Genomic DNA, 137,615 nt, shown 5'->3' with positions numbered 1-137,615 from the left:
TTGTCTGCCCACAGGGACAGGTGTCTTGAGGTACCTCGCCTTCCGTAGCGGCTCTTTAAGATCCGTGTGTTGTCCTCACCGCAGACCCCACGGGGCACGCTGCAGAGGCGCCAGCAGCCGGAGGCCCAAGGCCGGCTGTGGGGAATGGTGTGCACGGGCTGCGTTGGAGGCTCAGTCCGTCCCTGTCACAGTTGCCCGCAGCTTCGTGGGGCCGGGCCCAGCCCAGGCTTTACCTCGCTGGGGGCTTCGTCCCCGGGGGTCGGGGAGAGCTCGAGGCATACGCACCCCCCAGGCTGGAAGGCCATGTTCAGGGGTGATTTCATCTTCATCCAGCAGCTGAAGGTGGAGGACAGAGGGGCCGCTTCTCATGGCGTCTGTGAGTTATTCCTTTGGTTTCACTTGAACCAGGGAGGCTGGACGCAAAAGTAGTATCGCAGCAATTTCTTCTGAGAAAGTGTAGAAACCCGGAGAGAGCTCAGTCTTGCCTATTGTGTTTTCGGTCTACGATAAGTGAAGATGACCAGAGCTCGATCCCACGGGTCCCTTCATCCTGCTACGTGTGGGTGGAGCATCTCCTGTGAGCCAGGCACCGTTCCAAGCTGCAGAGATAGAAGGAAAGGTAAGACACAGCCTCTGCCCTCGAGCCACTTGGAGTCTGCTGGAAGGCCGGACCTGCAGACTCTTGGAGGAGGGATACCGTGGACCGGTTCTGAAAATTGACGTGGATGTTCGAGCCAGGCGAGGAAGAGCGGGAGGGTGGCTTCTATGAAGGCGCTGGGTCACGCAGCGCATGTAGTCTTGGGGAATGACTAGGAGGTCCACAGGGGCCAGGAGAGGTGTGGAGGGTGAGGCCAGGCACCGGGGTGGAACTAGGGTCTGACCCCAGTCCTAGAACATCGATTAGACGGTTCTTGCAGGTGTCGTAATGAGTAGATTCAGGGTAGAAACACCATCTCTTTTTTCCCTCCGTCATCCTTACCCGCCCCCCCTTTCCAGAAGCGGGTGCTAAGCTCTGGACCAGAACAGGCAGCAGTGGCTCTCTGCCCTGTGAACTGTCCAGACTCCTCTGCTCTCTGGGCCTTTTTGTTGATTTGAATCACTTAAAGCTCAAAGTGGGCCTGAGCCCAGAACTAGAAGTCCTGGCCATGGCTCGCCGTAGCCATTCTGCTGTTTTTCACTCCGCCCCCCTCTCATTCCATGATCAAGACAACCCATGTCATGAAAAGAAAAAATGCCTTTGCAGCCTCTCTCATCCCTGACTCGTCTTCATATTTGCCTTAAAAGTTACTGTTTCCCTCCAATTTTTCTATCTTTATTCAGGCAGAGAGGAGAACAACAGGTCCCTTTCCCAAAAAAAAAAAGAAAACACAGCATGCCCACTGGTTCTCTGAACGAAAGCAGAAGGATAGGGTGTGGAAATGGACACCGGAAGTAGGCTTCCGTGTCTTGCTTTAGTTATCGGCTTGGGCATGATGTTTGGAGGGTCCCTTTGCCCAGCATCTTTGAAATGCCACTTCTGCGTTTGAGAAACTGGTCAGCTCTGTGAGGGAGTGATACCGGGCAAAGGCTGGCCGGAGGAAGCGTTGGCTGTTTGCTTTAATTCCAGAGCACTTTGTATTCCGGTCTTGGAGCTCTGAGCAGACACTGGCCCAAAGCACAGTTGCCTGATCTTGTCCCCACTCCCTGCCCCCATCTCAGATCAACCTTCAGAAAGTTCCAGCTCATTGGCAAAGGCACACGTTCTGTTCGACTTTAAGTTTCATTAGAAATTCAAGTCCTCTGGGGCTCTTTTCCCTTGTGGGGCTGTGAAGCTTTGACTTTGCTTCTTGTCTGTCCTTCTGGAACCAAATACAAGGAAATTCATGGGTTCGGGGAGAGAGTGATGGGAACCCAACTGGGCACAGGATACTTGGATAAGGCTGTGGCGCCCCAAAAGTGGCCTGCTCTGCCAACATATATAAATTCATACAGTCTGAGCTTGACACTGTATAATTTGGCCCAGAACAATATGTATTTTGAACTCATTTAGGTGAATGACTTTGGCATTCCAAGTACCCGCTGGGGGAAACCTTTATCAGGCTGCTTTGGCCTGGGGCAGAAGTGGGCCTTTGTTCTGAGAAGTGGCCTCAAACACACTGTTGCTTAGCTGTTTCCTTAAGCGAGTGTCCCCTCTCATCCATTTCAAAAGATCCCAGGACTCCATCTAGAAATCATGCCTATAGGAAACCCTGAGACTGTGAACGGAAGGAGAGATCTATCTAGATTTGCTTTTAGCTTTCCCAAGCCTCACTGTTTACTTTTTTTTTTTTTTATTGTAACCAAGCCATAATTACATTTTACTTGTCATGGTTCAGTCTGATTGTATTGTTGAGGGACTATTTTTGAACATGTCCAAATAAAGTCTGCGAAGTATTTCCACAAGGATGTTGTCCGTGGGGCTGGGGCGGCCTTCCTCCAGAGCGGTCGGGAGACTCGAACATGCTTCCTGTTGCAAGCTTTCTAATTACAGAAACGCGAAGCTGTGGAACAGAGAACGTGGAAATTCTAAGTACCAAAAGGAATGTTAAGTTTAGAATAACAAGCTCATCTGGAAGCCATCACCACTTTTTTTTTTTTTTTCTTTTTTTTTTTAAGTTTGCAGCAAGCACCACTTTGCCTGGGATAGCAAAGGATGAGGTCGGGGGGAACACCGACCTGGGCAGGAGCGGGGCGGAGGCTCCCGTGTTCACGGAGCACCGACCTGGGCAGGAGCGGGGCGGAGGCTCCCGTGTTCACGGAGCGGCCTCCGTGCGGAGCCAGTGTGAGCATCTGCGATTGCTGTTCCGGGAAGTGCCTTGAAGGAAGAGGACAGGTGGGGAGGGAGGAAGTGGCGGGAGGACTAGGATTTGGAGCCAAGGAGCTCCCTCCCCGAGTGACTCCCTTCTCTGTAAAGGGAGCAGAAAAGTATTCCTACATTCTAGGCTCTGAGAGGTAAATATGTGTTAACACAAGAACTAAAAAGAGGTGGTAGCCCTTTGAGTCAGAACGGAGCACATGGTATTAAGGGTGGGAAGGGGACAGTTGCAGAACAGAAAGGGCATCATCTTTGGGCTCAAGGAGTCCGGTTCTTAGAGTCTAAATGAGCAAGATGTGAGAAAGAAGATCATGGCTCGAATGAGTTTCTTGTAATCAAACAAAGTAGTTAGAAAACACTACATCTTCATGAGTGAGTTGTAACGTCATCTGTCTTCACTCTGCCCCGCGACTGTGGCATCTCCCCTCCCGACACCGCCCGAGCTGAAGGTTACTCGCTGTGAGCACCCAGTACGCCGCAGGGGCAGGGGGACAGGACACGGAGGAAGGAGAAGGGGAACTTGAGACCTCAGGGGGCTTCGGGGCTGGTGGGAAACAGCATGGGGACTGAGCGTTCGCTATTCAGGATAATTGGCTTCAGTTGTGTGACCCTCACTTTGGAGCCCGGAGCCAGGAGATGTAAGTGGGGGAAGGCGGTGTCAAGAATTCTTGGAGGAATTTGGGAGTGGGCAGAAGAGGAGTCTTTAATAGGGAAGAAACTGGGACTAGAAAAAGGAGCTCATTATCAACTGTCAGCCAAGTCCTCTTTCCCTCTTCCTGGTCCAGCCAGTCTGAGCCAGACAGAACTTAATTTGATCACTTCGGGTGAATATATAATGGCATTTATGGGGCGCGGGCTTGGTGCTGCTTTCTGTTCTCAGGCATTGCATACGTCAAGATGCTTCATTTTTATAACTCTGTAAGAGAAGTACTCATCCTCATTTTATAGATGAAGAAACAGATTTGGAAAGGATAAATAAAGTGCCCAAGGACTAACAGCTAAGAAGTGACACAGGCAGGTTTTTATCTGATTCCAGAACCCAGGCTCTGAACTGCTCAGTGGAAGACTGGAAACTGGGAAGAGTCATTCAAAGGGGCTTGATCCAGTTTAAGTCCGATTTGAGACACTTGAACTGGTTGAAACCGGGTCTCATTGAGTTTAAACTGTTAAGAACAAGTTAATTCAATTTCAAATCAGCTGTATTTATTTTTAAAAAATAATTCCTATGTTTATTAATCAGAAACATAACTGTCGGGAGGCCTGGGTGGCTCAGTTGGTTGAGCAACTGCCTTCGGCTCAGGTCATGATCCCAGCATCGGGCTCCTTGCTGGGCGGGGAGCCTGCGCACCCTCTGCCTCTGCCTGCCACTCTGTCTGCCTGTGCTCTCCCTCTCTGACAAAAAATAAATAAAATCTTAAAAAAAAAAATAAAAAAAGAAACATAATTGTCAGTCAGAACTTCAGGTCGGTGTTACTGATGAGTTTTGCTAAATCCTTGCAAATGTGGTAAGTAAAGCATCATGACATTTTATTGACCTATGCATACCCTTTTCAATTAGGTATTTTTTTAAGACGTAATTTACAAATAGTAAAATGCACCCATCACCTGGTTCAAAAATGATAGAATGTATATCGTATACCTTTATTTTATAATGTATACCTTTGTATTTTACTTGTAAGAGGGCAAATATTTTTGTAACTTGATTTAATTTTACAGAAAAGTTGTGAAAAGAAGGGGCTCCTTCGTACCTTTACCCATGTTCACCAGTCATTCACACTTTTCCTCATCTACTGTACCACTCTCTGTGTGTGTATAGTATTTTTTGAGCCATATGAGAGTAAGATGGAGACATCTTATCCACGGACACACAAATAATTCAGTGTACGTTTTCTCAGAATAAGAACATTCTAGATAACCACAGCACGATATCTGAATCAGAGAATGGGTGCCTGGCTGGCTCTGTCAGTAGAGCCTGCGACTCGATGTTGGAGTCGTGAGTTGGAGCCCCATGTTGGTTGTAGAGATGATTTAAAAATAAAATCTTTAAAAACTAAAAGCCACCTGGGTGGCTCAGTTGGTTCAGCATCTGACTCTTGATTTCAGCTCACGTCATGATCTCAGAGTGTGAGATAGAGCCCTGTGTGGGGCTCCATGCTGAGCGTGGAGTCTGCTCAAGATTCTCTCCCTCTCAAAAAAAAAAAAAATTATCTCCCTTCTCTCCGTCTGCCCCTCTGCTTGAGCACGTTCTCTCTCAAAGGAATGCAATCTTAATAACAACAATAAATCGGGGAATTAACACTGATACAATAGTATCCTATAATCCACAGTATATGTTCAAATTCTATACATTGTTGCAACAGTACCCTGTCCTGCTCTTTGCGCAGGCCAGGATCACCCACCAATGGTATGTGGTTGTCAGGTTTCTTTCTTTAATCCAGACCCCTGCATCAGCCTTACTGCTTGCTGTTGACGTCTTTGAAGAGTACAAGCCAATTATTTTGCAGGGTGTTTCTCACTTTGGGTTTGTCTGCTGTGTTTACTCACAATAGATTCAGGCTTTGCAGTTTGGGCAGAGTGTGTCTGCCAGTGCACGGGATGTCCACGTGTCCTAACAGTACTGGTGTGAACTTTGGTTCTTGGTCTAAGTGCTGCCTCCCTGGTTTCTCCAGTGTACATTGACTATTTCTAATTAGTAAAAAAATTGTGGGGAGATACTTTTGAGACCGTAAATATCCTTTTCCATATCAAGCCATGGTGAGTTTTAGCATGCAGTGCAATTTTCAGAATTCATTATTCCTTACGACCTGGTGGCGCTATGAGGGAGAACTTTCCCATCCTCCCACTTGATTTGTTCATTTATTTCTATCATTATGGACTCATGCATTCTCATTTTACTAAGTTGATTATAATCTGTGACTGTCAATATTCTAAAGATTTTTTTTTGACAGAGAAAGAGAGATCACAAGTAGGCAGAGAGGCAGGCAGAGAGAGAGGGGAAAGCAGGCTCCCCGCCGAGCTGAGAGGCTGATGCGGGACTCGAGCCCAGGACCCTGGGATCATGACCTCAGCCGAAGGCAGAGGCTTTAACCCAGTGAGCCAGCCAGGCGCCCCTGATTGTCAATAATTATTACTCATTTTGTCCAGATGCCTGTTGCGAGCTCTTCCCAGCTGCCACCTGTCTCCTTTAGACGACCCACTCCATTCTGAGGACAAGGTGGACCAGACCCTTCCAGTGTTTTCTTTACCCCAGCCTTGGAATCCCGCCATTTCTCCGGGGAGCCCTAGTTCCTTTTAGAAGAGAGCGGTAGTCTGAAACCAAGATCCACAGGTGCACACTTTGCTGTCCATGTGCCATTGTTCAGCAGAGCTAGGAAATAGGTGTGTGCGCGCGTGTGCGTGTGTGTGTGCGCACGTGCACGCATATGTCTGTGACCTTGAGTTCGTACTGATAAGCGAAGTCCAAAACCAAGGGTTTTGTCTGGCCTTAGCATATCCCAGTTTGTGACTCCCTTATCTAGCAGTGAGAATCCTGGCTTTGGGGGTGTAATTTCTAGAGAGCTGTAGTATCAGTGAGATCCCCTTGGCTCCTGGGTGTGGGTGCAGAGATGAGTGGAAATACGCTGGGATTGTCTGGGACGGAGTCAGGGTGTGAGTGCCCTCTGGGCTCTTGGCGTGTCTTCCAGTTCTCTTTCCTTACCTTCTCCTACGGTCTGCCTCTTTGGAGGCCATCAAGGCCCAGGGCACATTTTTCTTGTCGTGGTGTTTATGAAGCAGTTTTACCCTTACTAGGTAGTAGAGTATAATGTTTCGTGTATTTTCAGAACCCCTAAATTAACTTGCTTTTTAAGTGGGTGGCCCTGACTAATCATTTGTATGGGTCAGTGACTTTCAATGCGAAGAAAGGCTTCCCCAAATTCTTACTATAGGGCATCCTCTGTTCTCTTCTGAGCTGCTTCCCTGGGTCACTGTGTCATCATGGGAAAGTCACTCGATCTCTCTGGGCCTCATTGTAAGGCGGTTGTGATGTCCCTTCCTTGCCACACTGTACAAATGTGAGGTCATGTGCCCTGTTATTTTGGAGAAAAGTAGAACAGCGAGCCAAATGTTATTTTATGATATAATCAACTATGTAGCCAGTTATGATCAAATGAATCGTTTTCCCAGTAAAAATGGGGGTCTATCAATTGTGAGGTCACACGACAGACTCTTAAAGCGCAGAAAGGAAGGGCCCGCCCTTGTTGCAGACTTGACTTCCTCTTCTCTCGTGGGGCACTTCATGCATAAAGCTCAAAGTTCCACTTGGCTTACCAGGAAAAGTCCTCCTGTTGAGGAGTATAAGGTAATTACAGATTTTTCCTCAAACCCTTTAGATACCCTTCTTAAAGACCAGGAGATAGAGCCATAGAAGGTGAACGTCAGAACATGGCTGTCTGTAGCCACATCCCTCCAGGTTTCTTTCTTTCTTTCTTTCTTTTTTAAAAAATTTATTTATTTATTTGAGAGAGATAATGAGAGAGAGAGAGAGCATGAGAGGGGAGAAGTCGGAGAAGCAGACTCCCTGCTGAGCCGGAAGCCCATGTGGGACTCGATCCCGGGACTCCAGGATCATGACCTGAGCCGAAGGCAGTTGCTGAACCACCTGAGCCACCCAGGCGCCCTCCCTCCAGCTTTCTGGACTCCTCTCCTTGGGCCCCAGAAATCAGCCATAAAGCTGCTTTTTTGGCCCAAACCTGTTACCTGTAAAGCCTTGTTCAGTCAAGGCAGGGGAGTCTTGGGGATTTCTTTTACCTCCCCAGAATCTCTGTAAGACTTCCCATGGCCTCTCAGCCTCCAGCCTTCTCCCTTCCCCCCAGGTCTTTAGTTTTTTGTTTTAAGATTTTAAGTAATCTCTAAACCCAACATGGGGTTCAAACTTACACCCCCGAGGAGGTGCCTGGCTGGCTCAATTGGAAGAGCATTGCCTTGACCTCAGGGCTGTGAGTTCAAGCCCCACGTTGGGTGTAGAGATAACTTGAAAATAGAGCCTTGGGGTACCAGGGTGGCTCTGTCTGTTGAGCGGCTGCTTCTCCTCCCTCTGCCTGCTTCTCTGCCTACTTGTGATCTCTCTCTGTCAAATAAATAAATAAAATCTTAAAAAGAAAGAAAGAAAGAAAGAGAGAAAGAAAATAGAGTCTTAGAACAACAAAAACTTACAACCCCAAGATCAAGAGTCACGTGCTCCACTGAGGAAGCCAGCCGGGCGCCCCCTCTCCATCCGTTTTAACACAGTTTTATATCCGTTTTTTCAGTTCATAAATTTTCAGGGGTTCCCCACTAACGCGCAGAACATCGGTCCAAACCTCTTAGCTTAGCATTCAAGGCCGTCGTCCACCAACCAGCTCCTACCTCGGCCTCCTACTCTGCCCACTGCTCTCTCCACAGAGCAGGTTAACAGGCTAAGAGCAGGAGCCCTTGGCGGGGGGACTTGAATCCCAGCTCCAACGCTTACTTGCTGGGGGGTCTGGGAAGTCACTTATTCTGCCCATGCCTCGCTTTCCTTGTCTGCAAATGGGAACAAAGAGGATTTCTTCAAAAGGCTATTATGAGAAAAATGCGTCCACATAGGTCTTCATTACTGTAAGAGAAACCTTGATCTATAGTAACATTGGCGTATACCATCACCGCCCCCCCCCCCCCATTCTGCACACAGCAGCCAGTGTTAAAGCATAAATTTGATGATGTCAGTCATCTGCCCCAGACCTTCCAGCGGCCTTTCATCCCATTTGGAGAAAAAGCCAAAGTCAATTCAGCGGACTCCAAAGACCTTGCAATTTCTGGCCCTCTCGGTGCCTGTCTGCCCTTGACTCTTCCCACCCTCTCTCTGGCTCCTCTGTTCCAGTCCTTCTGTCCTCGCTGTGCCTGAACTCACGGCTGCGCTCCCACCTCGGGGCCCTGAGACTGCCTGAACTCGGGCTGTGGTCTCTGACGTCTCGGCGCCCAGGTACCCCCAAAGCTCATGCCGTCTTCTCTTGCCAGTCTCTCCTTGATGTCTCGTGCTCAGTGAGCTCTCCCCTGACCACTTCGGTCTTTCTAACCCTACACACACCCTAACCTCCCCGCTTTTCCTCCGGCCTTTCCCCCAGTCTCCCACGGTCTGTGTCTTTACCTGCATTTATTGGTTGGTTGTCTGTCTCCTCTTATTAGAATGTGAGCTCCCTGAGGGCAGGGATTGGAACTTGTTTCTCAATAAATATTTGCTGAGTAAGTGAACAGTAGTCTATTAACTCTGTTTCGACCAAACTAGTTATTTATTCCTGAGACACAGTTTCCTGTGGGTGGTACATTCATTCAACCAAGCTTCGTCTCACAAGCCAGATGTATCCATTTGGTGGTGACTTGTAGAGGAGCCGTGTTCAGGGCTCTGGGGCAGCATCTGGGTCCATCCAGGCGTGTTTTGTTACTTTTGTCTACTGGAGCGCTGTGGAAGCCCATGGGCCACGTGTTGGTTAAATACCCCTTTCCCTGGCATTTTCTTTCTTAGTATGGACAGCTTTCCTGGACTGCTTGAATCTTGCTTCTATCTCAATCTCCTGTTCAAATCCCACCACCTCCAGTGAGCCTTTCCTGGGCCCATCAGCCCCCTGGGACTTTGCTGCTTTTCGCTGTGTGTCTGCCCTTTTTCCTTATAGGGCAGGCTTTCGGCTTTTTGCAGTCCCTAGTACCTGCCACTGTGCCAGACAGCTGGTCACAGAAGACATTGTTTCCATCACACTCTTGGGGGAGGTGAATGATAAACTGCAAATTAGCTTAACTCGGAGATTCCAAGGACAGGCGAATGTCAAGGATGTACAAGAATCAAGCCCTCGCCGGCTTTTTCAGGAGCCCAGAGTTCTCTAGAATCCCACTTGGCCCAGATTCAGCTGCCCAGCGCGGCTCCTGGGCCTTACAGTTCAGAATCTTCGGAGAGAATTCGATCGGCTCAGCCTCGCTCCGCTGTTCACTCTGGTCCCACCATTCTGGCCAGGAGGGCAGGTTCTAGGAGAACCACTCACCACGAGAGTACCCTGTTTATTCATTTTCTTTAAAGATTTTATTTATTTATTTGACAGAGAGGGAGCACAAGCAGGACGAGTGGTAGGCAGAGGGAGAAGCAGGCTCCCCACTGAGCAGGGAGACCAATGTGGGACTCGATCCCAGGACCCTGGGATCATGACCCGAGCCAAAGGCAGACACTTAACTGACTGAGCGACCCAGGCTCCCCAAGAACCCTGGTTATTTGTAGATATGGTTGGCGGCTGTTGCCCTAGTGGAGGGGCTGGACAGACAACCAGATGGTACTCTCTTGTGCCTTCTTTTTCTCCCCCAATCCCCACATTCCTAAAAAGGGGATTTTTCAAGGAATTTATCTGGAGCACAAAAACCTTAAGAAAAAAAAGCTGTTCTGTAGGATATTAAATACGCATCAACTATTGAGGAGGGAGAGAAGCTGTTCTCTGTGGGTTTGTGTGGCCACTGGGAACCGAGCAGCAGTGGAAGAAATGCTGTAAGGGAACAATGGACAAATGACACAGTCGAGGAGTGGACGCGCCCTGTGTGGGCCCCGCCATGGCAACCTTGTTTAGTGCTTGCCACGAGCAGCAGGGTGAGACGCTCATGCCCGTTTCCGGACAGCCCGGCTCTTTTGCTGCCACACGGAGGTGGCGGTTTGGAGAGAGGGTGAGGGAGGGAGAAAGCAAACAAATGAGGGGCAAGGGGTGGTTGGGGACAGCCCCTGGCACCCCATCCCTGCCAACACCAGGGTGTTCACTGTTGGAGCCGAGCGAACAGCCACGACCACCAGGCCAGGCTGCCCCTCGAGTGGAAAGCGGCAGCCACTGGGGTCAGAGGGACTTGGGATGAAATTTCTACTCAAAAATTCCCAGGATTCAGTTCTTGTCTCTGATTCTCTTCTCTTCCCTCGTCTCCCCTATGCTTAGCATTTGGTCCCTCTTTTTGGTTCTTGTCCTCCCCTCCCTTTCGAATTTGTCCACGGGCCGAGGGCTCTCCCCCTGGGGCCTCATTCACGCTCTCCCATCCAGACAAGAGCACGCCTCTGCACCAGACTCTGCAGTGAATCGCCGCCTTCTTGTCCTCCCGCCTTCTCTGACCGAAAGATGGGCCCCAGAGCCCTCCTGAGCCTCCAGAGACAGGGGAAGTAAGGGCCAGGGGACACAGCCCAGGGGGCGGGCTCAGAGCCAGAATATCTGATTCCGCGCCTGCACCTGATTCTGACTTGCAGGGCAGACATAGGCAAATCCTTTTCCTCCATGGGACGGGTGAATACACGAGCCGCTCCCCCTCCCCATGCCAGGCTCTGGGCTTCGTGTGCGTGGCTCTTGGTAAGCCTGCGGTTGGGCACTGTTAAAATTCCTATTTCACAGATGAAGCAACTGAGGCTCAGGAAGCGTATTAACTGAGTCAGAGGAGGAAGCTTTGGGCCGTAGCCCAGCTGTGGCCCAGGGACCCTGACCCCCGCCTCCCCTCTACTGTACATGAGCCTTCCGAAGAGAGCTTTCAGTTTCTGGAGCATGCGCTGTTTTCCAGAAACTGGACCAAGCGCTTTGCATCCATTCATCTCCTGGAGTCCTGGCTCCTCATCACAACCTCACCTTAAACGTCGCCTCTGAGCCCGCTCTTGTGGCTTCTTTCAGTCCATCACCCCTCCGGCTTCTTTCGTCTGTTCAGAGCACTCGATGAGAAACCCACTCGTCTGTTCCCTCGGACTCCGCTCCCCGTGCTGAACACACGCATCTCGAGGCTGGGACCGTATAGTCTAGTGTGCTGGCGTGTCCTCCACACTGTGCGGCACGTAGTAGGCACGCTACGTATCTGTTACGTAGCGAATGAGTGCTGACCAACGACCCTGTGGAGTCCCATGACCAGCTGCACTCTGCAGGGAAGGAAACCAAGGCCCAGGCAGGAAACAGCTTGCACGGAGTCCCAGAGTCAGCGGGTGATGGAGCAAGGATTCTGACCCAAGAACGAAGATTCCAGAACCTTCTGTGATGAGTCCTGGCGGCCCCTCCCAACTGCGAACGTGGATGTGTGGAAATGCTTGGTCTTTATCTCATAGAAGAGGGAGGGACTGTGCTGCTCTCCGGGCCGGGGGGTGGGGGGGACCCATCACCCACCCTCTGACTGAGTGGGCCGCACTGGGAAGGAAGGCCTTCTGCTTGTTTTCACTCTCCAGGAGAGTGCAGAGGTTTGCACCCCTGTCCAGGCCAGGCTGACGGGATTAGAGGAAACAGCTGGCCCGAGCCCGTGCCCTGCGGGAGGGAGCTCACATTCCCCGGACTCAGGGAGGGAGCAGCTCCCCACAGCCCAGCCACATTCCAGGTCGGTCATTTTCTTGAGCCCAGATGTTTGCTAATGAGCTGGGAAGAGAGGCTTTCAGCTCTCTACCCCGGCTCTGGGCCCCACATTACTCGGCCCCCAGAGGCTGGCCGGGGGCCAGCAGGCTCTGGCTTCAGGCCCGTGCCCTGTGCCAGCCAGGCCTGTCGGGGCAACTGGCGGGCTGCTGACGACCAGGTGCAGCTCCGTGAGCTCGGGGACTCTGGCGTGATAGGTTCTGCCTTTCCTGCAGGGGCCCCGTCACCCCGGCTCCCGGGGGTATAGTCTCCTCACCGCAGCCTGATGGGGAGAGTCTCTGAGGCAGCCAAGAGGGTGTGGCGGGCAAAGGAGCACAGACTTTGGACTTGTCTGGTCTGGGTTCAAGTACGACTCTCACTAGTGGTGTGATCTTGGGCGGGTCACTCCACTTTCTGAGGACTCGACTTTTCTCACCCTTAAACCAGGGATCATGTGGAGACTGTGGTAAGGATTTGATACAATAAAGCGGCAGAGTGCTTGGCATGATACCGGGCATGTAATGGTAGCCGTTGGTATTATCGACAAGTCACCTTCCAGACCCCCTGAGCACATTGTGTTCCTTCTGTGATGACCGGTCTTCCCCAGGCAGGGGTGACTCAACACCAAGCCCCGTGTCCTTGATTAGGTGGTTGGGATTGTTCTTGAACCTCCCTGGGTTTGGGAGAGGCATGTCTAAACTGTCAAGGACTATACTCCCTGCTCTCTGTGCCATCCGACAAGCTCAGGAGGCGACACAATTAGCTTCCTGCAGTGTTGGAGTGGCTTCCTTCAACACACAGAGACCCACAGCCCACGCTACCCAGAGTCCACAATGAGAACGGTGCCGGTCAGCACAATGGTAAATGTTTCCCTACTGAGCTCCAGGCAGCGAGGCTAGGCTCTGCAGGTCATGGTCATCCAAGAGACAGCAGCTGGCCTCATCTCCTGCTGTGTGACTTTAGGCCAGTTACTTAACCTCTCTCTAGGTTTTGCTCCTTTCACTGATAAAATGGGGATAACAATACTGTTTATCTTCTAGAGTTATTGTGCGCGTGGCAAGTGCCTAGAATGGGAGCGGGCACCCACTCGGGCTCAGTATGCGTGGGCTCTTGTGATGGTTATTACACGTACAAATACCCATCATAAGTAAGACGCACATTCTATATTGTAGGATTGTTATTCTTGTCATTCTCCTGGGAACACTTCTCAATGCCGGTTAATAATTACTTCCATTCAGCCAGATACATCGGGGACACATCCTTGGGCACTGGGGACACTGAAATAAACCAGCCATCACTGCCCTCAAGGTGCCTGCGGTCTAATGGAAGAAGGAGATGTGCCCAGCCAGCTAGAAATTACCAGTCTGGGAAATTGCCAGACTTCTATCCCATGCCCAGGATCACACCTGAGGAAGGAGACGTTTAGGCTCTCCGAGGGTCTTGGGAAGTCTTTCCAATCTGGTGCTCAAAGAATGCCTTTGCCAGGAGAGGAAAGGAGAAGGGAACTGCAGGCAGAGGGAACAGCATAAGCGGGAGCTAGGAGGCACGGGGATGCGTCTGGATTTGGAACCACCGGAGCACACCGTGGAGTTAGCCGCAGGCCGCCTGGAGCCACCCGGGATGCTCCGTCACCCGTGACAACGATTGGTCTGGGGCAAAATAGACAGACGCGCACAACTCTGATAGAAAGCAAAATCTGCAGGTCCCCCGATTGTGTCCTGGGCTACCACTTTCCAGGAGCAAAGCTGTTTCCTCGGTCCCCTGAGAGCAATCGGAACAGAGGGGGCACAGCCGCCACCCACCCAAGTGCGGGCTGATGAGCTGGACCTCCGAAGCGACGCTGGGCGCCGGGCCTGCGCCCTGCCATTCCCGGGAGCAGGAGAAGCGAGTCCGTTGGTCGGCGCTCTCGTTCTGTGGAGTCCTTCCGGGGCTCTCACCGCCTTCTCCGGATGCCCACACCGGTGCCTGAGCTGAGAGGAGGCTGGGCGGAGGGCGAGGGGCAGCGGGGTCCCCAGAGCCGGACCTGACCTGCCCGAGAGCCGATAGGTGGGGCGCCCCGCGGGACTGCAGAGCCGGGCCGGTCGCCCGGTGCCGGGAGTCGGTGGACTGGAGCGCCACGGCCTCGGAGCAAGACCGCAACGCCCGGGGCCCCGCAAAAGGGAAGACCTCCATCTTTGTCACCCCGAGGCCTGGCCAGGGAAAAGTTAGGCGGGGGGAAGTTGGGCGCCGAGAGAAAGCCGGCGGAGGGCGCTTGAGAAGGGGTCGGAGCGCCGGGCTCTCTGCCCGCTGCCCGGGGGCGCAGACCCGGGCGGCCCCGCAGCTCCGCCGCGCCGTCGGATCGCCGCGCAGGCCGGCCCGAGGCTCGCAGGCGGGGAGAAGGGCCGGGCCGGGCGGCCGGGGCGCCCCCTCCCGCGAGCCCGGAGGGAGCGGCCGAGCGCGCCCGCCCGCTCTTTCTTTTTCGCGTCCCTCCCTCCTCTGCCCCCGCCCTCGCTCCCTATTTGGAGCGGAGACACCCCTGACGTCGGAGCCGCTCCGCTCGCCGCTCCCCCGCACCGCGCGCCCGCCCGGGGCCGCAGACGGCGCGCAGCGCAGCCCAGCCGAGCCTCGCGGGGCCGCCGCCAGCCCTGCCGGCCGCCTCCCGAGCCTCCCGGGGGCGCCGCGCCTGCCGCCCCCCGCGGCCCGCAGACAGCTCCGCGGGAACCGGCGGGCGCGCCGCCCTCCCCGCCGCCGCCGCCGCTGCAGCGCGCGGTAAGTACCGCCCGGGCCGGCACGCGGGCGCCCGGCTTCCCGAGGCTTCGGCCGCAGGGGCAGCGCCGCGCCCCCGACCCGCCCGGCGGCCCCGGGACGCGGTGCGGAGGCGCCTCCGGACGCCGGGGCTGGGGACGTGGGCGCGGCACGGGGTGGCTGGGGGCACCGCTGCGCTCCGAGCCCGTCCCCGGACTCGCCGGGGGTTTCCATCGCTTGGTGAGAGTTTCGGCGGCCGGGAGAGGAAGGGAGGGAGGTGCGTGGCGAGCGCATGCCGGGCGGGTCGAGGGCGGGTCGGGCCGCGCGGGCGCCGGGACAGCGGCCGGAGCTCGGCCGCGGGGCTCGCGCGTCTCCCCGGCTCTGCCCGGGCCTCGCCGCGCCGCGAGCCGCTCCGCTCTGGTACGTTTCTGCCTCCTTTTTGTCTCGCTGCCTGTCTGTCTCCCCATCCGACTGCCCGTGTCTCTCGTCTCTCTGTTTCCGTCCCCCTCTCTGTTCGGTCCCTTTCTTTCTGTTTCTTCTCCCCTTCTGCCTTCGTGTTCAGCCTCCCTGCGTTTGTGCCTTTATGTTCTGTGTCTCCGTTCTGCCCCTCTGGGAGGGGGTACCTTTGTGTCTGTGCATCCCCCTGACCCCCCACCCTCAAATTCAGACAGTCCCCCAGTGTCAGAGGCACGAGCCCCCCCCCCTCCCCGTGGGGTTCATGAATAGTTTCCTAGACCGGTAAAAGACGCGAAACCCTCCCCCTACCTTCCGCCTGCCCCCGGGGCCTGGCCTGGGTCATCCCCCTGGAATTGAGTCTGGGGCAGAGGGAGCCAGCCTTTCCGGGGGCTCAGGGGGCTCAGTTTTCTTAAGAATTCCACCCCCGCGAGGCGGCCAGGACAGCGGGCCCCGCTGCCGGCCACCTGCCCGCCCCGCTCCCTGGGCGGGGCGATTCTGATCTTTTACAAGCCGCTGTAAAGGGGGCAGCTGCCCGCCTTGGCCTGGCCAGGGGGTTGGCAGACATCAGGGGAGAAGGGCACATTTTCAGGCTTTCTGAGGCCCTCGCCCAGCTGGAGGACACCAGCCTGTAACTGCGGGAACCCCAGGAAAACAGAGGTCAGGGCTGGAGGCCAAAGACTGGGCGCTGGCTGGGGAGGGGAGTGGGGAAGCAATTTGTCAACAAGGAGCCCCTCACCCTTTGTTACTGTGGAAACTCCCAGCCTCCAGAAACTCCCCCCAGATGCTGGGGCTGCTTGGGTGTGGTTTGCCTTTAGTTGGGGCGGAAGAAAAGGCAAGACTGGAGCATTTCCTTGGTGACCCTGGCCCCTCTCCCCCCACCCCTGCAAGCTGGACCTCTTTCTCCTGGGCCTGAGCCGGGGAGGGGTGGATGGGGGAGTAGGTGGTGTGCATTAGCCACGGGTATATCCTCATTCTTTTCAAGTGAGATTTCAGACTGAGTTTGGCTCTTTCTCCCCACCCCCAGCCCCAAGGGTCGGAGGCTGCAGAGTGGGCAGGGATGCCGGTGAGGTCTGCAGTGGGACTTCTGCTGAGCAGATGTGCAGCGGGCCCTGCAGCAGCTCATTAGCATAGATTTGTTTTGGAGACAGTTTTGGGTCTGTGGGCAGGAGGGTCTGCAGGTGGGAGAGCCCTGGCCTGGGGCGGGGGGGCGGGGGGTGGTGGTTTGCTGTGGCCCGGAAGCGGGACCTGCCTGGCAGAGGCCGGCAGGCCTTGGGAGCATGGGCCTGGCTCTGGGCGTCCACCCCCCCCCCCCCCCCCGGACAGTTAGTTCATGCTCTGCCAGCGCCTAGGGCCGAGGGGAGGAAGGAAGCCACCCCGCGGTGAGACTGGGGTCACGGAATCACAGTGGCCTTAAGCAACATGCCGGAGCCAGACTGCACTTGAGGGAATCTGCTTAAATGGACCTTCCCAGGCCATGCTCGCTCTTCTGGAGGGGAACAATGTGGGGCTCGGGGAGGCAACGCAAATGTTCAGGGGCTTGGTCTGTAACTCTTAGACTTTACCGTGCCTGGGGACACAGTGAGTCAATGGGTGGGCTTGGGCCTGAACTTGCCCTTGGACCCCAGAGCGGGCCCAGTAGAGCCTACTGAGAGGAGCCCGGCTGGGGTCTGACGCCTCTTGGCCGGCGTCCCAGAGCGACCTTTCCAGCTGCACCATTCAAGGAAGTCCCTGCGCTCCTTCCAAGACCTGCAGGGACTGCCCCACCCTGGCTGAGCCCAAGCCTGGGGCTGCGGCCACAGAGGCCACGCCCTCCGCACCCGCAGTGGGGACAGCCTGGCAGCCAGGCCCAGCCTGTTTTCTCCTGGGTGGGTCCAAGGGGGCTGATCTCTCCAAGACCCTGTCCCTTCAGTCAGTGGCCCCAGAGTGAGAGTCGGAGGGGTTCTTCCTCTTGGCTCCCACCCTGGCCAGTCCGTGTGGGAGGCAGCACTCAACAGTTTATAAAACCCTTTCTGAGCCATCATCTCGTATGGCTGAGTTTCCCCTAAATCCACTCTCATCAGGGCAGCTGCAACCCCGGATCTGGTTATTTTCAGGACCCGCCCAGGATCTGGTGGGAGGAGGTGAGGGAGAGGGGAGGGCGAAGGGCATCCTGTGGGAGGCTGGGAGAGGGTGGGGGCCAAGTTCGGGGACCCCAGGCTAGCCCTAGGGGTGACATTACTGAGGCTTTATCCTGTGGCAGCTGCCCTCGGCAGACCTTTCTGTGCACTCCGTGCGCCCATCTTACAGATGAGGAAATGGAGGCACAGAAAGTTTAAGTTGGCGGAGGTAGGATGTGAACCCGGGTCTGTGGTCGTCCGTGGTGGGGGACCCAGAGCGTGCCCTGTGCGTATGTGGACAGAGAAAGCAGGAGGGGGTGGGCTGGGGTCATCTGTTCTGATCACTTCGAGAGCAACACACCACACACACCACGGGCTTGCTGTGTCAATCACCGTGTCGCCCGGATGCTGGGTCCACAGGCAGAAGCCTCCGTCCGACTCAGGTGGGGCTGTAGGTGGGCAGGGTGTGCCCAGGAGAGGTTACGGAAGCAGGAGTTGAAGTTGGGGAGATCCTTGCCACCAAGGAGTTGCCAGCCCTGGCCTCACCTGCTTCCACACCAGGCTGGTTGCTGCGAACGGTGACACCAGGGGCCTGTGTGTGTATGTGACTGGTGGGGAGTGGACCTTTCTAGCAAGAAGATCCTGGCATATGTGGCCGGAATATCCAGATTCGCCCTAAAGAGGAAACGGGCAGCGACCGTTCACTTCTTACACAACAGAAGCTTTGCGGAGGGGTTCACGGTGGGTGTGAGTGGGCTGGAGGGCTCCCTGGAAATCCGGGTCCCTCCAGTGACTTGAACACTTCGCTCCAGGCCCTGGAATCCAGGCAGCAGGGTGGGTGGTTCCCGTCAGCAGTGGTGTTATGGGGCCCCTGCCCTGGGGAGTTTGGGGGGGCCGTAGCTCCCGACCTGGCTGGGCCTCAGAATCACGCGGGAGTGTCGTCGACGATGCCCGGACCACAGCCTGGACCTGTGGGGGCAAAATACGCAGCACTGGGTCCTGGGGAATGTGGGCTTTGGCAAGCATCTCTGGGAAGATGCTGGGTTCTGGGCGGTGCGGAAACAAGAGGGAGGACTCCGAAGGCCCAACTGGGGAACGTGTTCTTGCTGCCCCGCCCCCAGCCCCCCTCCCCGGGGCCCTTTTGAATGAAGGATCCCCAGAAAGCCCCCCACCGGCTCTGCTGTGTTTGTCCACTGCCCTCTTCTCTGGAATGAGAAATCTGGACGCTCACCTACTTGGTCTGTGCCTCAGTTTCCACGGTGCTGGCCTGGGTCAGCCAGCGACCCCTCCTCTCCCCCCCAGGGAATTTTCCGTGTCGTTGGCAGCCTCAGGATGTGTCTGGTGTTTGCATAAGGCCCCTGAGGATCTGGGGGGTTTGGATCTAGGCATGGCAGGGGGGCTGGTGAGAAGGCAGCCACCCCCCACTGAAATCTTGCCATGACTCGGAGGCAGGGCTGTATCAGACCTTTCCCGAGGCTCCAAGGACCCAGCGGTCGGCCCTGGGTGCACTGTTGTCAGTGGCGGGGTGTGTGTGTATGTGTGAGGGTGTGTGGGGGGCGGTCTCTTGGGCTGTAGAGTCAGGAGTGGAACTTGAACTCTGCTCCCAGGTAGTGCGAATAAGGATAAGAGACGCAGCCTGCTGGGGCAGGGAGCCCCAGGCCTCTTGCCAACTCCAGACCTTTCCCTGGACGCCTCGTCCTGTCTCTGGATTTATCCTCCGGGAGCCTTCCCGTCTGCAAAGGTAGCAGGTGCTCATCTTGCTACTGTCCATGTTCAAGTCTTGGTGTTGGTCAGTCCTTATCTTGTAAGCTTGAGCAAATCTCTTAACCTCCCCATGCCTCAGTTTCCTCCTCTATAGAATGGGGAAGCCAGTAGTAGCTATCTCACGGGTAGTTTTCAGGACCGCGTAAATGCGTACACGTGAAAAGCACCCGGAACAGTGTCTGGCCCAGTTTGCACCAGCTCTTCTTACTCTGAGGCAGGGCATGGGCCTGGCTCTTCGCAATAAAGCTCCTCTCCTTGCTTTTGCGAGTGCGGTCCCCTCAGCCAGGAGCTCCCTCCTCACCCCATCATTGGCAACTCACCGCAAATCCTGAATTAAATCCAGAATTAGTGGGGTGCCTGGGTGGCTCAGTTGGTTAAGCATCTGCCTTTGGCTCCGGTCACGTCTCAGGGTCCTGGGATCAAGCCCTGTCTCACGCTCCCTGCTCAGTGGGGAGCCTGCTTCTCCCTCTCCCTCTGCCTCTGCCTCTCCCCCCTGCTTGTGCTCTCTCACTTTCTCTCTCTCTCAAATGAATTCTTTAAAATAAATAAATCCAGAATTAAGAATCTCTCCTTCCCTGCACCCCAGCCCTCTCTGACTTCCCATCTGAACGACTGCTTCCATGAAACCCCATTTCCTTCAATCTCCCCCTCTAGGCTCTGAGCTCTGAGCCGGCATAGGGTCTGGGCCCCCAGCTCGTCTGCCCTCCCCTTGGCCTCCGTCTCCCCCACCACCTCAGTGGACTGAGCGTTAAACTGTGGGGAACTTCATGCTTCACGGGAAGGGCACAGCTTGGCCCGACTTGCTGGGGGACCTTGGGGATGACCCCTTTGGCAAAGCAAGGGGGCGGGGGGTTGTTGGCCTGGGGGAATCCCTCTGCCCACCCTGGCATTCTAGGAGTCCCATGACTTGCGGTGTGACCTTCAGGGAGGGAGGAAGAGATGAGAATCTGTGGGCGAGGTTCTTGTCTGAGGAAGGAAGGTCCCACTGCTGTCTAGAAAAATTAGCTGACCATAAACCAAAAATAAAGAAAACCTGTGAGCAAGCGGTGTGAGGCCTGCCCCGCCTTCCCCGTGCTCTCCCAGGGGATGGGGACCGGACTGAGCTGGGGGCCCCCTGACTGCCTCCTCCGAGTCCTTCTCCCCAGCGGTGCTGTACTCCCGTCTTAGGGTAGGGGCGAGTAGGTGCAGAGAGGTGAGCTTTATTTCTGGAAGTCACACAGCTCCTGGGTGGGAAGGCCAGACTTGAACCAGGGGACTCCGGGGGCCGTGCTTGGGGTGGGAGCTGGGCCGCCAGTCTGGGTAAGCAGACGGTGGCTCCAGCTCCCTCTGAGGTTCTGGGTGCTGGCAGGTTGGCTTACGGGACCCCCCACTCTCCCCCTCTGGGCCCTGCTGGATTAGCTCTGGGCTGTGTCCTGGAGAGCAAGATTCCCCTTTCACTATAACCTCAACCTAATAACCAGTCCCCGTGCTCCAGGCCCGTGACTCCCCTAAAACCTCACCACTACCCTGTGTCTCAGTAAGCCTTGTTATTAACCTCACCCCTGTCTCAGCTCTGCCCCCCACCCCCCCACCCCCCGCTTTAGCCTGGTCCGGGCCCATGGCTGCCATTCCAAAACCGCCCCCCCCCAATCACCTGCAAAGCAGATCCATGGGGCTCAGGGCTACTTCCATACCATCCTAGCCTCAACTCCCAGTCACCTCCTGCCCGGCCCGATCTTCCTGAGGAATCGTCACAGGGTCAGGGAGAGGACAAAGTGCCCAGAACTGCCTGAGGTCTTTGAGGGAGCTCCGGCCTCGGGGAGGGGGGCGGAGGGGGGTCCCTGCGGGGCTCCTTGTGGTGTGCTGTGGTCAGACCCCGATTCCCCAGGCACGGAAGAGGACCCAGTGGGGTCAGGGAGCCTCCTGGATGCCCTGCTGGTTGAAAAATTAGTCGGGTTGCCAGTTAGGAACAAGTCCGTTCTATTTTGTTAGGATGTGGTTGTACTGAAAACACGGGTTCGCTGTCGGTCTTGTGAGTGAGACCGGAAATATGTGGGTGAGAGCCAGGGTCATGACACAAACGAAGTTGGGACTGGGCAGGCTGTCCCGACTCACCTCCTACTGCTCTCCCTGCTTCATTCCTCCCCGCTGGCTGGGAGCAGGGGCCACCCAAGCATTGGGGTCCAGGGAGATGGGACTCGGCTCTGCTTGTAGAGACCTCCTGCAGGGAGAAAGGGCTGAGCAGGACTTTCCGGGTGGAGGGAACACCGGGCTGTGGAGGTGGTCCCAGCCCTGCAGGGGGCCTGGGCCCTCTCCTAGAGCCCAACTGAGCCAGCCCACCTAGGTCTTCCCTGGAGTAACAGGCAAGACCCCCAACACAACACCACCCCCTTTCTGGACGTTTCACCAAGGAGGCGGGCTGAGGGTAGGATCATTCAGAAAGGGAATGCTGGGCGTCTGTGGGACAGCACCTGATCCCTGATCCCGACTCGACCATGCCCAGACCCTGCTTGGGACCGTCCCAAGGCATGGAATCCTGGACTGCCTGAGCTGGACCAGGTCTCGAGCCTGGCTCCGTGTCAGAGCCACCTTGGAAGCTTGCTAGAAAAATCGCAGCCCCGCTTGGCCCTAGAACTTCACTCCACAAGTCCCTAGGGAACTCGGGATTCTCATGATCTGCCGGCTTTGGCAACCAGTGTCCAGGACACCTCACTCATTTTAGAGGTGGGGACACTGAGGCCTGGGTGTCCAGGGTCGTACAGCAGGTGCGGACTCCCGGATCCCCATTCAACCCACTTTCCCATGTCCTGTCCCCAGAGCACCCCCTTGCAGGCCTGGCCCTCATTTCCAAGTCGCTCTGAAGCCTCCCTCTTCCACACGTTTGGAGGTGGGGGAGATGGCAAAGCCCTAGGGAGGCTGAAGTCAGGGAACGCTGGAGAGCCCCCTCTGAGAGCAGTCCGTCGGACACATGCTGCCCTGCAGCGCCATCTTCCGGCCAGTTCTGGTATTACCGCCTCCTTCCATCCCGTCAGGCGCTGGTCTTGCCTTGGGTTTTGGGATGGTACCGGGCATAAATAAAGATGTATGTATAGACTCAGGGCTTGCGGATCTGGTGGGGGATCCAAAAAAGAAATAGCCTGGTCCGGGGTTAGCTTTTTCACCTGATGCCCAGCCAGCCAAGGTGGCCCAAGAAGTCACAGTGCTGGACAGAGGAGGTGAGCTTTCCTGGTAGCTGCCATGCGGGCGGTGTGCCCAGGAGATGCGCTGGGTGGCCAGCCCCTCGATGGCAGGCACTGTGTTTCCTGGGCAAGCTTGTGTTTGCCAGAGGCCCCGAAGCATCACAGTCCTCTACCATCCCGTCTCGCCATCCCCATTTCTTGGATGAAGAAACCGAGGCACAGACATAGAAAGGAACTTGCTCAAAGCTGCACAGTAGGGTAGCAGAGTAGCGCCCGCAGAGCGTGCATCATGGGCCAGTCTCACCGCTGGGGGCTCTCGTAACCTCCTTGGCGCCCATGGCACGTGTATATGTTAGTGGGTCCACTGTCGAGGTTCAGAAAGGACAAATAACGGGTCCAAGGTTGTGCTTTGCTGGTAAGTGGTAGAGGTAGGGCTCGAACCCAGGCAGTCGGTGTCAGAGCCCGTGCTTGTCATGCCGCCGTCGTCTCTGTCCACGGGGCCTCTGGGCCCTACCGGCCTCACCTGCAGTCTGTGCTCAGTCCTAGGGCCCTAGAGGCCACGGGCACGATGCTTCGGGTCCTGGTGGGGGCTGTCCTCCCCACAATGCTGCTGGCCGCTCCGCCGCCCATCAACAAGCTGGCACTGTTCCCGGACAAGAGCGCCTGGTGTGAGGCCAAGAACATCACCCAGATCGTGGGCCACAGCGGCTGTGAGGCCAAGTCCATCCAGAACAGGTGCGGGGCAGGGGCAGTGTGGGGAGGGGCAGAAGACGGGGCAGCCCATCCCCGCAGCCGCTGCGGTGTCATGGGCACAGTGACCTCTCCTCCTGCAGGGCGTGCCTAGGACAGTGCTTCAGTTACAGCGTTCCCAACACCTTCCCGCAGTCTACGGAGTCCCTGGTTCACTGTGACTCCTGCATGCCGGCCCAGTCCATGTGGGAGATCGTGAGTACTGCTGCCCACCCCTGTCTGCCTGGACCTTGGCCGCAGGGCCTACCGGTCAGGCCCCGCCATGTGCAGGGGCCAAGAACTGTGCTGGGGCTCCAGATGTGGCCCTTGCCACGGGATGGCTTATGTGTCTGACACAGTATGTACTGGACAAGAGCTCTTCCTGCAGCTCCATTCTGATGCCAGTCCCACGATGAAGTTCTTTCAGTGGTTTCCTACTCTTTTAAGATGAGACCCAATCCTCGCCGTGTCCCAGAATGCCCCGCGTGGCCTGCTCCCCAGTCTTGAGCTTTGTCTCACCTTGCTCATCTTTTTTACTTGCTTGACACTTGACATCAGTGTGCTTTCTTTCAATCTCTCGTAGCTGCTCTGAGTGGTACGACCACAGGGCCTTTGGACGTGCTCTTTCCCCTGTTTGGAATACCTCTCTTCTCCTTACTCAGTTAATGCCTATTCATTCTCCTGCTCTTGGCTCAGCAGCATTTTTAGGGCCCTTTCTTATTCCCCTGAGCACTGTGTGCATCTGCTTTGACATCTGTCCCCTCACAGTTTTCCATCTGCATTTGGGTGATTGTGACAAGTCTGATTCCCTTGTTAGATTCTGAATTCTTTGCAGGCCATGCCTGTCCTTATGTCCCAGCACTGGTAGGGAGTAGGTGCTCTGTGGAAGGAAGGAGGGAGAAAAGGGGAAGAAAGATGGAAAAAGGAAGAGCTATTGGAAAAGTGTGAATTAGGAAAAAAGCAAGACCCTGCAGGGTCCAGTAGGGCAGACCTAGGCTGGGCTGCAGCTTTGAGACGGGGCTCTTTGAGGGTGCGATGTTGGAACACCGCCCCAGAGGTTACGTGGAAGTCAAGTGGGCGATCTGGGGGCAGGTGGTCTGGGGTGGGTTAGGTGAGGACCTTCCAGGCGGAGGGAACAGCATGTGCAAAGTCTTGGGCCGATCAGGCAGCTTAGACTTGGTGGGAGTGACATGAGATCAGGGATGGAGAGGTCACCCAGAGGCCACCAGAAGGTCCGGGGGGGAGGGGGCTTGGTAAGGAGTCTGGACTTTTCTTCAAGTGCAGTGGGGTGCACTGAGGTAGACTGTGGACAGGGTCAGGCCCCGTTGGATTTCTCCCCTCAGGCTGCCGTGAGGGAATGGGTAGGGAGGTGGCAGGACTGGTTGTGAGGAGACAAGTCGGGTGGCTCCTGTGGCGGCTTGCCCTCCTCCCTGTGGAGGGGCCCGCAGAGCTAACTGGGGTACCCCCCCCCCCCCAGGCAGGCTCAGGCATTCTGGGGTCGCAGGGACTGTCGGTCCCATGAGGAGTGTTGTTGCCCGCGGGGCCTCTGGAAACTTGTCTTCCCTTCTCTGCTGTCCTCTGCAGGTGACCTTGGAGTGCCCCGGCCACGAGGAGGTGCCCCGCGTGGACAAGCTGGTGGAGAAGATTGTGCACTGTAGCTGCCAAGCATGTGGCAAGGAGCCCAGCCACGGGCTGAGTGTCTACATGCAGGGCGAGGACGCGCCAGGCTCCCAGCCGGGCACCCGTCCCCACCCCCACCCAGGCGGGCAGACCCCCGAGCCCGAGGATCCCCCCGGGCCTCCCCATGTGGAGGAAGAGGGGGCTGAGGACTGAGGCCCCAACGCCTCCTCCCCTCTCGTCCCCTGTGGAATGTTGGGTCTCACCCTTGGGGGAGCGGTGGGGAGAAAGGCCGGAGCCCCCCTTTGGCACTGGATGGACTTGGATTCAGACTTGGACTTGGAACGCTTTCCGGTTGCCGTGGAGATCTGAAGGGAGGGGTTGGGACCAAGCTGCACAATTTAATATATTCAAGAGTGAGGGGAGGTAGCAGAGGTCTTCAGGGTTCTTTTTCGGAGCGGGGGTGGTTCTCTTCCTTTCTGCCTCCTAGAGATATGCCTTTGGGAGCGGGAAGAGGTTGGCTAAGCTGCTGAGGTGGATTTGAGGTCCTCACCGCCCTGGTGGGGCAGGGCCCCTGGGGTGCAGATGGTGGAGCCGGGACCCTGGACTGAGGGTCGGTGCCTTGCCAGCAGTAGCCTTGAGGAAGGGGCTGGGTCCCGGCTAGGAAGACCACTGGCAGAAGCCTGAGCTCCGGAGGTTTCCCCAAAGGCCTCTCGTCCCCAGGAGAGCTTCTCTGCATGGGCACCAAAATGGCCCTCCCTCGATGGTGTGCTTGGGAGTCAGGTCTGGGCAGGACCCTGCTGACTCATGGCCTTGGAGCTGGGAGGCCTTTCTGGCTTCCTTGGCTTTCCAGGGGGTGGAGGAAGGCAAGGGAGGAGCCTACCTGGGCTAGGGGGAGGGGAGGACTCCCGGACCATCCCTGGAGTATCCCTCACCCTCCCTCTCCGAGATGGTAATACCTCCCACTGCCCCCCACCCCCAAGTTTTGGGCGGAAAACTGATGGAGCTAACCTTCCCCTCCTGGGAGCTCTTTCTAAATCTGATGGTGGCGGGTGGTGGTGGGGGGCTCCAAGGAGGGATCTGGGTGGGATGGACTCTGGCTGAGCCTCAAGAAACCAGGAAGAGGAGGGGGGAGGGCTCATGGTGGCCAGTGTCCCCACAGCTCTCCAGCACCCAGTTCTACCCATCACCTCCCTCCCAGCTGCACTTTAACCCAGAGGGCAGTGGGGTCCTGGGGACAGGGCAAGCGGGCGGGCCGTGAAGAACACCTCTCGGTACCCACACTCGCCTGCGTCTGCCCTTCTGCCCCCAGGGCAGCGGTCAGCTCCCCCGGCCCCCTGGCCCACCCTCCCAGCTGTTCTGACAAGGGCTTCTGGAGCTTATAACCAGCAGATTGTTTCCCTGAGTTTTCTCATGAATAAATTTCCTTCAATGCTTGTGTTCTCTTCCTCACTGGGTGCCTCTGCTGACCCCGGGTCCCCGAAGGGGCCCTCAGCAAGGCCTGGGGGAGGGGGTCAGGCTGCGCAGTGAGGAGCCCCTGGTGGCCCTCCCACTTTGCTGTCGTGTGGTGTGCCTGCGGCTGCTGCCTCCTTGGCTCCCACCTTGGCTCCCACCTCTCTCCTTGGGCACCCATGTCTGGCCTCGGACGTCTAGTCTGGCCCGGTAGAAGGAGAAACAGACAAAGCTAGTGGTTATAAAGGAATATGCAAGTTGGGGTGCTGTGCTGAGTACTCTACACAAAGTCACTCGCTTAATCCTCAGCACCAGCCTGTGATGCAGATGTTGGCCCGCACTGTCCAGAGGAGGCGGCCAAAGTGGGGAGGGATTGTGTCCTCTGTCGAGGGCAGCATGGTTGAAAGACGGCAGCCACAGGACTCAAGCCCAGGCCTGATCCTGCTCTCAGTGTAACCTCAGCGGTTGTCATTTGTACGTGTCCTGTGTGCCGGGTGGGTGCCTGACCACCTCACAGGGACCCGGTGGATTTGGGATCATCACCCCCAGGCCATTCGGTCCCCCCAATTCTCTATCATTGAGACACAGCAGGGCTGGCAGGGTGGGTGAGGGCCCAGACCCTTTGTTCCTCACCCATATTGCTGTGGACACCACGTACCAGGCAATTTACATATATTACTATAATCCACGGAAAATCCACTTTTTGGAATCGAGTGCTCTTCTGCTCTGGGAGTGCTGTGCACGGGAGGGTAAGCAGCGGCGTCCAGAGTCTAATCTTGCGCCCTCTAGCGACAACGGTGCTGTACCACACGCGCGATTTCCTCGGCGGACACTACCTTTCCAGAGCATGGCTGCTCTGGGCTGTTGTGCAGGTTGTGTACTTCCCAGCTCTGGAATGGCGTTTCTTGCAGTTGTGCGGACGTAGCCATCCACCGGGGCCCTATGTCCCTGACGTGGAGTTGGATTGGAGAGAAGTAGACCTCCTGCATGCAGACTTAGTGACTCCTAGTCTGATACGCACAAGCCCTGGTCATATTAACAGCCATTCTGTACGGCTGGAGGTGAGGCCTGGCCCAAGGATGCAGAGAAGATGCTGCGGGCTTCCAAGGACTCAGAGACCAGGTCCAAATGCAGGGCTTCCTGGGGCCTTGGACGCGGGGCTGGAGCTCAGAATCAAGCACCGTGCTGGCAGGATGAATCTTGGTCAGGAGCCGCCTCCATCCTGTGTATGGAACCAGGCAGGGTAGACATATAAAGAAATTAAGAGGCTCATTGGAAAGAAAGCAGGAAGATGGGTTGGCGTGGCTGGTGGCAGGTCTGCAATGCTAGCCAGAGTTCAGACTTCATTCTCCTAGCAGTAAGAGTCCCGGAGGGCTCTGCACAGAGCTGGGTTTCCCAGAGAGTGGAGACAGATGGTGGTGACTGCAATGGTCTGGGCAGGAGATAGAGACCAGAGACCACAGAGACCAGAATTGGGTGGGGCCTTGGGGAGGCGGGGCCAGGTTGGAGAGGAGCGGCTGATTGGATGTGGGAGCAGCAAATGGGAAGAGCCAGATTTGAATGCTGACGTCACTTGTGCCAGCCTGCCATTGGGCATGGGATGGGAAGTAGTTACTTCGCTTTTCCTTGCCAACCTCAAGCTGAACCACCAAGAGAGCCCAGAAAAAAAACATTTCAGGTCTTCCTCTATCCTTCGCTCCCTCCCCTGCTCCCCGCCCCACAGTAATGGTGGAAAGATCTTAAAATCTTTACAAGGGATTAACAACGAAAGCACAGGCTCCTCTTGGCAAGGGCGGGTAAGTAATTAGCAGCAGCTTCCCCTCCTTGTGTGCCTACATGGAGCCTAAAACTCCCAGCTTGTTTTCTTCCCGGGCTCCAAGCCTCTGGGAATATCCTGTCGGCCTGGGTTTAAATTCAGGCTGGGCCACTTCCTAGCTGTGTAATCTTGAGCAGGTCAAACTCCCCAGGCTCAGTTTTCCCATCTGCAAAATGGGGACTAATGATCACACCTCCTTTAACTCCCAGGGTCATGATTTACCTAAATGAATGTGCGAGTGGAGTTTGGAACAGTGCCTGGCGTGTAGTAAGGACACATGGCTGGCTCAGTCCACAGGGCATGTGACTCTTGATTTCAGGGTCCTGAGTTCAAGCCCCATGCTGGGTGCAGAGCTTACATTACAGAATAAAACCCACACACAGAAGCAAAACGTCGGCTGTTCCTCTAATTATTGAGAACGAAAGATTGGGTCCCAACTGCTGGTGGCTGGGCTGATAATTGCACTCATTCATTCACTGAACAGATGTTTATTGAGAGCCCATTATGTGCTGAGGATAGAGCAGTGAACAAAACAGACAAATCCCCGACATCATGGAGTTTCATCAGTTAGTCTGTGAGAGCAGCTTTGAGCAGGCTTCACGGCCTCTCTGGCTCTCGCTTTCTCCATCTCCATAACGCGGAGCTCCAGTGGGCGTGGAGGCCCAGGCCAGAGGTCTTCTGAAGAGTCAGCTGTTCCACTGTGACACCAGCCTTCTCCTCCAGAGAGGGAACTCCCCGTGGCTAGAAGTAATCAAGCAAAGGCTGAGGATCCCTGGAGGCCCCTCTCTACCCTGGAAGGTTAAGGAAGTCTGGGGCTTTATTATTCCACAACAGATACAATAAAATTGCGAGTTCACACATGGAACTTTTGAAAAGTTCTTAAATTCAAGATAATAGTGTGGCCACAAGGTGGCGCCACCACCCAGGCCCAATCTTGAAAAAGAAAATTAAAAAAAAGAAAATGATAAGTTAAGGGGCGCCTGTGTGGCCCAGTGGATTAAGCATCTCATGCTTGGTTTTGGCTCAGGTAGTGATTTCAGGGTCATGAGATTGAGCCTCTGTTGGGCTCCATGCTCAGCGGGGCGTCTGCTTGAGGCTCTCTCCCTCTCTCTCTCTCTGCTCCTCCCTCCCAAACCCGTGTGCACGCTCTCTCTCAAATAAATAAATGAATCTTTTAAAAAATTATAGTTAAGCACAGATCACAATATAACAAACGTCTGTGAACCTGTCACCCAGAATGAACACATAATAACAAATTTGTCCTGTTTTCTTTAGGCCTTTAAAAAAAATAAATGAGGTCCCTGAGTCTACAGAGCTGGTAAGCAACAGCAGTGGGATCCCAAGTCTGGTCTTTATGATTCTCAGCCTAGTGCCTGGTATCCTGTCCTTCGGGGCATGGCAGAAATTGTCACAGGGGTGTCACATGGGAGGGAGGACAGGTGTCCCTTTCCTGCTGCCTAGACCCATCTGTAGACCCTACGACTGGGACTCTGGGCCCCAAACAGTGGCTTGGGGGCAGGTGGGGCGCGGCAGGGTCGTGAGGTTTTTGTCTTGGGTGTTCGGCAACCCTGAGTTTCAGTTCCACTTGGTCTCTTGCTCCTGGTGGACCTTGGGTGAGGCCCTTGGACTCTCTGAGCCCCTGTTTAACACCTACCTATCCACATTATTGTAGTGGTAGGAATAAGAGAAAAAAGCCCTTGGAACACAGCAGGAATCTTATACATGGGGCTGTGACTTTTCTCTTTCTGTGGAGGGAAAAAGGCCCCCTTCCCCTTCAGGTTCCCTTTATGTTGCTCTTCATTTCCTTTCTTTTAAAAAAGATTTTATTTATTTATTTGACAGAGAGAAACGCAGCAAGAGAGGAAACACAGGCAGGGGACAGAGGGAGAGTGAGAAGCAGGCTTCCTGCTGAACAGGGAGCCCCATGTGGGGCTTAATCCCAGGACCCTGGGATCATGACTTTCGCTGAAGGCAGATGCTTAATGACTGAGCCATCCACACGCCCCTCTTTTTTTTTTTTTTTCTATCTCTGTGATCCCTTTAGGATGACTTTACAAGTCTGTTACGCTTATTGTTTATTGTCTGTCTCCTTCCACTAGAACGAAACTCCATGAAGCTGGATCTTAGTTGTGGTTACTGTAGGGCCCTGACTGGCCGGAACACTGCCCGATATCTAGCAGTTGCTCAATAAATGTTTGTTGAATGAGTGAATGGAATCCACAGTGCTGATCTGTGAAGCATCTGGTAGAGACATTTTTTTTTAAAAGATCTTATTTATTTATGACAGAGAGAGACGGCGAGAGAAGGAACACAAGCAGGGGGAGTGGGAGAGGGAGAAGCAGGCTTCCTGCTGAGCAGGGAGTTGATGCAGGGCTCCATCTCAGGACACTGGGATCATGACCCCAGCCGAAGGCAGACGCTTAATGAGTGAGCCACCCAGGCGCCCCCGGGGCAGACTCTTCTTCGCGAGGGGAGAGAGAGAACGATCAGGAGGTGCTCCCTCTCTACCTGCAGTGCCCCTGCCCCATCTGGCCTAGGGATTCCCAGATCTGTTCACACTCTGTGTTAGACTAGGAGGACCAACCCATCAGACTTCATCCTTCGTGCCTGGTGCCGTCGGGGAGTGCTAGGTTTCTGCTCAAAAGACCCCGAGGAGGAGATAACCTGTTGTTTAAGGGTTTGAAGGAAGCTATATGGGTTGTTATATGTCATGTAGACTCTTAGATACATGTACCTGTGTGTATGTATGTGTGTGTGTACACATCTGGGTGTCAAGCGAGCTCCCCGGTAGCTCCCGATGGGCTGCGGGCGGGCAGCTGCCCCACTGGGGAGCAGTCCTAGATAAAGGCGGCCACAGCCCCTCCTCTGAGTTCCTCCTGCGCCGCTGCCACGTCAGGTGGGAGAGGGGTATGCGGGGTGTGGGGGGCGCAGGGGCGGTGGAGGCTGCGACCGGGAGGTGGGAGGACTCCGCGCGCGGCGGGCGGGGGCTCGGTTCTCCCCGCCCACCGCGGGGCGGGGCACAGGCTCCGAGGCTCGGGGACCGAGCGCTCCTGGAAGCGCTACCCGCTCCTCCGCGGCGCCGGCCCCTAGCGGTGCCTCCCGGGCTTCCTGGGCGCCTGCCCGGCCCGCGGCCGCCTCCTCCTTCCCCAGCCCTGCGGGGCCTGCCGCAGTCGCAGGCAGCGGAGCAGCGCCGAGCGCCCAGGTACCGAGTGCGGGCGGGAGCGGGGCCGGGGACCCCGCGGCCGCGCGGCCGCTGCTGCTGCTCCTGTCCCGGCGGGCCGGCCGGGCATCCTCCCGCACGCCGCAGGGGACCGTAGTCGCCCAAGCCCAGGCTGCCTCTGCGTCGGCTCGGAGACCTGCTTTCTCCACCGAAGGCTTTGCTGTGGCTGACCGGCCCCCGCCCTTCCACCCCAAGTGACCGCGACTCCCGACCTAGCGCCCGGGTACAGCCACCTGCCGCGGAGGGGGCTGCCCCCTGCGAAGCGCGCTCCGTAGTCCCAGCTCCCGGATCCTCAGGTCCCCGCCCCAGGCACGCGTCCCCGCCCCTCCCTTCCCACCCTCCCCTCTAGGGGACTCTGCCCCTTCCCGTTCAACCTCCCAGTCACCTGCAGTCCCTGACTTCCCGCCCACTCCCTCTCGGGGACTCTGCACCTCATCAGGTACCCTCTTCCAAATCCCTACCCGTTTGCTCCGTGTCCCCTCCTCACACCATATATCCCCTCTCCATCTTCCTTGGCTCGTTGCCCCTTGACCTAGTGCCCCTGTCCCTCTCTTCCCACCTGACCCCTGGTGGCGCTCCGTTCTCTCCGACGACGCCCACCCAGCCTCTGCTCAGGTCCCTCCCTCAGGCCTCCCGCCCATCCCACCTGGTCCTCCGGACCCGCCTCGGGCCTGACGTCCTCGCCCTCCGCCCCCCCCCCCCCCCCCCCCCGGCCTCCATGGTCCCCGAGCCCGGCCCCGCCAACCACAGCACCCCGGACTGGGGGTCGGGGCCGCCGTCGCACCCCGCGGGCAGCGGCTGGGTGGCGGCCGCGCTGTGCGTGGTCATCGTGCTGACGGCGGCGGCCAACTCGCTGCTCATCGCGCTCATCTGCACGCAGCCGGCGCTGCGCAACACGTCCAACTTCTTCCTGGTGTCGCTCTTCACGTCGGACCTGATGGTGGGGCTGGTGGTGATGCCGCCCGCCATGCTGAACGCGCTGTACGGGCGCTGGGTGCTGGCGCGCGGCCTCTGCCTGCTCTGGGCCGCCTTCGACGTGATGTGCTGCAGCGCCTCCATCCTCAACCTCTGCCTCATCAGCCTGGACCGCTACCTGCTCATCCTCTCGCCGCTGAGCTACAAGCTGCGCATGACGCCGCCGCGCGCCCTGGGTCTCGTCCTGGGTGCCTGGAGCCTGGCCGCGCTCGCTTCCTTCCTGCCCCTGCTGCTGGGCTGGCATCAGCTGGGCCGCGCGCGGGCCCCTGCCCCGGGCCAGTGCCGCCTGCTGCCCAGCCTGCCCTTTGTCCTCGTGGCGTCGGGCCTCACCTTCTTCCTGCCCTCGGGCGCCATCTGCTACACTTACTGCAGGATCCTGCTGGCGGCGCGCAAGCAGGCGGTACAGGTGGCCTCGCTCACGACCGGTGCCGCCGGCCAGGCCTTGGAGACGCTGCAGGTACCTGGGACGCGCAGGGAGACCCGGGCTTGGGGGATGGAGAGCAATGAGCGGCCGCTGGGTGTCCACAGGGCATCCATCATTTAATATATACACTTGCTGGTGACCTCCAAGTGGCCATTTCCAACACACACGACTCTTCTGCGCTCTAAACTCAGTGCTGACTGTCCCCAGGACAGCTCCACCAGCATGTGGGGTAGGCTTCCAGAAGGTAACATGGGCCAAGGGAATTCTGGGTATCCCCCCCCACCCGCTCCTCCCCCTGTCTTTCCCATCATGGCAAATGGCACCATCAGGGCATCACCCCACAGAAACTTAGGAATAATTTCTCTCCCTCATGCTCATGGGGTTCATTATCAAGGCCTGTTGGTGCTGTCCTCCCGAACATGCCCCACGTCCAAGGCCACCCTCCTCCAGCAGGCTACCATTGCTTCCTTCCTGGAAGCCGTCACTAGTCTCCTGCCGGCTTCCCCTACTTCCGCTCCAGACTCACTCAGGTCTACTCTCTTCCCCGGGAGCCAGTGCTTGACAAAACAGAAGTGGTCCTGTCTCTCTTAAGATAAAAGCAGAGACCCCTGTTGGGATCTGGCCTGGGAATGTGCCCCTGCCAAGCTCTCCAGCTTCACCTCCTCCCCCTGCCCTCTCTTCCTCTGCACCAGCCCTTCTGATGTTTCTGGAAGGCACCAGACTGCAATCGGTGTCCAGGACTTGGCATCGCCGTTCCCTCTCTGCCTGGCCGGCTCTTCCCCCGGGGCTGTCCTGCCTGCCTCTTTTTCAGCTCACAGGTCACCTCTTCCCAGCGTCTGTCCCTGACCACCCTGTCTGCAGACCGTCTAAGCTCCCTTACCCTGTTAATCTCTATCCCAGCCGCAGGTTTATGTGTTGACTTGGTCGTTGTCCATCTCCCCCAAGAGAGTGTAAGCTGGGCGCATCTGGGGTGGTTTTGATCCCCATGGTACATCCTGGGTGCTCACTAATGACTTGTGAGTACTAAGGCCCTGTGGTCTCTGGAGTGGGGTTGTCTGCTCTTGTCACTCGGGCCATATGGCACCCGAGTCTTACTGTCCATTGTTCTAAACCCCCAAGGAATGGGGCTTTAGCTTGACCAGGCCTGAGGTGCAGAGAATTAGGTGGCAGGCCCCGAGGAAGGTCCTGAGGGTTTCTCCGGTCTTGATGTAGACCCAGGGAGAGGAGCCTCCTGCACGATAGGGGGTACCTGGGGTTTGCGTGGACGGGGGCTGAAAGGCAGGCCCTGGGAGCAGCTTACCTGACCCCCCCCCCCCCTCAGGCCCTGCGGCCCGGAGCTGCAGCTGCCCTCTCAATCAGGGGGACAGGCCTTTAGTGGACCGGAGGTCATGGCTGCAGTCCTACTCCCTCCTTCCGTCTGTGCGTCTGGAGAACATTCCTGAATCCCAGTAGGTGACTGAGACCCTCACTTGGTTCTCCAGCAGTAGGAAGGCCACCCTGGGCCATGCACCCTCTCCCGCTGGGTTCCTGTAAAGGAGCGTTTCCCAAACTGGAGGCGTCTGGAACCACGTGGGACTTTCTGCCTTCTCTCCACCCACGCGCCTCAGGCGGCTCCCTTCTTCTGTATTTTGCATATTTCTCTCCACGGCCTCACTTATCTTTTTCCTTCCATGCCTTGGTTTAGAAAGGACCCTTCTTATCTCTTCCGGAAATGGTACTCGGTACCTTGGCCATAAACAGGAGGCGGTCCTAAAGACAGCAGCCGCCTGCCGGTCAGGAACCCCAGCCGTGTTGCTGGAGTCCGGAGGGGAGGTCCGAGGGGCCCAGCCCCAGGCCCGCTTTCTCTTTGGTGCTAGTGGGTTGTTAAAGACTGAGCGGCATCAACACCCACTTTCTCTGGACACAACCAGAAAAGGAGCTGGGAGAGTGCTGGAAAAGTCTCCTCTTCTCGCTCTGTCATTGAGTTCTGGTACGGGTCGTCTTTTGCTCCCGCACCCTGGGGAGCTCTGCGCGAGTGACCAAGGATGTGAGGTGGTGGCTGTTCTTGGTGAGATTGGGGTGGGACGGGTCTGGATTCTCCGTGCCAGTGGTACCCGCAACACTGGTGCTGGAATTGGACCTGAGAATGTGGCCGGGAACCCCAAGGTGCCAACCGCCGCAGTCCCACAGTTTCTCTGTGCCTGCTGTGTGCTGACGCTGGGCTAAGCTTGTCTCCCAAACACCCACCCGGGCAGGGACTACCATCGTCCCCATGGGGCAGATGGGGAGACTGGGGTTCCGAGAGAGGGGAGGGGTCTGACCCCACCACTTCCCAACCACTCAGCTCCTTAGCCAGCCTCCTGTACGCCTGCTTTCTTTATTGTCTGCTCTTTGGGATTTTGTTCCTGGAACATGGCCTCTCCTCCATTTTCCTGGGTCACGACCCCTTTCCTCCCACCCAAGCTGGCCTGTCCGAGTCTAGGCTTCCAGCCGGACGGTGGAGGTTCTAGTGCCTGGACTAAAGGAACTGACAAAAATGAACAAAACTTGGGGTGCATTGGACCCCTTTCCTCCAGTCCTCAGCCCTACTCAGCCCTGAGCTCCCTTCCCCAGTCCCGCTGCTAGCTTCTCTGCAGGGGAGGGGTGGGGGCACATAGGTTTCTGAAGCCCCAGCTCCTCTGGGTTTGAGGACATGGTAACTGAGCAGGCTCGAGTATTTTAATCTCTCCTCTGACCCCCCACATCAGCCTAGTTGTGTGAACCGGCTTTTCAGAAGCTGCTGGTTAGCTCAGCGGTCTCAGCCAGGCCTTCCTGGCCCTGCGGCTGTGAGGTAGGGCTCTCACTGCCAGCTGCAGCAGACGCAGGGCTGGGATGAAGAGCGGGGCATGGGGAGAGTGGTTTCAGAGTGAGCAAGATGCCGCCAGTGTAGGGGAGAGAGGGAGAGAGGCACATGCAGAGATCTGTGCCGGCGCGGGACGCTGCTCGTTCTCGGGAGGGACCAGTGTGGGAGGTCAGCGATGGAGAGAGCGGCAGGGGAGAAGGAGGTCTGCCGGGTGTTTGCTTCCCCAGCTCTTTGTCTTTGTGTCAGGACCTGTGCCTTCGGTCTGGAGCCCTTTACCCACCGCCTTCCTCTGCACATCATCTTCCTCCCCTTCTCCCACCCTTCTCCCCTCCAGGTCCACCTCGCCTTCTTCTCCGCCTTCTACACCCTCCCATCTGCCTCTCCCCCTTCTCTCCATCAGTTTCTCCCCCTCTCCTCCTCCGCCAGCCTTTTCCACCCTTCCTCACCCAACTCCACATCACTTTGTCTTAGAGATCTGTCTTCCCTTCCATCGCTGTCCTTCCTCCTCCTCAGAGGAGGCTGTGATCACAGAAATATCTCAGAGGGGGAGGAGGGGGCTGAGCTGGGGAGAGGCTGAGAGAGCAGCGAGGCTGAGCATGGCACACTGGGCTGCTAATTGGAACAAGGGGGCCCGGGGCAGCCAGAGCTGGCTGTAGGAGCTTGGGCATCAGGCTGGGCAGGGGTTCAAATCCTGCTTCCAGCACTGCCGATGACTTTGGGCAAGGCACTCAGCTCCCGCTACCCCAGGGGCGGTACCACTTATGGCTTGGGGCTGTTTGAAGAATCGGTGAGAGAACGTATGTCAGCCTGGCACACACTAGGTGCTCAGCATGTGTTTGTTCCTCCCTTTTCCTCTTGGTGGTGAGATACGTGGTTCTGGAGGAATCATCCCTCTGAGTCTCTTCAGGGAAAAAAAAAATCCTCTGTTGCTGCCAATAACAGCATCATCACCAGAATCAAAGAGCTGAGCCGGACTCTAACAACAGAAATGCTGGCTGACGCTTCCACGGGGCTTACTGTGTGCCAGGCTCCGATCAGCTGACTCTGTGCGCGCTACCTTCGCGAGTCCTTACTACAGCCCTGTGGTGCGGATGCCCCTGTGATGGCCATTTTACAGATGAGAAAGCCGAGTCACAGAGAGGGGAAACTCCTTACCTGGGGTCACACAGCCAGTTAGTAACAGAGCCAGGATTTGAAACCAGACCGTCTGGCTCCAGAGTCTGTCTTAGAACCCTCACACTACAAGTAGGTGGTTATAAAAATTTTGAATTTTACAGGGGAATACATAAACACACTTTAAAATAAAAATCCAGAGGGTGCCTGGCTGGCTCAGTTGATTGGCCATGTGGCTCTTGATCTTGGGGTCGTGGGTTCAAGCCCCACGTTGGGTGTAGAATCTACTTAAAAAAATAGATAAAAAAATTTAAAACTATCCAGCCATAGAGATAAAGTGAAAGACCTTTTATTCCTAGGGATATTTTTATTGATTTAGGATGTGTCTTTCCACTCCTTTGTGTGTGTGTGTGTGTGTGTGTGTGTGTGTTTCCATGTTTGTTTATGTATCCAAGGAGACCTAGTGCTTTGTTTTGTGTATTTTTTACTTAAAAATATTTTTTGTTTTTTTTAAACTAACTAGATCAGCAGTTTAGATTATTTTTTAAAGATTTTATTTATTTATTTGACACACAGAGAGAGATCACAAGTAGGCAGAGCAGCAGGCAGAAAGAGAGGGGGACTCAGGCTCCCTGCTGAGCAGAGAGCCTGATGCAGGGCTCGATCCCAGGACCCTGGGATCATGACCCGAGCCGAAGGCAGAGGCTTAACCCACTGAGCCACCCAGGCGCCCCACTTAAAAATATTTTTTAAAGATTTTATTTATTTATTTATTTGAGAGAGAGCGAGTGAGAGCGTGAATGCACACAAGCCGGGGAGAGGGAGAAGCAGGTTCCCTGCTGAGCATGGAGCCCGAGGCGGGGCTCCATCCCATGATTCTGGGATCATGACCTGAGCTGAAGGCAGATGCTTAACCGACTGAGCCACCCAGGCGCCCCTGTTTTGTGTAATTTTAAGCAAATGGAGTCCTGTTGTACCTACTATTTTGCAACTTGCCATTACCACTTAATATTGGTATTATGCCTTGGAGATCTTGTCATTTGACCAATTATATTCTGTGTGACATCTATAATGGGAAGGTACGATGGTTTATTTAACCGTCATCTTTCCATGCACATTTTGGCTGTTTCCAGTTTTTTCCAGGAATAGTGTTGCCATACATATGTCTGTGTATGCCGAGTGTACAGATGTGCTTGGGTACTTATCGCACGGGGAACCTGTCTGTGGGACTGCCTCCCGGGGAGGCACTGCCAGCCTGTCACCCAGGCGGCTGCCCTCAGCAGTGGTAGGGGCGTGCAAACAACAGCACACGGCCGCGAGGGCAGAGAGAAGTGGGCAGTTGCAGCTGGCATGAGCTAGACCTCAGGGTGAGGCCGGCGGCTGCCACTGGCTTCTGCTCCATGAGGGCCTCTGTGACAGTGCTGGGATTTCTGTAACCCCCGCGTGCAAGCAATTTCTGGAGCTAGGAATGCAATTTCTGGAGCTAGGAATGATTTTGAATCCCAACTCAACCCTTATCTGCTGTGTGGCTGCTGGCAAGTTCTTTTGCCTCTCTGAACCTTATCGGCAAAATGGGGATACTAATACCTACCTCATGTCAAGGCTGAATGGCAGGATGATCAGAGGCTGACACACAGTAGTGCTCCCTAAATGCGGATGAAATGCTGATTGGGGTCACTTGGGGTGCTTTGCTTTGAGGCCTTGTGCTGGGACAGTGTGACCTGGGGAAGGTCCTCTATCCTCTCCGAGCCTTGGTTTCCTTCTCTCTTCCGTTCTGCCTGTGTTCTTGGGTCAAATCTTTGGGGAGAAGAAGAGAAAGAAAAACCCAGGTTTTTTGCAGGAAGATTCCTAGAGAGGGAACCTGAGACCATCTTTAATTCCTTCTCTGGAGCTCCCTTCCCAGTGATTGCCTCCCACCCAGATATCTCTCCAGTGTCTCAGTTCCCCAGTGCCCTAGAGCTCTGACAAGATCAGGGCTGTCTCTTGCCCCATCCAGGTTGCCAGAGGTCAGGGGGGGTACCGGCGTGAGTGGCTCCTCTGGAGATGGTGGCTCCCTCCTTCCCTATTACTGTCCCCATCGATGGCAGCAATGTGAGAGCATGGCAGATCTTTGGGGGAAGCAGGAGGCTCTCCAGGTTGACCATGGTGGGGTCACAGGAGCCATACAGAGTCTACCCTGGGAGGGAGAAAAGGAGACAATGAAAGAGAAGAGCAGAGCCTTTTCCCCTCCCTAGCTAGAGCATGGTGAGTCAGAGCGTTTGTCCTGACATCTGTGCTGCTTTGGGGAGCCTGAGCCGCTAGCAAAAGGACGGGGCTCCTGAGGTGCTCAAAATTCCCCCAGCCTCCAACACACAGCACTGAGCCGACCTCAGGGCTACTGTGTATGTAGCACTTAACTCCATGTCAGGCACTGTGCATGCATTTATTATCCAAAGCCTCGCAACGACTCCACAAGCTGAGTATTGTTTTTCCCATTTTACAGATGTGGAAACAGAGACTGTCTCAAGATCACAGAGCGAGTAAGTGGTAGAGGCATGACTTGAAGCCAGATCATTTGTCTTTCAAGTCCAGCTCTTGTCTCCGCACAAGGCGGTCCCGCCAAGACGGAGGGGAGAAATCAGAGGCTTCTCTTAGCCTGTGCTTTGTGAATTTGCCCTTGGTATTCATATAACCAGATTTCACCTGGATAAACATACTGAGAGGTGGGAGTTACAGTGTGCTTCATCTCCCTGCTCCTGGCCACCGCCATTCTAGACTCCTTGATCCTGAAGATAGATAGCATCTACCTGGGCTTTCAGCACCATGGACAGGACACCAAAGTCTGGATGCCTTGGGGAGGCAGGGACAAATGGGCAGGGCTGAAAGGGGGACTCTCTGCGCCAGAGTGGGGTGGTGGTTTGGCTTTGGTGCTCCCGGGACTAACACATCTTCTTGGCTTTGCCTCCTCCACCCGCTTTCCATCTGTGAAGGTTGCCTGAAAATCTGGTTCCCTTCCTGCCTCTTTCTGACTTTTTCAATTACTCTGTACTCAGCCCACCTCTGGCTCCCTCAAGAGCTAAGCTGGGCTCTCCTGCAGTTTAGGAAATGTTGGAGGAGGGGCACCTGGCTGGCTCAGTTGGAGGAGCTTGCAGCTGTGAGTTTGGGGCTGTGAGTTTGAGGCCCACGTTGGATGTAGAGATTACTTAAAAATCTTTTTTGTTTAAGATTTTATTTATTTATTTGACAAAGACAGAGAGAGAGAGAGATCATAAGTAGGCAGAGAGGCAGGCAGAGAGAGAGGGGTAAAGCAGGGTCCCTGTTGGGCAGAGAGCCCGACGCAGGGCTCTATCCCAGGACCCTGGGATCATGACCTGAGCCGAAGGCAGAGGCTTAACCCACTGAGCCACCCAGGTGCCCCAAGATTACTTAAAAATCTTAGAAAGAAAGAAAGAGAAAAGAAAAAAAAGAAGGAAGGGAAAGAAAGAAATGAAAAGAAAGGAAAGGAAGGAGGGAGGGAGGGAAGGAAGGATGGAAGGAGAAAGAAAGAAAAAGAGTAGAGGAATCCCTCGCTTCTAAAGGCCAGGCATGGTCCCAGGCTACAGACACGACCTTTACATAGTTCAGTGAACTGTGCATACCTTGGCATACTGGTATTTACTTAAGTTATAAATGTAAGTTGGTCTCACTTTGTGTAAAATTGGTGTATGAAAATCCAAATTGATTACAACATGCACTTTAGAGGGGGGCTTCTATGTCTCAGCTTTCATGGGCATTGTGGGATTCACGGCCGGGCAAGGTGGTCTCTGAACCCACTGGAATTATGGGATGTTTTTTCCTTCTCTGTGTGTGCATGTGTAACAATTTATATGCTTTTTCTTTTCTGGGAAATGTTTTGTAGATTGCACTGGATTCTCAGTAAGCTCAGGAGGTCAAAAAATTTGAGGTAAGAGCTGGGCTAGAAGGATCGTCTAGTTCAGAGCTTTTTAGTGTTTTGGGACTGCTGGTCACCAGTCTGCAAACTCAAACTCTTTTTTCCTTTTATAAGTGCCTTATTTTAAAAAAGATTTTATTTATTTATTTGATAAACAGAGATCACAAGTAGGCAGAGAGGCAGGCAGAGAGAGAGAGGAAGAAGCAGGCTCCCTGACGAGCAGAGAGCCTGATGCAGGGCTTGATCTCAGGACCCCAGGATCATGACCTGAGCCGAAGGCAGAGGCTTTAACCCACTGAGCCATCCAGGCGCCCCAGCAAACTCAAATTCTAACCTCCTCATGCCTGCATCCCCTTTGATGGCTGCTGGGGGAAGCTCCTTTCTCCTTCTTTTCTTCCCTGTGCTCTAGCTCTTGAGGTCAACGTTTGGGAATGAAGATGTCTGTCAGTTCACAGTGTAATTTGAGTTGTACAATGCCGAGGTCACTAGCACCCCTAGGAGTCTAAAATGGATTTATTGCAAACATTTACTCTGTGCACGTGTTTTCAGAAAAGCATCGTATTCTGTGCAATGTAAGGGTAATGGTGCAGGCAAATTCGTTACTCCCAAATATGAGGGGAATCTCTCTATGAAGAGATTGCCATGCCCTGGGCAGTGGCACGGCCTCTTTTGTCAAGTACAGTTTAATTGCAACTAGTTGTTGAAGGGTCAAAGGCTTGGTGTGGTGCTGGGGTTCGTGGCCACATGTGTTGACTTGTACTGAGTGTTGTCCTTGGTGTGGCGGGCAGGGGCTCCCCTGAACTGACAGTGTTGGCTTTGTCTTACTATCCTTCCTAAAGCTCCTCCTGTCAGGGTTAGGGCTCAGTGCATGGCCAGGGTCAGGGCTCAGTCTGTTGCTGAACTCAAGCCACAGTCTGGGCTAAGGTTGGGATCAGTGCACTTCAGGGTCATGGTTCTGTTTGAGACCTTGGTTATGTAGGTCTCAATCTATGGCAACTATCTGGGCTCAGTCTGGGACCCCAAGCAGGGCTTGGTTTCTTGCTGATGTCGGTGCGTGGTCTAGAGCCAGGATCAAGGTTTGCTCTGGAGTCACGGTCAGTTCTGCTATTGGGGAACAGAGGCCTATAGCTGGGCCTCCGTCAAGGATCAGAAGGGCTGTTTATTGCTGGCACCAAGGCTCAGTGTAGAATTAGGATTGAGGCTTAGTCTGTGGCCGGGATCAGGGTCAGACTTGGGCTCTTCCTCAGGTAACTCATGGATGTGACCTTCCTTCCACAGGTACCCAGGACCCCACGCCTGGGGATGGAGTCAGCTGATAGCAGACGTCTGGCCACCAAGCACAGCAGGAAAGCCTTGAAGGCCAGTCTGACACTGGGCATCCTGCTGGGCATGTTCTTTGTGACCTGGCTGCCCTTCTTTGTGGCCAACATAGCCCAGGTAATGCCACCACAGGGGGCAGGTGGGTCCTGGCCTCGCTGGGGAGGCCCCGACCTGCACCCCAGCCCAGACATGGGGATAAGAGGAGGGTGGGCTGCCTCTCAGGGCATGTATGTTTGTGGGTGCCTCTCCCATCCATGCTGGCTGGGGTGGTCTCTGACCCTGCTCCGGGACCAAGCGTGACGTACGCCATCTCTCCAGGCTGTGTGCGACTGCATCTCCCCAGAGCTCTTCGATGTTCTCACGTGGCTGGGTTACTGTAACAGCACCATGAACCCCATCATCTACCCACTCTTCATGCGGGACTTCAAGCGGGCCCTGGGCAGGTTCCTGCCATGTTCCCGCTGCCTTGGGGAGCGCCGTGCCAGCCTCGCCTCGCCCTCTATGCGAACCTCTCACAGCGGCCCCCGGCCGGGCCTGAGCCTGCAGCACGTGCTGCCCCTGCCCCGGCCATCTGACTCCAATTCTGACTCGGGTTCAGCTTCCGGTGGCTCCTCCGGCCTGCAGCGCACGGCCCAGCCCCTGCTGCCTAGAGAGGCCCCGCCGGGAGCCCCTGGCCTTGGCCGGGGCTGCCGCGGTGGTCAGTTTCTTCAACATCGATCCCGTGGAGTCCCAGCTGCAGCTCCGTCCACTTGGGGCTCCCATGAACTGACCCGGGCTTGGAGCTGGTCAGTGGGGAGCTGTACCGGATAGAACCAAGTCCCCAAGGCCTTGGACCAGCTCTTGGCTAAGGCTGGGAGGCTGCGGGTATCCTGGGAGCCTTCGGAGGGCCAGTGGGGGCACTAAGTCAGCCCCCACTCCCCCCCCCGCCCAGGGGAAAACAGCTGGTTCAGACAGTTTTCTCCAGGATGCCCCACTGCCGAGTGAAATCTGTGCGTGTGTGGAGGTGGCTGGGGGACTCTGGCAGGAGAAAAGGACTTCTCGGTTCAACTTAGGGTGAAGACAATCATCTTTGACATTTCGTGAGAGTGCAGGGGAGGGATGCCTCTGTCTGCAGAGGTGGATGAGGGCTGGGCTGGCTCCCTCATTCCTCAAAGTGAGTCCTCGGGCCCCCAGCATTTGAGTCACCTCCTTGGAGTTTGTTACAAATGCACACCCTGACCCCCCCCCCCCCAGGACCTGCTGCGTCAGAACCTGCATGTTAGCAGGAGCCCCCGAACTGTGTGCACAGTGTAGTTTGAGACGTGCAGGCTTGGCTGATCATTAACTGTGAGGATGATCTGTGTTCAGTCGGGACAGCGCCTCGGGGTGGGGTGGGTGGGTTGTGTGTGAAGCCGCACAGAACCTGACCTGGGAGTCAGGAAGACAGCAATTTGAATCTCCGCTCCAGTACTCACCAGCTCTTGCACAGGTCCCTTAACCTTCCTGAGCCTGGTGTCCCATGTACAAAGTGGGGGTAACAATGCCTGATCACAAGGTGTCACGAGAATTAGGAGAGCACGTACAGACTACCCAGCACCCACAAGTCGTGCTGTAGGTGGTACCTGCCGTTGTCACAACTCCCCGACATCCGGCCCCCGTGGCCTCTCGCTGTGGGCCAGAAAGGGCTGTTTGTTCCCACCGTTTTTCCCATTTCCCTCTTCCTCTTTAGGCCTGGCCCAGATCCCACCACCTGACTTCCTGTGGTTCCCCAGCTTCTTGCTCTGGATGCTGGGTGGGGCTCCTGTCCCCACTCCCAGGCTGCACCATCTCTCCTGGAGGGCAAAGCGGGAGCTGGTAGTTTCTTGCTCAGCACCAGGAATAGTTCTCCCTCCATCCTGGACTTCCTTGGGTCTGGAAGGGAACCAGCTGATGGGGATACATCAGCCCAGGGCCCCACCTCCTCCTCGCATTGCCTGGGTCAGCCAGGGAAACAGGACTGGAGCCTGCTCAGGAACGCAGAATGGAGTGCAAGAAGTTGGTGTGGGTTGCTGCTCTCAGGCAGGTTGGTGAACCCTGGCATAGGGACCTGGGTTGTTTTTGAGGGGGACTCTTGGTTCCCACAGTTTACCTGCATAAGGTCCTTTTCAGTCTGAGGCCCCCCAGATCCATCACCCCAAACTCCCAGGGAGCCCTCCACGCATGGCCTGGCGCTCTCCTTGGTGCTGATCAGAGTCAACTCTGGCCCCAGTCACTGGCCACAGAGGGGCCGTGGTGCTTGTTGGGGCTTCCCCTCTGCCCCAGGCCTGCCTGTGTGGACTCAATAAACACTAGCTGAGGCAGTGACCGTGGTGTGGACTGGATTTGCCTGAGGGGCCCCGGGGTTGGAGAAGCAGCTGGTGAAGTGGGATGAGACCCTGGGCAACATGAGCTGTCTGGACTGGCAGAAACGGTTCTATAAATATTTGTTGAATGAACAAGCAAACACACACACACGTGGGGACCCATTCAGCTCTAATATTCTAGTTCCTTCTGCAGTCCTCCATCGGGCTGCCTCCCCCGCCCCGCTCGGAGCTTGTCAATACTTCCTCTGCCTGGGCCCTGGCTTCCCCGTCTGCACAATGGAAGACGACCATCTCTGGCCTCTCATTCAAGGACAGTGGAAGGAACCCAGGAAGAGGCTCCTGGGGATACAGATACAGTGGCTGAGAGCCAGGCTCTGGAGTCTGAGACTGACCAGCTGTGTGACCTTGAGCAGGTTAACTAACTTCTCTGGGTCTTAACAACCTTCAGTAACATGCAGATAATAGCAGCGCCTCATCAGGTTATTGGTAGGGTCAGCTGAGACAGTCCATGTAAGCACTCTGTCCTAAATTCTCAATTACTATTTTTATTATAAGCACTATCTCCCCTTCCTGCTATAGGAAATCCTCCCCCTGTGTAATTCATCCTTGTCACCGTGCCCACTTCCCACCCATGGTGCATGCTGACTCAGCATATACTCACCACGCTGTGACACTTGCACCCAGGGCGCCACATAGCACAACTGGGAGGACCCTTCACATCACATCCATGTGGTCCATGCTCCTGGGGTTCTGCAGTGCACAGCCTGCACGACTGTACAGGCACATCTGACTGCACATCCTCAGAGCAGTCAGCTGCTGGCTCCCCACCTGCACTGGCTCTGTAGGTGTATCAGTGGTGCCTGTGGGCTAGCGGGCAGCCCTGGCGTGTGGATGGAGGAACCGGCATCTACCCGGATTTACTGGGGCTGGGGGAGCCCCCTGGGCCCTCAAATGGCCAGCCAGCCCCCACAGCTGTGGCCTGAAATACAGGAAGCCCAAGGCTGATACAGTCCTAGGGCTCTAAACTGTGCTGGTTGTCTCTGCAGGGCTCTGGCCTTGCTTCCTTGGGGAGGGAAAGCTGTCTATTTTTGACTCCCCTCCTTCCAGTTCCTTTCTTTTTGGTCCCAAAGCCTTTAGCTTGGGAAAGGCACTGGTGGAAATTCCAAGCCCACGTGGGGCAGCTGGTGGAGGGGTAAGGGAGTGCTACATGGAGGAACCTGGGAAGGCAGCTCAAGTCCCCTTCCATGGTCAGTCTAGCCCGGGGCAAGGCCCCTGGGTCTTGCTGGCACAATCGGGGCAGCCCAGTGGGTTGGGGCCCATGCCGTGGCTGCAGATCTTGGGGCTCTCAGCCGGGCTGGCAGTGGCGGGAAGGGAGGCTCCTTCACACTGGTCCAGCCCCGTTGGCGCCTGGGCTTGGCTAGGGTCAGTAGATATGGCCAGTTTGGGGTTGTCTCCGGGTATGGTCTTGTCTGATGAGGCGGCGGCTGCTGCCTGGTGAGGCTGCCCTTGGGGCAGACTGCCTGGAGCCAGCAGGAGCCCTGTTTCATCCCAGCCTGGCTTGGTGGGGATGCCCACAGTCTTCAGGATGACTTCCATCTGCTTGGCATAGTCCAAGTGGCCGCTGACCTGCAGGAGGACAGTGAGTGAGGGCCCCGGGGGGCGGTGGTCAGAGCCCTGCCCTCCCCAGAGCCCCCAGCTGAGCTCTCGGGCCTCATGCTTTCCCTCAGAAGCCTCAGCCACCTGGTCACCAAGGCCAGGACTGCAGCTCTCAGCAACTCTCAAATCAAGTGCGGTAGGAAGCCTCTGGGTTCAGGGTCACTCCAGAGTTCATTAAATAAAGGTGAAGGATGTTTCTCTATAAAATCTGGGTCCTTTGGGGGCAGGAATCGTCACTAAGACAAGGTTGAGAACTCAGAAAGGCCTACCTTCTTCCTCGAAGAATAGAGATACCCCATTTTGTGCTGGAATGTATCAGTGGGTGAAAAGTAGGGGAGACTGAGAATGCCCGATGCCTCACAGTGATCATGGACAATGTCCCACGCGTAGTATGTCCTTAATACATTGTAGATGAATTTATGGGATACAGTCCGTTGACAGGTATTGGCTGCTGCCTGGAGCTGAAGGAATTGAGCCTTGGAGAGGTAAGGTCATATAGCTAGGTTGCCCGAGGTCATATAGCTAGGACGTCAGAGTTGGGTTTTGAATCTGGGCCTGTTCTCTTCACGGAAATGAGCTGGGGAGGGGAGCTTTGAAAACCACTGCCAGTTTACCAAAGAGGAAAGCAATGTCCAGAGAGGGACGGTGGTTTGCTTAATGACACCACACGTGAAGAGCAAAGCCGCATGGGGCTCGGGCGTGAGATGATGCCTGGACAGTCTGCTCAGCTCAGATCTGCTCCTTAAATGCAGCCAAGAGCTCCCGCCCCCAGCGCTCCCCGCTCCCCAACACTCAGTCCACAGGGTCTGCTTTAACGCCAGAGGCAAGCGCAAGACAGAACATTCCTTTTTGTTTAGAAAGAAGGGTGGGGGGGAACACTGGGGACACTTGGTGAACCACACACAGTCTCCGTTGATAACATCCGTATTTCCTTTTGAATCACAAACCACACTGCGCTATTCAAATGAGTTTTCAAGAACAGAAGAAGACAATTCCCTGTAAGGGTTTTGTTACTTTCTCATAACCAGAGCCTGCTGACTTCTCCTTCCTTCCCCCCCGCCTTTTTAAAAGATATTATTTATTTATTTGAGAGAGAGAGAAAGGGACAACACAAGCAGGAGAGGCAGAGGAGGAAGAGGGAGAGACAGAATCCCAAGCAGACTCCATGCCGAGTGCAAAGCCTGATACGGGGCTCAATCTCACGACCCTGAGATCTTGACCTGAGCCGAAACCAAGAGTCAGACACTCGACCGACAGTGATACCCAGGCGCCCCTCATTCTTCACAAACGCTTTTAAACAGTGTTCAGTGAACGCAGACACGTACACACGCATATGAGGGACTTTTTAGATCCCTGGGTTCAGGGTGGAGGTCAAGGGGGGCAGTGTCTTCCCACAGAGGGTGGACATTACTGGCTGCAAGGCACTAGAAAGAACTTAAGCTTGGCATCAGAGAAACGGGCTCCAGCCTCAGCTTTCTCTTACTAGTAACTGGGTGAGTCCTTACAATGTCCTGAATTCCAGCTTCTCCATCTGTAAAATGAGGATCAGGACACCTACCTTGAAAGTCTGCTACAAGAGTTCAAGGGCCCAGCACTTTGTAGGAATCAGCGTATGCGACTTCTAACTATTATGTTCCATATATAGCCCAAAACACTTTCATGGGGAAGTTGCCCAATTAGAATTAGTCATACCGACCTCATGGGGTGGGTGGGAAGAAATAATACATACAAACCATGAAGTATAGCACCTGGCACATTGCCAGTGCTGCACAAACATGAGATCCCTTGCCTCAGCGTCCTTGGAAAGGGCGATGGGGGACAAAGGGCAGGGCCTCAGCAGGGCTGATCCATTTGGGAACACAAAATGGCTGCGGAAGCTCTAGCCATCACATCTCAATTCCTGCCAGCAGAAACCTAGACCCATAGGGACAGACAAGAACTGTTGAGGGGCTGGTGCTGGGCTGGGTGGAGGCAGACAGAACAGAAGGGAGATATTCACGGGCACTGGCTGTGAACCTGATTCCAAGTGCAAATCCCACCAGGCAGCTCTTCTAGGATGCACGGCTCTGGACTTCCTTGGCTCCACTTTGGCCCAGGTCTCAGCCAACCCTAGGCTCTGACCTGCCACTCTGTGAAGACGCAGGGGAACCACTCGTTGGCAGAGTTCCAGTTTTACAGTTAGCCAAAGGGATGGGAGAGCCCAGGTGAGGTCAACTCATGAGTGGGAACAGAATCTCTTCTCGGTGGCGGGAAGGTCTGCTGTGGCTGATGTAGGACCATCTCCCTGGCTGTCTGGATGGAAATGGGCCACCCATCCGGATTCACACTGGGTGTCACTGGTGCTGAGAGGCCCCCCTGACCTTCCCACGCTGGCTAGGGACTGTCCCTGAGGCTCCCTGGTGACAGCATTCGCCGTACCCCATCGTCTTCATCTGCTCATGCAAACGAGGGAGCGCAGGGACCACTTCCAACTCCTTTAGTGCCCACGACTGGCCCCGAGCATTGCTGCCTGTTGGCTGCCTTGCAAGGCGCCGCGGGGCTTGCCTGCGGGCTGCTTGCCCGGGGCTTGCCTGGGGCTGCTGTCCCTGCCTCCGCCTGCCACCAAAGCCTTCCAAGCCTATCAGGCCCCTTCAGGGTCCTTTCCCTCCTGGGCCTCTGTGTCCCCATCTGTAAAACGGGGCCAGTGAAGGCACCTTCACCGCATGGGCGGGGGTGAGGAGTCAGGGAGCTGACAGACGGGGCAGACTCCGTGACCCGGAGCTGGAGGTCACTGACAGGACACGTGGGCACTGTGGCAACGAGCCCAGGCTCTGGTAGGCTCCCCGGGCTCCAGGCCTCACAGGCTGCCTCGGCTTGCACACCTGTACAGGGCCACTGTCCTTTCCTCACCGGATGCCGTGTGGGCTGACGACACGAGATCTCTAATGCCGGGAGCAGGGCCTGGCACGTGCTGGCTTTGTTATCATCAGTCCCTGCCCCGCCTTGGGCTAAGTTCTAGAAGTCAGATGGCATTTCCTTTGGGATATGAGGAGTCTGGAGACCCCCGTGCTGGCTCTCCAGCCCTCCAGAAACCTCAAGAGTTGGCCCCGAGGGTGGCGGCTTCCCCCACCTGCTGCACCCGTCTCCGCACGGGAGACGCCGGCCGAAAGGCAGGTGGGTGGCCCAGCCTTCATCTGCTCCATTTGCCCCCTCAAGAGATGCCCCTCCACCTGGCCACAACAGGGCCAGCCCCTCACTCCCTGCCGGCTCAGGCTTGTCCGAGGCCAGGAGCCACTGCAGATCACGTCTGCGACCACGTCCAACCACGTCTGGGTCGATGGCTGATGTGGGGCTGGTTCACGAAGGCTCGGCCTGTGTCGGTCCAGCAGGGAGAAGGCGACTGTGTGGGCCTCGGCTCTGAGCTCCGGGCAGCTGGCGTGCACCCCACAGCAGTAACTAAGGGCAACTCTCTTGCCAGGGGCCCCTCCTGCAGCAAGAATTCTCAAGAAAAACAGGAGGGCAGGGGCGCCTGGGTGGCTCAGTGGGTTAAGCTGCTGCCTTCGGCTCAGGTCATGATCTCAGGGTCCTGGGATCGAGTCCCGCATCGGGCTCTCTGCTCAGCGGGGAGACTGCTTCCCTCTCTCTCTCTCTCTCTCTCTGCCTGCCTCTCTGTTTACTTGTGATCTCTCTCTGTCAAATAAATAAATAAAATCTTTAAAAAAAAAAAAAAGAAAAAAGAAAAACAGGAGGGCAGCACAAAGGCAATGCTAATTACCTCCAATTACCCGGAAGAGAAAGGCACAGCTTTTTGTGCTGTGCGCTCCTGATGAGTGATAAAGGGCTATGATCAGGTAAGAGCCGGGCAGCCGCCTCAACACAGTCTGACGGGTCTCAGGGGCAAAAGGAGTTGGCAGGGGCAGGAGAGGAGGGAACCAGTGTTGAAATGAAGGCCTCTTAGGGACCATGCATCTTATATGCGCTGCTCTGGAAGGTGATTCCCTCCGTTTCATAGATGAGAGAGCTGAGGCACAGAGAGGTTAAGTCAGCGGCCTGAGGTCACACAGCCAGCACGCCAGCATCAGGGCCTGGCCTCTCCAGGGCCCAAGCCTGTGCTCTTGCCACCACATCCCACTCAGGCGCTTCCCAGGGCAGAATGTGGGTCTTGTCCAGGGCTCTGTGGTGTTTAACGGGAATTTCATCTATGAGCGTTTCTTCTGATCCTTTTCACTTTTGGTTCAACAGGACAGCGACCTTGGGACACAGGTTGAGAGGCCTTGCTCTGGTCCTGTGGGGTCGCAGTCTGGTCACTCATCTTACCTCACCCTGCAGGGAGGTGGACAGCACAGCCCTGGGCCTGGTGGCCCGCTCCGCTGGGGGCGGGGTCCAGGTGCCTGGCTCCACCCACCATCAAGGTGTGGGGCTTGGGCCAGGGGTGGGGGTCACTGGCATAGGCTGCTTAGGAGCCTGGGGGATGGGGGGGGTGAAGCCCGAGTCCTCCAGAGTGCCCCTCTCTTGAGGGGTTTCAGATGCCCATAGAGGGGTCTGGTCTGTCTGCTCTCAGGCAGGGGGTGCCTTGTGTGGAACCTGGGGGAATGGGGAATCGCTGGGAAGGGCTTGGCACTTGAGCGCTGGCTGGCAGCCGACAATGTGGTAACTAAACCCACCATTCTTGCTGTCATGGGCCGCTCGCATTGAAGCATTTGCACTGGCCCAAGTCTGCCGGGGGACGCGACTACAGCTGAGCGCCCTCAGCCTCCGGGTGGCTCACCGCTCTCCCACTGCCGGCCGTAGCTCCCCGAGCAGGAGCGATGCCCACTGGCCTCAGGCCTGGGTTTGAGTCCTGCTTGGCCGTGTGCCCACCGTGTGACCCTGGGCAAGTCCCTTCGCGTCTCTGAGCCTCAGTGTCCTCATCTGTACAATGGGGATGCTGGTGCCTGCAAAGGCTCAGGGCAGAGCTGGACATGGAGACTGTCCCACATGAAGCTCTCAGCAACCTGTGACAGGCGAGTGCAGGACGACGAGGGTCCGCTGAGCCTGAGAGATGGCCTAGGACCTCAAGTTCAGTGCGTCCCACCCCTTCCCCAGCAAGAATTCTTTTGAACCCTCTGTACCCCCCGACCTAAGCCGAGCCTTCAATGTCTAGGACTGTTGGGGGATAGTGGGGGCCAGTTCAATGGCAGGTGGCAGGCTCCCAGAGACCAATCTAAAGGCCTGTGCGTGGGTCCCTGGGGTCTGCATTTTATTCATTTATTTATTTACATTATTATTGTTTTGCCAGTGTCCCTGGGAAGAGGGGGCATCCTGCATTTCAGTTAAACCCCGAATGACTCCAAGATGGGGGTTCCTGGAACACCTGCCCTGCTCTGCATTCCACAGTGTCATAGCCTGGCCATCAGGGGCTCCTATGGTCTGGCCCCAGTCCCTCTACTTTCGTCCTCTGGGGGTTCTTGGGACTTCTGGGGGGACTGGACCGTCCTCGTGAGTAACGGGGTGGGGAGGGCACTAATGTAGGGCCCAGAGCAGCGGCTCTGGAGGTGCACATTTGGGCTGCTGATGGCCACGTGTGTGACAGGAACTTTCTTAAACCTCAGTTTCCTAGTCTGTGAAATGGGCACAATGACGGCTGCCCCAGGGGCTGGGTGCGGATTGGAGAGACAATGTGTGTGAAGGATGTGGTGGCGAAGCGCTGGCAAAGAGACGTAGACAGGAGTTACCTCCTCCCCCCTGCCCTTATCCCCACCCCCAGCAAATTCTTAAAAACTCCCTCCTCCGGGATGAAACGGGCCAGTGTCCCTGGGGCCAGGGGTGGCTGGGCTGGAGTCACGAAGCAGGCCCACTGGCAAATGCAGAGCCCGAGGCGGGACAGGCGGTACTCACGACAGATGACAGGTCCACGTTCTCCACCCTCCTGTCCCGCAGCTGCACGGGCTGCAGGCCGGCCACGCGGAGCTGCACAGAGGACGTGCGGTACACGAAGCTCAGTAGCCAGTCCCCTCTGCGGGCAGACATGGGAGCAGTGTCAGCCCTGGGAGCCCTACCTGGCCCTGGGAAGCCCCGTTGGCCCCGTGCACCTGTGGGTAGCCAGGGCCCTGGCTGCTCCATGGAGCAGGACAGTGGAAAGCGGCTGCCTCTTTGGGGGTGCTGCCTGGGCCACAGCAGCCCCAGAAGGCTGTCCGTTTTGTCCCTGTTGGGCCCCCAGAGCTGAGAACAGTGCCTGGTGCGCAACGGAGAGCGCCTGGTGGATGCAGGCATGCGGACCCTGGATGACGTCCTCACGAGTCAGCGTGTGGCTTTGGAGGGCTTTCCAGTTCCCGGGGTGGGGGGTGACTGCTCTAGGGCTCCGTGGGAAGAGCAAGGCAGCAAAGGTCCTCCGGGGGTGAGCGGACCGTCGGGGCTGGGAGCTGCCGTGCTCTGGGGAACAGAACCTGGGGCTTTGGGTTCCTGTCTGTGAGCTGGGGTGCTCAGCTCGCCCTTGGAGTCAGGTCTCACCCCGACAACTTGGAGGTAGAGAGGCTGGCCGCCCAGGGCAGGTGCTGGCCTGGGAACATCCTTCCAAGTACACAGGTGTGGTGAAGCCCGTTCCCGGCACCCTCCTCCCCAGTCAGCCACACCCCTACAGCATGGAGAGAAAATAACCCTGGATCCTATGCTCCCTGATTCTTCAGGTACCCTGAGCGCTATCCACAGAGGACACGGTCGGAGGGGCCCATGAGACAGCCTTCCCCCCTCGAACACTTGACGTTGTCCGGCTGCACCCAACCCAGCTGAGAGCCGTGCACTTGGCCTCACTGCCCAGCAGGTCTGTGCAAGGGGACACACCTCGTCTCCCCTCTGCAGCCGGGGCTATCCCACTTCGCACATCTGGTTGTCTTTAACAGACCGATTCCAACCCTGGTTTGCGTGGCCACGTGAGACCATGACTTCAGCGCACGCGTGTGGAAGAACGTGAGCCAAGAAGGGGCTCGGAGTCGGAGCCCCCGGCCTGTCTCTGTGACTGCTCTCTGGGGGCCGGGGTGTGGGGTCGCTCTCCAGGCCCCCCTGCAGGTGGTCTCTGACCAAGAGGGTGTTCCTGTGCTTACACCCCAGAAACCCCCGGAAAGACTGGGGCGCAGAGTTGAGGGGCCTCTGGAGACCCTCCTGTGTCCCCCACTGAGCTGGTCAGCCCTCCTGTCCCGCACACTAAGTTGGCCAGCCCTCCTGTCCCCCACACTGAGCTGGCCAGCCCTGACTCCCCCTCCACTGTCACCTGCCCAGTCCCCCGAGCAGACACCGGTGGGGCGATGTCAGGCCCCCTTTCCCCAATGGCCAGCCCACCCCGGTGGTGATTATCTCCGGCATACCGGTCCCTTTGGCTCCAGCCCTGAGATCAAACCATCCAGCCTCCACAGACCAGTGCAACAGCATCCTGCCCGCTCTCCCCGCTCCTGGCCTCACCTCTCACATGCCACCATTGCTTTCCCAAAACACCCATCTGACCACAGCCCTTCTCTCTTAGAAGCAGACCGTGCTTCCCCATTGCCTGGAGGCGTTCTCTTCTAGAAAATTCCTTTACTCTCTCCAGAGAGCAATGCTTGCAAGTCCCAGGGATTATCTTAACACTGAGGGCCCAAGAAGCACCGTCTCTAAGCACGGATGTCTGAGGGGAGAGGAAGGATTCACTCGTGTTGTTTTACTGCACTGACCGTGACCTCTGTGCGTCACACACTGGGTATGAGGGTGGTCCGTACACATTTCTGATACAGACAGTTAGAAACGGAGCCAAGTCAGCCTCATCCCTTCCACATGGTTTCTGTCTTCATCATGACAACACTCTACTTAAAATGTTAATTGCTTCTGGCCTGCAATGTTTCTGCTAAAAAAAAAAAAAAGTTAATTGCACTTCCTGTGTACATTTAGGGACAGAACAGGAACATATGTTAGAAGGTTCCGTATCCTCTAAACTGTGCTGAGCAAAAACCACAGGGTCTTCCCTGGCACTCGAGACCCCTCTCCATCTGGCATCTGTCTGTCTCGCCCGAGGGGGGCCATGATCCCACGCACGGGATGACACAGAGCCAGGCTCAAGTCCTGCCTTGTCAGTTACTAGCTGTGTGAGCTTGGGCGAGTTGCTTGGCCCCTCTGGGCCTCAGTCTCACTGCATCTTGCCAGCCGGGGTAGGCAGGTGGCACACCATGGACACGGTGCTCACGCACGTGAATATTCAAGAAGCATCTGGTCTGATTATGCCTCCCGCTCTCAGAACCCCTTGCTTGGCCTGGTCTTCCCGTGTCTGATGGGCTCTTATCCATCCTTTCAAAATTCAGCTTGGACACCACCTCCCCCACGGAGTGTCCCTGAGCCCCTCAACCTGATACTATTAATCCTTTGCCCCTCATGTGCCTGGAGTATATGCTCCTTTGGGGACATGAGTCCAATGTCTTCTGTGTGTCCATTCTTTTTTTTTTTTTTTTTAAGATTTTATTTATTTGTGAGAGAGAGCATGAGAGGGGAGAGGTCAGAGGGAGAAGCAGACTCCCCGCAGAGCCGGGAGCCCGATGCAGGACTCAATCCCAGGACTCCGGGATCATGACCTGAGCAGAAGGCAGTTGCTTAAACCACTGAGCCACCCAGGCGCCCTGTGTGTCCGTTCTTGAGTCTTTTTCCTTCTCTAGGCAGAGAACTTCCTGAAGGCAGGGCTCTGCCTTCGTCCGGTGTCCAGTACCCTGAGCTGAAACAGCGCTCCCTGGTGGGGACCCAGCAAGCCAGGCTCCCAGAGCCTTCAAGCTTTAGGGACGCACCCGCCACAAGGGAGCTCTTGATTTGCCACCACGGGGCTTGTGGAAGGGCTGCCTTGGTTACTCACAGGCCTGGAGGGCACGTGCAAGCAGGAGTCATCCCTTCCCCACAGGGTACTTGGAGCAGCGGATCGAAGGAGTGTCCCAGCAGGCTCCCAATGACACGCTCTCTCCATGGAGGGAGATGGGCCTGCCTCTGTTCCCATCCTGGCTGTGCTGTGTGACCCTGGCAAGGCCCCTGACCCTCTCTGAGTATGACAGAGAGCAGTACCACTTGCCCCGGCTAGCTTCCAGGGGCTTCATGGAAACCCAAGTAAGGAGATGGATTTGCACAGAGCTTTATTAATGTATGTTATACACTTATAAATGTGTCATTTGGGGGAGTTTTGGCCTGAAGCTCCCCCATCCGCCAGCCCCCATGTTTAAGGAGTTTTGAAGCAAGTAAAACACCTTTGGGGGCCCAGACAATGAAATCCTGCTTGGTGCTTAGTTTGACCAAGAAACTAGAGTTATTGTTGGTCTGTGTTCCTTCCCCCTACTCTCCCTGCTTCTCCCATCCTCCTCTCTCTCTCTCTCTCTCAATGGCTCAGGATCTCACAAAATCATTGAAAACCAAGCTTATTAGCCTCAGGTTTTCAGCAGAACAGATGGGTTTAATAAGTTTTTGCTGCTTTCATATTGCACCCATGCAATTTTAATTCTTTCCCTTTGCTGTTTATATGAAAAGCACCAGAAAATCATGCACTATGCAAACGGGCCCAGTTATTAAAACTGCTGGAGTTTAATGGGCATCTACTAAGTGTCTGCCCTTTTCCTAAATAAGATCATTTAATCATTTAATCTCCCCAGAAGCCCTGTGCAAGAGGAACTATTATTTAGTAAGTGACAGGCAGAGCCAAGATTTTAACTGAGGACTTTTTTTTTTTTTTTTTTTGGAGAGAGAGTAAGAGCATGAGGGAGAGCTGGGGGGATGGGGAGGGGCAGAGGGAGAGGGAGAAAGAGAATCTCAAGCAGACCCCCCACTGAGTGTGGAGCCTGACCAGAGGCTCGACCTCACGACCCTGAGATCATGACCTGAGCTGAAATCAAGAGTCGGAGGCTTCGCCAACGAGCCCCCCAGGCGCCCCAACTGAGGACTGTTTCACATCAAAGCTGCAGTGATTCCCTTTGAGCACGTGTGTATCTAGTCCAGCAGGGTCGTAGAAATCAGAACGCGTGGCAACAGGAAACTGGCGCACTAACAATTTCGGTGGATATGTCCACTTATTCTCCAAAAGTAGTCACTAAATTCAGCTGTCACCAACAGTGTATGCCGTGCCCAATTCTCCACATCTTCACCAACACTGAGTGTTATTCCCGTTTCAGATGTTTGATAATCTGATGGACGATAAATATTATCTTACTGATTTTAATCTGCATTTATTTCACTCATGATGAGGTTGGGCATCCTTTAAAGAATTTATTGACTGTGGGGCACCTGGGTGGCTCAGTTGGTTAAGCGTCTGACTTGATTTTGGCTCAGGTCATGATCTCGGGGCTGTAAGATTGAGCCTGCACTGGCCTTCAAGCTCAGCGGGGAGTCTCCCTCTCCCTGTCTTCCCCATCCTCTAAAAAAAACAAACAAATCTTTAAAAAAGCTAATTGACTGTATTTATTCCGAGAGTTTATGTGTAGATATCCTTTGAACGTTTCCTTATTAGATTTTTTTATTGATTTTCATGGGCTCTTTATATATTATGGCTCTATCTTTGTTTCTTTGTTCTTCCTACCATATCCTAATTAAGAACTCAGCTTAGAGTATAAGTGAGAGAGCCAAACTGATGGTCAGAACTCCTGTGTCCTGGCTAATGTCCTCTGTTTGTGGCTAAAAATCATCTTTTTCTTTAGCTCTGAACGGTACAGCTATTGCTGTGGGCTAAATCATCAAATGATAAAGACTTTCCAAAACTGTTCCATTTAATTTTGGTTCCTACTTAGGGTGGCTTGGCTTAGGTAAAAATTAAATTTAACTGGCCTCAGTTTTCTCATTTGTAAATGGGGACTAAAGTACTAAGACCACAAGGTTTAGGGGAGGTTAAGGGAGAATATAATCACAAAGACAGGGCAGGTCATAATAGCCTAATACTCCTCATGTCCCTCCCCTCACACTGGGGCCTAGTTGCGTTTTTAGTTTTGACTTTTTAATAAATGTCTATTTCCGTATGTGTTCTTTCCACTAGACTTGAGCCTCACTCATTGTGCCCATCTTCGCATTCGTGTGCCCAGCTATGGTACTGGGCACAGAATGCTGGATGACCCTGTGTCACACCCAACCTCAGCTTGGAGCCTTTTCCTCTCTGCAAACCCCAAACATATTCTCTAGACTTGGGAGACCAGCACTTTGCTCTTTCTCTCTACTTTGCCTTTCCAGGGCTCTCCCCTGCTCCTTGGTTTCAGCAGAAGCTGGGGACCCACTGGCCCTCACTCCAGCTCCGGCTTCTTGGAGCTGTCGTGCCGTGCGTCCAGCCATTTGGGGAAAGCATCATGTTGGTGACCCAGGGGATCTGCTGCTTCCCCGAGTCCTACCTCCTCGTTTTCTAAATTGTCATATTTTAAGTTGTGTTCTTGGTGCCCACAGCGAGTCAGCCAACCCTCCCGTTTTCTAAACTCCAAACCTGTTCTTTGGATCTGGGCTTAGAATGTCACCTTCTCGTCCATACCCTGTGCTTTGTGTCGCGACCATAAAATGTGGGTCCCTTATCTAAAATCCGGAAGGCTGACTGTGTTTCAGAATTCAGACCCAGGGCTGTGCGATTCTAAATCACTGCTCTCAACACGGTCACCCCACTGTGGCCTCCTGTGCAAGCTGAGGGGCCGAGTCCCTTCCCAGGCTGCCCTCTTGTGGTCTCATTGGCGGGCTCCCTCTTTCCTTCCCCAAAGTCTGAGGCATGGCCTTGGCCAAAGCTCCCGAGTCCCCCTTCTCCGAGTCCAAACAAAGGGTGCCTCCCTTCTAACCTCACAGGCTCCCCACATCTGGCCGAGGGGCATTGCCGGGTGTGGGTCCTGGCTCCTCCATCGCTGGCTGACTGTTCTGTCACCCCGCCTGAAAGGGTGCTCTGAGAGCTCTGCTGACACGCCCACCCAGCCCTCCCCGCACCGCCAGGAGGCACCCCAGGAGCTCCGCAGCCGGTGTTCACAGAACTTCCCCTGCGACCCACATCCCCTTCCCCAGCCATAGTGACCATCCCGGCCTCTCCTGTCACCTAGTAGGCTGGCCTCCGACCTGACCCAGGGAGCCCCTTTTCCTTCATCCTATGGGGACAGAAGCCTCCCCAGTCAGAACACGTTGCCCCTAATAGGCCAGAGCCCCACTGGTCCCTGGGGTCCTCCAAGACCAGGGCCAGGCCTCGGACATCTGCCTGCTAAGTGCTCAGTGAGCACCATCACCCCTGGCACAAGGCTGGGACAGACCTGCTGTAGCCGTTAACGATCCTCCCAGACACCACCTTCCGGAAAGGCTCCCAGTGCTTGGCTTCTCCTTCCACAGGTGCGCCCAGCAGGACGACATCCTCAATGATCCCTTGGCAATCTGGGAAAAGAACCCAGAATAGGCGGTCAGTGTCGCTGGCCACAGCAGGTCCTGGAAGGGACGCTCCAGCAGTGGGGGAGGAGATGGCTGTCACACGCCCATGTGCTCACACACACATGTGCTCACACGCACACGTGTTCACGCAGGAGTGGGGGCTTCCACACACTGAGTCGCAGGCCAGGGGACTGATCTCTTCCTGCAAAGTGCCATCATCCCTAATTCAGAGTTAAGGAAAATCACAGACATGGTCAAGGTCACATGGCTCGGGAGTGACACAGCCTGAGAGGGGACCCGGATCGATTCTCAGCATCCGTGAAGCTCACAACCAGCCATGGGCTCAGAGGGGGCATCTTTAGAAGGGACAAGTGCACACTGGGAGGGAGACACCCAGCCCAGTAGCTCCCTGGGGCCCGGGCGGTGTGGCGGGAAGGTGGGAGGGCAGGGAAGGTGGGGGGCGCCCAGGTTCCAGGGCAGGGGGTACACTCATCAGCTGCACAGACCAAATGGTTCAGATATATTTTAGGCAGGTTTACTCAAAGTGCGATTCGGCAGACCAGGGCTGGCCCATGGATGGTTCGTCCTGTAAAGACAGAAAGAGGGGGCACCTGGGTGGCTCAGTGGGTTAAGCCGCTGCCTTCGGCTCAGGTCATGATCTCGGGGTCCTGGGATTGAGTCCCGCATCAGGCTTTCTGCTCAGCAGGGAGCCTGCTTCTCTCTCTCTCTCTCTCTCTCTGCCTGCCTCTCTATCTACTTGTGATCTCTCTCTGTCAAACAAATAAATAAAATCTTAAAAAAAAAACATATTTAAAAAAGACAGAAAGAGGGCAGCCACATTTCTTTTCCCTCGTGGCAGACTGGAATGCAAGAATTGTTAGACGGGAGTGAGCACACCTTGAGAAGCCCTGCTCCTGACCGAGGAGGGGGACACACACGTCCCTCCTCCCTCCCCATCACTCTCTGTCCTTTCCTCTGCTGTGTTTTCTTCTTGTCCTGACCGCTTGTTTCTGTCTGTCCAGGCGCAGGGAGGGTGGTGCTCTGGCTGTCTTCATCCCAGCTCTACGGCTGTGCTCTACAGGCACAGAACAGTGCCTGGCCTGTGCCGGGAGCTCAGGAAAGATTTGAATCAATGAACAAAGAGGAAGTCAAGTGCCGTCCCTCAGGGAAGCCAGTATATGGTCTTTGCAAAGCCTTTGTAAAGCCGTGGCTCCAAATAACTTCTGATTTGGGGACTGAACTTCTCTGAGTCCACGAGCCCTCAGGGAAGCCAGTATATGGTCTTTGCAAAGCCTTTGTAAAGCCATGGCTCCAAATAACTTCTGAGTTGGGGACTGAACTTCTCTGAGTCCACAAGGGGGTGATGATGCTGGCCTCGAGGGTCTTCATGAGAATCAAGTCACAGTGTGGGAACCACCCAGCACAGGGGAAGCACAGCGGAAGTGAGTGTGGCCTCCCTCTGCCCTGCGCCCCCGCCTCCCCAAAGGTGGCCCTTTCTTATGCTTCTGAGTGTCTGCATGTCCCGCAAGCGGCATGCTCAGTGTCACTCCTGGGGGATGTGCCCAAGAGGGACCACTCTGCCCTGTCTGCCCCTCTTCTCTTGCTGAGGGATGCAGGCCTGGTGGCTTCCTCTCTCTGGGCTCCCGTTTCCCACCAGAGTTCTTCTAACTGTTCTCCGTCTGGGATTCCAGCTCAACGCTGGTCTGAGTAAAGGGCTCCAGGCTGACAGGTGTCCAGGAACCCCTACCGTATCACATGTTCTAAATGCTCCCCCGTCTCTGATCTCGAGAGATGCCCTGGCACAGAATTCTGATTTCACTCCTTCTGCTTCCAGGGAGATGATAACCTGGCAGAAGGACTTGAAACTTCAGGAAGCCGGCGGTGTGTGCTGAACAGCAAGGAAGACTCAGGGACCCTTGAGAGAAGGGCTATTTCTGGTGCTTCTGCGGCTGGCAAGGCTGTTGAGAATGGGATTTTATCCTAACCCTGTCTCTTGGCAGGTGAGGAAACTGATTCTCAGAGGGGGATGGGAGAAGTCCAAGGTCACACAGGTAGTGGGAATGAAGCTGAGCCCAGAGCCCAGACTGCTTGGACAGAAGTGGCTGGGTCCTTGGGGCCATGCTCTCTGTTGTTTGCACTAACAACATAGAGCACCCGGGTCACGTGTGGGTCATCACTGTTCCCAGAGAGCCAAACGGTTGTTGACCCTGTGAGTCAACTGAGCTCATCAGCTCTCTCTGGGGGCGGCTCAAGGCACCTGCTCAAGGCCCTACAGAGTCTCGCCTTCTCTGGAGGGCGAGGACCCCTTGTGGCCAGCGGTGGTAACGCAGCATTCTGGATGGGTTGGATCCTGGCTGTTAGGAAAAGCCAAAAAAGGTAGTTGCCGGTGACCTTGAATTGACATCAGCAGTTGAACCTCACAAAACAGTCCAGAACACAGCCAAATCAAGTCAGGGTGGGCAGTGAGTTAGAAACACATGTACCCATCAGCGACGCCTGGCTGGCCCTGGGTCCTCAGGCCAAGGTCTGCCACACTCAGACACGTGTCTTAAAGGTTTGATGTCTGCGCGGCTGCAAACCCGGACACAAGCCACGTGCCAGGCTTTCAGGAACGCACAGGTGTTAGCTGAGGGAAGCTGGCGGGAATGACTTTAGACCCACCCAAGGTAGACTCCTCTACCACGGGTCATGGCCACCTGCCCGGTCCTGGGAATAGGATGGTCCAGGAGGGAAATCTGGGTTCAGGAGAAAGAGGACGCTGGCTGCTGTAGTAGGTGTTGGAAAGGAACAAATGTCAAACTTAACTGTTTGTTCCCAAACCTTGTAATACCTGAAGATTTCATTCTTCTGGGTAAAAAGAGAGAAAACTCTCACTCAGGTCCTGCTTTAGTGTTGAACAGTGTCCTCGCTGCCTTTCTGCTTCAGGGACAATGAATGTTGGCTGAAACATGCTTGGATTTGGAGTTACTCCTGTTGCTACCATCAACTCTTCTTCTTGTGAGGTTTTTTTTTTTTTTTTTTTTTTTTTTTTTAAGAGAATGTGTGCATCTGTGGGGCAGTGGAGAGGCAAAGGGAGAGGGAGAGAATTTTAAGCAGAGTCCGACACGGGGCTTGATTTCATGACCCTGAGATTGTGACCTGAGCTAAAATTAAGAGTCAGACGCTTAAAAGACTGAGCCACTCAGGTGCCCCTCTTTTTGTGAATTTTAAGGTATGAAGATAGTTCTGTAGCTTTGTAAATAGACTTCGGATGTAGAGGGAGGCAGGGATCCAACATGGGTTCGGTCACCTTCAAGTCAGGAGACATGGCCTTTGAGGCTTGGATGTCTCATTTAAAAAAAAAAAGAATTTGTTTATTTATTTTAGAGAGAGTGAGTGAGCGAGGGGAGGGGCAGAGGGAGAGGGGACGAGAGAGTCTTAAGCAGACTCTGCGTGAAGCATGGAGCCCGACATGGGGCTCGATCTCACAACCTCGAGATGAGGACCTGAGCCGTCAAGTGCTGGACACTCAGCGGACCGAGCCACCCAGGCGCCCCAGATTCCTCACTTTTCAAAGCAATTCTCTGTATGTTATTAATACCTTACTTTGTGGGGCGCCTGGGTGGCTCAGTCAGTTAAGCGACTGACTCCTGGTTTCAGCTCAGATCATGATCTCAGGCCTGTGAGATCGAGCCCCACACGGGGCTCTGTGCTGAGTGCAGAGTCTGCTTGGGACTCTCTCTTTCTCTCCTTCTGCCCTCCTCCCCCCTGCTCTCTCTCTAATAAAAATAAATCTTTATTTTTTTTAATTAAAGGTTTTTATTTATTTGTCAGAGACAGCACAAGTGGCAGCGGGGGTGGGGGACACGGGTGGAGGGAGAAGCAGACTTCCCGCTGAGCAGGGAGCCCGATTAGGGACTTGATCCCAGGATCCCAGGGTGGACAGATGCACCCCACCACATGCCTCACCTCCCTTCCTTGATTTTTCTCCATTGCCCTTAAGACTACCTGACTTCCTACCTGTCTTGCTTTTAAAAGCCTCATTTATAGTCTGTCTCCTACTAGCATGCAGGCTCCACAGGGGCTGCTCTCCAGTGACTCCCCAGTGCCTGGAACAGCACCTGGCACAGACGCTGAGCTTCCCAGCCATGTGGAATGAACGAACGAATGAAATGGTTGTGGCATGGGACGCCTGGGTGGCTCAGAGGGTTAAGCCTCAGCCTTCGGCTCAGGTCATGGTCTCAGGGTCCTGGGATCGAGCCCCACATCAGGCTCTCTGCTCAGCGGGGAGCCTGCTTCCTCCTCTCTCTCTGCCTGCCTCTCTGCCTACTTGTGATCTCTGTCAAATAAATAAATAAAAAAATCTTAAAAAAAAAAAGAAAAAAAAAAAGAAATGGTTGTGGCATGAATGAAAGCGAGCAACGCGACTGAGCGGTAGGAACCCTTCACAGTGAGGATCCATGGAAAGAGGTTCTTTCTTCTTTTTCTTTTCTTTTTTTCCCTCCAGGCCCAACTCCTTCCCAGCAGCTACAGCTGGGGATCTCTGAAGACTGGCTAAAAGCAGAGGAAGAATGCTACCCCAGCTGAGAGCAAACAGAAGCGTCTTAAACCATGGTTCTCGGCTCTCCAGTTGCTCATTTCCAGAGCTCTGTTCTGGGGGGACGGACGCTACTGCACGTGATGGCGGTCTGCACTGGACGGGAGAGTGAGTGGTCCCTCTTAGACTACCACTGGCCTGATCTCCCACCCTGGCCTCAGAGAACATGATCCAAAGGCTCAGGCTAACTCTCCCGAGAAGCACCTGACGTCGGCTGTATTTTTAGACTCCCTTGCGTCCAGCCTACCTAAAGAGACTCAGGTCGCCAGACCCTTCCGGAGACCCACAGTGCCACTCCGGGGTGCCCCGTCTCTGGGGGGCAAAGATCCAGAGCGACTCTGGGGGCCTAAGAAACTGCATAAGCACGAGTTGCTGTCGGTCCACCCGATGCCTTCCAGGACTCACACGTCAAGTGTCAGGATTTCAAGACCATGAGGGTGCTGTGGTGACTCCCACGATTCCGGGTCAAGGTCGCTTGGGGTCATTACATATCTTCTCAACCAGAAGATTCTCAAAGGGGACTGCTGCCCGGGGCAGGTCTGCGAAGACATTTGCCATTAAAAAGGGCCCACGTGCTCGAGAGGGATGGGAATCACGGGTCCAGGGAAAGCAGCCTGGCCTGCAGCACAAGAGAAACCTGGGTTCGAATCCCAACGTCGCTGTGTTCTGAACGGAGGTCAGTTACTCAATAATGTGTATTCTCAGCTCTAAACTGGGGTTCAACACTTCCCCACTTACTTTTCTTTAAATGGAATTTTAAATTGTGGTAAAAGGCACATAACATAAAATTTACCATCGGACCATCTTAGGCGCGCAGTTCAGCCGAATTAAGAATGCTCCCGTCGTCGAGTCATGGACCCTCACTTCCATCAAGCGGAATCTAGATAAACCGGGGTATGTCTTGTCTCGCATACTTCTCACACTTCCCTGAGTTCCCACCGTATGCCTGACAGGACCCTTTTACCACTGGACACTCTGGAGATGGTCTTAGCTTTTCAAGAAGAAATCAAGAGCTGGGGACACCTGGGTGGCTCAGTCGGTGAAGTGTCTGACTCTTTTTAATTTTTTTTAAAATTTATTTTATTTTTTATTTTTTTAAAGATTTAATTTATTTATTTGACAGACAGAGACACAGCAAGAGAGGGAACACAAGCAGGGGGAGTAAGAGAGGGAGAAGCAGGCTTCCCGCTGAGCAGAGAGCCCGATGCTGGACTTGATCCCAGGACCCTGGGATCATGACCTGAACCGAAGGCAGATGCTAAATGACTGAGCCACCCAGGTGCCCCCGAAGTGTCTGACTCTTGATTTTGGCTCAGGTCATGGTCTCAGGGTCATGAGATCAAGCCCCACTTTGGGCTCCACGCTGGGTAAGGAGTCTGCTTGAGATTGTCTCTCTCCCACTCCCCCTGGCCCTCCTTCCCCCTGTTGTAATGAAAATTAAGAGCTGAGAACAGACAGCTTCTGTATGACAGCAAAGTTCTATTTATACTGTAACACTGGTCTTGAAAATTATATACAAACTAAGTTTTTTGTGAAACTAACCATTCTTACAACATACCGAGTAGGGTCCGTTCTTCCAAAGAGCCCTGTGGAGAATCTTTATGTAGAGTGAGGGGTCCCTGTGTCACTGGGAAGGACCCTCCTAGCTTCCCCTTTGTCATTTTGTCTTGTCCATACAGTGGGCTTTCTTCCAGTGAGGCAGGCCTGGGCAGCGCTCTCCAGGTATTTCCAAACAAACCCCTCTGGGAGTTCACAGAAATCTCATCAAACCGCTGGAATGGTGACCTGACAGTCTCCCACATGCCTGTCATGTTGTCCGTAATGAGATTCCCCTGGCTTGCAAAGACCAAAGGACCTCAAACTTGAGAAGCAAAAAAAAAAAGCAGCATTTTTCTCCCTCCTGGCAGGGGGTCATGTGTGCACGGAGTGATAAGGCAGGAAACGACGGAGGAAATTACTGCCTGACTGCGGGTCCAGAAAACAAACCTTGAAGGAAATATGAACCGCATCTAAAACAAACAAAATCCATGCCAAAGGCACACGCGTGTGCGTGCACACACACACACACACATGCACATGCTAAACACACGGGCAGAAGCGGCCAGAGGAAGAGGGAGGCTGGTGGCTGGGCAGGAGAAAGGGAGTCTCTGTCTGCCTGTCCCCCGCCCTCCAGGAATGACGTTCACATTGGAAAGAATCCCCTTGGGGAGCCTGTCTGGACAGACTCTAAGAATCCGGGATGAATTCTTTAGGGAACCAGGAAGCCTTTATCCGCTCCCCGCCCCCACCCCCGGCTCGATTCCCGTCTCTTTGATTTGGTCGTGCACAGTGGTAAGGCCGTCACCAGCATCCTGGGACCCTGGAAATTCATCTGCAAGCCTGACCTCTCCTCGCTCTTATGGGGCGGGGGTGGGTGGGTGGAGGGAAGCCTGGTCTGTCTGAGGACAAGGGAACTGGTGAGTGCGGTTCCACGTGAGGGAAATAAATCACATCAAATGTGAGGTCTGCTATCACGGACATGAAAGGGCCAGATGACCACCCGGCCGTCAGTTCTGCGTGTCAGCTGGCTTCTAGTGACAGCTCAGAAATAGTTTTCAGCCAAGCGGGAGCTTAGCGATTCAAGGGCCAGGAGGCTGAAATGATTCTGTGTGAACTTATTCACAAGCTCTTTTGCCTTGGGTTTATCTTACAGACATCGGGGGTGGTAATGTGGGTCCAACATCTTAGGGGCTGGGAATGAAACTGGAGAGAGAGATCTCGTGGCAAAGGTTTTTTTTTTTTTTTTCTTTTTTTCTCATAAACAAAATTCTAGAATTTGATTTTATAATCCCCCTTCATCTCTTTATCATCAGAATTGTCATCACAGCTTCCTTTGGGAGAAATAACATTCACACACGTTATTTCATCACCCCCCATCAGGATCCCAGGAGGTCAGCAGGACTGCTCCCATTTTAGGATGGGAAAATCTTGCCTCAGAGACACTAAGGAGTTTGTCCCGGCTCACCCAGTACGTGGCATCACGGTATCTTTCCTACACGTTCTCTCCGACTCTCCGTCCCTTTCCCCTTGGCTATCAAATATAACCTTGAACCAAAACCCATGTTTATGGATAACTGTGACATCTTCCAAAATTGTGTATTAAATACAGAACGTGCACAACCTACCAAGACGAACATTTCCAATGTAGCTGATTCAGGAGACACATTAGTGGGTTAAAATTTGTCAAAAGGTTAATTTCCTGATGGGTGCACCAGGCCAAGGGTACGTGACCTTTCGTTTCGGTAATGTCTGGTACATCTACCAAACCAAGTGGGTGAACAGATACTGCCAAGAGAGAGAAAGCACGGTCCTGGGTTCTGGGCATGCGCTAGATGTCCTCTTTGTACTGAGGACCTATTTCCTCCAGAGCAGTCTGGTGTCGATTATTTGACTTGGGGATTCCTGGATCCTGCAGGTGGTATATGTTTGAACCCTAGATCCAAGTGAAGCATGGTCCTGTGTCTCTGAATTCCCCCAATCCAGTCAAAGAGACATCTTCCCCCCTCCCTCCAGCCAAGGAACATGCTTACGGCTCTCATTTTCTGCTTCCTCCTTGCTTCTCATCTTGGAAGGATTTCCTTTAATTTGGGGAGTGCTGCTTTACAACCCTTTATTCCACTCGAAACGGATGGCGCAGTGATCCCTGGCGAGGGACGGCCAGGGCAGACAGCACGGGCCAACCTGCTGCTGGTAATGTCTGTAGGACAAACTCTGCCACCGCTTTGCATGAGCCGCCCCGCCAAATGGTAGACCCCGAGACTGTGGGACGGCCGAGATCCAGCAGCAGCCAGCATCTTTGAGTGTCCCTGCGAGCATGAGTGTGCCTCTGTGGACCTCGGAGCCTACACCCAGGTCACCGGTGACACATCATGAACTTGGCCATTGCTCTTCCATCTCTCTGCCAATGACTTTCTCCACTTGGGTCCCTCACCACGGCAGGGGCCTCCCGGTGTCCTCTGGGATGCTGTGGAATTCTCAAAGACAACCCCACCTGAGATCCCCTTCATTTTTAAAATGTGCCACACCATCCTGCTTTCGTCGAGTTTTGGTCATTTTCAAAAAAAAGGTGGCTTGTCACCGATGGGATCCAATTTTTCTTTGTATTTTCTTATAAGAAATTCTTTATCAGGGGGCGCCTGGGTGGCTCAGTGGGTTAAAGCCTCTGCCTTCAGCTCGGGTCATGATCTCAGGGTCCTGGGATCGAGCCCCACATTGGGCTCTCTGCTCAGCTGGGGGCCTGCTTCCTCCTCTCTCTCTCTGCCTGCCTCTCTGCCTACTTGTGATCTCTGTCTGTCAAATAAATAAATAAATAAATAAAATCTTAAAAAAAAAAAAAGAAATTCTTTATCAGACCATTTCCTCCTGATTTTCATCTGCAAAAATGTGACGTCCCTGAAATGGCAGCACATTTTTGGGCAGTCGTGCTCGGATGGGCAGCGCTTTGGCTCAGAGAACGTGTGAGCGCTTTGGCTCAGAGAACGGGGGTGTGAGACTGGCCCTGTGCCACCTCCCTGGGGGAGCCGGGACAAGAGGGAACCTCTCCGTGTCCTCGTCTGGAAAGTGGTCCAAGAATCCCTAACTTGAGGGGCTGCTGGGAAGGTTCCACGGGATGAGGTCTGGAAACACCTGTTCTGTTACAGCGGGGAACATATCAGTTCCTTCCCCTCTCTGTATCTTTGGTGCCTAATAAATTCAAACAAGGAGGCCACAACTGGGTGCCTGGGAACTTCTCAGGAAGCAGGAGCAGCCGCTGGACTCCTCGGTGAGGGCAGTCTGTAGACCCTCCCCAGTCAACCCTTGCTGGAAACCAGCCCGTGCTGGGCTTGGAGGAACCCTCTCCCACCACAAGGTGGTGCTGTGGCAACCACAAACGCTCCAGCTGTCTCCAGCAGGGGACGGTGGGGTGGGTGGGTGGGGGTAGGGGTCCTACCGGAGGGGCTTCCTGGAATGCCATTCAGGTTAGACAGGGTGGGGGCGCCCCCCGCAGGGGGTGGGCTGACCACATTGCTGAACACCTGTTTCCCAGGGATCCCTGAGAGGAGCCACAAGAAGAGGGGTTTGGCCCTGGGCCCTCGGGGCCTGTTGGGTAAACACTCAGCTAAAAAATTAAAGCGAGGGGCGCTTGGGTGGCTCCTGGTTTGGGCTCGGATCATGATCCATGGGTGGTGACATGGAGTCCCGACTCGGAATGAGAAAACTGAGAAAAGAGGCCTCCAGGACACCCTGATGGGCGCGTGGGCGCAGCTGCAGAGGGACGTGGAGGGAGTGTGGCTGGCAGGGAGGTCCCGTCCCCGCCGAGATGCCCCCAGGTGCGGCTGGCGACCTGTGTGCCCTGAGCCCTGAGCAGTTACTGCCACAGGGGCGGTCTTTTCAGCAGGACTCTGCTGACCGATGGATAAAGAAACACAGCAGGGAAAGAGCTGCTAAGATCAAAGACTTGAGGTGGTGCCTGCATCCGGGTCTCTGCGTTCCATTTGGCAGGTCAGGCTCCTGAGTTCTGGTCGCTGCTCACCTCTCCAGCCTGACTTCTCCCAGCTTCCCAGAGAAACCTGGGCTCCTTTGCAGAAATGTCTGTTCATGTCCTCTGCCCATTTTTTTTTTTTTTTTAAATTTATTTATTTGACAGACAGAGATCACAAGCAGACAGAGAGGCAGGCAGAGAGAGAGAGAGGGAAGCAGGCTCCCTGCTGAGCAGAGAGCCCGATGCGGGGCTCGATCCCAGGACCCTGAGATCATGACCTGAGCCGAAGGCAGTGGCTTAACCCACTGAGCCACCCAGGCGCCCCGTGTTCATGTCCTCTGCCCATTTCTTGATTGGGTTATTTGTTCTTTGGGTGCTGAGTTTGCTAAGCTCTTTATAGATTTTGGACACTAGCCCTTTATCTGATATGTCATTTGCAAATATCTTCTCCCATTCTGTCAGTTGTCTTTTGGTTTTGTTAACTGTTTCCTTTGCTGTGCAAAAGCTTTGGATCTTGATGAAGTCCCAATAGTTCATTTTTGCCTTTGCTTCCCTTGCCTTTGGCGACGTACCTAGGAAGACGCTGCTGCGGCTGAGGTCGAAGAGGTTGCTGCCTGTGTTCTCCTCAAGGATTTTGATGGATTCCCTTCTCACATTGAGGTCCTTCATCCATTTTGAGTCTATTTTCATGTGTGGTGTAAGGAAATGGTCCAGTTTCATTTTTCTGCATGTGGCTGTTCAATTTTCCCAACACCATTTGTTGAAGAGGCTTTTTTCCATTGGACATTCTTTCCTGCTTTGTCGAAGATTAGTTGACCATAGAGTTGAGGGTCGATTTCTGGGCTCTCTATTCTGTTCCACTGATCTATGTGTCTGTTTTTGTGCCAGTACCATGCTGTCTTGATGATGACGGCTTTGTAATAGAGCTTGAAGTCCGGAATTGTGATGCCACCAACTTTGGCTTTCTTTTTCAATATTCCTTTGGCTATTCGAGGTCTTTTCTGGTTCCATATAAATTTGAGGATTATTTGTTCCATTTCTTTGAAAAAAATGGACGGGATTTTGATAGGGATTGCATTAAATGTGTAGACTGCTTTAGGTAGCATAGACATTTTCACAATATTTGTTCCTCCAATCCATGAGCATGGAATGTTTTTCCATTTCTTTGTGTCTTCCTCAATTTCTCTCATGAGTACTTTGTAGTTTTCTGAGTACAGATTATTTGCCTCTTTGGTTAGGTTTATTCCTAGGTATCTTATGGTTTTGGGTGCAACTATAAATGGGACTGACTCGTTAATTTCTCTTTCTTCTGTCTTGTTGGTGTAGAGAAATGCAACTGATTTCCGTTAAAAAAAAAAAAGAAAAGAAAAGAAACCTGGGCTCCGGCTGCCTGCCCTCCCTAGACCATCCACCTTCCTCTCTCTGGATCTTTGCTATCGCCAGTCCTGGGCTTGGAGGCATCCTGTCTTCCTCCCAGCTTGTCAAGGCTCACCTTTTCTTACAGGCCTGCCTCCTCCCTGAAGTCATCCCTGCCTTCTGGAAGGAAAGCCCCTCTCCTTTGAACTGCTTAACGTCTAGGTCCATGCAATGTAGCATTTGGTACTTTTTTTTTTTTTTTAAATGGTATCTATTCTCCTCCCTAGATTACAGGCATCTTGAGGGCAGGAAGCTTGTCATGAGACACAGTATAAGAAGGGTTCACAGGAAATGGTTTGGAGTCAGACACGCTTGTGTTAGTATCTCAGGTGGGGCTGTGTGTCATCCCAGATTACTAGCTGTGTGTCCTTGGACAAGTCGCTTAACCTCTCTGGGCTTTTGGCCCATCAGTAAAAATGGAAAATTCAACACCTGCTTCCAGGTGTAGTAATGCCCACACCTTCCAAGATCGAGAGGGGTCCTGTTCCTGCCCAGCACACGGCAGGTGCTCCACGAAGGGCAGCTCCCTTCCCCCCACCTTGGAAAGATGGTTTCTTTCTTGGAGATGAGCAGTTGTTCTCTGTCAAACTTCAGGAGAGTGCGGCACGGTGAACTAAAAACCATGCTTTCCACGGTTGTCTGAGCCTGTGATCCAGGCTCAACCACCATCCCCGAAGCCTCAATCTCCAGCAACCGCTAAATGACAAAATGTAAAATCACCCAAATGGAAATGCAACTGGAGACTTGTCGCCTAATTAGCAGTCTCCCAAACACCTGGCTGCTCGTGACAGCTCGAGAGATCATCATCTCCCTCTGAGTTTCCAAAGAAGCCCCTGCGCAGACCTTCCTGGTAACAGTGAGGCACCCTGGGAAGATCATTCCCAACCACGACAATGTCCTCGTAGCCATTCGAGACCTTTCCAGAGTGCTCAGCTCCTAAAAGGCCAGGGCACGCTTGGACGGAGTACGTCAGGGGGAAACGGAGCGTCTGGCTCCGCGTGGAGCAGGCATCTCCAAGCCCCCTCCCGGAAGTGAGAAATCCGCAGTCGTGGCTTTCCACGACTTTGCTGGGAAGCTAAGAGCAAAATTCCCAGCTCAGTTATAGCAACTGGGTAATAACAGGAGAACATATAGTAAGAGGGACAGCGACAAGCCTCGTGGTTGCTGAATGCCGACTATGTGCCAGCCATTCTGCTGAGTGCTCACATATATTATCCCCCTTGCTCAGCCTGTGAAGAAAGTACTATGAGACCCATTTCACAGGCGAGGAGACTGAGGCACAGGGACTAAGGGCCTGTTTGTGGAGTGAGTGAGCGGCAGAGCTGGAATTCGGATCCAGGCCAGGCTGCGGGGTCCGAGCTCCTTCTGCCCCAGGCCCTGCTCCCCTGTGTCTGAGCTTCCCGACCAGCTCAGGCCTCTACTCACATGAATATCCTTTCCACTCCGATGTTTACATTTATCCGTAAGTTGTTGGATAAATGCTGTGCACAGCACCGGAGGCTACTGCCCTGAGAAGTCCTGCAGGTCCTTTGAGGGAGATGGGGCTTTGCAAAGTTTAATAAATGGGCATTCGAGAAAATGAGTGAACAAAAGATGGAAGAAATAAACAATAATGAAGACTATTCCGGAGACTGGAAATGTCAGAGTTCACGAGGGGACATCCCGTGCTGGGGCGGCAGGGACAGGGGCCCCAAATCTCAGAGCCTTCATCAAAATGTCAAGGACGGGACACACTGACTCACAGGGGAGAACATTTTTATCTTCTGCTGCAAAACAGGCCAGGCCGAGTTCTGCAAGACGGCAGCTTGCCAGTGCTGGCTAAGCAGGCCCGATGATCGCGGGCGTCTTAGCTACGAGGAAAAACCCCAACAGTTTCCATTCCAGAATGCTGTGAACTGAGATGGTTAATTAATATGTAAATCACTGGGACTTGGGGTGTTTTCTTCCCTGGTTGGAATCCACCTAACCCCCATGGGAGCGTGTGTGCTTTCACTGCAGAACGTCTGGGTTCTTCCACGCCTATCAACCGGGGCTCACACAGAGCACCTTCTTACACAAAATTCTGAGTGAGGGGAGGCCCGGGAGGGAAGGAACCCGACAATGGCCATGAGAGGTGGGATCTATCCATGAGACTGGGGGGTGGGGGGCATTTACCAGGGCTGACCATGGCCAGGAAAAGGAATACTCCTTGAGACCATCCCCTCCCTAGCTCTGTGCTCACCATGGAAATTCTGGCAGATAATCTGTTTCCCCAGGAGCCTGGGCAGTGAGCACGGACATCTGCTCCATCTGCTGTCATCAGAGGGTGACAATTACTGGTGACCTAATGAATCAGCATTCAGTTCCCAGTACTGTGTCTTGTGGGTTTGTTTGATGGGACTCTGATCAGCTCTGGGTGCAAAAGAGACAGAATCCGGTTTCTGAAAATCCCAGAAGCAGACCTGGGGATGTGTGGTCCGCCCAGGCGCTGTAGGGCTTGGGGCACTCTGTCGCCGTGCCAGCAGTCCCCCTGGACAGCATTTGCATGTGAGCAGCCTCAGCAGATACCCTGGACAGAGCCTGCCATCCCCCAGGCCACAAGCCATTGATGCTCAGATGAAACGGACACGTTCCTAAATTCCTAACCACCCTGGGGCTGAGTAGTAAGCCTCCTGTCACTGGAAGCAATTAAGCAGAGGCTGGTAGACACCTCTGACGGATGAGGCCAAGGGGGTCCTGTATGCATGCAGTTCTGAACCAGAGGACTCCAAGTAACCCCTGGGAACCCGGATAGAGGAGTCTGTACTTCCCGGGGTTCACGGGATGGGCGAACGCACTGAGGCCCTTGCTGACCGACCCCAAGGATACTATGAAATTCTCCTGGATCACCAAACTGATTAGATTGAGGGGTGAGGGGCCCTTCCAACGTTGTAATACTTTCAACATGCAAACCACCTCCTGTATCATAGCCAGTGATCAAGCATTTCCTACGTGTCAGGCTGGTGCAAGGCACCTACTATGTGCTGTTTTCTTTATCCTCATGGTATCTCCACGAGGTGAGTATCATTAGGTCTATTTTACTCGAGAGGAAGGCCTGAAGAACTTCTGTAGCCTTCACAGGGTCGCAAGGTTGGTAGTGGAACCAGGATTTGAACCCAGGGCCCTCTGACCCTGAGCCCATGATTTTAACCCTGGGGCATTAAGAACTGTGGCCTTCTACAACTTCTCATAGAGTTAACCCTATAAACATCACGGTTAGGAGGAAGAAGCATGTCTACAAATGGCTAGACAGAGTGGCAGGAAAGACCCTCCAGGGGGAGAGGCTGATTTCTAGAGTTAAGTGAGTTCATCTAGTAGGCGCTGGGGGCTGGGGGCTCACCCTGTGGGCTGACGGTGGAGCAGAGAGGCCAGCCCCAGAGGCCAGGCGAGACAAGCCCACCAATCCTTGCCTTTTTCCTACAACCGTGACAACCCAGGTTCGCCGTACAAGTAAATGCGTTTCAGCAGGTGGCAAAGTCAAGGGCGTCTGCATCCCCAAGAGAATGCAAGCACTTTCCAAGGGAGTCAGCGGCCTAATCTGCAGCCAAGCCTGGCAGAAAGACCCTGTTAGTTTAGATGAAAACAGCAAATGGATCCCATGTTCTGATGAATCATTCCTGCCCTGGGAGCTGCCATCGGAAGATGATCCTGTCTTACGGCAAGCTCAGACCAGTGTGTGTTACAGCCTCGGAGAGAGCCACCTGGAAGAGCGAATGGAGAAGGGACAAAGGCTTCTTGTGCACTGAGGTCCTCTGCGTGGCAAGCACTGCGCTGTCACATCTGCTACACGGAAAGGCCAGCAGAGCGCTAGAGTTGAAGCCCGGGCCCGCCATACGTACACGATCGCACCTCTGCCCTGGCCCAGGTCCCGTCCCAGGGGCTGGTGACACAGCGGAGAAGGGAATGCTGGAGTCCCTGCCTTCAACCTCTTCACAGACAGAACGGGGGCGTCAACACCTAGACCTTAGCGCTGTCTGTACGTTAAGCAAAGTGCTTAGCAGCGTGCCTGGTCCGTGGTAAGTGTTCGATAAACAGAAGTTACCAAAGCCCAGAACCAGCTCGAGAGGCGTCAGTATCCCTATTTACCACCTAGGCCGAAGCTCAGAGGTGGAGTGACTTGCTTTTGGGGCCCCCAGAGAGTTAACAGAGGAGCGGAGCCTGGATTTGAACTCGGGTTTCTACACTCCAGATCCAGTGCTCCTTGATGCCATCTGGCTTGGCGGCCACAGTCCCTCGCATCTTGAAGATGCAGGAAAAGCAATCCAGTGGCACCAGCTTACAGATGGAGCAGGGACTGGGGGGCGGCCAGGACCCCCTCAGTGAATGCACCCCAGGGCCCAGAGTGCAGCATGCCCGGCTGCCTTTCATCTATGGAATGAATACACCGACAGGAGGGCTGGTGCATCTCGGATGTCTCGCTGACTCTGTGGACAGGGCCACGGGGCAGGGACAATATGTAATGCCTCTAATTAATTCCCCTCAAATCCTTTTGGAACGAAGAGGAGAATAAATGCGTCAATGAACTGAAACAGAACCGATTTTTTGGTTCACGCGGCCATTTCCTGGCTCAGCCTGCTACCATGAGTCAGCCTGAGCTGGGCTCGCTTTCCAGCTACTTAATTCTTGAAAAGGTTTTAGAGCAAACACATGGAGAAATGAGCAATCCGTTATGATCGGGGGCCCAGAGCCTCTCAGCAAATGCTTGGATGGTGGCTCTTCCTGGCACCAGGCGCTGCTCCCCCATTCCTGCCACCTGCCGGAGCCAGAAATACCCTTGGTTGGCGGGTATGTCACTCCCCGAGCCCATTCATCCCATCGGCTGGCAGACAGGCCATGGGAAGGCACCCGTTTGTCTCTGGGAATTCTGGCTCCATGCATTTCCTGCCCAAGGGCACAAACGCTTGTTGGCAGGTGCACAACTGTCTCAGTTGGGAGTGGGTGGGATCATGGGGTGGGGTGTGCGCCTGCTGGGTGGTCTGGAAGCAGAGGGGCCCGGGTGCCCTGGGTCACTGGGAGGCGGGGCCAGGTTGTGGGGGGCTGTGTGCTGTCCTCAGCAGGCAGCGCTCATGGTGAATGTCATGGCTGCATTCCTGGGCTTCCATGAATCAACTACTAACCCATACTGGGCACCTCCTACAGGCCAAGTCCTGGGAAAGAGCTGAACCCAACAGGCAGGTCCTCCCTGAGGCTGACCACCCTCTGGTCGGAGAGGGAGCCCCGCAGGCCGTCCAAGCAGAATGGCCCCCACCGAGGGCCTGGGTACTGGGCAGGAACCCCAGCTTGGCCACCTCCCGGACTCTGCCTTTGGGCAAATCCCTTCAGCTGTCTGGGTCTCTGCCTCCTTCTCCGCCATTCTGGAAAACGGGACAAGGACTGCCCGTCTCGTGATGCTGTTGCGAGGCTTGGTGAATAACACTGCTCCACAAGGGCCTAAGTACTATGTTCCACCCTGTCGTGGCCAACACTCCACACAGAAGCAAGCCCACGCTGTGTCCGTGTCCTCTGAGAGAAAGCAACAACAAGAGGGTCACCTCGTCAGTGCTTGTTCCTAAAGTGTGTGTGTGTGTGTGCATGTGTGTGCACGTGTGTGTGTGTTAAGCATGGCCTTTTCAAGTTTGACTACTTTACGCCTTTCTGCAAGAAACATCAATTTTCTTTCTTTTTTCTTTTCTCTCTCTCTTTTTTTTAAAGATTTATTTATCTGAGAGAGAGAGAGTGAGCGCGTGGGTGGGGAGGGGCAGAGGGAGAATCCCAATGAGACTCCCACTGAGTGTGGAACCCAATGCGGGGCTTGATCCCACAACCCTGAGATCACAACCTGAGCCGAAATCAAGAGTCGGATGCTTAACTCACTGAGCCACCCAGGCGCCCCCCAAAACACGTTCGCCTTTCTAATTGCTCCAGAGACTTCCTTCCATGAGGATATTGTGCGCACAATCTTGAAACGATGCTGTTTTTTTATCCATGCTCCAAGCAACATCTTCTTTGCCTTAGAATATAAGTGTTTTATCTTACACGGGTAAGACTACTAAAAGCCGTTTGTTGAACTCCTCAGAACTACACAGTGTTTAAACCACTTGTCAAGGGGGGTTTGAGCGCCACATCTTGAAAAGATTGTGTCTGAGCTCGGGTGGGGTTGGGGGCCTTGGGGTTGGGAGAAGGCCGAGAACCTTCTGGACGGCAAGACAGGGACCCAGCCCAGGAGGCTCTGACCAAGTAGATAGGAGTTACCCTGAACTTGCAGTTTTCTTTCTCGGGCACGGGTCAGCTCTGAGGGAAGGACAGCTGATGGGGATCTAAGGCCAAAACATCCTAATGGACGCACCTGGAAATATCACTCAGAACCTTCGCTGCAAAAGGGAGATAATTATCCTGACCTTAGGTTCTTGTAAGGATCAGCGGCCAAAGTCGTGAATCAGAGCATGGGCCAGCCACAGTGGACGCCAGTTCCGGCTGCATCATTACCAGCCCTGTAGCCTAGGTTAGGTGCTTTATCTCTGTAAGCCTCCATTCCTTCATCTGTAAAATGGGGATATAACGCAGGATTATCGTGCGGATCGAATAAAATATGGTGTGCATTGTATGTAGCTGTGCCTGGCGCATCGTAGTGCCCACTGTCAGCTGGTGAGAGGACCAGGAGGAGGAGGACGGGTCTGGGGGTGGAAGAAGGGGCTGGATTCTTGTGTTTCCTTCTGTTTCCTAAGCCCAGTACTTATGGGAGCCCATAGTCTCCCCCTAAGGGCAGGACACTCAGGTTAGGGATGTCAGCCCCCACCAGGTGGCTGCCCTAGAAGCTGGTAGCGCAGGACAGTAAGAACACCCCATGCCGAGCACCTACTGTGTGCTAGGTGCTTTCCAGATGACTGACACACGTCACTGCCGACGCTGCAAGACCCCAGCTCGTGTCTCAGACAGTGGGTTACTTCTGAAGATCGGACTCTCAGCTCCATGGGGAGAGGGGCTGTCCTGACTTACTCACTGCGGCCTCCCCAGGGCCCCGCACAGTGCCCAGCATGTACCAGGTGCTGAAGGCGTAGGAGCTGATGGAGTGAATTTCATTTAGAGGACTGCTGTATGACAGGTTTGAGCTGGAGCTGTGGAAGGGGCAGAGAGAGTCTGATGCAGACTCCGTGCTGAGTGCGGAGCCCCATGTGGGGCTCCATCTCACGACCCCGAGATCACGGCCTGCGCCGAAATCACAAGTCAATGGCTTCACTGACTGCGTGCCCAGAGACACTGCTATATCCCACCGTGTTTCATATACATCAGGGCATTGGAGATGGCTCAGGGGACGGGCAGAGTGCTGGGTCTGGGACTCTAAGCGGACACTCTAACTCCAAAGCCCACTGCTCACAGCTCCTAACCAGGCAGCTTCGCGGTGGGGGAAGGGCTGAGCCGCCCGTCACCGTGTGGCCACCCAGCCCTGTGTCTTGTCCCCTCCTTCCTGTTGTGCCCTGTCTGCTGGGTGAGGGGACTGGATGGCCAGCTGTGGAGCCGCGGCGGCCAGTGCCTTGCTGCATTACTGGTAAGCGGGTGCGTACAGCTGGGCTCTGTAGGCTTCCCTGGAGGGCGTCCGTGTAAACATACATGGGTGTGAGCAGGTGTGCAGTTTTGTGAGCACGTGTGTCCGTGTTTCTATTTGTTTTACTGTCTGGTGTGGGTTAAACAGGTGTGGCCACAAGGTGCTGCTGGAGTCCCGTCTGTGCCCCCGACCTGCCCCGCCTCCCAACCCCAAACGTCTGGGAGTCACAGTCTTAGGATTCAGGACCTTTCGGCTCCCCTTCGCAGGTGGGTGTTTCGTTTTCCGCTTCCCATTTCTGGGCACCGTCAGGAGTTTCCTCACTTACTCTCCGAAAGAGAAAGGGAAATGGGGGGGGGGGTACTTAGAAACGGCTCTGAGGCCCAGCTTTGGAGAGGTCGCTCCTCTGCATGGAGTCACCGAGAAGGCCAAGGGCGTGAAGCAGCTACACACCCTGGGCCAGGGAGGGGCCATCTGGCCGAGACTGCCAGGCCACATCGCCACTGAGGTGTACCCGGCTGCTGCTCTGCTGGGAATAAGCCGGGGCTAACTAACTAACTAAGCCTGGAGTATCCGTGACCAAGGTCAAGGCAGAGGGTTACCAGAGCCCTCTTGCCTCCTGTCCAGATACAGGGTGGGATGGGACATTACTAACAGGGGGGACAAAATCAGAACAATCAAGAATAAAGACTTTCTCAGGGGTGCCTGGGTGGCTCAGTCAGTGAATGACCTTTGGTTCAGGTCATGATCCTGGGGTCCTGGGATGGAGACCCGTGTCTCGGGCTCCCTGCTCCGCAGGGAGTCTGCTTCTCCTTCTCCCTCTGTCCCTATTCCCTCTCCCCCACTCATGTTCTCTTTTTCACGCTCTGTCTCAAATAAAGAAAATCTTTAAAGTAAGTAAAACAAAAATAAAATGCAGAGGTTTTCTCAATAAATGTAAATGAGCTATGCTACCAACATAAAAAGGCCTTCCTTTTTCCTGCAAAAACTTACAAGCGTCGGTGCTCGGCACGAAGCTGAGCAGACATGGTTCCTCCCTGCAAGGAGCTTCGAGAGTGGGGAGGCTGACATGCGGACCCCCGCCCCGATGCGCGGTGGGGCTCACTCCTCCACTTGGTTCACTCTTACGGGTCTGTCGCGTACCTAGTACATGCGGGCAGGTGACAGGGTTGAGAACAGGGAGCAGGGATGAGAAAGCGAAGCAGCACCCCGGCGCCTGTCTGTGTTGCGGTTCCTGGCTGGGGCTGCACGCCAAAGCTGCCCAGCGGTGACGGACCCCTTCGGCGGGGAGCCCCGGCATAATGGTTTTGGGAAAAGAATTGCCCAGGTATTCTGCGGTGCACTCTGAGGTTACAGTTAGTGGGCCAGCGGGACTGATGAGTAAACAGGCGGTTCTTGATAGTGACGCCAGTGCTGGAAAAGATGCCCAGGCAAGAGCGGAACGGTGGCTTGGAGAGACGGTCTGGCACTGGGGTAGAGATCATGCAGCTTCGAGCCGGACTGCCTGCTCTGCTACCCGCTAGCCATGGGATTTGGGCAAGTTGCCTACTGGCCATACTTCAGTTTGCTCATCTGTACAATGGGCACGACACCAGCATCAACCGAATGCTGCTGGGGTGGGTTATGTGAGATGACGGTGTGAAGGGGGTCAGACTGCACGTGCGACGCACAGGCTCCTCAGCACAGACCCCTTCACAGGACCTGCTCAGCTGCTCGTTTCTTCCATGATTCAGATTCTAACCAGTCAGTTCCAGCTGCTTGGCCCGGCATTCGAGACCATATACCAGGCTCCTGCCCTAACCATCTCCTGCTGTCCCACCTCAGTCCCCTTTCAAGGCTACAAAAATATTGGACACCCCGAGAATCCCTCCTTTGCTGTGCCAGCCTGACTCTCTGCAATGCCCTTCCCTCTTGCCCCACTGGATGACCCCTGCCCACTGCTCAAGGTCAAGGTCCTCTGCAAAGTATAGCACAGGGGTTGAGAGTGAGGCTTCTGGAGCCAGGTGCCCTGGGGTCGAAGTTTGTCTCCAGCACTTGGGATTTGTATAGCTTACCCTGGAGGCCTATGTTTTCTTGTTCGCAAAGCATGGAGTATGGCTACTTCCCAGGGTCGCTATCAGACTGAAGGAGATCCTGCATGTAAGTGCCTTCTGTGTGGCGGGGCGCACAGTGGGTCTGCGCGCAGCGCATGCGCCCATCATGTGCTGCCCCAAATTAAGTCCCTCCATCTTTCTGAGCACTCAGTGTGTGCCAGCGTGTCAGGCACAGACGGGGCTGAGGGGCTGGGAGGGTGCGGGGCTGGAGGGAGGCTCAGACAGACCCTGCCCACCTGGAGTTCCTGGTCTCACGTGGGGGTTGGGAAATGGACACAGAATGACAAGCTCCTTTATCTACGCCACACTCACTAACGTTCCCTGCGCAGAGTAGATTTTTTGATCAGAGTTCAGAAGCAGGAACACTCCGAGTGTCCCCAGATCACAGCCTCTCCTTCACATACATCAGCTCTTTGTCTCCCGAGTAGCCTTCAAGGTAACGGGTATTGAGCTCCATATTTAGATGAGCACTCTGGGGTTCAGAGAGGTTAAGTGATTTGTCCAAGGTCCCGCAGCTGGTCAGCAAAGAAGCTGGAACCCAAATCCAGGTCTGCCTAATACAGAAGCCCCAGTTCTTATGGGAGGAAGCAGTGAGCGGGAAGGAAGTCGCCTTGGGAACCAGCCCCCAAAAGGCTGAGGTGCAGGGACATCTCAGTGTCTCAGCCCCTCCTGCCACCGAGGGGCCACTTGCCTCCCTCCTGGCAGTTCCCCGCCTCACACACAGCTGATGGGTGACCTCACTTCTGACTATCACAGCCAAATGGACGATGGTAATTAATTCAATCTGTTCAGCAGGGAAATTGAAGACTTGGCTTATATTACTGATCTGACATTAACACGTAACTTATGCTAGCTGGGGCCACAGACATGCCTTTCTCCTCTGAACTGAGAATGCGTCCTATAGAAGACCATGTTCCTCCAGCTAGTGAGGAGCCTGGCAGGTGGTCAGCTGCTTGGGTTGAGGGAGAGATGGCCAGGGACGAGCAAGATGATGTCAGCACAGAGAGGACAATTCTTCCAGAACTCCCAGGGAGAAGCAGATTCAGAGAAGGTGGGGGGGGTAGTCTGCAGCCAGCCCTGGACCGGTAGGGGCCCCAGCAGCCCGAGTGAGAGGCTAGAGGATGTGTTCACCAGGACCCAGCGTGGGGCTGCGTGCCTGACCTCCATGGTCTCCAGCCTTTGCCACTGCCCGCAGGCGACACTATCCTCTTGCTGTAAACAGACATATGGACGTCCATGGAGGCTGTGTCCTTCCGCAGTTCCAGCGACCCAGCCGAGCAGAGTCAGGACTCAGATCCACGTCTCCATGGGCTGCAAAGCCAAGCTTTCCTCTACCCTGGCACAGAGTCTGGACTGCCCTTTGGCAATTTGCTCCCCTCCCACCCATGGTGGGTAGAACATGCTGCCCCACCCGACCATCCAGGGCTTGGCCATCACTTTCTTTGGCCAACAGAATGTGCAGAAGATTAAAGATTGCCAAAAACGCTTTGCCACTCCTCGCATTCGGGGAAAGCATTTCCCCTCTGGCTCCTTGAATCTGGTCTGGCCTATGACTTGTTCCGACCCACAGCATGTGATGGAAGTGATACATTCTGGAACCCGGCCTGCTGAGGCTTTGCCCCGTTCACTCCTGCCTTCTTGAAATGCTGCCCAGAGAGAACCCATGAGGATATCACGTGAGACTGCTGGAGGATTCGCGGTCTGCCGGGAAGGACTGAGGCATGCCGGGGACCCCCAGCCAGTGGCCAGGCAGCAAAGGAGGCCGGCTCCCATGTTCCAAGCATTCCAGCTCTGGCTGCAACCACACCAGTGAGCCCAGGCGCGAGGAGGAGAGGAACTTCCTAGTCAACCCACAGGACTATAAGAAATACCCAGTTATTTGTGCTTTAAGCCACTAAGTTTGGAGAGGCTGTCCACAGTAATGGACAGCTGAAACAGAATGGTGGTAGAGACGGCATGACCAGAGGTCTAGAATGTGCATGTGTGGTTTGCCTTGGCCTGGCCCTCTAGTGCTCTGCCCTGAGAGGAACATGCCCTGGGGGGCCGTGGCCCCTTCCGCCCCACTGTGACAGATGCACAGGGGGCAGATGTGAGCCCAGCCCGCAGCCTGGGGCCAAGCCTGTCCAACCCACGGCCAGAGAAAGAGCCTGTTCTAGAACAAGTGAACCACAGCAGATCCTGAACTCGCCAAGGGTGTGGCGTAACCCTGTGAGTTTGGGGATTAGCTTGTTACCCAGCATCACCCCGGCAGAAGCTGACCGGTACACCCATCCTGCCTCTCTCCAACCCACACATTTTTAGCAAGAGTCCCGTGTCCTGCATGAGAAATGCCAGCCCCTAATTTTCCCGAGAGATTCTGACAGCCCCATTATCATTTGCACAAAGTCGCAGGAGCAGAACATGGCATGGTGTTCGGGACGTCAGTGGTGTGGCTGTGGTTCCGACAAAGCCCTTTCCCACAGGGGATCAAAGAGCTGAAGGCGGGGAGACACGTGGGCCTCCAGGGGTTCCTCCCAGCCGGCCAGAAGGTCCCCGGCGGATTATCTGTACTAGGAAGAACAGCAAGGGCAGGGAATAGACGACTTTCTGACTTGCTCTGCTCTGGGCATGTCTAGTTAGGGGAAGAACTTACAGAGAGTATATGATGTTCTCGACGCTGGAAGTGAAAAGTCACCAGTACCAGAGCTCCAGGTTCAGCCCTGCTTCCTGAGTGGTTTCTCTGACCTCTGACCCCAGCCTGAATGTTCCTGGTGCAAACAGCTCCAAGTTGGCTCCCCAGGCCCTTCTGGATGGTGGTCCCATGTTACCCAAAGCCACTGGAAATAGGACAGAGGCGTCTCCCCGTTGCTTAGCGATAGAGACAAAACCAAGTGACAAGGGGGCTGTTGAAAGCTACAAGGGGATAGGGTGCGCTGGAGGGGGGGTCCTCCAAAATGACAGAAGATGAAGCCTTTTCTGCAGTGCTCACCCACAGGGGCTTGGCCCTTCCATGGTCAATGCCAAGGATGGCACACCCGCCTTACTCTTGTGACCAGGAAAATAGCTCTGGTCCCCAGTCCGAGGTGGGGAGACATTTTAGCAAAACAAAAAGAACAGGAATGAAGCAGGCCCCTTAGCCCCAGGGTCTGTCCCATGCCCTCTGGGGATGCCAAGGCTGAAGATAACACCAGTCAGGCCGGTCTGGCTCCCTCAGATCCAGCCAACGGTGAACATTCCCGCCCCTCCTTGCTTGCTGGCAATGGGTTGGCAGTCGGGTCACACACTCAGGGAGAGTGGCCCGAGGCCATCGTCAGGGCTGGCCTCAGGATGGCAGCGGCTCTGAGAGCAAAAGCTGCAAACAGACATTCCAGAGCGCAGTTTGGTCAACAAGAGAGGGCTCTACAAGGTGCGGAAATGCTCTGTGTGGGGTCCCTGGAAGCAAGCATGCAGGCCGGGTATTATAACTCCATTTTATGAGTGGGGAAGCCAAGGCCCAGAGAGGTGTTCCCAGAAAATCCCCAGGGAGACCACCGGGTGAACTCGGGCCCTCTCTGCCACCCACCCCCTGCTCCCAGGCTGTGGTCACTACCAGCTCCCTCTCTTGCCTCAGGGGCCTGCTGCTGCTGTGCTCCAGCAGGAGAGGGCTGAGTCTGGGTCCCGCAGGCTGTGGGCCATTCCAGGAGCCCCGAGCTCTACACCTCCCTCCTCCAGCCGTCCCCCGCTGACAGACCTGCCTGAAACTGACACTTCATCCTGGGACCCCTCCCACCCCAGGTCCAGAGCAATGGCACTCAAGCTTCCCACTGTCTCAACACTCGAAGTGTGTCATTGGACAGCATGAACACACACCCAGAGGTGGCCTAGTGGCTGGAATGATGGCTCCCCCAGAAGGGACATCCACCTGGAATCTGTGGATGAGAATGTCTTAGGAAACTGTATCTTCAGATGTAACTGAATTATGCAAATGTTATAAAGTTAAGGATCCTGAGATGAGATCATGCTGGCTTTGGCGGGGCGGGGGGGAGTGGGGGTGGCTAAACCCAATGACACTGTCCTTACAAGAGACGAGAAAACAGGGGCGCCTGGGTGGCTCAGTGGATTAAGCCGCTGCCTTCGGCTCAGGTCATGATCTCAAGGTCCTGGGATCGAGCCCCGCATCGGGCTCTCTGCTCCGCGGGGAGCCTGCTTCCTCCTCTCTCTCTGCCTCTCTCTCTGCCTGCGTCTCTACCTACTTGTGATCTCTCTCTGTCAAGTAAATAAATACAATCTTATAAAAAAAAAAAAAAACAAGAGACGAGAAAACAGGAAGGAGAAGATGACAGGAGGACAGAGGCAGAGAGCAGAGGGAGGCTTCTACAAGCCAAGGAGGGTCAGGGGCTGCCAGCCACACCCAGGAGCTGAAAGAGACAAGGAAGGATCGTCCCCTAGAACCATCAGAGGGAATGTGGCCTTGCCGACACCTCTCCGTTTGACTTCTCATCCGACTCTCTTCCCTCCCACTCAAGCATGCACGTGACAACACCAAGGCTGACGTCATTATTATAGGACCATATAATCATTGCTATAGGACCATTATTACAGGACCAGCCCCTCAAATTTACATACAGAAAAAATAAAACCAATTTCCAAATGACTTAATGGTTTTGTCTATTTTCAAACTACTTTTAAGTTCTTCCTAGTATCACCAAGAACTGGGAAGACATTCACAAGGCTCGTGATCCCTGGCCCGGAACCTTCTGTCTGGGGATGAACTTGGGAAAGGTTTTCATCTGTGACAATAAGCCAGACTTACCTTTCTCCTGAGCCATCTCTTGCAGACAGAAGTAGATGACCCTGGCTCCCAGGCTGAAGCCAATCAAGGTGACAGGTCTCTGGCCCTGTGGGAGATAGGACACAGGTGTCTGGGTGGGGGGAACACTTGTCAGTTCAGCATCGGCCCTGATGAGGATGGCCCTTGTACAGTCCTCAGTGCTTGCCTCACGTTTAATGAATCACACTACCCCCAACCCCGATGGTCCAGGAGCTCTGATGTCTTCATCGGGACAGACAGGGCCCTCATTCCTGCAAGAATCCACCTGCTGCTGGAAATGCTTCCTCCCGGGCTAACAGGCAGCCTCTGGCTGGGTTAATTCCCTTTCATCTCGAACCATTACCCAGCCACCGTTTGTCTCTTCTTCCCCAGGGGACAGGATGCATCTACTGGGGGGCAGACGATGACAGTGAAGTGGGATGCCAGGGAGAGGAGGCAGAAGGTACCCCAGGCTGTGACGATGGGTACACGGGCAGGGACGTGTGGGGGAGAACTGGTCTGCTTCTAGAGGGGAACATGGGACTGAAAGACTGGCGCTACATAAGAGAAGGTGGTAAGTTAGACATGGAGAGAGATTTTCTAACTAAAGAACTTGTAGGAAAGGCAACTGCTAAGAGGAAGAAAGTTATGGGGGATATCGGTGCCAGTTCTACAGGAAGGAAGGGACAGGAGGAGAGGAGCTCCAAAGGTCTGGTCTGGTCCGATCAGTCTCTTCCTTTTCTTTGGTTTTGTGCCAATACGTGTGTATCAACCTTCCCCCTGCGCCGCTGCCCTCCGCGCCACCCCCGCCCCGCCATCTATGAGGACAGGAAACCCTTGATCATCACACAGGCAATTCTGCCGGAACCGTGGCAATGGCTGCTCATCACCCCCCAACACCTGCTCACCCCCCAAAGTCCCTGCTAACAGAACTCCTGAGTTTTGCTGGTGCACAGCCGTCTGGCCGGGGACAAAGCCCCACTGACTCCCTTACAGCTAGGGAGGCCCAAGGACGAGAAGCGACGCCAACAGTGTGACTTCCACGCCCCTCACTCCGCTTTCCTGCCTCTGACCCTCTGGGATGGGGAGGTCACGCCAGCAGATCTGTCTCGGACCAAAAGAGAGACTGAATGCGGAGGACAGGTGGCCCTGGCATTGAAGGGATCGGGGCTCCTGTACTGCAAGGCCGTCCACGGGGGAGGCAGAGTAACAGCCCCCCGAGGATGGCCCCGTCCACGTCCCAGGGCCCTGTGAGTGCCGTCTTAGAGGACAGAGAGGGAGACAGGAGGGTCAGAGTGAGACAGGTGACGTGCTGGCGGAAGCAAGGGACAGAGAAGCAGATTTGCAGATGCCGCACTGCGGGCTCGGAAGCTGGAGGAAGGGTGCTACCAGCCAAAGAAGATAGGTGGCCTTTGGCAGCTGGAAAAGGCCGGGCTGTGGGTGCTCCCTGGAGCCGCTGTCAGGGACCCGACGCTACAGACCCACGGGAGACTCCTGACTTCGGAGCTGTAAGATAATACATGTGGGTTGTTCTAAGCCGGTGGTCATGCGTTATGGCAGCGAGAAGAAACAAAGACACACGCGTCGTCCTGGAGGCTGACAGCCGGCTCTTCCACAGGAGAGGACGAACGCCTTGTTGAAGCCAATACCACTCTGGTCTTTGCCTTACAGGCAAACCTGGCACAGGACCGCTCCATTTCTTCTGGCAAAGACACAGCAATTGGAGGGAGGGTCTATTCCTCAGTTTACCCACTGGGGCGGAAACTGCTCGTCCCTCAGTGTCCGTCCTCCCCTTTTCCTGTAGCTGAATGTCAGCTAGGTTCACGGACACGTGGAAGACAGACGGCCTTCCCTCAGCTTTTCCTTGAGAAACAGACTTCCGCCTGCTGGAAGCTACCGTTGCAGTTCTAATAATCCTAACCTCACAGTCATCTCTGAAACGCTTCTCCAAACTTTGGTCTCCATGTACTCAAAGGCGGCAGTTTCATTTCCCTGGTAAGTACTGGATTCAGATTTATAAGTTTTTCTAATTTAAGATTTATTTATTTTAAAGAGAGAGAGAGAGAATTAAAGCACCAGGGGGCGTGGAGCCGAGGAAGAGGGAGAGAGGGTCCTCAAGCAGACGCCCAGCTGAGCGCAGAGCCTGACATGGGGCTGACCCTGGGACCTGAGATCATGACCTGAACTGCGACGAAGAGCCGGATGCTTTAGTGACTGAGCCACTCAGGTGCCCCTAAATTTGAAAAGTCTGATAATTATTGATCTTCCTGACCATCGTACACAGTATTTGACTGAAGATCCGCTCGGATGCCTGCAGGAAGGAGCACCGGGCCTTGTCCATGCCTGCAGATGTCTGCTCTAACCACCTGCTAGAAATGCACAATCTCAGATTCTCCTCTCACTGGTTCATCCTGGGATACTTCTGGGACTCGAACTAAGGGGCAATGAAGACAGTCCACCCCCGCAAAGCCACTAGACTATCTCCAAGTGGCTTGTCTCTAGGGCTGACGTCTGTGCACACAGGTTGGCTCAGTCACCTCCCCTCTTGCTCCTACCCCACGCCCCATAGCCAGTCCCAGGTACCTGCTGCCGGGAGAGCAGGATGTGGGCCAGGTGCTTGCCAACTTCTGCTGACCGGTGGAGACACACACCCCAGGGGTTGTCGATGACATTGGCCACAGTGAGGAGTGAGGCTGGCCAGGTCAGGGCAGCCACGATGCCTAGGGAAGCAGGATATCAGTGAAGAAAGCAGTGTGGGGAGGCCCTTTCAGGGACATGACGGTCTGGTTAATGAAGGCCCAAGGGAACGCATGCAGAACCTTGAACTTGGAACCTGTAAGTTTTCCAAGGGCTGCCAAACTGCTAAGTAGCAAAGAAGCAAATTGCAGCTTGTGTGGGATTCCTGGACTAGATTCCTTCTGTTCAAGCCTCTGTCATGATCGGGATTCCAAAGATGGCCTGGATTTGTCACTCCACCCTGGGTCCTCCCACTTTGTGCTACGCTCCGCAGTGCCCAGCCCCCTGCCGTGGGACTTGCTTTGGCCAGCGGGACCTCAGTCGATGTGAGACTTGAGATGGTTTTGGGCAGCCTCTCGTGCACTTCTACAGCTGGTGTGGGCTAGCCGGCTGACCCCAGGGGAGGGTGACAGACGCATGGCGCAGAGCTGAGTTGCCCTTGTTGCCCCCGACAAGGCCAGACTAGATCACTGGCTGGTCTCCTGATCCACAGCCGCGTGAGCAGGTCCCGCTAAGATCAGTCAAATGAAGCCTCATGACTTCTCCGCTGTTGTGAGAAAGGATCGCTGTCGTAAGCTACTGGGTTTGGGGGTTGCTTGTTACGCGGCAATAGCTACCTGATACGCTGTGTGATGATGTGGTTGGCTGTCTGCCGGTCCCCTCCCCATAGAGACCACAAACTTCACAGACAAGAATGCAGCCTTGACTTCTCTGTATTCCTAAAGCCCGGCACAGTGTCTGGCTCACTGGGAGCCTCGGGCGTGCACAGATATGGCAGCAGTGCGCATGCTGCTGGCAGCGGGGTGGGGTGGGGGTGCTTACCGGACAACACCGTGTACTTCAGGGCCTCCTGGGCCACCATGTTGGCAAGACCGCTGAGGATGGTCTCCAGGGCATTGCCGAGCTCCATCAGGTACTTGGCCTCCCAGGCCAGGCAGTACTGCTCGCGGCTGCGGGCCAGGGCCGCCCACGGGGCGCTGAAGGTGCCTAGGAGAGAACACAGGTAGTGGGGTCTCTCCTGTCTGCGGCAGAAGGTGCCCCAGTCCAGCTTCCCAGACAGGCAGTGACAGGGGACCACGTGTCCTGGTGGATTAGGAGCGGCAGCTGTTCGCGGAGCAGACGGAGCACTGGGCGGAGCGGAGCACCACGTCGGGAGTCAGCAGGCTGGGGTTGGGTCCCAGCTCTGCGTTCGTTAGTAGCGGGGTGACCCTGCATACCACTGTCCCACCCTGAGCCTTGCTGTGCTTATCTGCGCAGTGGGGAGACGAACATAGAGCTCCCTTGACGCAGTCGTAGGAATGAAGTGTTGGAAGTTGTGTGTGTGTGAAGTGCTACTCCTTCTCACCCTGCAGTCATCCTGGCATCAGGTGCTGAGGATGGATGATAGGAACGTGCACTGCACCAAGCAGCTGGCTCTGGGAATCAGTGGGAAGTCATACTACAAACTCAGGCTGGGAGACGGTCTGGAAGTTTGGGGCAGAGGCACCCGAGCCCAGCTCTGCCATGACCTCACTGGGTCACCCAATGCCCCCGAGCTTCAGCGTTCTCACTTAGGGACTAGAAATGGGGGATGAGGACAGCATCACTACAGTGACCAACGTCAGACAGAAGTTCAACCCTGACCGTCTGCCTCCCTCTCTCCCCTGCTCCGTCCCCTCCCTCTGGCCTGAGTGAGGACAGTGTCACCTCCCTGGCATGATATTGAGGCCCTCGGTGAGCTGGCCCTGCCTCCTTCCCAGCCCCATCGCTCCCCAATTTCTCACTTACACTCTGCCCCCCCAGAACACACTGCATCTTCTCATAGCCTCTGAAACAGGGTGCCACCACTGGTCCCGCTTCGTAGCTGAGGAAACTGAGCCATCTAGGCCTCTGTCAGCAGGGGCAGGGATGTATACACATCACAGTCACTCTATTCTGTGAGCACAATAAGAGGGCAGAGCGGGACGCCGAATCTGGACCCCCCCCCCCCCCGCAAGTGCCTTCCTGCCTGTTGGCATCACAGCATGCAATCACATGGTCTGTTTGCCACGGACTAGACTCCTGAAGCCTGGGGATGAGACACGTAATAAACATTCACGAAAATACTATCACGAGTGAACTTGTGGCACCCCCTTCCCAAGGCTGCGGGTTCTGGACGTCAGCTCCCTGCCTGACTCAAAGGTGCCATCTATACCGGAGGGTGCTAGGCCGACACAAGCACCACCCTGGGGCTGCCCTCCTGCCCCTGTTGCAGGGACTGGGGTGTGGGGGGAGAGTAAGGGTGAGGGTGTGTCCTGGCCTGGGAGCTCCCTGGTTACTGGGCTCATGGCCAGGCATGCCCCCTCGAGTCCTACATCTGTAAGAATGGAAGGATAACATCTGACATCGGAGTGTCGTGGGGATCACGTGAGAGGTCGCACGTACTAGACTGTATAAACTGTAGAGCACTGTATCGCTGGAGGCCCCGAACAGGGGCCATCGAGCCAGACAGAGTGGTGGTGAGTCCTGCCCCAGTCCCTGGCTAGCCAGGGGACCCTGAGCAGCCCTTATGAACCTCAGTTTACTTATCTGTAAAATGGGGGCGGCCAGGATGCCCACCTCCCCGGCCTGGAGCAAGGGACTCAGTGAGCAAGGCTCCTGAGATGCTTGGATTAGTGCCTGGTTAACACAAAGCTATTGTCATTAATGTGCACAATCCTGTTTGGGGGGGGCGGTGGGCTGCCGAGAATCCAACTGTTCCTATCACACAGAGCAAGCATGTGATGTCACAGCGGCTTCTCTCCCAGCAGAGACAGAAAAGGTGCTGTATCTCCCTCCTGAACTTAATCTAGTTTGCTCCGTTTTTTTACCTCCCCCACCCCGGCGTGCCTGGACGGCAGGCTGGCAGGCTACAGCAGCCTGTGGGAGGAGAACATCGAAGTCAGTTTCCTCCCACGACACTGAATTTGGGCTTTGACCTGGGGCCAAGGGAGCAAATGGGGGGGGGGCATAAAACAAGAAGGAATTTGCTTTCCAGAGTGGTCAGAATTGCACATCCCTCAACTTAGATGCTTGCTCTTGCTCCTTCCCTCCTGTGTCGGTCCTGCCTTCAGTGTGTGGCATGGAAAGGAGTGAAGAGAGACACCCATGAACTTTGGGCCAGGAGATATGGGTTCAAATCCTCCATCTCCCTGACCTCCCGCAACCCCCCTGGGCTTCCTCTTCTACTAGATCAGGACAGAAACAGCCCCTACCTGGGCGGGGGGGTGGATGCGAGGATTGGGTGATATGATGCATATTGAGTTCCATTGCGTGGGTAAGATGCCTGACTCGGGGTAGCTATGCACTAAGTGCTCAATCAACATTAGAGGCCTACTGTGTGGAGATGGGGACTGGCGATCCCACACCAATAAGGCTTTGGCATCTGGTCATGCCGCTATACAAAGCCTAGACATTTTCTCGCTTGCTTTCTTCTGTGTTGTTTAGAAGAGCTGTGGCTTCTACCCTCAGATCTCAGAGACCTGGCAACTCAGGAGGCCGTCAGCATGTGTCTGGCGGAGGTGTTCTGGATTCCCTGGCCCACCCTGCTTGCTCTCTCTCTCTCTCAGTGATGAACTGTTTGCTGAGCCTCCCACTGGGCACTTGCAACAGGGAGCCAGGCAGTGGGTGGACCATGGTGTTAGTCCTTGATGTCACTCTGGTTAGAACCGTCTCAAAACGCACGTTCAAATGAGACCTGCAAAGGGGACGCGTGTTTGTGGAATGTCCATGAGAAACCGGGTGCCTCCCATGTGTTAGCTTGTTTAATTTAAACTTTGCAAGCATCTCAAAAGGCAGGGATCATTTGTTCTACTTTACAAATGAAGCACCTGAGGCACAGAGAGGTTAAGTAATTTGCTTGAGGTCACATGGTCAAGATGTACTGATCTCTCACCTACTTCAAGTCCTTTCAACTTTAACCCACATGCTGAAAGTCCTTTGGTCTCTCTCACTTTCCCTGAGGACAAATTCAAGTTCCTTGTCACACCTTACATGCTCCAGCATGATCTGACCTGTCAACACCCCTGCCTTCTAGCCCCCCATTCCAGCCATCCTGTGCTTCTTTTGCACCCCTGGACCTTGGTACATGCTGTTTCTTTGCTTAGTTTATACTTCTTGCTCCTTCTTTACCCAGTTAACTCCTGGTCTTCAGCCTAAATGTTACTTTCTCCAGGAATCTCGTTCCCTCATTCCCCAGAAACACTCTGTTGGTTCCTGTACTGTGCCATCCATAAACCTTCTATGAAATTATTGCTTAATCGTCTGTCTTCTGTCTTGGACCATATGTCCCAGGGGAGATGAGGCCATGACGGTGCTGCTCACCACTGAATTCCTTGGGTCCGGCTCAATGTCTGGCATGTGCTGTGTATGATACTCTAGAAACACTGTTCAGTGGCTAAATTAATGGGTAAGTGGGTGGGTGAATGAATGGCGAATGGAGGGATGGGTAGATGGATGGTTGGGTGAAGAGGTGGAGATGGATGCATGCATCCATGAGTGAATGGGTGGGTGGTCAAATGGACAGGTAGCTGGATGACAGGTAATGGATGGATGGGTGCACAGATGGATGGATATGTGGATGAGTGAATGGACAGATCAATGAGTGGACAGGTGAGTGGGTGGATGATGATGGATGGGTAGATGGAAGGGTGGATGGGTGGGTGGGTAGGTGGATGGATAGTTGGATGGACGATGGATGATAGGTGTGATATGGACTGGTGGACAGGTGGGTGGGTAGGTGGATGGATGGGTGGGTGTGTGGATGACGGATGGATGAATGGATGGATGGATGAGTGGATGCGTGGACAGACCGATGGACAGATGAAGGATGGATGGGTATCGGATGAAGTCAGCTCACCTTCTTGAGCCTCAGTTTCCTCCTGTGCAAAACTGGGCCCCTCCCCCACCCCTCCAGAGGTATACATAGGCAAGAGTCTAGGCCAGGGTTTGGTCCACAACAGCAGTCCCAGCTCCGTCAACACTTCCCCCACCATCCCCCCATCTTTGCTCTGCCCCGGTCCTCACGGTATTTGCCGGACGCCAGCCATCCTGTGATGGCAATGGTGATGTGCAGCTGCCTGCCTTCCGTCAGAGGCAGAAACGTGAACTCTTCGATGGCCCCGACACGCTTCTTCATCTTGTATCCTAAAGACCCAGACACAAAAATGAGGGTGGAGGTGACCAGGGACAACAGGAGTGTTAGTCAGAGACACTCTCCATGCTCACACACTCACAGTGAGTGCCAACTGTGTGCCTTCTCCCTCAACAAAATGTCTCATTTTTAAAGTCATTTAAGTTAGGTGCCATTATTGTCCCCAGTTACAGCCAAGGCTAAGAGGCTTCTGAAGGCCAGCCGGCTCCCGGCGGCAGAGCTGGGGTTGGAACTCACTGCTCCATCCTGACTCCATTGGTTCTAGATCTTTTCTTCCCACGAACATCACGGGAGGAACACATTCCTCTCAAAAAAGTGGGTCGAAGTGACCACAATTCTCCATGTGGGGAGGGATGGATCCCATGTGGGGAGTGGAACAGGGATCTGTGTGTGGGACTGGGGGGCTGCTGGTCTATGATATAACCCCCCCCATTCACCAGTATCACCCCCCCTCCCCAATAATACTGGTAAATGCAGGAAGCCTGCAGCCAGTTCCCACAGGGCTGGGACCTAGCATGAAAAGAGCTGTGTTCTCCTCTGTCCTCTGGGGAGCCGTGATGGGTGAGAATCTGGACCTGTCTGTGAGAGCCCGGCCTCCCCGGCGGTACATCCCCCACTGGCACAACACTCCTCTGCAACCTTACCTGTCAGGCCAGCTCCAGCCGCCCCGAACAGCGAGGTCATGACGGCGATGCCCGCCACCGAGCCCAGAGCCGCTGCCCCAGCGCTGCCAATGATGGTGGCAGCGCCAGCGGCCACGAGGGGGGCAGCCAGACCCCCGGTCACGCCTGCAAGGAGAGCAGCCCGTGGTAGGTAAAGGGGGGGAAGATGAGGCCTACCCGGTTCTTCCCCCATTGGCCGCCCACCGCCTTCCATGGATGCTTCTAAGAACGTGAATGAACGCACTTCTGCTGACGGAGCACCTGGTGTGCGCCGCGGCCACCTCCCAGCTGACCCCCCTACCCTCTCCTCTCTAGCTTCGAGCCTGTACTGTATTCGCACTGCCCCGGCGCATGCGCGCCCCCACACCCTGGTCAACCTGGGCGGGCCTTACCGATCACGGTCCCGCCCCCAACAGTTGCCAGGCCAATCAGGAGATAGCGCTTCCATTTCCTCCGGTTTTCTTTCTTCTTCCGGGATGCCTCAGCGGTTCTGGAGGGGAAAGAGCTCGGTCTTTAGGGCTGGCGGAGCCTGGCATCCCCCTGAGACCACCCGCCTCACTGAACCCCCAAACTAGGATCAAGGCCGGGGGCGTTGCCATGCAGAGCGGGGTACCAAAGTCACCCTGGGCCCATCGATGGTTTAAAAGGCTGGAAAGTTTCTAAAACCCAGCTGGGAAAACCCAGTGTGTGGGATGTGCTACTTACCTCATGGGTCCGTCCTAACAGGGTTGCAATTTGAATAATAAAAAGACAAAAATAACAGCAATAATAGCAAAACCAGCACAAAAAATATCTTGGAACAGACGGACCCAGACCAAGTACAAATATGATCACAGACTCCATCGCCCCTGTCTGCCCTTCCCTTCCCTGCTCTCTCCCCTCTGATCCCGTCTCCCGCTGGAAATGTCCACCATTGGAGACCTTGGCCTCGGGGCACTAGCTAGAATCGGCCAGGCCTGACCGTTAAAAGCTATAAAATCGAGCAGAAGGGAAGCATTTGGGGTGAACGGGGTCAGGTGAAGGAGGATGGCCGCAGTGAGCAAGTAGAGAGTCACCAAGCCCAGCCCCGGTGTCAGGCGGGCAGCCCCCACACTGTGAGGCAATCAGGAGCAGGATGGGGGACCCAGGGCAGGTCAGTCGGTGCAGTCCTCACGAGAGCGAACTCTGAGCTGAAGTTGGAGTTTGGACAACAACTCAGTGTGTAGCATGACAGCGTGACGATCAAGAGGGAAAATGGTTAATATTTACTGAGGAATTCCTTCTCGCCAGCCGCGGTGCTGTGCACTTCACATGGCTTCTCTTACCCAGGAAGCAGTTTTATTACTGTGCCCAAATGACACAACGTCCAGTGAAGGGACAGCAGCAGCTGCCTCCTGAGGGCTGCGGGCGTGGAGGAAGAGACTGTCCGTCAAACGTTTAGCACGATGGCACCCTGCAAGGGGTGACTAAAACGGCGACTGTTATTTCACGCAACTATGCGGGTTTCCCTGAGCCTCAACTTCCTCTTCTGTAAAATGGGACTAACAACAGGTAGCAAGTCAGGTGGCAGGTTGTGAAGATGAAATGCATTCTTTCTTCATCCATCCAGCCAACAGCCTGTCACAGAGGGCGGGCTTCGTGCTGGTCATTCTGCATGTCGTGTATCTGGGAGCAGAGGCATGCGGCCCTCAACCAAGACTCCTTTCGTGCCCATCTCGTTCCTCCTGAACCGCACGTTGTATCGAGAAGTAGCTCATCCATCGAAGAGGAGTGGGAGTTGAGCTGAGCGTTCAGGAGCTGCGATGCCATTTGCCAGCTTACTTCTACGAATTCTCTTCCCACGCCCCTCTCCCGGGCGTGGAGTATGGCCCTTTGCAGCTCCTTCACTGAAGGGAAGGGGAAACCCAACATCAACATCCCCACTCATGCCACAATTCATGCTATCGGAGACACGGATGAGGCTGAACTGTGTGCATCGAGCCTAGAAGGCAGGATGGTGACAGGGCATGGGTTCTGACGTCAGGACTGACCCTGTGAACTTGACTTTGACCCCTGCTGTGTGGTACTGGAACACCATCCACCTGGTTTGGCTATCCCTCCCTGTACTAGTCCTCCCTGCACAAGCCTTACACACCCCTGCCCTTGGAAATGAGGGGCCCTATGACCCACTGTCACCAAAGAAAGGTCACTGGAAGGGGTGTGTGTCATTTCTAGAACAATCTTGCAGGGGTCTGATGAGTCTCCTGCTCTTCTGCCACGAACCAGCAACATTCCAGATAGGGGGCACTCTGTCCCCCTGCGACCCAGGACCAAGACAGTGCAGTGGGGACTAAGGCCACCGCCAGTCTGCAACAGACATACTGTGAACAAGAAATGCACCTTCATCGCGTAAACCGCTGAGACTCAGAGGTCACCTGTCACTGCCGCAAAAGCCAGTCTATCCCATTGCTTGAGCTCCTTGCTGAGACCAAACAGCAATGATCTGACCTATCTGACCTGCCTCACCCTCCAAGCTGGGATAATAATAGCACTTCCTCCCCGGGGGCACTGTGAGGGCACATGAGATAATCCACATGGTGAGTGGCATACTGTGATCAGCCAGTATGTTTGCAGCTATATCGGTCCTCTCGTTACTACGGTAACTAACCCCTCCACTCAGGCTGCAGATAAACTTTGGCCCTTGATCCCTAGCACCATTCTGGGTAAACAGGAAGGTTGGAAATGAGTTTCTTTGGGCAGAGTTCAAGGTCTGAGGAAAAGACTCGCACCACTGAGGACGTGTAACAGGAACGCGCACTGCGCCAAGCGGCAGGCTCTGAATCAGCGGCGTCCCATTTCACAGACTCAGGCTGGGAGACAGTGTGGGAATTTGGGGCAGAGGCATTTGAGCCTGGCTCCATTGTGATCTCCTGCGTCACCCCGTGCTTCTGAAGTTACCATTTTCTCACACGTAGGGACTGGAACTGCGGGGATGAGGTCAGCTCCCACCACAGTGATAGATAGTATAACCCTGGTCCTCAGCTTCCCTCCCTCCCAGCCTCCGTGTCCCCTCCCTCTGCCCTGAGTGATGATAGCGTCCCCTCTCCAGCATGACACCGAGGCCCCCAGTGGTCTGGCCCCTGCCTCCTTTCCAGCCAGTCTTTCCTCACTCACAGTCCGCCCTTCAGAAACACTGCACTGTCCCCAGGCACATTGCCTGGGCCTCAGTCCCTGTGCTCCCACTGGACCTCAGCTGTCGATGACCTTCTCACCTTCCTCTGGGCTGGCTACACATTCGTCACCATTCAAGAGTCACCTCCTCCAGGAAGCCTGTGTGAGCCCCAGGGATGCCTAAATGCGGGACTCTGGGGCCCTTCACCCTCTGTCCTCAGCATGGAGTTCTGGACCACTGGTTTTCAAAGGGTGGGACTTTGTATTAACCGCATCACAAGCTCCCAGGGTAGCTGTTAAAATCACAGCTTCCTGGGCCAGAAGCTCTGGGCACAAGGGTCAGGGAGCTGTGCCTGTGGCAAGCCCTCCAGGGCCCCGCTGTTTCTTAAGTTGAACAACTGCCCAGACAGGACCTTTCCTGCTCTCTGGCCTCGGTGGCTTGTCCTAGGCTTGGGACCTGGACAGTGCTCAGAAAAGAACCTAATCGTTCCGACAAGGACTGGCCGTGGCCATGTTTCTACACTATCTACTCCCCCGCGCACTGCCCAGATCTGTAAAGCCAGCGGGGCATTTTGGCTAAATAAAATATTTAGCTACAGAACGGGCCAATCACCACCAAGAGTAAAACTTCTGAGATACTAGGGCCCGTCTGGGATGTTGTAAAATTTTATAAATTTCTGCTTCTAGATTCTTCCTGCAGCGACATCTGTGCAACCGTGATAGGAGATAATCTTCCCTTTTAGCGGAGTTTATGCAGAATGGGGGGGGGGGGCTCATACCCTCAAGGGAATAAAATACGTAATCAGTAAATACGGTTCTTGAAGCTGTTTTATCAATGTATGAATCCTAGTGTATCGAATCCATGTAACAAAGATTAGATGGGCGATATACTCTAATTGCTCGTTATTATTTAAGTGTTTATAAAAATTTGCTGAACCAAAGAGAATACAATATTTCCCTCCCTGCCAAGATATTTAGCTAAGAACCTCTCTCTCAGTGTTAACCCAAACTGATTGCCTTACTTTTATTTAAGTACTTGAACGTTCTTAATAACCGTTTTGTACATGAAACGAAGGGCTTTGCCAATCATCATTAACTAACACAGTGTTTTACTCCTGCGATTAATTCCATTGTCTGGCTGAATTTCAAAATCTGAAGCACCGCAGGAGAGGCTGGCTGGGAGATAGGGCTATAATGCTTCCCATATTTGGAAGTGGGAATTCAGAGCATGACGCTATAACCAAACGGAGTCCTGTTCCCATCACTGACCGCGCACTGGTCAGATACCATGGCAATCTCTGCCGTTGTCCGGTCTTGGCCACACTCATGCTCTGGGATGCCAGAAATGACCTTGAGTTGGCGTTCCTTGTCAGCCTTCCAAGGACAGAGGCCGAAGTCACGGATACATAGTGAAGAGCGAGACACCTACGTTGCCCACGTCATGGATCCACAAATAAACGTCCCTCCTGCCACCTCATCTCCCATGAGAGGATGTTTCTTATCCTCGTCGCCATCATCACCACCTTTTCTTTCTTTCCCTTCCTTCCTTCCTTCCTTCCTTCCTTCCTTCCTTCCTTTCTTAATCCCTTTCTCCAGTTGATAGAGGGAGAGCATATTTCTGGGAGTTCTAGAGACACTTCCTAAATAAAAGTGCAGAAAGCCCCATTAAGAATGATCTTTGCTGGGGCACCGGGGTGGCTCAGTCAGTGTAGCTTCTGACTCTTGATATCGGCTCAGGTCTTGATCTCAGGGTCGTGAGTTCAAGCCCGGTGCTGGGCTTGAAAAGGGTGCGACGGTTGCTTAAAAAAAAAAAAAAGAAGTATCTTTACTGCTTTCTTCAGAATTAAGGAAGGAACCAGGGCATGTCCACTGTGCCCTGAGAGAGGCACTGAGTGCGGTGTTCAGATGGGTGCGTTGGTTGAAACTGTGGTACCACTGGCCAGCGATGTGACCTTGGCCGAGGTCCGTCACCCCTCTGACCTTCTGTTTCTTCCTCTGCAGAACAGTCAAGGGACTGTCTGAGAAGGCATCTTCCGAGCGCTCAGGGACAGCTACGTGTTGAACACGTCATTCTGATGTCATCAGTGTCAAGCGTCAGTAGGACATCTGCTAACATTTACGGGCACCTACTATGTGCTAGGCGCTGGTCCAAGCTTCTGACCGGCATCCTTTCATTTAATCCTCCCAATGGCCCTGTTTTGGAGATACTACCATCATCCTGCTGTTGGAGGTAAAGGAGGGAAGCACAGGGAAGTGAAGTCACTGAACACGGGGAGAAGCTCGAACGGCCTCCAGCTGGGGGTGGGGGTCGGGGGCGGGGTGGAGCCAAGAACAGAAATGTCCTACATGTCATCCTCTGAACCCCAGCTGCAAAGGATGGCCTCAGGGTGTTGAGCTCATCTTGCAGAAACACAAACCGTGGAACTAAAAGAAATTCAATCCTCTACTTGTCTAGGTGAAAAAACTGGTGCGGTTGCCCAGAGAGGGAAAGCAACGTGTCCAGGGCTACACAGACATTCAGTAGCAGAATCACACTGAGAACTAGGTCTCCTGGCCCAATAGTCTCTAGGCCTCCCCAGGGTCTCAGATCCTTCCAGAGGCCACAAGAAGAACCTGAGAGGTCTCCAGAGTCCCTAAAGTGGAATCTAAAAATTACACATGTGGGATATCTTTCTGAAGAAAGGGCCCGTACGTAGGAATGTCTACAATGATGATTGTACTACAGCAAATGATGGTATTTTTCAGCCAGTGACTCTGCAAGGCCTGCTCGAAGCACTTCACATGTACGAACTCATCTGAGCCCTCCCAGCGACCCTAGAAGGAGGGTGCTGTTTTTGTCCCATTTTGCAGATGAGGAAAACGGAAGCCCAGGGGGGTTAAATAACTTCCCCAAGATCACATGCTGAGCTGGGCTGTCCTAGAACTTTCTTTCGCATCGTCCCTGATCTGGCATTACGAGTATCAGCAGAACATGTTTTTTCTTCTGATACTAAGATTTCCAAACAGCTAGGATCGTCCTTCATTTCCAAGCATGTGTGTGTGTCTGTGTGCGACAAGGCTCGGGCCGAGTTCCTGATTATGGTCATGGGCCTGGATCCAGGGGTGTCTTCCCAGACACAGCTCTGGGAATCAATACAAGCCTGTTTTCAGGCTATTTCAACTGATCGAGGTGCTTTCTTTCTCCAGGAAACAGCCCCTTCCTTTGCCCTACTAACTGGGGCGGGAGGGCACCTCCCGTTTGAAGCTGGCTTCAAAGCTACATTCCCAGCTGGGTGGAACTGGCACAAACCGGCTGCTCCGAGAGAGCCATTGGGCAGGACAAAGAGGACGCTGGGAGACGTGCCTGGTGCGGAGAGCCCGCGATTAGGCTGTGACCGGGACTGACTGATTGCTCTGGTATCAGATCCCACATAAGGTGTTCCGGGGCTCTAGCCACGTGACCAGGATAATTTCCCTCTATACACACTTGACCCTGCAGAGAGAGCAAAGCCGCTCTGCAGCTGGGAGGGAAGGGGCCTGCAGGAGAAGGGAGGGACTCCTATCTTCCGTGCACCTGCCGCCGGCCAGCCCCGGGCCGAGCCCTCTACCCCACCACATTCGTTTTTCACAGTCCCCTGGGAAGACTATCCTTATTCCCATTTAACAGATAAGAATATTGTGGTTAGGGAAGGGGGGGGGCCCTGTCCAAGGTCAACAAGTAGATGGTTGTCACAGATAGGATTTTGATCCAGGCCACTCTGGCCCACAGACAAAGGGTCACAAGAGCGAGCCAGGTGTCTGGGTCACCGGACTGTTAAGTCACAGACTCATGGCCCCCAGCCATAATCCATTCAATCCCCACTTTGTACAACCGAGGACTGGCGCCCAGAGAGGGAAAGTGACTTGCTAAGGCCAGGCCACACAGCGAGGCAGGGCTGCACTGGGACTCTCGGGCCGGTGCTCCTTCCATCTCCCTGCATCAGCTGTTAACGGCGGGGAGGGAAGAGGGGAGCACGCGTTAGCGGAACAGGGCACTCAAGTGGAAATCCTCATTTCTGGCAGGCAGGGCTGGGGTCCCGGGGCTCCCTTACTCAGACTCCTCCTCTTTGGTTTCCTTCAGGCTCTCAAGGAAGGTCTCTTCAAGGAGATCCAGCTCCCCCAAGGGCACTCGGAAGAGGGAGGTCATGTGGCAAATGAGGACACGGGCCCGCGCATCATAGCGCCCTGGAAAGAGAAAAACAAGGGCAGAGAATCAGTTTAGCTTTGAAAGAGCAGCGGAAGGGATACAGGCCCAGGCCTGGAAACGGCCCCCATGCACCACCCCACGGAGGCGGTCAGCTAACCTGTGGGCCAGCCTCCTGGATGGAAAACCTTGCAGCACTGAAAACCACTGATCAGAGACAAGGTGGTATTTTCATGAGGTTAGCAAAGATCAATTTTGTTTTAACCCCAAAGCTGTTAAGGAGGTGTTGAAAACAGGTACGTGCTTGAGGATCTCACTGGTGGGAGTGTGTATTGATTTAATCACCCGGAGGGCCATTTGATAGTATGGACCAAAACCTGAGAACACTGTGTATCCCCCAAATCATAGAGTCACAAAGCAGAAGAGTGTCTGAGGGCTGGGGTAGGGGGAAAGAGGGAGTAAGAGTTTCAGTTTTGCAGGATGAAAAGAGCTCTGCAGGGGTGTCTGGGGGGGCTCAGTCGGTGGAGGGGCTGACTCTGGGTTTCCACTCAGGTCCCAGTCTCGGAGTTGTGGGGTCGAGCCCTGTGTGGGGTTCTGTACTCAGCAGGAAGTCGGCTTGAGATTCTCTCTCCCCTCCACCCCTCCCCCTGCTCATGCTCGCTCTTTCTCTAAAATAAATAAATCAATCTTAAAAAAAATAGAAAACAAAAGAGCTCTGGAGATGGACAGTGGTGGTGGCAAACACAGGGAACGTGCTTAATGCTGCTGAACGGTACACGTAAAAATGCCTAAAATGCCATATTTTGTTATGTGTATTTTACCCCAAAGAAAAAAGGGGGGGGGGGGAAGATGTGCAGCCCCCGCTGGTCCAGGAATTCCATTTCTGAAATGCTAATCTTGAGAAAACAATCCTGAATGTGGGAACTAGGAAGTAAAGACCTTGTGGAAATGAGAGCATTCTGGAGATTTCTAACAACAGGGTTCCGTTATGCAAACGACAGCACATCCGCCCCGCGGAGAAGAAGCCATAAAAAAAAAAGATTCTTAAGAAGTTTGTAAATCTGAAAAAGATGCTTAGGTAATGGAATAAAATTTTTAAAATGGATGGATTTACTTGGGAATAGGGTCCTGACTAAGGAAAAAAAAAAGCCCACTGCTGAGGAAAAAGGGAGAGAAAGACGTCAAACTGGATTTTCTTTTCTTCGCCCATCCACCGCCTTCACCCTGCACACCCGAAGTCCCCGAGACCATTAGTTGATCTAAAAACATCTCTACTGGGGGAGGGCAGGAATCTGCCTTGCATCCCTGTCCCTGCTCCCCACCCCCCTGCTGGAAGGGCAGCCTCTCTGACTGGGACCAGTCCGGTGGGGGGGAGGGGTCCCTGTTCTCTGTCGAGAACCCATGCGCCCCGCCATCTGGTGGGCACAGCGGGGTGGTGAGGCCCCTCCGGGTACAGCATGTCAGCACCTCAAGCCCCCAAACCTCCACCAGTCTCCAGTCACCCGCTGACCCTGGGGCTCCCCTCTGCCTCACTCACGTGGCTCCAAACTCTGGTGGGCCAGGACGGGTGTTATTCAGACCCTGAGTGCCCACCCCCAAAGATTCCGGTCCCATAGTGTGGACGGGCCCTGGAAGTCTGTCTCTGCAGGTGACAGCCAGGTTTGAGGACCACTGGTCTGGGGGCTGAGTGTAGGAGGAAGAGAGCTGCTGTCACTCCTGACCGGCTCTCGGTTTCCCTCCTTGGTTTCCGCGCAGCCCAGAAACATCTCCAGGCCTGGACTCCTGGCACTCTGTTTTCTTCTTTCTTTGGCAATAATGTAGAAACCTCACGATTAGAACCACATCCAACCCCTGCCATGACCTACGAGGCCCCTCGTCAAAGTCCCTGACCTCGACTTCTAGAACATTCCTGCTGCTTGAAGGGCCTTTGCACTTGTTGGTCCACCACTTAAAAGGCTCATTCCTCAGATCTTCATGTGGGCCTTCTCCTCCTCATTCAGGTCTCTGTTCAAAGCCTCCTGCCCAGAAAGGCCTTCCTGACTGGCCACCCATCGCTCTTTATCCCTTTTCCCTGCCTTTTTCCTCCTCACAGAGCTCACTATCTCTGATATATTCATTTACTTTTGTTTGTCTCTCCTCCTGAAATATAAGCTTTGTAAAACCAACCTTATAAGGGTAGTCTTTGCTCTATCTTTAGTTCTCAGAACAATGCTTGCCACAAAGAACAAATGTTCAATGAATAATTTGAGGGTTCCTGTCTGTGTGTCTAACCCTTGGCAAACAGCTCATCCTTGCTTGGGTGGAAAATGGAAATGGTCAGTCACCTCACAGAGGTTTGAGGACTCCCACTCCACGAGAGGCCCCTAATGAACATTACGGAATTAGACTCCTCCGCTGGGTGCCCGCGATGTGGGCAAGTATATTATACTAAAGTTAAAGTATTAGTAAATTATACTACAGTAGTAGTGGCTAGCTTCACCACGCGTGGCCTTCCGAAGTCCTGGAGTCTGAGGTTTTAGCTTCTGCAGAATAAACCAGTCCCTTCCTAGCACTAGGGCACTCCACGAGCTGCGAACTGGCAGCGTTTGCTCCGCTGTCCTTGACCGCAACTACCTACGTGCTGCGGAATAGGCATGTCATGTCCTGGGGTTCCTGGGTCACTTACAGCTTCATAAAGGAGCTCCCCACTCTCACAGACGGTTGCATCCAGGTGATAGTTGAGCTGTGGAAAGCCAGCCAGCCTCCGCCATGGTGATTCTTTGGTGGCAATGATAATTAGCTGCGAATTCATACTACACTGCCCAAGACTGCGGTGATTGAGTTAGCTTCTGGAATATGGGTTACCAGCTGGACAGATGATTAGCTCCCTGAGTATACTCGGGCACTGGGCTCGGGAATGTCAGCCCTGTGTAAAGGTCACTGGCAGCCAGGCTGGTGGACTTGGAGCTGAGGTCCCATGTAAGGCAAACGGTAGCTGGTGGGGAGGGGCATGAGTCCAAGGTGACCCCGACACTGGGGTTTTCCGGTCCCGGCTCTACTGCCAACTTGCCAGGTTGGCCGACTCGCTCCTCAAACACCCGACTCTCCTATTGTGGAGCTCAGGTCAAAAGCCTGGGCATCGTCCCTGGTTTTTCTGGTTGCCCTAGCCTGACGTCCCACCTACCAGCTATGCTATCAGCTCCGCCTTCAAAATATATCCCGAGTGGGACCCTGGCACTCCACTACCACTGGCCACTGTGGCCACTGGGACCACCTTCCCTCTTCAGCCACTGGCCATTACTCTGGTTCTCATCTTTCATGCTTGCCAGCGCTCTATCTGCCGCACATCACCCAGAGGGGCAAAATTATATGGCTGATGGTGCTCTCTCCCCAACTAAAAACTCTCCCAAGACACGCAGAATAAAATCCACATTTCTTCCCAGGGTCTGCAAGGCTGGACATTACCTGGCCTCTTCCCACCACCCTCTCCCACATCACTTTCCACTGATCCCCGATTCATGCACCAGGATCTGGCCCACCAAGAAGCCAAGCTCTTTTTCCCACCCCAGGGCCTTTGCACTTGCTATTCTTTTTTTTTTTCAAGATTTATTTATTTATTTGTTTGACAGACAGAGATCACAAGTAGGCAGAGAGGCAGGCAGAGAGAGAGGGGGAAGCAGGCTCCCTGCTGAGCAAAGAGCCCGATGTGGGGCTCGATCCCAGGACCCCGGGATCATGACCTGAGCCAAAGGCAGAGGCTTTAACCCACTGAGCCACCCAGGCGCCCCTGCACTTGCTATTCTAATGGGAAGGCTCCTCTCCCAGAGCTCTGCCTGGCTGGTCCCTTCTCATCAGTCAGGTCAAAAATATTCTCTCCTTACAGAAGCCAGCAGCTTCTGAAGTAAAGCAGCCCACCGCTGGTCACACCTTCCCCATCCCTTGTTCCTACCACTGTTGCACCTGTGGATAACTTGACTGTCTGGTTCTCCCCACCAGACTGTCAGTCCCATGGGGGTAGAAACTTTTGCTTTGTTCCTTGTCGTCACCCAGTGCCCAGGGTGATGCCCAGCAATTCGTAAGATGTGTTGGCTCTTTAACTAACTGAAGCTTTCCCTGGTCTGCCAGGGTTCTCTGATGTGCCCACCTGTTTCTGCATCCCGCCTCCAGCTGAGACTTTTTCTCTCTTTCCGGTGCCCTCCGAGCGCTGCATCCCCAGGGGACAACGGAGACAGTGGGTTTGCTGGGTAAGGCCTCTCTCCTCCTCTGGGTAGGGTCATCTCTTACAGTGACGAGTTACTCTTAAATGTCAGTCTTGACAGTGCCTCAAATACTCTCTCAGAGCTGCTCATCATTCAGATCCTTTCTCAAATGTCACTTCCTCTGAGAAGTCCTCCCTGACTCCACTCCACTGCTTTCTGTTCCCTCATCAAAAGATATTTTCTTATCACCGCTTAAAACTTGATTTTTACATTGGCCAACTTGTTTATGATGTTTCCCCCTCTGGAACAGAAGCTCCAAATTCACCATACATTCCTAGCAACCAGGCCTGTGCCCAAAGCAAAGCAGATGTGTAATTATCATCGTAAGAGCAAAGAATAGACAATTTGTAGGAATGAATGAATGAATGGATCTCTGTTGGGAGAGGTCCAAAATAGAGGAGAATAATTAGGCTGGATAAGATTTGTATCTCCTTCCAGCAGAAACACCCTATGATTAATACTCATGAATACTGGAAGCTTCCTTTACACACTGCTTCCTCGAAACCAGACTTGGGGCTACCCTCTGCACGTTCTGATTCCCTGAATCCTCACAGCCGCCCAAGCAGGAGGCTGCGGTAGTATCTCCATTTAACACAAAGAGGCACGGAGACAGAGACAGCTGGGTCACTTGTCCTGGGTCACCCAGCTGGTGGGTGGGAAAGCAGAGGGTCCGACTGCAGACGCTGTGCCCTTGGCCCCGCCCAGGACACAGGAACCATGGCTGAGGCAGCAAAACACTGTCTTTACACATTTCCCAGGCCCATATATTGCTTTTGGCTTCTGTTCCTCCCTTTTGGCCTCCCCTTGAATCTGGGTCAGGCCTTGATCTTGCCTGGTAGTGGGCAGTGGGCAGGCAAGATCACCCCCACTGCTCCTGAGGGCTGCTCAGGTCCCAGTCCAGCTGGAAACCCACCCAAAGGACCACAGCCAGGGAAACTGGTCTCCTGAGGTCCCTTCCAACTCAGAGATCTAAGGGTCAGTCTCAGGGTGCCTGTTCCCCATCCCACCTCCCAGGAGGCAACTTCAAAAGTCCAAGGTCAGTTGGACTTGAAACAGCTCCAAAGCAGCCTCTGCCCTATCTTTCATCGACCTCAGGAGACCAGAGTCTGCGAGTCACTGAGCACGTGAATCCAGATAATGCCACGTGGGGTTGAGACCCACAACGGAGGTCACAGGGCGGCTCGTGAAAATTCAGATTCCCTGGCCCCCGCACTCGGGTCTGGCATGGGGCTCGGGAATGTGTACTTTTCACAAGCTGCCCATGTGATTCTGAAGCAGAGGGTCCCTACTCTGGGCAACACAGTGGTGGGCAAGCAGGTTAGCGCTTCCTGGTCTGAGAAGGTCTGGGCGCCTTCATGCCCGGAGGCAGGGATATGATCGAGATCCCCTGTGCTGCCTGGTCCATGGCGTGGTCCAAACCGTGGTCCATGGCGCTCCTACTAAGTGCCGAGCACCCCCTGAGGAGCTGGCCCGTGTGATTGATTGCTCATCCTCCCCACAGTCCTGGGAGCTTAGAATGACAATGCTCAGCTTTGCAGAGAGACCTTCGAAGTCACTGAGCTGAGACAGTGGCAGAGCTCGGATAACAAGCGGATTACTGGGTGTCAATGGCTCTGTCCAGTCCAGTGTGGCTGTCTCTTAAAGGCAAACCGTATCCTCTCAAGTGAGTTTGGGGGCTCCAGGATGATCCCATGTGGTCAGCGGTGCATCTTTTCTGTGTTCAGGGATATGTGGTGCGCACACACAATCCCAGGCATAGCCCCAGCCCAAATGACAGGTCCCCCTGTTCTTCGGAAAATCTTTGTGGTGGTGGTGGTGATGGGGGAACCAAGGGAGCTCCTCCACTCAGCCACCAGGGGGCAGGAGTGCACCAGCCCTGCACAACAAGTGAGCGGCCCGGGTGCCCACCCCAGACCTACAAACACACCCTGCAGAAGCCCTTGGCGTCCAACCCATCCCTCTGGCTTAGGAAGAACAAGGGCGTGTCTGAAGTCACACAGGATGTTCACGACAAAGCGGGGGCCAGAACCCACACTTCTGGACCCTCCCCTCAAGCAGCATCTCCCAACAGAGAAGCTATGGCTCCCAGTACTTCACTGTCCAGGGCTGTCCTATATGCATCAAAGGACGCGCGCCCCCCCAGGTGTTGTGATAACAACTCCACTCTCCCCACATTTCCAGACGCACACCCTGTCCCCGGAAGGGGGTGATATGACCTTCACTGCAAGGCGCTGAACGAGCCTCTGGGCTCAGTATGGCTCCATCTCCAAGTACAGCACGGGCAAGGCAGGCCCAGGGCTGACCTTGTAACTTTCGGCAGAGCAGCAGGATCCCAGACCTTCGGGAAGAGCTCATGGTCACTGCCTTCCCTTTGGGGGCTGCCCCCCAGGCCAAAGAAAGGGAGCCCAGAGGCAGAAGCCTCCCCTTTGTTGTCACACAGATTGGGTCTGAATTCTCAGCTGCCTAGCTGAAAACGTCAGGCAAGTTTCTTGACCTCTCTGAGCCTCAGTTTCTTTGTCTGTACAATGGAGACAAGAATACCCTTTTAATCTGACTTTTGTTGAGATGAAATAGGGGGATGCCCATGAAGGGCCTGGCCAACCCGCGGGATGCACTCCCCATTTCAGTTTAGGGTGGCTCGTCCTGCTCCCTTCCTGGATTCTGACACCTCCTTGATCCTTACGCTAAGACCCTGGCTAAGAAGCCGGCCGCTGGTATGGCCCTGCTGGTATCCCGCAGGCCAGGGACTTTTTTACTTCTCCCCCTAGGGTGTGAGAACAGGCTTCTCGGGTTGTAGTCACACAGCTGTCACCCAGCCTGCTCTGACACCCCTCAGTTGACCCACTTCAAGAAAGTTTTAAAAACCTCTCCCCATTTTCACCCTCAGTGAACCTTTTTGCATACAATGAATCTACGCCTTACTCCCATCCCATCCCACTCCGCCCAATGCTCGGCACTGACTTTAAGCTTTTACTTCTGCCTAGCGTCCTCACTTTGCGAGGCGGAACCTAACTCGGGGAACAGGTTCTGAGGATGGACCCCCTCATGGCAGGATCTGAACTCAGATTGTTTCTTCCCACGGCTTATTAGAGGGGGACGGTTAAGGGCATGAGGCTGGTGACAAGGTTCCTTGAGGACTAGTGGTCATAGGAGTCGAGGGGTCACTTCTGGGACCCTCCTTCAGCTCCACCTTCTCGCTCCTCCGCTCCTGCCACCTGGGGCCCCCCACCCTCTGTTCTGACCTTGTCAAGTCTCCTTAAAGTCAGCTGTAAGGAGGAGGTCTTTTATTACTTTCTATCCGCTTGAGAAGCATAGGGGTAGTTAAGAGAAGATTCTGGAACCACGCCTGTGTTTGCATCCTGGGTCCATCTCTTTGTAGCTGTGTGACCTTGGGCACGTCATTTCCCTCTCTGCGCTACAGTTTCTTCCTTTGTAAAATGGAAACAGTAATGGCATCTGCGTACTAGGGTCACGGCGGCGGGGGTGTTAAATGAATGAGCATAAAGCGCTTGGCTCAGGGCCTGCCCATAGTGGGCCTTCCATAGTATCAGCTGTGATGAGAATTACTCCTGGGGCCTCAGACAAGATCTGGTGCACAGAGTGGGTGCTTGGTTCTTGCTGATAGATGAACCAGTCAGTTCTGATACTGGTAACAGATTGCATGAGTCTCAGCGATGCTGACAGAAAACCCAGTGTATGCAATTCCACCATATCGAAACACCAATATCTCAAACTTTTCTGATTCACCAGGGAGGTAGGGTTTGCAATTCAGTAATAAAGACCAGGTCACAAAGCAGAGTCAAGTTTGCGGTAAGACAGCTGTCCCAGGTGGTAGGTACCTCCTTCAGGTCCGTGGCCTGGAGTCAATGTTATCTTTGGATTCAGAGTCCAGAGGGCGAACCCCATGATTCGGGGCACCTGGGCACCTGTGCAGAGCTCACAGTGACATTCACTTTGCCTTAAATGGAATTTTGAAACTTACTTTGAAAGGAAACCCTGGGCTACTTACTTAACCTCCTGAGTCTGACTTCCTCCCCTGTCTGTGGGGGTAAAATTACCTTCCTTCGCAGTTGACTTGAGGATTGTACACCAAAGAGCAATTCACGATCTATGTGTGGGACATAGGAAGGCAACTAGAATACCTTACAAAGTTTAACAACTACAAATAAACCGGCCCCACATGACAAGGACAGATGCTGGCTCCTAGAGCAGTGGTTCTCGGCCAGGGACATTTTTGCTCCCCAGATGACATTTATGGAGACATTGTTGGCCGTCACAGCTCAGGAAGTGGTACTGGTAGCTGATGAGTACATGTCAGGATACCACTAGACACCCTACAACACACAGATGGCCCCACCACACAGAAAGATCCAAGTCCAAATGCCAAGAGTGACAAACTCGAGGAACCTGGTTTAGAGTTACCGGCTTAGATTCCGTTTAACCTTCAGCGAGTAAGAGAATGACTTTCTTGGTTGTGTGGGAAAAGAGTTTGGTGGTTGTTACTGGATGAGACCATGGTTATCACCCACAAAAGTCCACCCAGCTGCCAAGATGGCACCGTCTGTTGACTGAGATCCCAACAGTGTTGGTAAAGTTCAACCTTCCAGGAAGGTCCGAGAAATCCAGCCTTTCGTATTGATTTCCTGGGCTAATTCCATGACTAATCACCCTATATCACACTCACAGACTTAGCTGCTTGGAAGGCCTCCTCCTACCCTATCAGTCTCTGTAGAAGATGGTTTAACCCTCAAGTACCTAACCCTTCTAGTACATAAGCTCATTCTCTAAAAAACAGCCATCCATCTATCTTTCCATCCATTGATCCATTCTTCCATCCATTGATCCATCCATTCTACCTGTCTATTCTTCTGTCTACCCATCCATCCAACTATCCATCCATCCATCCACCCACCCTTCTTTCTATCCATCCATCCATCCAACTATCCTTCCATCCATCCATCCTTACTTCCTTCAACCCATTTATTCACCCACCCGCCCATCCATCCATCCTTCTATCTATCTATCCATCCATTCTCCCATCTATCTATCCAATAATTACTAAATGCCCACCATGTGCCTATCGTGTGGTAGATGTTGGGGTGCAATGGTGAACAGGCCAGACCAGGGCCCTGCCCTCATGGAGTTTATGGGGGAAACACCTGAACAAATGGGCCAACTATGACACTGACCTTCTCCTTATAAGATTCTTAACCATGCTCTTAGAACCAAAGTCAGGGGGGTGCCTGGGTGGCTCAGTGGGTTAAAGCCTCTGCCTTCGGCTCAGGTCATGGGATCAAGCCCTGCACTGGGCTCTCTGCTCAGCAGGGAGCCTGCCTCTCTGCCTTCTTGTGATCTCGGTCTGTCAAATAAATAAATAAAATCTTAAAAAAAAAAAAGAAACAAAGTCAGGTTTTTTGTTTGTTTGTTTGTTTTAAGGAGTATCTGTCTGTGCCCTTATTTGCACATACAGTTCAGAGATGCAGTTCAGAGAGGTTAAGTGACTTGATCAAGGTCACACAACGAGAGAGTCTCAGAGACAGGGTGAGTTTCCAGGTTCCCCGACTCCCAGGGCTTTGTCACTTTACCTCTAACCATCAACCCCTGCGAGCAGCACTCACGGCCGGCTCTGTTTGGGGCACTCTGCATGGTATACCTCATCTAATCCCCACCGCGGCCCTCTAAGGTAAAGATCACTGTTATTCCCTTTTGATACGTGAGGAACTGAGGCACAAAACCATTCATAACTTGTCAAAGTGGAGCTTGAATTTTAACACCCAAACAGGCTAACTCCCCAAATTCCCCCACTTCTTGGTGTCCGGTTCTTCATGAATATGGATAAAGAGTTGGACATGACAATGACTGGCCAGCTGGGCCACCTCTGGGCCTCATTTTCCCATCTACGCGCTGAGAGGGTGGGCTAGATGGTTTGAGGATCCACCCACTCCTGACCTCTGTAGACCTTTGGAGCCCTAGTCCCTGCCCCTTTGGGGTCTCCATGTGCCGTGTGCTGTCAGAGCTGCAGGGGCCTGGGGAGGCTATCAGATAATAATGGTTTCAATGCCGCTCAGAGAATGCCCCTGGGAGGGCACGAAGTACCAGGTGGTGACATGAGACACACCATTTTAAACCCACTCCAGTTGTTCTGTGAGACCCAGGCCAAGGTCACCCACAGCAGAGCGGGCTAGGTTGTGTCCTAGTTCCTCAAAGGGGCCCAGGAGGATTTGTGGTTTGCGGGTCGGGGGCAGGAAGAAGGGTAAGATGAATATGGGTCTCTAGGTAAGGAAAGGGAGAAACTGAGGCAGAGGCAGGAGCCCTGGGACGCCTGCTCCTCCTACCCGGTGATAAGGCAATGGGGCAAAGTGCTGGCCCCGCAGGCCAGAGACCCAGTTCTAACTCCCAGTCTGCTTCTAGTGCTGTGTGTCTCAGGGAAAGCCCCTTCCCTCTCTGGGCCTTCATCTCTCCACCTGGAAAACTGACAGGCTCATCCAGGATGCCCTTGAGACCATGAGCTCAGGCCTATAGCCTCAACTGCCCCTCGGGGGGCTCAGTGGGCTCCATGCCTGTGCGGCCCTCAGCCACAGGCCAGGCCCACAGTGAGCACTCGGCAGCGGATGGCTTCGTTGTTACAGGCATTATAACACGAGCGTGTCTGTGCTCTCTAGCTACTGGCATCTCAGACCTCTGTGCGGACTCAACTCCTGACTCTACGAGGGTCCAGGAGCATCAGACATGATGATTTCTCCCTTACTTCTGGTTAAAAAAGGAAAAAAGTGATACAACTGGGCCACGTTCTCAGACCATCTCTGCCACATCCTGGGGCAAGCCTCATTAGCTAACGGGAGTATTACGACATGCCGCGCCTGCCTGAGCGCAGGGGCTCAGTGAATCATCCTTGCGGTCCCATGCAGCGGTGAGACGGGCAGTGAAGATTGTTTGTTTGGCTAGAGCAGGGCCAGAAATACACAGTGGGCTTGGAGCCCGAAGTCACACTTCTCAGACTAGCAAGGAGCCACCTGGGATCTGGTCAGGGAGCAGAGTCTGAGTCAGGAGGTGTGGCTGGGGCCCGGGAGTCCGGATTTCTAACAAACTCCCACATGCCGATGCTGCCGGTCCATGGACCGTACTATGAAGAGCAAGGAATTAAGGTTCTTTTTAAAAAATAAAAAAGAAAATGCATTAGCCTCATAAGCAGGAGCCCCAAGGTTCAGTGTCCTGTGCGCCCTCCCGCCCTCATGGACATTGACCGTGCTGAGCACAGCTGTACGAAGCAGGCATGCGTGAGGGGACAGGTCCCATGACCTCTTCTGTGGGGCTGAAGGAGGTCCCAGCACCCTTCTCACAGGGTCCCTGAACCACCACTTTGCATGAAGGGGGCACTCAAGACCAACCAGGTTTCCCCAGTTGGGTCCTAACACCCTGGAACTAGCATCGGGAACCAGACTTCCAGAGCTGAGACATCACTCCCGCTTCCTCTCGCGCGTTCCCTTCATCTGGTCTGTCAGGGATCCTGCCGTCTCTTCTGACAGAACGACCCCTGGGTCAGCCTTTCACACCCAGGATCTCTACTGCCCTCGTGGAGGCCATGTTTCCTCACACTGGGCTGATGGGGACGCTTCCTAGAGTCTGCCCAGGTCAAGTGCATCCCTTGTCCAGTTCAGCGGCCCAAGGCCACCCTGGTGGCCCAAAGCCCTGCGGCTTTCCTGCCCGTGTTTCTGCACCTGCTCTTCCTGTTCTCATAATCCCGTTCCTCCTCCCCCTCCCACCCCTCCACTCCCCCACGAGCTGGGGCTCCAGCGGAGCAGGGGTGGGGTGGCTGATGTCACTTTCCCTACGTAATCTTTCATAAAGGTATAACGTACTTCCCACGTGGTGGTTTGCAGGCTGTTGGGAGTTCACTTGCAATTCTGTGCTTCTCCTCCCCGCTCACCATCAGAATAAACATCGGGGGTCTTTGTGCCAAAATCTCTCATTAGCGCAGGGAACAGAAGAAGCCACACACACAATGATGGGGGGCCCCGGCAGAGAGGAGGTGGGCAGAAATGGATGCGGAGCGATGGGGTCCGGGGAGCCCTGCAGCGGTCTGGTATGGGACACCCTGGGCGCTGCAGTGGGTTGCATGTGGACCCCCAAAACGACACAGCCACGTCCTAGAACCTGGGAAGGTGATCTTATTTGGAAAGAGGGTCTTTGCCGGTATAATTAAAGAGCTCTGGTCGAAGCCGCCCTGTCCAAGGTCCTTGTAGGAGGCACAGAGAGGAGAGGAAAGGGAAGAGCAGGCCCTGGACTGACGAAGGCAGAGAAGGGATAGACACGACTGTAGGCTGGGGTAGTGCCTGGAGATAGCAGAAGCTACAAGAGGCAAGACACATTCTCACCTACAGTCTTCGGAGGGAGTGAGACCCTGCTGACACCTTGTTTTCTGGGTCTGGGCCTCCTGAGCTGTGACGGAATACATTTCTACAGCTTCAAGCTTCCCCGAGTTCGGTAATTTGTCCTGACAGCCCTAGGAGAGAACGCGGGTCGAATCCCACACTGCCACTTACTGCGCAGCCTCGGGCAAATTGCTTAACCTCTCTGAGCCAACTTCACCCACAAAATGGGGCAGTAAGATCTGTCTCCTTAGTTCATTCACCAGGTATCTACTGAGTATGTGCTAGGTTCCAGGTGCTGGGTTAGGGACTAGAAACACGTGGTGAAGGAAGCCAGATGTGGCCCTGCCCTCCTGGCGCTCCGGTCTGGAGGAGAAGCCCACAAAGAATCCCGTAACTGTTCAACCACAGCCTTGGCCACATGGTGCTGGGAGGAACAGCCCGGATGGCAGCCCAGGGGCCTCCCCAGGGAAGTGCTCCCTGGACAGAGGGAGGAGGACAGGAGGAGCAGGACACTCTCCGGGCAGGGGAAGGGCACCCTCGAAGTCCACGGTGCCGGAAGCACAGGTCCTCGGGAGGGAGGCTGGCGAAGAGAGCAGGAAGAAGGGGTGTGCTGAGAGATGAGGCAGGGCTAGACCCCACCTCCCCAGGAAGACCAGCGAGGACACCCCTGCTGTCGTCCAGCAGGGGGTGATGGTGGCTCAGACCGGAGTGGTAGGCGACGTAGCAGGTAAAACCGTGGGGCCTTGTGAGGAGAGATGAAGTAATGGCCCCCACTATTCCCCCTCGTTGGTGCCAAGCCCCCTCGGTGTTTGGCACCAATGAGAGGCTCGCTGGCTCCCCAGCTACACGGGTTCCCTTTCCTTCCCCGCACCAAAAAGGCCACGGGGGACGGGCCCACAGGGGACACCACCACCTGTGGCTTTGATGGCCAAGCATGAAGAGGAGCACCCCAAATTTACTGAACTTTACAAAAACATATAGAACTGAGAAAATCAACTCACCATCCTTGAGTGAGAAGCTCAGAAGGTCCTGGGGGAAAGAAAACAACAGGAATTAGCAATATGTTGGCGGGTCATTAGCCTGCTCCTAGCTGAGCCACTTGTCAGCTGTACGACCCCAAACATGTCACTTAACCTCTCTGTGGCTCAGTTTCCTTACTTATAACGAGGGGAGGACCATACTACCTACTTTATAAAGTTGCTTGGAGAATTAAGTGAGTTAGTATTTGTCAGGTACATAATAAAGACTATGTAAATATGAAATTAAATCAATGGTAAATATTCAATAATAATTTACTGTTAGCTGTGATCATCATTCTGTGATATTATGATGAAATATTCTATCTTTCTTATTTATTTAAAAATTTTATTTATTTGAGAGAGAGAGAGAGAGACAGAGAGCATGAGTGGGGGAGGGGTTGGAGGAGCAGAGGGGGAGGGAGAGGGACAAGCAGACACCGCACTGAGCGCAGAGCATGACGCAGGGCCTGATCCCAGGACCCCGAGATCATGACCTGAGCCAAAACCAAGAGTCAGATGCTCAACCAACTGAGCCACCCAGGCACCCCAAAATATTTCATCTTTCAACTACACCACCCCACTAGAAGCAATTTTCAGACTGACTTTGGAAGGAAATACTTGGTTCTCCTTTCCCCAGCAGCTGCCCCCTGGCGGTGGGCGTACCTGAACGATCACCAGCGGGTCGTCCTTCAAGATGGGGTCCTTCAATAAAATCGGAGCAAACACATCTGTGCCTTCACCTCCCAGGCCGTTGGCGAAAGCAGTCATGGTTGGCAAGACGGCTTCGGGCAACTCCAGCCACTTCACGAGGCCTGCCACGAACTCTGTGCAGAAGGATCTGAAAGACAGACGTGGCTTAGATCCCCCAAGGCTTCCAGAACAGATCTCACAAGGGCACTGGGAAGTTTAGGTCATACACGGTCGCACGGGTGCAAATTCACGTACGGAATCCACGGTGACTGTGGTCCATGGAAGAGGATGGGGTCCCCAACACCTGAGAGACAGGGAGTTAGTGGTGCAAGACGCCACGTCTGGAAAGAGGCTCACGGCAGGGTGGGGACAGGCACGGGACTCACACACCCTCTTGCCATGCGACACGCCAGGATGGAGGCAGGGATGGAGGCCCGAAGAGTCCAGAGAGGCAGCACCCAGACCCACCCATGGAGGGGAGGGGCCGCTGCTGGAAAAGGCATCCTATAGAAGGTGATTTGTGGCTGTCGGAAATCAGAGAGGACAGTCTTTTCCGGGGAAACAAGTGGGCCGTTGCTGAAGCGGCTAAGTGCACAGGAAGGGACTGTCTCCCCCACGGTGCCCAAGGATGCTGTTCGCTTCAGTGAACACAGGAGTCCCCGGACAGGGGATGGTCGGGTGCTCATGGGGAGATGGAATCCGGGAACCGAACCCGTGAACTGCGGGAAGCACATGGCATTTGGGCAACAGGGGCAAAGACCACATCAGGCTGTGCTTCAAAGCCGCCATTCTTGGCAGTGACCGTGGTAAACCCACACGGTAAGGGTGTGGGGATGTAGAGCACGGGGGTCAGTTAGGAGGTGATGACGCCAGTCCAGAAAAAGGCTGAGGCCTAGAGGCCAAGTCTATTTGCAAACCATCATCCCAGCCTGCCTCGACTGTGCTGTCCTGGCGCTCCCTGCATTGGCTTCTGCACCCGGGTGGAATCAGGGCCTCCCAGAAACACCCAGAGCTTCCTGATGGTGCGGGCAACCTCGGGAGGCCCCTGTGGACACCAGGCAGCCCGCCCAGCCCCTCCCTAGAGCCTCCAGTGCTGAGGCCCAGTGGAGAGATCACCGCGGGCCGCCTACAATCCTGCCCCACCTGTGCCATGGGTTCAGGTCCCCAGGAAGCAGCTCTGAAATGGAGATTATTAGGGGTCCCTGTGAGGGCGGGTAAGGAGGAAGCAGGACTGGGCACGGGGGACAGTCGAGTTGCAATGTAGCCTCAAGAGGAGGCTCAGCCAGCCCTGCGGGGAGTTCTGTAGCCGGGTGAGCCCGGTGGGCCCTTTATACCCCTCCTCGCTCAGGCAATCATCCAGCAAAGGCTGCCGGGGGAGGAGGGTGGAGGCATGGGCCAGGTGGCTCTCTTCAGCCGAGGCAGCCCCCTCTGGAGCAGCGGGAGGAGACCATTGCCAAGGGGACATCTGAGCAATGCAGCACGGTGCCAAGTAAACTGGCCTCCCTATGCCTCAGTTTCCCTATCTGCAAATGGGTTTAAGAGACCAACCTCATTAGGTTGTTTGAGGATTCAATGAGCTGGCAGAGCCTGGTGCATAGGAGATGCCCAAGGAATGTCAGCTGGCCTCCCGACTTTTACTTCTTCTTCTTTTTTTTTTTAAATTAACATATAATGTATTTGCCCCAGGGGACGACTTTTATTTCTAAGGTGACCAAGGGAGGCAGTGGAGAAGGGGTTTCAGAGTCGGACTCTGACGTCCAGGGCACGAGGGGAGTCCTGGCTCCCTCGGTGACTGGCTTCATGCCCATACTTCTCTTCTCTTAGCCTGGTTTTCCTGTGCTATAAAATGTGGATGATAACAGGATATGCCTCGGAGATTGGACGGAAAGATTAAGTGACATCTTAATAGGGCCTGGCACCTGATAACCCTCAATAAATGTTGACTACTGCTCGTACAATGATTGTCATTTGCACCATTGCAATCTACTGGGATAATCCCGGGGCGGTTGTGTGGGTGTGCGTGGAGGCACGAGGTGACTGAGTGAGCTGAACATTACTTACAGGTCAATGAAGCATGGCCTGGCCCTGCGTCCAAGAAGGAGGTCTTGGATGTTGAGAAGCATCTCATCATGAGAGGACGGGTCCAGAGCACAGACCCTCGTTCCAACCTCAGCACGGCACTAGCTGTGTGATCTTGGACAAGTTACTGAACCTTTCTGTGCCTCAGTTTCTTTATCTATAAAATGATGGTGATAATGAAGAAACCCATTTCACAGGGTCACTGAAAGTTAACATTTCTCCTTGGGCTTAGAACAAAATCTGGCCCGTATAAAGCACTGTATATGTTTCTTTCAAAAAAAAAATGAGGGCCACCTGGGTGGCTCAGTTGGTTAAGCGTCTGCCTTCGGCTCAGGTCAAGATCTCAGGGGCCTGGGACTGAGCTCTGCATCGGGCTCCCTGCTCAGTGGGGTGTCTGAGTCTCCTTCTCCCTCTGCAGCTCCCCTACTTGTGTGTGCTCGCTCGCACTCTCTCACTGTCAAATTAATAAAATCTTAGAAAAAATGAATTAATGAGTATGTACATAAAGGAGAAATACAGCTGTGGGTTACAAAACAAACAGCGTTCCAGATCGGCAGGACTTTGAGAATGGCTTCTAATGTGTATTCCGGCTTGGCCAGAATGGGTCAGAATCAGCTGCAACAATGACACCAAATCACAACCACAGAGCAACGGTCTGTCAGCCCCTGGGCCGTGGAAGTGCTTTATTCACACTGATTCCTTTACTTCTCACCACACCGTCCCCAGGGAGGGAGATGTTCTTCTTACCCCCAGCCTAGAGATAAGGAAATGCAGCCCTAGAGAGGTGAAGGGATAACTCTAGGGTTCAAACCCCTGTCTATCTTCATGACACCAGAGGCCTTGCTTACCCACTGGGACACTGCCCCTCCCCAGTGATTAGGTGCCTCGGTGCTCACCCAGGAGTACCAAACATCCCCTTGCATCCTGGCCCCCCCTTGCTGATGGAGCCCCTGGCTGCAGAGGTTAAATCAAGGGTCTCACCGCTGGGAAGGGGCAAAACCTCACCCCAAATCCAGGGTTTCTCATCCTGAGTGCAAAGCTCCTCCAACTCGCCAGGGGCTGGCAAACTACCCAAGTGGGCCAGAGCAGGCCTGCAGCCTGCTTTTGTAAATAAAGTTTTATTGGAACACAGCCGCGCGTATCCCCTGCGTATTGCCTCCTGCTGCTTTCAGGCTAGGACGGCAACGTCGAGCGAGGACCACAGAAGCTCCACGGCCTGCGAACCGGAGATCCCGGGCCCTTCACAGAACACGTGTGCCATCCCCTGCTCCACCCCATAATTTCTCCGCAGTGAATAAACAGAGTTAATCCTAGGGAGTGGCATCTGCGATGTTTCCGGCTCAGATACAAAATACATTAAAAAATGGCTTGCTTTTATGTCCCGTGTGCACAGCACACATCCCCAGGGTGCCCTGTAAAGATTACTGAAACCAGCGGTGTATCTGGCTTGTAACATGATCGAGATTGCTTTCAAAATGTGTTTCGGGCCTAAAGAACATGGAGCTCGTGGACAGAACTGGCCTTCTGAAAGGGAAGCTTTGAGGAAGGAAACACCCCAGGGCACATGCTTCTGGCTGGGCAGAAGCAGCTACGTTTACAGGGGTACCTGGATGTGGGTGTGTTTGCGGGGTGGGAGGTGCACAGGACAGTAACTCACTCCTCTATGTGCCCTCCCAGGAAGTGCCCAGCACAGGCCTGGCACACAGAGCAGGCTCATGAACATCTGCTTATGGGAACAAAGTACACAGAGATCATACTCCACCCACTCCCCATGTACTGGCTTGTCGGGTACACCCAGCTGTACGGGAGGCTCTGGGACTCACAGGTGGACGAGGCAGCTCCTGCCCTCTGGGAGCCCCAACTGGAGGAGGGGGGTGGTGTGGGAAGAGCTGCAGGGCAGCACGGTGGCTGCAGGGCTGGGCTGTTGAATATATGGCTGGAGAAACACCCTGGTCTGGGGTTTGGGGAGGTCTGGGAAGGCTTCCTGGAGGTGACGCCCAGGGAGATGGATATGCTCGAGTATTCAGTCCAGCAGGAGAGATGAAGATAAAAGACCAAAAAAAAAAAAAAAAAACAAAAACAAAAAAACAACAACAACACAAAAAACAAAACCCCAAAAACACCAAACAAACAAATACCCAGCTAAGACCTAAGGCATGGGGAAGTTTACTCACGGGGGACATTTTGGGGGTAAGTCTTAAAAATGCCACAGACCCCAAAACTTCCTGTCATTTCCTGCCCCCATCTGCTGTTTCCTGTCTCAGTAACGGTATTTCTGTCCTTCTAGCTCCACCCACCACCTGGAGATTTGGGGCCACAGCGAGCTCCTCCCTCTGCTCCATCCATAGCAACCGACCTGTCTCCCCGAGGAAAGTCTGTCTCACCTGTTCGCCCCTCCACTTCCTGGTGTCGTTCAATGTCCACCTTTTGATCTACGACACCTGGTTGAAACCCATCCAGGCACTTACCCCATCTGTCTAGTATAATGGCAGTCAGTTATTCGGGTACCCTACCCAGACGGTGAGCCCCGAGAGGACAGGAGCCAGGTCCCATTTTTCTCCTAGCACTACACCTAGCATAGAGTAGGTGCTCAATAAATGCATGTTGTATGCGTGAATAAATATCCTTCCTCACATCAGACTGTGTCCTGTTTGAGGGCAGCGATTCATCTCTTTCATAGGTACCTTCCATGTCCTCTAGATCACGCCTGGCACACAGGAGGTGCTCAGAAAATGCTTGGTGTGGGTAAATGAGTGAGTACTGAATGAGGTATGTCTTATGCCCCAGATCGCGAACTCCTTAAAGGTAAGGACAATGACTTTCTCCTTTCTTCTCTTTGCCAGTAACAACCGCTGGGAGCCTGGCTGTCAATAATCGGTTCCCTGAGGTGCCTGGGTGACTCAGTGGGTTGAGCCTCTGCCTTTGGCTCAGGTCATGATCTCAGGGTCCTAGGATGGAGGCCCACGTCAGGCTCTCTGCTTGGCAGGAGCCTGCTCCCTCCACCCCCAACCTGCCTCTCTGCTGCATGTGATCTCTCTCTCTATCAAATAAATAAATAAAATTAAAAAATAATTGGTTCCCTGAGGAAGTATGACATTCCCTCTGTGAGACAACAGCACTCACCTTTGCTCAGGTTCTGGAAAGAGCTGGGACAGGGAGACGCCACAGAGGGCCGCATAGGCAAAGCGGTTGGCCTCGGCCAGCTCGCGGCCTGTGGGTAGAGGCGACTCCCCATCCACAGCCGGCTGGGCCACTGGAGGCATCCTCTGGCTCGATCTGTCCCGTGTGGCCATTTTCAACCCTGCAGGAAAAAAAAAAAATCTCAGTGAAAAATGCAACCGGGGGGTAGGTAAAATTTACGTAAATGGGACACGATAACTACCAATCATGAAAGAAAAGGCTGATAACTCCAACCTTCGTTCAAGTTAAGAACTGCTATTCATCATCTTCCAGAGACTGAAAACACACACCAGAGACTGGGGACAGATATTTTCAATGTGTGTCAACAAAGAATTTGTACCCATAGTATATAAACAACCCCTATAAAGTCACAAAGAAAAAGAAATAAGGCAAATTTTAAAATAGGCAAAATACCCGAACAGGCACTTCATAAAAGATACCCAGTGACCAATGAACACACAAAGTTCAATGTTGTTAGTCATCAGAGAAATAAAGCAAAGTTCCAATGAGACACTGCTACCTATTCGTCAGAATGGCTAAAATTGAAAGTCTGACAATACTAAGTGTTGGTGAGGAAAGGGATATGTAAGACTTCCACACACTGCTGGGGGGAGTATTTGTGGTACAACCTTTTGGAAAATAGTTGGACATTTTCCACTAAAGCTAAATGTATGTCTTTTCTATGCCCCAGAAACTCTACCCCCGAGAAACGAGGACTAATGTTCACCAGAGGACAGGTACAAGAATGCTCACAGAAGCTTCATTCACAATAGTCCCAAACCAGAAGCAAGTTCCATGTTTGTCTGCAGTGGAATGGAAAAACTGCACCATATTCAGACCGTAGAATATCACGAAGCAATGAAAAAGGGTAAGTCTGGCTAACCACAACAACATGAGTGAACCTCACAGGCACAATGATAAGCAGACATACTTACCTGTGGAATTGTGTTCATATGAACTTGAAAAACAGGTCGAACCAGTCTAGGGTGAAAGAAGATGGAAGAGAGGTTGCCCATTGTAGGCAGTGAGTACTGGCTCAGATGGGGCACAGTGAAGCTTCTGGATGATGGAAATGTTCTGTATCTATATCACCCACTGTGATTACATGGGTGTAAATATATTTAAAAATTCATCAAGCTGTAGGCTTATGATTTGTTTTCTCTATGTAGGTTACACTTCAGTGAAAGGAAGAAAGAAGAGAAGGAGGGGGGGGAGGTCTCCTTTTTCCACTCCCTTTATTCTAACCTTCCATCCCAGGGGCAGAAGGGAAGGCAAGGGAGAGGACAGACCAAGCCAAGTCATGCATCCAAGGGGCAGGAAGTGAGTCCCAGGAAGGAAATCTGCCTTGACCACAGGGCATTGTGAATATGAGTGCAGGCTCAGGACCAGACAGACATGGGCATGAATCTAAGCACCTCTATTTGACAGATATGGAGCCTTGGGCAACTCAGCCTCTGTGCACATACATTTCTTCACCTGACAATGGGGCTTGATCTGCCTGGAGGAGCCGGGCTGGCAGTAACTGACATAGCTGTGTGGGTTAATATTTGTCAAGCACTTAGAACAAAGTCTGGCATCAGACTCAAGCCACACAAACGTTTGGTAAAGAAATAAATGCATTAAAAAAAATCAACAAACAGGCACCCGGGTGGCTCAGTCAGTTAAGCAACCGACTCTTGGTTTCAGCTCAGGTCATGATCTCAGGGTCGTGGGATCAAGCCCCGAGTTGGGCTCCGTGCACGGCAGGAGTCTGCTCGGAGTCTCTCTCTCTCTTTCTCCCTCTGCTCCCCTCCTTACTCATGGTTGCTCATGTGCATGCACTCTCTCTCCCTCTCTCAGATAAATAATCTTTAAAAATATCAGCAAACAAATCAATGACAAGCTCAGCACAGAGCCTGGCACACGGCAGAGGTCCACGTGATGGCAAGATCTAACGTTACGTGCCTGTCGCTGGGGGCCAGGCCCTGGGGCTGTGGTGTTAATGAACCCAGTCTCAGCTAACTCTATGAGCCGGGCACTACCATAATGTCCAGTGTGCAAACAGAGGAGAAGTAGCTGGGCCCGAGTCACAGAGCCAGGAAATGGACGGCGGACGGGAGCTCCAAGTCAGAGCCCTCGGCCACCCCCTCTGCTGAAATGCTCACCATATGACCAAAAGATTTCGAGTCTACTACCCACTCGACCCTGGCTTTTGTCCATAAATTCAATCTCATCCAGCTGAGCAATAAAAACTTTTGTCCTCAAAATACGGCTTCTACAGAGGACTTATTTAGAAGTCTCAGCACAGCGAATATTTCATTAGCTTTTCCGAGTAACCCTGAAGTAGTTAAAGGCAACAAACCAAGGCTGTATAGTACGGAACTGTTTACAAAGCACTTCCCAACGCAGTTAGTCCCCACAGCTCTCATGTAAAGTCAAGTACGATGCGAGTCCTTATGATGCCCTCCTAGAGCTGAGAAACGAGCTCAGAGAGGCTAAGAGCCTTTCCCAAAGTTACACAGTAAGCAAGTGATGAAAGTCAAACCAGGCTTTTGGCTCTGAACCCTAGACTCTTCCCTCTACATTTGCACAGCGATCCTCTTTCCCTTGCTTCACATGGAGAAATTGAGGCTCAGAGAGGTTAAGACCTTGGCCAATGTCACCCAGCAAGACTGGCCTCCAGTGGTTGCTTCTGGAGCTCAAGTTAGAGACCTGTAGATTTCCCTGGCTCGCAGGATCAGCCCAGACCGTGGGGGTGGACAAAGGGGACAGCAACAAGTCACAAAGGAAGGACAGAACCCAGGGCAGCACCCAGTCCCGATGGTGGCAGGCCTAGTGATTTCTACACTTAATCCAATGCACATGCCATTTGGAGGCTGGAGTGATTGTGCCCACCGCCCAGAGGAGCCTCAGATGGTGTTTTACTGGGCTGGTACTTGGAAAGCCCCATTGGTTCCTAGTTCAAGAATAAGCAGACTCTTAATCAGAGAAGCATGAGCTGGCCTGACTCTATCCACAAGGCAGAGAGGATTTGTTCAGTGTACAGAAAGCTCAAATCAGGCCAAACTGATTCGTTTGTTCAACAAAATACACTCTTGATGACCTCTCATCCATTTTCTACACAGCAGCTGGAGTGGCCTTTTTGTCATAGACACTAATCATGTCACTTGCCTTGCTTAAGAGTCTCCAAAGGCTTCCTCTCACACCAGGATGAAGGCTGATCCCCTAATGATGGCCCCTGCCCGCCCCAAACTCCGCCTCATGCCCCCAAACCCGGCTTGCTCACTATGCTATAGCCACACTGGAGGTCACCGCACTTTTGAATACACAAGCAGGTCCGTCCTCTAGGCCTTCGTCCCTGCTGTTTCCTCTGCCTGGGACACTCCTCCTCTGACCTTCACATCATTCTGCCTCAGCCTAAATATCACCTCCTCTGAGAAGCCCTCCCTGATCTCCCAGGCTATAAAGTACTTCTACTCCTCTATCCCAACACTATATTTTCATAATACTTATTTTTATCTTAAATAATATATATATATAGATATAGATATATTTTAAAGTCTTTATTTATTTATTTGTCAGAGAGAGAGAGCGAGCACATGAGCACAAGCAGGGGGAGTGGCAGACAGAGGGAGAGGGAGAAGCACGGAGCCCGATGTGGGACTTGATCCCAGGACCCTGGGATCATGACCTGAGCCGAAGGCAGACGCTTAACCGACTGAGCCACCCAGGCGCCCCTTAAATAATATGTATTTAAAGTATTTGTTTACCTGTGTATACCAACAGAATATAAGGTATATATTTTGAGGGCAGCCCCTCGTTGTTTTGTTGACTGCTATGCCCCTAGCTCTCTGAACAGGCCTTGGAATACTGCAGGCATTCAATAAGTGTGTGCTGGATGAATGAAGAAGGGAAAATGATATGTGACGCCCTGGTCTGGGTCTTAGGGCAGAGCAGGTGACAAAATGACAAATTCTCTGCTTGCCTTCTGCAGGGAGACAGGAGGCACTGGGGTGGGCTTGGTCAGTGAAGCGTCCAACTCCTGATTTTGGCTCAAGTCAAGATCTCAGGGTTGTGATATGGAACTCCACGTTGGGCTACATGCTTAGCAGAGTCTGCTGGAGGTTCCCTGTCTCTCCCCCTCTGCCCCCCACCCCCGCTTACACTCTCTTTCTCTAAAATAAATAAATAAGCAAAATCTTAAAAAAAAAGAATGCAGCTAAACATGAAAATAATCTAAAAAATAAGCTAGTCACTGGTGGAACCAAGATTCACACTCAGGTCCGACTGTAGGATCCATGCCCTTGATGACTGGGTCAGGAAGAGATCATCTGGGAAGAACAACTAGGGGGAGGGGCTATGAAGTGTTGGGGTATGAGGGGGTGACGATGGTGGGCGGTTGAAAGGTGCTGTCCCAGCAGAGGCCTGCAGGAAGTGAGGGGGACAGCCCTGCGGGCGGATGGCCCAGGGTATTCCAAAGAAGAAACTGCACTGTGACAGGGACAGTGGTGGGGATAAGGGGTGGGGGTCAGGGGGAGAGCCCAGATGGAGGGTCATGAACAGGGGCCTGTAGCCCAGAAATGGCTTCCAAGAGAAGGTGGCCCCGGACAGGGGTGGGGTGGTAGGAAGCAGCACGTTCTGGGCACAGGGGACGGCATGTGTCAAGGCCCAGCGGTAGAAGAGAGCAGATGCTTTCGAAGAACCGAAAAGATGCTCAGTGCAGCCAGGCCTTGGACGGTGGGTAGGCACGGAGAGGCGGGAGGGAAGAAACGAGCAGGTGGGGGAGCTGCTGGGGGCCACACCGTGTGGGACCACATCCTCCCAGATCACGAGTCAGACTACATCATGAAGGCAGCGGCCACGGGGATGCTGAGTAAGGGTTCGTGGGACCTCTCGGGACTAATTTCCCAAGTACCTGCGAGACTATAATTATTTTCCGAGAGAAAGCTTTTTAAAAAGCAGCAGGATGTCTCTACAGATTTTTAAAGACTTTTTCTTAAGTTCTAAGTAAGTGAAAAATAAAAGTCCACCTCACCCCAAATGAACTAGTTCATTTAATAAATATATACATGGGGGCGCCGGGGTGGCTCAGTGGGTTAAAGCCTCTGCCTTCGGCTCGGGTCATGATCCCAGGGTCCTGGGATCGAGCCCCACATCGGGCTCTCTGCTCCGCAGGGAGTCTGCTTCCTCCTCTCTCTCTGCCTGCCTCCTCCTCTCTCTCTGCCTGCCTCTCCGCCTAGTTGTGATTTCTCTCTGTCAAATAAATAAAATATTAAAAAAAATATATACATGCACCCACAGGCACCAGGTGTCAACCCACGTGCCGCGGCACAGCAGAGACGAAGACAGACAGCAGCGCTCCAACCTGGAGGGATGTTCCAGCGAAGGAGACGGACGATACGCAAACTTGTAATATTTAAGATGAGACAGCCTTAAATAATGACGAGGATGTGAAGAACAAGAAACCTTAAAGAACACTCACCCAGATTTCAGGAAACAGTTGTGGGCCTCCCTTCTCTAAGTCTGAAAACAGGCTGTTCAGCTTCTTGAAGGTTCTTGGAGAAATACACGAATTGCCCTGGGGGGAGCAAACTGGAAAAACCAGCCTGTGGGTCCATAGGGTGTGGGATCTGGAGGAGGAGAGACTGGTTAGCCCTGGGGTTCAGGGAGCCTCGATGCTACTTACATTCTCCTCTGGGCCTTGGCCCCAGCACGTTCCTCTCCCTGGGATGCTTTTCTCAGGAGGCTGGCAGTCACAGCCACTCACTGAGCACAGCCTGGGACCGTGGCATGGGTTGTCTCATTTAATATCCCTGTTTTAGCTCCTCATAACCTGAGACGTGGTTATAGTGCCCAGTAGCCACAGGAAGACCCCCACGGGGTCTCCTTCCTATGTCACGGGCGCCCCAAGCAGTTCCCTGCCACAGTGGGTCGGAGGAGGGGAGGGGCAGGTAGAGAGAGGGAGAAGCAGACTCCCTGCTGAGCAAGGAGCCCCACATTGGGCTCCAGCCCAGGACCCTGGGATTATGACCTGAGCCGAAGGCAGATACTTAACCAACTGAGTCACCCAGGCACCCCAATTTTCTGTATTTTTAACGTTTTCCACCCTGAGTGAATTGGTACTTTTATAATGAAAAAAATTTTTTTTTTAATTAAAAACGATTTTGCTTTGATCCCCAGAAGAGGAGTGCTTTATTTCAGACAGCCTAGGCCCCGGGTGGCCCATCAGCCTGAGGTCATAGTTAAGTCCCAATCCACTGACCAACAACCAGGTCTTGTAACCAAAAGAATGGATGAGGGGCAGCATGACAAGCTGAGGCAAACCCCATGCTGGTGTGAAGGAGGTGCCCCTGTTTCCGACCCCCCGGATTGTTTGCCGGATGGGCTGGGCCCCCAACTCTCCCAGCTGAGAGAGGGTGCTGGCAGCTGTGGGGCGGGGAGATCTGTCCCCTGAACGGTCTACACTGGTCCCCTCCTTGCTCGGTCTGATTTGGGAACAGGGTCTGGTCCAAGGGGAACTGAGATTCTCAAGTATGCCTGAGAAGCTAAAGCGGTTTTCAGAGGGTGTGCTGGGTTCCCGCGGCGAGAAGACCAGTGGTCAGGGCTCGTGGTGACCCCTGGGGCCACCAGTGTGCAGGCAGCTGGTCCAGCAGCACCCAGGGCCTAGGATGTCAATGATGGATGGAGTAGCTTCCGGACATCAAGGGTCTCCTGGGGATCTGTCCCAGTCCGGGTGCTGTGAAGACACCAAGGGACTCCGAGAAATGTGTGCACTTGACCCAGAAGAGTACCCGCTGGCAGGGAGAGGACATACACACAGTGAGAACCAGCAGGGTGAATGGTCACCTATGGCTGGACTGCAAAGGCCAGGCCCAGGATGGACGGGCATTACACCAGCGTGGGCCGTGGCCTGATGGTCTATGATTATGAGTTTTATCTAGCCTCAGACATTACCGATGCCAGAAAATGCTGGCTGAGCTCTTATGGTCAGTAGTGAGGGTAGAGAGCCATTCCACACAGCTGTCCTCAGCTCCGCAAGCACCCACAGTAGGCGCCCTACTCATATTTGCTGAGGAACATCACATAAACCCAGCGGGATTTCTTCCGGGGAGGGGCGGGGGATGAAAAATCCCCGAGTCAGCGCCACGGAGAAAACAAATATGATCTGTATCGTCCTGAAACATCCTTTAAATCATCCTTAAAACTCCACGACCTGAGCCTTTAGGAGATCACATGCAAGAATGAATTTCTTTTGTGTTTCTTATTTTTTTAAACGCAGATTTTATTTATTTGAGAGAGAGAGTGCACATGAGCAGTGGGGAGGGGCAGACAGAGAGGGAGAAGCAGACTCCCCGCTGATCAGGGAGCCCAATGCAGGACTTGATCCCACGACCCTGAGATCATGACCTGAGCCAAAGGCAGAGGCTTAACTGACTGAGCCACCCAGGCACCCCTGAACTTCTTTTGTGTTTCTTACATGGCAGCTCATTATGGCCTTTTTAACCCCTTAGAGCAGTCAGGGAAGGCCAAGGTCAAATTTGACATGAATGTGTGTGTATGGGGCGGATGGGGAGAGGTATTCTTTTTCTCTTTCCTTCTTTTTCTGGTGAACTGGTTGTAACGGAGGCCTTTCTTTCTTTCCTTCTTTTTCTTTCTTTCTTTCTTCTTTTTAGAGAGGAGGATGGAGGGAGGGGAAGAAGGAGAGGGGAATCAAGTGGACTCTACGCCCCATGCAGAGCCTGATGTTGGGGCTCGATCTCACAACCCTGAGATCATGACCTGAGCTGAAATCAAGTCGGACACTTAGCTGACTGAGCCACCCAGGTGCTCCTATGGTTGACTTTTTCTTTTTCCTTTTAAAAGATTTTATTTATTTATTTGACAGACAGAGATCACAAGTAGGCAGAGAGAGAGAGGAGGAAGCAGGCTCCCCACGGAGCAGAGAGCCTGATGTGGGGCTCAATCCCAGGACCGTGGGATCAGGACCCTGGGATCACGACCTGAGCCGAGGGCAGAGGCTTTAACCCACTGAGCCATCCAGGCACCTACAAGTGAGCTTGTAGTACAGTAACAGAAGCATCACTAGTGGGATAACAACAATATTACGAGAGGGCCGGGGACTAACAGTTCTGGAGCCAAAGAGAAAGAAAAGCACTTGCTTGAAGAAACTCTTCACAACAAATAGAGCTACAGCATCATTCTTAGGCCAGAAACTCTGAAGACGGTAGTTCAAAGTTCATACACACACATACCCATACCCGCACACACAACCTTGAGATGGTTCTAGAAGGGAGGATTCGAGGCAGTCCCCATTCACTCCCCCACCTCGCCCCCCCCCAGAGTTTTAGAAGAGAAACCCATTCATTCTATACCTCTCTCTGGAAGTTAAATTGGAAGCCACTGGTACAGGTAGCATTTCAGGAGGTCTCCATGGCAACAGTTCCGACACAGAAGAATCCAGAAGGTTTTGGACAATCCTGCTACAGACCAGAAGAAGAGAGGGATGTTGGCACAGAGGGAAAGTTCTTATCCCATCTCACTTCAGCAGCCTGGAGTGGTGGAGTGGGGGGACAGCGTGCCATTGGGATGGACACTCAGGTTGTATGACATTCTGTCCACATCACGCTCCATTCCTCGCCTGCTAGCGCCCTCGTACGGGCCAACATCATCTCAGGTGGATCCCGGCAGGAGCCGCCCCACCAGTCTCCCGCTCCATCTGTTCTCCCCGCTAGCTGTCCACCACGCTGCAGCCAGGGAGCTCCATCTCCACCTGAAGTCAGATCATGTCCTTCTCTGCTCCAATCCTCTGCTAACCCCTTTCCAGAGTCACGGCTCTCCCTGCGGTGCCTGTGCCATATGCAACCTGGCCCCTGGTCTCTCCACCTTCCTCCCCTTCTCCCCTCCACTCGCTCCGTTCCACTGTACATCCTCCTCGCTGCTTCTGGGGCCCACCAGCTACGCTCTCACCTCAAGGCCTTTGCACAGTCTATTCCATCCGCCCGGAATGCTCTTCCTGCCGACAACCACATGGCCGACTCCCTTCACCTCCTCCCTGTCTCTGTTCAAATCTCACAGCTCAGTGAGACCACCCTGCCCCTGCCTTCCATACCGATCCCTTTTCCCTGGCTCCTCTGCTTGGTCCCCAGCACGAATCTCTGTCTGCCATACTGGATCATTCACTGGTTTACACCCGTTGCTTATTGTCTGTCCCTTTCTGCCCTCCTGCAAGCACAGCAGGCACTTACAGACATCTGTTGAATGAACACTGGTTTCTACTCGGGGACAACTAAGACATAATGGGAGGCACATCTGCTGAGGAAGGAGGTGTGGGGGTGGGGAATGGCAAAATGTTTGATGTTCACTTGATCTGCTGGTTTTCATATCGCCCCACAGGGCCCCAGGGCCTTACTCTGGTGGGCAAGAGGAGATACGGTGGGGACCCTTAATGCCTTGCCTTCAAATTATAGCAGTAAATAATCCAGGGTATTATCCCTCCAAAAGAAATGAATATATATATATATAATATGAATAAATATTATATACATATAAATATTTGTATATATTTATATATACAGATACATATAAATATATAACTTATGAATGTATTTATTTATTTGAGAGAGAGCACACGCACACGCATGCATCAGTGGAGGGGGGTGCAGGGGGTGAGGGAGAAGCAGACTCCCTGCTGAGCTTGGAGCCCCACACAGGGCTCAATCCCAGGACCCCAAGATCATGACCTGAGCCGAAGACAGAGGCGTAACCGACTGAGGCACCCAGGTGCCTCTCAGCCGTACATTAAAAATATATATATATTTTATTTATTTATTTATTTGACAGACAGAGATCACAAACAGGCAGAGAGGCAAGCAGAGAGAGAGGGGGAAGCAGGCTCCCCACTGAGCAGAGAGCCTGATGCGGGGCTTGATCCCAGGACCCTGGATCATGACCTGAGCCAAAGGCAGAGGCTTTAACCCACTGAGCCACCCAGGCACGCCCCTCAGCCTTTCATTTTTAAAGAAGGACGATACAGTTTCATATAAAGTGAGATTCCCGTATTTGCTCAAATGGTACTCCCAAATGTAGATTTCATCCCCGAGCACCTCTCAGCAAACCCAGTCCAGTCCTGGAAGTTAGGAGGGGACAATTGAGGTGGTAACAGGGGTTAGGCGGAAATTAACCCCCCGAGATGAGTATGCAACTTCCTCCTGAACTAAACCTCCCACACTCCTGGGGATGTCTTGAGGCCTGGGTTTGGGCTGAGATCAGAAGGATAAGGTGACGTTAACCTGGGGAAATGGAGATATAGGAGGAACTATATGTGGTCTAGAGGAGCATGTGCAAAGGCCCCGAGGAGGGAAGCAGCAGCATGCCGCAAACACAGAGGGCTACTGATGAAGTGGCCTGAGATGGGGCTGGAAGTATAGGCTAGACGGTGCAGGGCCTTATGGTCCACGTTAATGGTCTTTTTGTTTGCCCTAAAATGAACAGGAAGCCACAGCAGAATTTTAAGTAGAGGGTGGTGCAACTGAATTGGCCCGAATGCCCAAGTAGAGGGCGGCTAAGTAGAAAGTGGACTGGGGTCCCCTGCTTCGATCCCCTTCCGCCCACTAGTGCACACTCAAGGCAACAAGCCCCCCCCATCTCATTGCAGCCCCAGTTTAACATGTACAGCAGTGTTTACAACACACGCAGGCCATAAAGGACCGGGTGACATTTCTCAGGTCTCTCCTGTGCGGGCCCAGGTAGCTGGTCCTGCCTTTGCAGCCTAGAGCGCCAGCTTAGGGCACCTGCGTAGGCTCAGGAGAAATTCTCTAGGCTTCAACCTTCACAAACTTTCCACACTAAGCTACAGCAACCTACTTGGCTAACCGACTCGGCACCCATCCAATCGCCCCTGGGCCTTCGGCGGAAAAAGCAAAAAGGCTCCCAGAGCACCAACCCCAGTCCCTTTGTGGTTTCAGTGACTTTCCTCCTCATGACAACCTTAGAGGCAGTATTTTACAAATGAGGAAACCGAGGCACAGGGTGGTTATGTGGCTTGATCAAGATGACTCGGGAGGCTACTAAGCCCCTAGGGACCTGAGCCCACATCTGTCCGCTACCACGCCCGCGACAGCAAGCGGGCTTCTGTTAGAAGCTTCTGTTAGAAGCTGAAATGCTGTGGGGCAAACAGTCCGTTTCTGGACCTTGACAGGGAGTCTCAGCCTCCTTGCCTGGAACTCAGCCAACCACCCCACCTCTGCCTCTTACATCTCTCTGCTGAGAGCGGTAACAGATTACCGACAGGGTCACTGGAGCCTCTAAATAAATATGCTCTAAGTAAATACACCCTTGCTCACTCCTGATATGGCAGGGCCTCGGCCAGAGGCCACATTTTAGACCGTGCTTTACCATTCAAGAAGCATTCTGACATGGTACCATCAATGCCAGGCACTTTTACCATCCCTGTTGGATGATAATGAAACAGAGGCCCACAGAGTTCCTTTGGACCACCCTCTACCCACCTAGCTCCTCCCCACCAAATCCCTGGGGAGTCCGGAGAAAGCTCAGGCTGGCTGGGCATCTCCAACGAGGCCCACGAGATAGGAGGTTCAATTGACGCTAAGAGGTTCAATCTGTGCCCTTGTCACATACTTCACAGTTGGTAACATTCCAGGGGTCTGTCCTCTCTGCCCAGCGCTTCCCACCCGTCCACCCCCCAAATGGACAACAGTGTTTTATTCCACTCTTCCTAGGGTAGTCCCCAAGGGCAACACTTCTCTTGTTCACAGCTGTATTTTCAGTGCCTAAACAGTGCACACACTGGGGCACACAGTAGGTGTTCAATATGTGTCTAAGAAATGAATGGATGCCCCTAAAATGTAAAGGGGTTTCACGTTTTCTGCAGTGAAATGAACACTTGAGTCAGGGAAAAGAGAACTAACATGTTAACTCCTACTTTGTGTCAGGCAGCGGTCTCTAGGCCAAGACCCAGAGCCTCGGCCTGCTGTGCTCTTAACTCTGACTCTGGAGCGGAGCAGAGAAAGGACACGGTGAAAGGCTACTTTGTCTCTGCGCCAGGCACTGACTGGGTCAGGCTCTGGAGTCAGGTAACCCAGGTTCTTAAAATGTTCTCCTTCCTAGGGGTGCTGTCTTGGGGAATTCATCTCTCTGAGCCTGTTTACCTCTCTGTATGGTCCCCCCACAAGTTAGTAGCAATTCCTCTTTCCTGCTACACCGACAGGTGGCAGGGTGAGAAGTATAGCACATTTGTAACTGGGGGCCTGGGCTTTTTACCAGCCCCCTCCTGGAATTCTCAGTCTGAATGTGTGCTATGAAATCATAGGGCTGTAAGGGCAAGGAGAGAGGGGGTGAGGGGATGCCGGAGGCCTTCCCACTGGTCCGTGGAGGGGCCCTTGCGACAAGGGAAAGCCCAGTGACCCTGTGTAACCTTGGGCAAGTTCCTTCCTCTCCCTGGACCTCACTTATCAAGGGAGGTACTGGGCAATCTTTAAGGGCTCAGAGCCCAGAGCTGGGAGGGAGAAGATGCCTGGGTGCACTGCGCGGCCTCAGTTTCCCCATCCGCCGCTCTGTGTAATTCCTAAAGGCGCTTTCAGCTCTAAAAACAACCAAGCAACAACCACACAGCCTGGACCCCAGGCGGGCAGCGCCTGGAGCAGCTCGTGGCCACTCCTCGGGAGGCCTGGCGCCCACGAGGGGCAGAGGGCCGGGTGGGGGGCAAAGGCCCGCAGGGCCTGGTCGGGCCTTGTGGGAGTAACCCTCGGGAGGCCAGAGGTGGGGAGTGGCCCTGGCGTGGGCGAACTCCGCCCGTGGCCCGACTCAACCCGTGTTTCTTACCTGGCGGCGGCGGCAGCGGCGGCGGCAAAGGCAGGGACTCCTCCCGCCCCGCTCGCCCACTCGGCCTCGGCCCCGCCCCGCCCCGCCCCGCCCCGCCCCGCCCCGCCCCGCCCCCTCGGTCCCTCCTGGCGGATTCCGCAGCCTGCATCGCCCGGAGCTCCCGGCCACCCCGCCCCTCCTGCCCGGCTGGTCCCGCCTCTTGCGCGTACAGTCCCGGGCGCGTGGGCCGGCCTTCCGGGCCGGGTCTCACGCACTGCGTGTCCCAACACGGCTCCGCTCGTCGCCGCCCCGCGACAGGGGTGCCGGCGTCAGGAAGTGACGGGCCAACCCGGGCGCGAGACGCGGTGTGTGGGTCTGGTTCCCTTCCAGGAAACAGCAGGACCTCAGAGCCAGAGAGGGCGCTGCAAGGCTCACTGGGGGACACTGCTAGCCCGGGGGTTGGTCCCAGAGTGGAGGGCCAGCAAGTGACTTAGATGGAAACCTCCAAAAGTAAAGGGTGTAAAAGCAAGGAGCCAGCCACAGAAACAACCCTCCTGCCTGTATATACAGGACAGAGGGAGACACAGCGAGAGAAGGAACATAAGCAGGGGGAGTGGGAGAGGGAGAAGCAGGCTGTCCCATGTGGGGCTTGATCTTAGGACCCTGGGATCATGACCTGAGCCAACGGCAGACGCTCAACGATTGAGCCACCCAGGCGCCCCCATGCTCTGATTCTTGTTTTAGTTTGTCTAGTGCTAAGTTTGGGCCAGTCTGGGGGCCTTCGTGTTTGAGGTTCCCTTGCCTGGCACTCTGCCCAGAGACCTTCCTTTTCCTGGATCTGTTTCCAGCTTCGTTACCATCTCCACTCAGGGTGTCATCTGTGTTTTCAAGGCTTACATGTTTCCTGTTTTCAGTTTATCTGCCATCCCCACTAGAACTTGAAAACTCTGAGAGTAGGGATCTCGGCTGCCTTGTCCTCTGCTATGTGCCCAGCCCCAGCGACTGTGCTGGGCACTTGGTAGGTATTTAGAATTTTATGAATGCAAAATTATTCATTGTGTATCAGAAATTCAAACGTAACTCGGTGTCCCATGTATTTACCTGGCAATCCTACTGGAAGCCCCAACCCCAGAGCTTCTGATTCTGTTGGTCTGGGGTCTGGCCAGGCATAGCATTGTTCACAACCTCACCAGGTATTTCTAATGGATGCATAGTTTCAGGAACCACTGTTGTAGGGCCTTGTCTATGGATTTTATTCATGTGATGGAGAGTTGTAGAAGGTCCTGAGCAGTGGTGTGACATGATCTGACCTTTTAAAAGGATCCCACTGGCTCCTTGCAAGGACAGAGGGATAAAAACAGACACAGACAACCCGTTAGGAAGCTGTTGCAGTATTCAGCCCAGGGAAGGGACTTGTATTTGTTGAGTGGCTGCTACGGGCTAGGCACAAGGAAAGTACATAACGGAGGGCATAGAATCTGGAGCCCAGCCCCAGACCTACCCAAGGTTGAATTTTTCAGGGGTATGGAAGCCTAAAACTTTATATTTTTAACAAGTTGCCCTGGTGATCTGATGATCAGTCAGGTTTGGAACAACTAAGTGGTTGGATTCGATTCTCCCAGAAATTATAGAAGTAACCATGAATGTTGTTTCAGGAATATTACCCTGTGGCTGGCTCGACATGATTCCCATATTTACTTTATGTCGTTCGATCCTATGCAGTGGATACTATGATTAGCCCCATTTCGAGAAAGAAGGAACTGAGGCTCAGAGCGGTTAAATACCTCGGCCAATGTCACTGAGCCACTAGACGGCAGAGCCAGGATTTGATCAAAGGCCAAATTCAATTTGGACGATTCTGCCCTCCTGCCCTTCCATAGGCTTAAGTATCAACACAGGTTCAGAGATGTTTAGATGAGTTTCAGATCAATAATCCCCAGAGGGAAAGCCTTCTTTGTTATGTCCAGTAGATGTCTGTCCTTCCAGGATGTAGGTGGGGCTGGCCTGGCCTTTGTGTTCATTGAATGGAACTGAATTATGGGGGTGATGTCACTGGAGGCAGGCCCCCATTCCTTCCTGTAGAGTATCCTTATGATGCCCTCATGGCTGAATGACCCAGGAGATTGTTTATGGTGCCTACTTTCCTAGCTGCCATGGGGAAGGACAGGACACACTTTCAGAGGAGGCTCAGGGTGGAGGGCACTGCAGACGGTTTGTGGTTACCATGGATATTGTGATAGTGTTGAGAAATCTCTTGTTTGTGTTTCCAAGGCATCTTTGACCCGGAGAACTGAACATCTTTTTGTTAATTGGACCATCAACTGGCCCAATTAATCAGAACTGGAGAAGCTAAGCAGCTGGGGTTTGGGGTCAAAGCCACGTGGGTTAATATTTTCCCCTAACTCTACTGTGCATTAGGTGATAATTTCGTAGCTCTCTGCCTTATCTCTTACACAGAGGCTTGGGTGACGATGACCTCTGTCTGCTTCTCATCTAAGAATGCTTTGCGCTTGCCCCTGCCCTTGTATTTTCTAGTGGATGAGACCCACAGCATTAGTGATGTGTGAGATCATTTAGCTGGCCTGTGACCTTGCATTAACTCTCCCCGGATCATACACGAGAAAGTTATTACTTTCGAGCCTTATCCATTGAGAACACAGTTTAGTGCCATTGAATCTTTTTTTTTTTTTTTGAGGTACAATTTTCGTTTCCTGTAAACTACTAATCAATGCCATTAATTAAACTCCAATTTAAACCACTTTTCTTTGTGACTTACAGGTTCACAAACAGAAAGGATATCTATACATATATATGTATACTTTTCTTTCCTTTTAGAAGTGTATTGATGTATTTGGTGTGTAAAATTATATGTATTAAGGAGCACATATACCTGGCGAAAATTTCACCTTGATCAAGTTAAATAACTTAACCTTTACATAGTTACCATTGATGGTGTGTGTGTGTGTGTGTGTGTGTGTGTGTGTGTGTGTATGTGTGTTGAGAAAATTTACTTTAAGGTCTATCCTCTAAACCAGTATGGAGGTTCCTCAAAAAGCTGAGGAAGAGTAGGGTAGAGCTACCTTATGACCCAGCAATCGCACTACTGGGTATTTACCCCAAAGATATAAATGTAGTGATCTGAAGGGGTACCTGTATGCCAATGTTGGTAGCAGCAATGTCCACAATAGCCAAACTGTGGAAAGGGCCCAGATGTCCATCAGCAGATGAATGGATAAAGAAGATGTGGTATATATACACAATGGAATACTATGCAGCCATCAAAAATGAAATCTTTACATTTTCAATGACCTGGATGGAACGAGAGGGTATTATGCTAAGCAAAATAAGTCAATCAGAGAAAGACAATTATCAAATGATCTCACTCATATGTGGAATTTAAGAATAAAACAGGATCATGGGGGAAAGGAGGAAAGAATAAAACGAGACGAAATCAGGGAGATAAATCATAAGAGACTCTTAACCATAGGAAACAAACTAAGGGTTGCTGGAAGGGAAGGGGGTGGGGGATAGGGTAACTGGGGGGATGGACATTAAAGAAGGCACGTAATGTGATGAGTACTGTGTATTATATAAGACTGATGAATCACTGAACTCTACCCTCTGAAACTAATAGCACAATATATGCTAATTAATTGAACTTAAATTAAAAACAAGATCTATCCTCTTAGGAAATTTCAAGTCTCCAATACAGTATTGTTACCTGTGGTCACCATGCTGTACATTGGATCTCCAGAGCTCATTCAGGCTTAAGTAAAACTTTAACCTTTGATCAACATCTCATTTCTCCCTTCCCCCTGCCCCGGGGCCTGACAACCACCGTCTGTTCTCTGCTTCCACCCGTTTGACTCTTTAAGATTCCACACATGAGTGAGATCAGGCACGGTTTGTCTTTCTGCGTCCAGCTTGTTTCACTTACGACAACGTCCTTCAGGTGCATCCATGTGATCGCATATTGGAGGATTTCCTTCTTTTCTACGTCCGAGCAATATTCACTGTTCTCTAACATTTGCTAATCTTCCTTTTTAACAAAGGGGAAATAGGCCTCCGCTCAGAGCCTTTGGCTCACCCCAATACCGAGTTAGGATTTGATTCTTCTGTTATTTATTTATTTAATAAACTTTGTATTTGGAATGAGCTCAGATCGATAGAAAGTTTACCCAAGTAGTACAGAATTCTTACCCAAGAACCATGTATCCTTCACCCTGTTTCCCCAAGGTTCGTATCTTACATAATCATGGTGCATTTGTCACAACTAAGACACCAATACAGGTAAATTACTATTAACAAAAGTATGGACTTGATTTGCTGGTTTTTCTCCTTATGTCCTTTCATCATTCTACAATCTGGTCCAGGATACCACAGGTGCTCAGTGTTATTTATTTCTTATTTTCAGTCTTTTTTGTTTACTGAAGTGTAATTAACATAGAGTACCATATTAGTTTCAAGTGTACAGCGCGGGAATTCAGTCCTGTACGTCATTCAGCACTCACTACAGTAAGTGTACTCTTTTCCCCTTCATTGATGCCCATCCATCCCCCACTTACCTCCCCTCTAGCAACCATCGGTTTGTTCTCTGTTTTCAACAGTCTGTTTTTTGGTTTGTCTCTTTTTCAGTCTTGATTTCATTTTTAAGTCTTTTTTTATTACTTTTTATAATACAAATAGTTTTTTATGGATGACAGTGACCTAACATTCAGCAAAGAAAAATGGAATTATTAAAAAAAAACTATAATGGTAAAAGTGATATGCAGACATGGAGAAAAATTCTCTATTTCCTCTGGGCTGACTGCACTGTGGGCTGGGATGATGCTCACCAGCCTGATGAGTGGTCTTCCAGCCAGACTGGTTTTTCTCACTCATCTCGAGAACATATGTTTCTTGTAGGAATGGTTGGCCCCTGATGTGAATATCAGACACTGACCAGCTTGGTGGCCCGAATCACTACAGTGATGACTCATGTAACGTAAAATCCAGAGGGAGGTGGTTCCAGGGTTGGCCCAGTAGCTCAGTGATGTCAGCAAGGACTTACCCTCTTTCCACGGTACGTCGTCATCAGCATGTTGGACCTCTCTGCCCTGAGGTCCAAACACAGCTCTCTCCCCTGCACTTATCCTTCAGCAGTTATGTCCAAAAGCAGAAAAAAGGAAAAAGGGAACTCTCCCCATGAACCTTTGCTCATGGGCTTCTCCCCCATGGTCAGGGTGGAAATGATTTCCCGGAAGCCCCCTTGCTGGGATCGCATGTCTGTTTTGCATGACCATCCCTGACTGCAAGGGAGTCTGGGGACACAAGGCTCTGGCAAGGAGACTGGCTCAGATCCCCAGAGGTGAGAATAAGCCAGTCCTAACATTTGTGGCGCTCAGGGCAAGACCATGAAATGAGAATGAAAACATGTCCCAACCTTC

General features: G+C 53.8%; 3 protein-coding genes across 10 annotated transcripts; 2 read left to right on the top strand and 1 right to left on the bottom strand.

Annotated features, from left to right (window-relative positions):
- The first annotated feature begins 14,742 nt into the window (after positions 1-14,742).
- NBL1 (NBL1, DAN family BMP antagonist) lies at positions 14,743-26,178 on the top strand. 3 transcript variants are annotated; one of them, XM_046015420.1, is made up of 4 exons: positions 14,743-14,946; positions 22,937-23,131; positions 23,230-23,341; positions 24,710-26,178. In XM_046015420.1, the coding sequence occupies exons 2-4, from the start codon at positions 22,965-22,967 to the stop codon at positions 24,956-24,958; spliced, it is 528 nt and encodes a 175-aa protein (XP_045871376.1). In that variant the 5' UTR covers positions 14,743-14,946; positions 22,937-22,964; the 3' UTR covers positions 24,959-26,178. The 3 variants fall into 3 exon arrangements, with proteins under 3 accessions (XP_045871376.1, XP_045871386.1, XP_045871367.1); XM_046015430.1 differs by lacking the exon at positions 14,743-14,946 and adding an exon at positions 15,036-15,162; XM_046015411.1 differs by lacking the exon at positions 14,743-14,946 and adding an exon at positions 15,212-15,342.
- Positions 26,179-31,948: 5,770 nt separating this feature from the next.
- On the top strand, positions 31,949-44,057 carry HTR6 (5-hydroxytryptamine receptor 6). Its single transcript, XM_046006654.1, is given in 4 exon segments — positions 31,949-32,662; positions 41,752-41,910; positions 42,112-42,450; positions 42,452-44,057. Coding segments are annotated over 4 exon segments (1,323 nt in total). The 3' UTR covers positions 42,563-44,057.
- Positions 44,058-44,293: 236 nt separating this feature from the next.
- On the bottom strand, positions 44,294-132,359 carry TMCO4 (transmembrane and coiled-coil domains 4). Of its 6 annotated transcripts, none has more exons than XM_046006601.1 (16): positions 132,211-132,359; positions 127,743-127,850; positions 124,853-125,000; positions 119,335-119,512; positions 114,106-114,280; positions 113,425-113,452; positions 99,722-99,854; positions 92,915-93,012; positions 92,505-92,648; positions 91,734-91,853; positions 87,534-87,698; positions 86,559-86,695; positions 83,979-84,063; positions 57,974-58,091; positions 51,627-51,744; positions 44,295-45,740 (listed from the first exon to the last, which is right to left on the bottom strand). In XM_046006601.1, the coding sequence occupies exons 4-16, from the start codon at positions 119,502-119,504 to the stop codon at positions 45,363-45,365; spliced, it is 1,869 nt and encodes a 622-aa protein (XP_045862557.1). In that variant the 5' UTR covers positions 119,505-119,512; positions 124,853-125,000; positions 127,743-127,850; positions 132,211-132,359; the 3' UTR covers positions 44,295-45,362. The 6 variants fall into 6 exon arrangements, with proteins under 6 accessions (XP_045862573.1, XP_045862581.1, XP_045862557.1 ...); XM_046006608.1 differs by having other exon boundaries at positions 127,743-127,847; positions 132,211-132,229; XM_046006617.1 differs by lacking the exon at positions 124,853-125,000 and having other exon boundaries at positions 44,294-45,740.
- Between the last annotated feature and the right edge of the window lie 5,256 nt (positions 132,360-137,615).

Source organism: Meles meles, chromosome 1, assembly GCF_922984935.1.
Source record: "Meles meles chromosome 1, mMelMel3.1 paternal haplotype, whole genome shotgun sequence".
NCBI lineage: Eukaryota > Metazoa > Chordata > Mammalia > Carnivora > Mustelidae > Meles > Meles meles.
This window is presented reverse-complemented; position numbering and strand designations above follow the sequence as displayed.

Bases quoted from the DNA above. Each gene is read 5' to 3' on its own strand.
- NBL1 (XM_046015411.1), top strand. From the start codon at position 15,215: ATGCCGGGCGGGTCGAGGGCGGGTCGGGCCGCGCGGGCGCCGGGACAG. The intron at 23,132-23,229 runs GTGCGGGGCAGG...CTCCTCCTGCAG, and splicing joins GCCAAGTCCATCCAGAACAG to GGCGTGCCTAGGACAGTGCT. The intron at 23,342-24,709 runs GTGAGTACTGCT...TGTCCTCTGCAG, and splicing joins CCCAGTCCATGTGGGAGATC to GTGACCTTGGAGTGCCCCGG.
- TMCO4 (XM_046006617.1), bottom strand. From the start codon at position 119,504: ATGGCCACACGGGACAGATCGAGCCAGAGGATGCCTCCAGTGGCCCAG. The intron at 114,281-119,334 runs GTGAGTGCTGTT...TCTGTCTTTCAG, and splicing joins TTTCCAGAACCTGAGCAAAG to ATCCTTCTGCACAGAGTTCG. The intron at 87,699-91,733 runs GTGAGGACCGGG...GTTCTCTCCTAG, and splicing joins GCTGGCGTCCGGCAAATACC to GCACCTTCAGCGCCCCGTGG.